Source organism: Eleutherodactylus coqui, chromosome 8, assembly GCF_035609145.1.
Source record: "Eleutherodactylus coqui strain aEleCoq1 chromosome 8, aEleCoq1.hap1, whole genome shotgun sequence".
Lineage (NCBI taxonomy): Eukaryota > Metazoa > Chordata > Amphibia > Anura > Eleutherodactylidae > Eleutherodactylus > Eleutherodactylus coqui.
Window position 1 is genome coordinate 72436790 of NC_089844.1, and position 126470 is coordinate 72563259.

At 43.2% G+C, this 126470-nt stretch overlaps 2 protein-coding genes across 2 annotated transcripts; both read left to right on the forward strand.

Moving 5' to 3' along the window:
* Window positions 1–7352: 7352 nt before the first annotated feature.
* Window positions 7353–90701, forward strand: CHN1 (chimerin 1). Its single transcript, XM_066575813.1, has 14 exons — window positions 7353–7521; window positions 7708–7814; window positions 23268–23306; window positions 26209–26264; window positions 36362–36393; window positions 36907–37020; window positions 47268–47556; window positions 73733–73810; window positions 78572–78656; window positions 83548–83721; window positions 84095–84172; window positions 85399–85536; window positions 87219–87324; window positions 89540–90701. The coding sequence occupies exons 1-14, from the start codon at window positions 7424–7426 to the stop codon at window positions 89709–89711; spliced, it is 1566 nt and encodes a 521-aa protein (XP_066431910.1). The 5' UTR covers window positions 7353–7423; the 3' UTR covers window positions 89712–90701.
* An 11099-nt stretch (window positions 90702–101800) lies between these two features.
* On the forward strand, window positions 101801–118155 carry LOC136576499 (acetylcholine receptor subunit alpha-1-A-like). Its single transcript, XM_066575814.1, has 9 exons — window positions 101801–101979; window positions 108239–108384; window positions 108979–109023; window positions 110507–110616; window positions 113067–113262; window positions 113406–113643; window positions 114361–114584; window positions 117332–117571; window positions 117791–118155. Exons 1-9 carry the CDS (start codon window positions 101940–101942, stop codon window positions 117920–117922), a joined length of 1371 nt encoding a protein of 456 aa, XP_066431911.1. The 5' UTR covers window positions 101801–101939; the 3' UTR covers window positions 117923–118155.
* The last annotated feature ends 8315 nt before the right edge of the window (window positions 118156–126470 follow it).

The window sequence follows — 126470 nt, forward strand, 5'->3', positions numbered from 1 at the left end:
CATTGAAGACAATGCGTGCATTCCCTATGGTGCATGCATGTCCTATCTTTACAGGCACGCACCTGTAAAACACGGACATGTAAACACACCATAGGGAATGCATTGGTTCTAATTGAAGCGTGTTTTTGTGCGCGCGTATGTACCTAAACAAGCTATGAACTGGCGTAGACTTCAACTACAATTTATGACACTTTCCAGCATAAATAATAGCAAATCCAACAGGCCATGCCCTATTTTTGTCAAGCGCAGCCCACTTTTATAAAAGTGCTGAGTGGGTGCAAAAAAGTCAAAAACTTTTGCATAAGTATGAACTGGCACAAACTGTTACATAAAATTCCCAATATATGCCTCTTTCTGAAATTGTAGGTACAGTAGAGTTCCATACACTTCTATGGGTGTGTTATTCAAGCAATGTGCATTAGGCCTAAAAGAGGTCCACTGGATAGGTGATAACTTCTAGATCAGCATGGGTACGATGGTCCTGTGTCGCCGGTCTGAATGATGCGGCAGTCAAGCACACATGTTGCCATTCCATTCAAATACTTACCCCCAAAGAAGGTGGATGGGCATAGTGAATGAATGGAAGTGTGATGCAGCAGACAGGTCTACTGGAGGACTGTAACTGGGCAGCTACAGGCAAGGGCCAAATAAGTCAGGACTGTGACTGAAGCTATGGGCATTGTGACTGCAAGTTAGGAAAAGTAAGAGCCCACCAATGCAGTCAAGATAAATAGCACGGTAGTGATCTTGGGGAGACAAGCCAAACATGAAGACTCAACTGCTAAGACCCCCTAGTTGCAGAAAAGACAGGTGCAGTGCGTTCGTTTTAAGATACATTCCTAGCCTACTGCACCTTATCTGCAACTATCCGGAATGTCTCTGCCCCTATCCTCAGGTTAGGCCATCATTAGCAGATTAGTGAGGGTCAGCAGCTTGTAATGGCCGGTGACCGCATGTTGTTACCCTGCAATACTAGCCTGGCAACTGCGCAATTTACAGAGCTGTCTGTGCTAATGGTATGTAGGTGAAATACTGTAGATGGTCAATTTCACTATTAAAACTGCAATATAGCTGCCATACCCAGTGGGCCTCTGTTGATTTGTAGCGGCCGTACGCTGCAGATTTTCTTTGGCTGTGGTCCATTTGTACTATTTACACCATTATTGATGCTCCAATTTTCATAGAGACTCACAATATAACAATATATCACAATATTAAAAATGCATATTACAATATGCATTTTTCATTAGTCCCCTGATGAGCCTCGTTAATTACAGAGGTAAAACGCGTTGGTGTTTTATGAGACCAATTGCTAGGACTGTACAGGGTCCTGTTAATAGGGTCATGCGGGGCCGTCCTTATCAGGGTGATTACTCCATTATTTCAGGTAGGGCGGTAATAGTATTTATGGACTTACATGGATAGATCTGTGGCCTCCAGGCCCCTATTTTGTCTTAGTAGGTGTGCTCTGAACAATGAATCCTCTTGGATCATATTTGTGTGAACAACTTGGTCAGATTGCTGAGTACTCCATCATGGGAAGCGGTACGATCATTCAGTTTATCCTATGATTTATATTGTCACACTTATGTATAATTGCCTTGTGAGTAAGCTTCATTTTTGTGGTGGCAGCATAACCTTTTGTATGTACATTTTATTTAGTGTTTCCACTCACCCATTTTTTTTAGTGCTTATTGTAAAAGTTAATTTTTAATATATCCACACATCACCAATTCTGATGCATTGATTAATTGGTGATTCAATACTTCTATGGGCATTGTTTATACCTGGCTCCAATTCTCAAATAGACAGCTGCATACACACAGTAACCAGCCCTGAGGTACAGCTGATCACCGGGGGTCATGAGCGGTGGACCCCTGCTAATCAGCTATTGATAACCTATCCTGAGGATAGGTCATCAATAGTAAGAAGTGGGACAATCAATTTAAGGATTGAGATTGACAGACCTGGAATGGTGCTACAAATTTACGGATTAGATCTTCAGTAATACTGACTATTCTTTCAAAACAATGGATTTAGTGAATTTCGCTAAGGTTCTCAGCGGCAGAGAGTGTGAGCGGCAATTCTCTAATTTTAGATGGGAGACCATCAAAATTTGTGCCATTTTACAGCATTACTATCTATATATATAAAGCTGAAAGCCCTCACTGACTGACTCACTGATTGACTCGCCAAAAGTTCTCCAACTTCCCGATATCGTAGAAACATGAATTTTGGCACGAGCATAGATTATCTCCAAAATAGGAAAAGTATTTGGGTCCCAACTCGATTATTCAATTCTAGCGCAAAAGAAATGGCGTCAAAATTTTACGTACATAATCTAAATCTGTCACTTCCCAATGCCTTAGAAACTTAAAATTTGGCACGGGCATTGATTATGTCATAAATAAGAAAAGCTAATGGGTCCCAACTCGATTATTCAATTCTATGTGCAAAAGAATTAGCGTCCAAATTTTACGTACGGAATGTAATTTCTTCCCTTTCCGGTGTCATAGAAACAGGAAATTTGGCACGAGCATTGATTATGTCATAAATAGTAAAAGCTAATGGGTCCCAACTCGATTATTCAATTCTATGCGCAAAAGAATTAGCGTCCAAATTTTACGTACGGAATGTAATTTCTTCCCTTTCCGGTGTCATAGAAACGGGAAATTTGGCACGAGCATTGATTATGTCATAAATAAGAAAAGCTAATGGGTCCCAACTCCATTATTCAATTCTATGCGCAAAAGAATTAGCGTCGAAATTTTACGTACGGAATGTAATTTTTTCACTTTCCGGTGTCCTAGAAACGGGAAATTTGGCACGAGCATTGATTATGTCATAAATAGGAAAAGCTAATGGGTCCCAACTCAATTATTCAATTCTATGCGCAAAAGAATTAGCATCCAAATTTTACGTACGGAATGTAATTTCTTCCCTTTCCGGTGTCATAGAAACTTAGCGCAAACTTAGCGGTGTCATAGAATCTAAGCGCAAAAGAATTAGTGTCCGAATTTTATGTATGTAATCTAATTCTCTCACTTCCTGATGTCATTTTATAAAAAGGAAGCGTTGCATGGTTACCTCCACGTGGTGTTTTCTGGGTAACGCAGAGAACTATGCAAAATGGTGAACATATCTTTTTCCTCAGTATCTCTAAAGTAACCACGACTTCATAAGATTTTCCATGTGAACACCAGATAAACACCAGTACCAAATTAACTCGGGCGAAGCCGGGTATATCAGCTAGTTAATAAATATGTCTAAAAGTTTGTCATTCTGAGGGCGCCTTCACACTGGCAGGAAAATCACAAGATCCGAGAGTGAGTAAAAAACGCAGAATTATGAAACCAATGATTTTCAATGGTTTCCTTTACATTTGCAATGCTTTCACTGATGCGATGTTGCGAGAAAAAAAAATCGTGGTATGCTCTATCTTTCTGCGATGTGCGATTTTTCATCTCCCACGTTTCGCTATGGAGCCTCCTTTTTATCGCATCGCAATTTTAACATTAGAAAATCCAATTGACTTTCGCGATAAAACGTTGTGCGATCTTATTGCGGGCGACAGCAATGCGAAACGAGATTATTCTAAAAAAAAAGCATTGCAGATATTTGGACAGCACGGTCTCAATCCGTTGGTTGTAGTGGTAAGACCCATGAACTCAGAGGTGTACCCAGATATTCTAGACAATAATGTGCTGCCATGCCAACAACATGGCAATACTCTGGGAATAGTCAGCAATACTTCCAACAAGACAACACCGATTTACGTTGGTTTGAAGATATGGATTTCCCATGATTGGACTAGCTGCACAGAGTCCGACCTGAACCTACTGAACATCTTTGGACCAAAGTGAAATGTCGAGTCAGGAAATATGAGCAGTGGCCATCTTCTTTGAGAGAACTTGCCAGACGTTTGCAGGATGAATGGAGGGAAATACCACTGAAGTGTATCAGATGTCAGTAGGCAGTATATCATGGAGAGTAGCCCCGCTAAGTACTGACATATGGAAATAAATACTACTTTTGATTCTTGCTCAGGTGTCCAATTACTTTTGGTAGGATAGTGTATGGAGTCTGAAGGTATACAGCGTATTTTAGTGCGCCAAAATACGCATTCCATTGATTTATAACGGGAAACTGTGCTACTGTCTTGACGATACGTTTTTACCCGGCTTGTATTTAATGTATGCGTTGTGTAAAACAAAAAAAAAAGAAGTGACGTGTCACTTCTAGTGATGAGCGAGCATACTCGCTAAGGGCAATTGCTCGAGCGAGCATTGCCCTTAGCGAGTACCTGCCCGCTCGAAAGACAAGGTTCGGGTGCCGATAGCGGGCGGGGAGCTGCGGGGGAGAGTGGGGAGGAATGGAGGGGAGATCTCTCTCTCCCTCTCTCCCCCCCGCTGACTGCCGCTACTCACCGCTCCCCCGCGCCGGCACCCGAACCTTGTCTCTCGAGCGGGCAGGTACTCGCTAGGGGCATTGCTCGCTCGAGCAATTGCCCTTAGCGAGTATGCTCGCTCATCTCTAGTCACTTCTTTTTCATTTTCTGTGTCAGTTTTCCCCAAAGAAATCAATGGGACTTCAAAATATACATCAGATGCAAAAAACGCACTGTAAGGCCTCATGTCCACGGGGAAAATAATAATTAAAATCCGCAGCGGATCACCCGCGCGCGGATCCGCGCCCCATAGGAATGCATTGACCACCCGCGGGTAGCTAAATACCCGCGGATGGTCAATAAATGTGAATTAGAAAAATCATGGAGCATGAAAAAAAATGGACATGCTCCATTTAGGTGCGGATCACGCTCCGGATGGCCCCATTGATCTCTATGGGGTGCGGGAAATCCGCTGCGGGTGTTAAATGCCATTTATTTGGGTGCGTGAAATCTGCATGCGGATTACAAGTTTGGCTTCTTTTTCAGTGGCCTTGCATTTTTTTTCACGCGCAGATGCAAAAATGCCATCCGCGTGCATACACGCGTGAAAAAAAACGCATCCGCGTGTCATCCGCATGCAATAAAATACTATTTTAAGCTCATCCGCACTGCATCCGCGGCCCAAATCCGCGTTACAAATCCGGAGCAGATTTGATTTTCCCCGTGGACATGAGGCCTAAGGCCTCATTCGCACGAGCGTAGTTTTAGCGCAGAGTAGGTGCATGAAAAAACTGTGTCTAATAGAACCAATGGTTTTTTATAGAAAAGTTCAGATGAAGGAATTTTAGACACAGAAAAAGCTCGCACCTAACAAAGATAGGACATTTGTGTGCAAAGCTCGCATCTAAGGTCCGCGCTGCGAGAAAAGATCGGACCACCTGACCTATCTGATGTGTGTACTGCATAGGCATTCCATAGACTCCTATGGGAGATGGCACCACTCAGCTACCGATCGTGTGAACAGGCAATTTCACTGCTGATTAAGATCAAGACTTAATAGCTGGAAATCGCCCAATCACGCTATTTTTTTGCGCAGTTAGTTGCGAGTTTCTTCACGTGCCTATACTGCGCTAAAACCACGCCCGAGTGAATGAGGCCTAAAACAGTGTGCGCTTGTGTGGTTACTTAGGCCGACTTTCACACAGGTTTTTTCAGCCGTGTGAACTTTCCCTAAAGGCCCGTTTACACAGAACGGTGATCGTTCAAACAAATAATGAATGATCATTCAGTGTAAACGCAGTCAGCAATCGAATGATGAATGATAAATCGCTTGTTTTTCATTCATCGTTTGTCTTCTGCAGGCATAAAAATCATGGCTGGCTCATTCACTTATCGCTCGGTTTAAATACCGATCATTCAGTTCTGCTCATTCACTTATACAGTGAATGTGAACGACTAAATGATTTCTCGCTTGAACGAGCCAAATGCACATGCAAAATGGACGGACCCCGTTATAGTCAATGGAGTCCATTCGGTGCTCTTCGGTTCTGTCCTGAGATGGAGCTGTTCTTCACACGACTGTATCCGTAAACTCCTGCGGGAGCCCCGGTCTGTGTGAGCCGGCAGAGACAGCGTATGGCAGCAAGTGCATAGCGAATGACCGCGTATCTCACTCACGCGGCCATGTACAGTGTGATCGTCTTTTTTAAAAATTGCGCGTTCTGATATATAGCGGGGTTGTGTATGAATCGCCGCCCATACTAATGTATAGGGCTCACGCTGCGCAGTACGCAGTGAGATAGAGCATGCTGCAATCTGTTTCTTGTGAGTATCGACATACAGTGTCTTCACGCTAATGTGAAGGGATCAGTGAACGTCTATTTACTTTCATTGACTCCATTCACCACGTATCACACGGGCGTAATATGTGCTGAAATAATGGTTGTGCGAATGAGCCCTAAGTTGCGTCTTCCAGTGCGTCTTGTGGAATTATTTCACTCATGTGAAAGTGCCCTGTAAGCCCCCTGTAGGACTGATTGGGGACAGCAGGGTCCTTACTTCGGCCTTCACTAGGTGCGGTTTCCCATAGCAACCAATGCAACCCCTGCTTTCATTTTCTAACCTGCCCTACAACTATGAGAGCTGACTGGTTGCTACGGCTAACAGCTCTGCAGTACTGGTATAAAACTCGGGCCCTGACTGGTTGCTATGGGTAACGGCTCTGCGGCACTGGTATGAGAGCCGAGCCTTGACTGGTTGCTACGGCTAACGGCTCTGAAGCACTGGTATGAAAGCCGGGCCCTGACTGGTTGCTATGGGTAATGGCTCTGCGGCACTGGTATGAGAGCCGAGCCTTGACTGGTTGCTACGGCTAACGGCTCTGCAGCACTGGTATGAAAGCCGGGCCCTGACTGGTTGCTATGGGTAATGACTCTGCGGCACTGGTATGAGAGCTGGTCTCTGACTGGTTGCTATGGGTAACGGCTCTGCGGCACTGGTATGAGAGCCGAGCCCTGATTCGTTGTTACGGGTAACAGCTCTCCAGCACTAGCATGAGACTGGTTGCTACGAGTAATGGCTCTGCAGCACTGGTATGAGAGCCGAGCCCTGATTCGTTGCTACGGGTAACAGCTCTGCAGCACTGGTATGAGAGCCGAGCCCTGATTCGTTGCTACGGGTAACAGCTCTGCAGCACTGGTATGAGAGCCGAGCCCTCACTGGTTGCTATGGGTAAAAGCTCTGCAGCACTGGTATGAGAGCCGAGCCCTGACTGGTTGCTACGGTAACGGCTCTGCAGCACTGATATGAGAGCCGAGCCCTGACTGGTTGCTACGGGTAACGGCTCTGCGGCACTGAGGGTTGTTAGTCAGGCCGCTGTCTGCTATATCCTCCTCAGACAATAGTGTGATACAGAGAGGTGCGGCGGCCATTAGACTTGACAGCCCCGGCGCTGGCCGAGAGGTAGCGAGGATTTCCTGTTGCCAGGACAACGCCGGCAGCCGCCAGCCTGACCGCCGCCTCTGTCTGAGGAGGTGAATGAAGCTCGGTCATGTGGGGGGAAGCAAGCAAGATGGCGGCCAGGAGCCAGAGGGATGCGGCGTGACTGCAACCACCTCGGGTCATCCATTGAGAGAGTGAGTCGCCCAAACCCAGCACGCGCCGGCTGCCCCTCCATCACACCGGCAGCTCCTGTATGCACCCCGCCCGCCTCCTGCACCCTCCGTGCCAGCTGCAGCCCTGCCCCTCACCCCTGGCAGCAGGCATGTGTCACCTGGGCACGATGGATGCTCTGCTGCACTCCTAACTTTTATGTCTTGCAGTGATTTCCAGCAGTTCCCTGCAGTGACGCTGCAGCCCCCCAAGATCTACCTGCAGCAAGGAGGAGTAGAGACCCCCCAAATCCTGACAATGGCCCTGACGTTATTTGGTGAGTAGAGGGGCTGTGTGGGATCTGTGCGGACCCTCCATATACCCGTACCTATTGTCTGCTCTCCGGGCGTGTCTGGCCATTATTAGAGGCTCGCTAATGGTGACGGATGACCGCGCCTGCGGACAGCGCCATACTTCTGTTTACGTGCCTCGTAATGGTTCCGCAAGTTCTTGTAATTGGCGTCCGTCATCGATCTATTCTATCTACGTCCCATCGCTGTGCAACCATGACGGTTTTACCTCCAACTGGTGATGAACGCTAATTAATCGTAGACGGCGTAACGCCGCTTACGAATTGCGATAAAATGACTCCTGTGGGGGGTGATGTGTTGCTGTCTTTGACGCAAAAACTCCTGACAAGATTTCCGTGTTGGGCGGTTTGTATGCTTGCGTTCGCCATACTTTGTTGCTTCTCTATAATGGCGTACGGCTTCGGTAAACGGGATGTGCGACAAAGCACTTCTATAATCCCCCTACTAATTTACGGTGCGTTTTTATGGAACGACTGTCGGGCACTTAAGTCGGAGATCTATGCCGGCCGCCCGCCTCCATTCACTGAACAGGCAGTCATTCAAAGATGAGCGACTGCCTGTTCATACTGAGCGGAAAGTTGCTCATTAGTCGCTATGTTTGAAACGAAGGGACTAATGAGCATTTCCTCGCACCGTACCCTGTCGGGGGACACTTTTAGGCCAGATTCACAGAATCGCATGCGTATTTGCTCGCGCATGAGTATAGCATTTTGCGGAAGGAATTATGCTTTTTTTTTACACGCACGTTGGCTTATTTTGCTGAACTTTTTATGCCCGCACGACGTGTTCGCTTGCACGTGGCTAATCCGTCTGAGTTCTGAATTCCGCAGCACATTTGGGGACTTTTGGGTGCAAATGTGCAGAAAAGTAGAGCATGCTGCGTTTTTGGCTTTTTTTGCATAGCTAAATCTAACCAGTTGTCTGCCTTGTGACGCGATTTTAACATTAAAAAGCCCTATTGACTCTTGCGATAAAAAATTGCGTGATTTTATAACAAGAACATAATTGCGCATGCCTCAGTGTAACATTTGCGCACCCCTTTGACTTTTATTGGGACCTCTGGTTCACAAAATGCGCATGCAAAATACGGAAATCTGAATGAAGCCATTGAAATGAATGGATTCTATTCTCTGCGTATTATTAATCAACAGTCAACGCACTGCCCCATTATAAGGCTATGGGGCTATACACACGGACAGTTTTTCCCATGGACCCAAAAAACTGCTTGCGTGTCCTATTCCTGTCCATGTAAATATGGCGGCGCACGGACAGGTGTTCGCGGGCTCTCCGTTGTGAGTTGTGCATTAGCCTTTCTGGCACAACTCGCAGTTATGGCTAGTGTGCACCTACCGGTTTTCCGGCATGGAAAAAAAACATTTGCAGGCTTAACCCTTTCCAATCCACTGTCTAACCTCTAAAGACATTATGATTTAAGGCTGTACAGCTCCGATGTTGGAAGACGTCGGTCGGGGGTTCTCTTACTGTATATTTCCAGCCTCTCTGCTGTCAGAGCCTATTCAACATGTCACCTCATGCAGTACTGGCTTTAGCCAGCATATAGCGCCATTGTATACCGACAGAAAAAGAGTAAGCCCCCTAGGAAAACCAGGATACAAATTGGATTGGAAAGGGTTAAAATGGCATATAATAAAAAAAATAAAATGTATACCGCCTGCTCCAGTGGCCCCCCATCCGGCGATAGAGCCCCAGCCCTCGCTGCTCAGTGTTCAGATGCCGTTCATTGTGTATGTGACCACTCAGCCTATCACAGACTTCAGCACTGATCCCGCCTTGGTCACTGAAGCCTGTGATTGGTTGAGCAGTCACATACACAATATACAGTACATGACTGCCTGTCACATTTTTCTGGGCTGCAAGTGGCAGGAACCGGAGCTCCAGCGCCAGACGGGGGTCCACCGGAGCAGGTGAATGCTCACATTTTTTTTCTTTGTCATGCCATTTTAAGGCTGTAATTTTTTTTCTTTTAACTCCTGAAAACCCTTTTAAGAATATGTAGTTGGTGAAATGATACTGGTTTCCCGAGGATGTGTCATGGCTGCATTTTTAGCATTTATTTTGCAGCCATAGCCCCCAGAGCCGCCGTCCTTCTAGTAATCCGAACCGCAGTCAGCATAGAGACCACTGGGAGGGCTGGTGTAGCTTTCATGGCTGCATTATGTTTATCAGATGCCAGCTGTACAGTGAGAGTGCCTTGCTTATCCATTGACATCCACGAGCGGAGAATCCTAGTGATTCTCCGCTTGCAGGATCCGCTGAGACCTGTCAGCGCTCCTCCCTGCTCCCCCACAACGGAATATCGCTGGCGATATTCCACAACAGCTGCGGGCAGGGGGCCTTAGCCGGTTTCCAGTTTCACAGATTTTTCAAGCCAGAATCCCGCCTCTAGTGTCATTGGCGGCTGCCGGCCCACGTGGCCTTGCTGCTGATGCAGCCTACATGATCTCCTGCTCAGCGTCTCCTCCTCCTGATGCTGAAACACTACCCACCCTTCTCCAGGAGGGTCACTGTAGGCGCTAGTAAAACAGTACTGTAGTGTAAAGGCCTTTTTAGATGGGACGAATGTCGGTCAAACTATGCCTGACACTCGTCCCCGCACGTACTAGCTCTTCTGCTGCTTCATGGGAGCTAGTAGCGCTGGCTCACAGCAAGGCGGCTGCAGGAGATTTCTCTCCTCATGCCTCTGCACACTCTCCATTAACTTAACATAGCGGCTGTTCAGTACTGAACAGCTACTATTTCAACTGAGCGATCAGCTCATCATCCATGCAGCATAAAAGATGAGCTGATTGCTCAGTGTAAATAGCAGCGGTTCAGTGCTGAACAGCCGCTATGTTAAATCAATGGAGAGGGGCGGGGGGGGGGGGGGGAGGAGGAAATCTCCTGCAGCCGTCCCGCCACCCTGCTGGCCGCTCTGAGCGAGCCAGCGCTACTAGCACTCGTGCAGGAGCAAGGACACACAGGGACAAGTGTCAGTCATCCGTTTGCCCGACATTCGTCCCATCTAAATGGACCTTAATGTAAGTGGCCATGTTTACCCAGATAACACAGTCACATCACAAATAACACATAACACACAATGATGACGCTGGGGACAGATAATGTAGTAGATGTGACCTGCAGTCCTATGTAACAGCACAGAGAACACTGATAATGCTAAGGACAGATGATGTAGTGGATGTGACCTGCAGTCCTATGTAACAGCACAGAGAACACTGATAATGCTAAGGACAGATGATGTAGTGGATGTGACCTGCAGTCCTATGTAACAGCACAGAGAACACTGATAATGCTAAGGACAGATGATGTAGTGGATGTGACCTGCAGTCCTATGTAACAGCACAGATAAAACACAGCAATATGTTCAATAACATGTTAAATGTTCATTTATTCTTTACAGTAGTCTTGTATAATTATTATTGTTGTTTTTGGTATTAAAAACCATATTTCTTCTCTATTAACCTCTCTAGGGGCAGGTTTATTATTACCATGTCATGCCTCGCAGGGCAGGTTCTTTAAATGAGTCAACAATGCAATTTAATCTCAAGTGTTTATGAAGGAACGCAACAATCACATCGCAACATTTTTTTGTAATGAAGGAATACATTATAACAATTTTACCTGCATGGTCAGTGCAGTAAGCCCCCGAGAGTTTCCGGGCGTGCCGCTAAAGGGGTTAAATGTGGTTTGGTGCATTTTTCAGAATGTCTAGAACAAATTAATTTGGATTTACATTGATTCCTATGGAAATAATTGCCTCAAGTTTAATTGGTTTCAAGTTTAGCCGATTGCTTTCGGATGGATTACCAACGAAACTAAAGGTTTGACTGTAATATGTTGCGCATCTATATATATATATATATTTTTAGGATTGACTCTACAACTATTTGGCATTACATTTGATCTACACTTTATTTGGGCTGATTGAGGACCCCTTATATGACACCTACATATAAAGACGCAGAATGCGCTGGCCAGTCTATAGAGTAAATGCAGTTTCTAGAAGTGTAATTGAAGAAGGGAGCTCTATCTGCTTAGACTTTTGCTGTAGTGAATAGGATTCCATAGGGGTTAGAGATCAATGTTCTGGCAGATGTCGCTGAGGAGAGGAGCTGCGGCGCTCCGAAGATATATTAAGGGTCTCATTAAAAAAAATGGCACCACTACATTTTTGTTCAGTATTTTGGGGGTATTTTGGGAAGTTACAGCTCTCATGATGGTTGTCACCCAGCTTTCCTGCCCTCTGAATGAATAATTTGCCTTCTTATGGATTATAACATTCATTGCCTCCTTATTGTACCTAACTAGGTGCATTTTGCGTTCAGATGGATGTGAGTCTTTGTGAGAGCTCTGATATTCGCTACATCGGTTATCCCCTAATTCTCCCAAAACTAAAAAAGAAATAGAACTTTAAATAACTGCCCGCCAAGGTCAGCTCTGCTATGTCAGCTACATGGTGGATGCTGGCTTTGTAGTAGCCTTTGGTTACAGGGTTTTCCCACAATACACATTTATGGTGGGACGACTTGATAAGCCATAAGAAACAAATCCTTTCTTATTGTAAAGGATGAAGACAAATGCAGGACCCGAAACATAAAAGTAATTATTTTACAGAAAGTGTTCACAATGAGTGCCGTCAGCGATTATACAAAGATGTGCGCGGTTGAGCGTGGCGAAATGGACTGCACGTAGCGTTTCTGGGGTTACCGTTTCACCGGCCACTTGTATCATTACCCCAGTTCCAGAGCTTTCCTTTTTATTTCACTGATTGCTTTAATTAATTTGCTACATTTTTGATCACCACTAATGAAAAAATACATCACTATGCTAAATAATCTTAAATTGATCCCCTTCGGTTAGTTTGGCGCTGGAACAAGCGTCCTCCACACATGTGCAATGCTAGAAAGATCTCTTTTGCCCCCGGATAGGTGTTTCTTTGCATGTTTGTTTGTTTGTTTATTACTTTTCCACATCGCCTGCTAGTTTTTTGAAGAAAATAAGAACTTTAAAAACCGTGTAAGGGCTCCTGCAGACGGGGGATTTTGTGTGCGTTTTTGTGCCTTCAAAATTGCTCACGTAAAGTGCTGCCAATAGAACCCATTGATTCCAATGGCTTCCCTCACATTCAGCGTTTTTGTGCTAGATTTCCGTGCTTGCTAAAATATACACAACATGCTCTATTTTTGTGCGCACCCAAGGCACCATAGGAATTTATGGCAGTGTGCGATTGCACATTCTGTCCGCACGAAATTACTAACGGAACTGCGCAAGTTTGTAATGTTACTTAATAACATTTGGGACTAATTGGGCTGTTCAGCTGGTTGAATAATGCCTGGTGTATCCAGCACCGATGTGAACCGGCTCGGCAGCACAAAGAGGTTCAATAAACGCCCGCCGTGGCTTCCACAGCAAATATCCACCCGTGAGCAGGAGGCCTTAGGCCTCCTTCCCACGAACGGATTTCCGACACGTAATTCGCGGCAAAAATCCGCTGTGTTGCCCGCAGCTATTAGGTTCTATTGAACCTAATAGCTCAGGGCACACGGTGTGGAATTCCACCGCGGAATTCCGCACCATGAAATCTCCCGTCCTCACCCGCGGCATGCTCTATTTGCCGCGGGTGTACGCGCTGACGGCTTCCATTGCAGTCAATGGAAGCCGTCCGTTCACGCTATCTCCCGCTGTAGCACAGTGGAAGATAGTGTGAAAACTCTTCCCCGCCTAGCGCCGCCGCGTCATATGACACGGCCAGCGCGTCATGTGACGCGGTGGACGTGTCAAGTGACGCGGCCGGCGTGTCACATGGCGCGGTGGGCGGGGAACCGTCATGCAAGAGCGAGAACGCCGGATCCGCTGGTAAGTATGGGGTCTCTGGGGGGCGCCGTGACGGGCTTCGCCGCGAATATTCCGCGGCGGAGCCCATCACGGCCGTGTGCAGCCGGCCTAAGGCTGCTTTCAAATCTGCATGGGGGGTTCCGTTATAGTAGCAGGAAAGGAGAATCGCCTGTAATGGAATCCAATGTAACAAATTTGTTTTATGATGGAACCAAAAGCACCGACCGGACGCAGATCTGGCTGCAGATACCGGAAGAAAAAGCGCTTTGAGAACCTGGCAGCTAAGCAGAAGCCGGACAGACCTCATTATAGCCAATGGGGTCCTCCAGGCGGTGTTCGGTTCCACCTACAGACTGAACCGTTCGGCCATGGGGATTCCACTTTCCTGCTCCGCAAATGGGAGAAGAAAGCAGAATCCCCAGCGCAGGTGTGAAAGCTCCCTGATACAGAAGTGCATCTGACCTCGAGTCTCCTGACCTGAACCCCAAGCATACATCTGTTGCTCAGAGTTCGGCTCCGGAGATCTGTGGTCGATCTGAAACGTATTTCCGTATTACGGACACAAATGCAGAGCTGAAATGCACAAGTGTGTTCCTGCCCTAAAGGGTTAAACGCGATTACATGCGGCAGCAGCTCTGCTCATCAAGCGAGGTCCTCCTTCAAGGTCTTTGAGTTTATCGAATTATCTGGATATTTTTCGCTGCCAGTTTCTGCAATCCGTCTTAAGGTTGTGTTTTTTCCCTCCGGCGAGGAGCGTCTTTGTTAGCCGCCTGCTTCCTTAGTATTTCCTCTTCTGCTGTCCGGTCACACAGTGAGGAAGGGTGAGTGAAAGTTTTCAGGTTGCATTGAATTGACAGGAAAGGAAGTGCTGATCCGAGCTGAAAGCTAACAAACCCTTGGCAGAAAGTGGGAGATTATATAATCGTGCGGTAAATCTGATTGTTTCCGTCCAGCAAGTCTTTTTTTTTTTTTTTTCCTCCTTTGTCAAATTGGCTAGGACTGTCTTGTATATTAGGAAACTGCATAATCAGCTATTTCCAGTGTACTTATATTATCAGTATTATCTAGAGATGAGCGAGCGTACTCGGAAAAGCACTACTCGCTCGAGTAATGTGCTTTATCCGAGTATCGCTGTGCTCGGGTCTGAAGATTCGGGTGCCGCTGCGGCTGACAGGTGAGTCGCAGCGGGGAGCAGGGGAGAGCGGGCGGGAGAGAGGGAGAGAAAGATCTTACCTCCGTTCCTCCCCGCTCTCCCCTGCAGCTCCCCGCTCCGTGCCAACACCCGAATCTTCAGGGACGAGCACAGCGATACTCGGATAAAGCAAATTACTCGAGCGAGTAGTGCTTTTCCGAGTACGCTCGCTCATCTCTAGTATTATCCCTTTCACAATCGGGGACAATCCTATAATACGTCCGCAGTGCTTCCACACTAATGTCTGCCCCGCCGTTCCATCTGCAGATTGCAGGCTATTGTTTATAGCATGTCTGTTTATTAAATAATTGCGTTTTACACTAATTAGCAATTGTGGGTCATCATTTTCTTTTTCTTTTTTTTTAAAAACTTTTCTTTGTGTCTTTCCTGTATAATTCCTACTGGAAAAATGTAAATTGGCAGGTTTTACTATTCGCCTTGTCAAAGTGTTGCTATATACTGACACTGTCCAGTCAGCGCCAAATGTGTACGAATGTCTACGAACCATAGAGATTCAGAAAAGATGCTCCAGAATTGTTATTTTAGAGGAAACGCAAGTATTTACTGAAGCGGACATATCAGGAGAGCTGACAGGCGCACTTTAAAGGGTTTGTCTCACTAAGATGAGCCTTCTTTATTTCAGCTATTGTGGACGTGATAGAAATGGGGTCCTCGATAAGAATTTGTCCTTCACAGAGTAGAGCTGTAGGGCTGTTCTGATACTTCGATCTGCTTCTGCTACAAGTCCAATGAATGGCTGATACATGGGAAATACATTAAAGGACTAGTTTATTAGAGACATGAGACCTTTTCCGATTGCAGATTTCCCATATGGGATTTAGAACATGACCCTAATGCTGTGGACGGAAACAACTCGTCAACCAAAGGAGTCAGAGGAGGGAGTCAAGAACTGTTCTGATGAACAGATGCAGCACAGTCAAGCACATTGTAATGGAATGCTGGTGCTCGCCTATTGTATAACTCACGGGGAAATTTACCAACCCCGGCATTTCCTGCGTCAGGCTTAGGCTTCTGTCCACAGGTGATTCTTTATTACATTATCTGCTTGCAGGTAACGCATGAAACACTTTCCATAGGATAACTATGGAAAGCGCAGCCCAATGTATACTAGCGGAAATCCGCTGCGATTTTCCACGCTGAACCTATCATAACGATAGGTCAATTGCGGTGACTTTAGTGTTCGCCCGTGGAGGAAAAATGCAGTGGCAAAACCCAGCGCCTGTGGACAGGCGGCCTTAGTAAGATTTCCCACTGTTCACTGAATACATGGAGAGGCACCCGCCTCTTCATGTATTTAGTGTATCCCTGGCACCTCCGTGTGCCTTTTCTGAAATGTACACCAGGTCCAACCTGGCCTACAGTTCTGGTATAATTAATTTAGTGTAAATTATAGATAAATCTGTTGGTCCAGGGCAGACCCCCCCCCCCTCTCAACAAGCCCCACCCACTTTTTGAAGACTTGATGGTGTAAAATGAAAAGTTGCAAATTTTTCTGCAAACACCTGCTTGTGCAAAAATGAGTGACTTTTAGACGCCAGAAACTGGTGTAGAACAGTTTATAAATGTGCCTCGTTCCTCATCACAAATAGCTTGTAAATCCATATGACCAGATCGAGCGTTATTTTTGTCTGAGGGTATGTTCGCACGTAGCTGCTGTGGATTTTGGTGCTGGCCCGCAGCAGATTTCACCCTTAAATTTAATTCAAAATGAAGAGATGAAATCTGCAACAAATCAGCTGCGTGTGAACACACCTGGAGGCCGGCGTCCCACAGACGTATTTGCGCACGTAATATGCAGGGAATAGAACTCATTGATTTCAATGGGTTAATTTTCATTGTTGTTTTTGCGTGCATTTCGCATGCGCATAAAGGAAACGCTGCATGCTCCATCGTAGTGCAGCAAGGGCCCCCGTAGGAGTCTATGGGCCCAATTTACGGAACATCAGGAACTAATTTAGCCAATTTGCCATTTAATGCAGAGGTGCGGCTGTGTCCTGCGCCCAAGTGAAATGACCCTGCCAGTGTAAAAAGTACAGTAGTATGCAAAAAAACGCATGATGTCCACGGCGCTTACGCAAGCGTTTTTAGAGAAACGGGCCCTAGTCGGCAAAAAATTAGATTCCTGAGTGGTGGAAAAAACATTACTTGGTCAGATTTCTGTTGCACTGTGCTGATATTTGGGGCTATCTGGGGGGGTCGGAAGCAGCATGAATGATTCCCTTCCTGCCAAGCATCAATAGTTCAGGCTGGTGGAGGTGCAGTAATGGTGTGGGGGTATTTTTATTGGCACATCTGACAACATAAGGGATTGCTGTGGTTCTGAAGGCCAAAGAAGGTCCAACGCTCTACTAGATAGAGGTCTCTAATGGAGTGGCCTTCAATGTATATGGCTGGCTTCAACTTATAGGATAACAGAATGACAACATGGCCTGTCTGTCAACCAACCAATAGCTGAGCATTTAAAAAGGTCTCCTATGATGACCCAACCCCTCTAGGAATCTGACTGGAGAGCCTCTTAATAAGCCCCTGGCTTATTTTAGGAAGGCTTCCCCATTTAGTGGATCACTTTGATGACCTTATATAAAGCAAAATACTCCAACCATAGTAAACATGTAGTAATAGATTTCAAGTGGCAGTTGCCAAGAAGTGCACACTTTTAGCCTTCTGTTGGGAGGGGGATTGCACTGAGTGGGTGCAACGATGCCCCCTCTTTACCAGTAATTACAGGAGCTAATAGATGTCCTCATCTGAAGAGACGTGTCGGAGTCTCTGTAGGGAGGGTTGTCCAAGGTCACGGCTATTGAGCAGTCTTGGCGTCTGCGGATTAATCAATGACTCCAGGCGGTTGTGCCGCTTTTGTAGGGTCTTTGTGTGTAGCAAGGACAGCGCCTTCTGTTTACCCCGTAGTGGAGTAGATCCTTGGGGTGGTTCTCGCTTGCTGTATACAGCTTTAGCTAATGTACCACCGTTAGCTATTTTTAATTCTGTTTCATGCTTGAATCTTATTCTCCGCAGTTGTGACCAGAGTTAATTAAAGACCCATCGTATGAGGTCAGGAAGAGAAGACTTTGTGATCTGTATTTCACTTAGTGGACGGCAGCCAAGAGCTGACTGATGTTGTCCACATCCATTTGTTCTCATGGATAATGAGTTTAAAAAAAAAAGTTGAAATGGGGAAGGGGGGGGGGGGGGCAAATTCTAGGAAAATATTTTTTCTTAACTTCCCTAGAGGCAAACTGTATAAGTGTGTAATGGGAATGTCGGTTCCAAGACCCATTTATTTACTATCTTGAAATATATCTCCTGCTATTACATTTCACTGTTACTTTCCTTACTTTATAAATTGTACATTCAGTTTCCTTAAAAAATATGGAGCCAATGTTGTAAGTCTGATATATATGCTGTTAAAGGGATTTTCCACTTTGGTTAACTTCTTTCCATATATTCTGTAGGGCATGTGGATCTAGAAGAAGGGCTTTCCTTTTTTAGGGTTCCCTCTATTATCCAGAGAAGAACTTGGTGCACCCAAATTTACCGATTGATTACAAAAAACATCACTATATGGGGTGCAGGGGTAGCATTCACAACCAGGCTGCCTGTGGGGCCCCAAAGCCCCTCTGCTTTATAATAAATATATATATATATATATATATATATATATATATGTCGCAAGTGGTGGTGTGACACAGGATTCAGGGTACGATGCAGCAGGTGGAGTAACCAAAGTTTACAACATTTATGCACAGAGATAGAAATGAACAATAAGGTCCGGCTTACACGGCCGTATGCGGAATCCTCTTGCAGTGGCCCATAGCGGATTTCAGGTGTGAGCCTGTCCGTGTCCCTGCGTAATGTACTGCACATGACCGCATACTCATGCAGGCTGTCATGTGCAGTACACCTTTTTTTTTGCTATTTTGTTCATATTGCCCGTGCTATCGCTTAGCGATGACGCGGATACCTGCAGCCTTTACAAAATGTAATTGTGTATGGGCTGGGGGTATATCCATGACCATAGAGAAGAATGGGATCTAGGTCGTGGATATGCGTGGTAAAATAAACATGCTACGTTCTATTTTCTGTGAGTGGATTGCGCAATTCAGACCCGTTAGCGTGAGCAGAATTGTGTAATCAATGCATTTGATTGATTCGTGGATCAGACGCTCGCAGAATCGGCAATTCCTATGTGGTCGTGTGAGACCAGCTTAATAGTATGGCAATAATGGTTATCGAGGTTCATACTAGAGATGAGCGAGCATACTCTGTAAGGACAGATACTTGAGCGAGTATCTGTCCTTACCGAGAACGCTCGCTCATCTCTAGTTCATGCGCATCATGGTAATCCTGGAATTTGATGAAAGTCATGGAATTTTCTGATTTGTCATGGAATTTTTTTCTGAGTAATAATATTTCTGAGATTCTTGTGTGTTTCAGGTATGTTTTCCAAAACTATTTCGTTATTCCATTACAATCCGTTATTGTATTTAACACTATAGACCAATGGAATAAAGAAATTGTTTGGATAAAGATAAGTAAAAACACAAGAACCTCAATACTCAGTCTTAAAAATACAAAAAATATTTCAGATTTTAAAGTGCATTGAAGTTTTGTTCTCAACCGGCGTCTCATGGTTGGGGATTAAAAAAAAATATATATATATATAATTGGAAATGGCTTGACTTAGCAGGGTGTGCTCATTATTTTATATATAAAATAAAAAAAGTAAGGCTGCCTTCATACGGGCGATAGAATCACACGTTTTTTGCGCGATGCAAGAGTGAGTGAAAGCAATGAAACCAATGATTTCCTTCACATTTGAGATGTTTTTACTCATGCGATGTTGCGAAAGAAAAATATTGTAGCATGCACTATCTTTCTGCGTTATGTGTTCTTTGTTTGTTTGTTTTTTTTAAATCTCCCATGTTTCCCTATGGAGCCTCCTTTTTATCACATTGCAAAGCACTAACTTGGAATTTTCGTGCAATGCGTTTTTATTAACAGTGTGAAGGAGACCTAAATTTTTGACTCCGTGTATTTTGAGTTCTGCGAGTGTCTTTGAAAATCATGATTTTGTCATGGAAAAAAAATTTCTCAAAACCTGTATGAACCCTGGTTATGCAATTAAACCCTTTTACTTAGAATCACCAGGCTAACTACAGCTAACTAGGTGCTAAGGATAATACTTTTGTGCACCAAAGGAAAGAATACTGGAAGAACTATATTAATAATACTGTTATCAGCACCTTTTTACACAGTGTCGGATATGGAATATATGGTAAAGTGACACGGCTACCTTTTAGGGTATAACACTCCAATACAGTCTTTTAGAAAAGCTAGTTTCTGTATTCATGTGTAATGTGCCTTTAAGACAGTCAATAACCTGGGTTTAAGCACCAGAAACTTGTACGATGTTAGTGTCCACAATGTGAGCCCTATCTCCTATAGCAGGATTACTAACACACTGTCTTCAATCCTTTCTTTGGTGTATATACCTACTGTCAAATTGAGGCCAGCCTCACTTACAATATATCACATAGGAGTACTCACTTTGATTTTCATAGATCCTTGTAGCTGTCTAGGTGTTCCCCTGGTCTGGAGACACAACACTGGCTCTCTCTTGACCCCAGTCACCGGTCACTGTCCTTTCTCAGCAGCTTCCCTTCATAGGCAGCAACCTCTCAGCTCTCTCAGGCCAAAGGTATATCAGCACCTCCAGCTGACTCTGCTTAACAGCGTCTCTCCACTGGGACTCAGGACAAAAAAGGTTCCTTTTATAAACAAGGCTCTAGAAGGTTCCTACTGAACATGCTGATATATTTGGTGCAAGTCAGGCCTCATGTCCACGGGCAGATCGGATTCCGCATGTGGGAACCCGCAGCGGAATCCGACCCTGCCCGCGGCGGAGGACACTGCGGGTCTTCTACTTACCTGTCCACATCTTCATTTTCTTCACTGTGGATGTGTGCAGAAGCACCGGCCGGCGTGCCGCCACACATGCTCAGTGGAGTTTTTATTTTTTTAAACTTCTGCTTTCCTGCAGAATCTGCGGCCTGTCCGCAATTCAGTTGTGGACAGGCTGCGGATCGGGCGGTTTCCATTACCTTCAATGGAAGGCGACCGTGCGGGAACCGAACTGAAATGGAGCATGCTGCAATTATTTTTTATTTTTTTCTTAAAGACCAAAAGGTCAACAAATCAGAATGCTTCATTTTATATGCGGATGCCCATGTTTCCCTATGGGCGGCTTGATTTGCCTATCTATCGCGCGGGTGCCCCGTGGACATTGGGCCACACAGTCCATCTACATGGCAGCATTTTAACCCTATTGGCTAGCCCCTTACACAAATAAAGTTGTACACCAGCTGCGCGCCCTTACTTTATTGTATGACTTTACTTCAAAAAGAAAACCGTTTGGTACCGAGCTTTCTCTTGCTGGGGACAATCACATTTTTCTTCAAAAAGTTATGCAACAAATGTCTGTGTGCCCGGGCCTTGTCTGTGGTCTTGGATGTTGGAGGAAAATCACATTATTCGGTCATTGCTGTGAGTGGCTTTTAGTGCCAACATGTGTGCACTTTGCTGCCAGCTGATTATACCTCCTACTGAATGTATGGAGCTGGATTCCACGGATCAGCGGGGGGTCTCAGCTGCTGGACCCCTATTGATCAAAACTTTTGACATGTCAAAACTTTATAAAGTGTGTTAATGGCAAGCGAATACAAGGTGCATTCAAGTTCTACGGTCTCCTAACTTTTTTCTAAAAAAAAATACTTACCCCAGAAAGCCAAGAGTCTTCATTTCTCAACATCTCCCTCTTGACATACACATTTTTTCCAACGCCAATGCCATGATTTCTTCAACACTATAAACGTTTCTTTAGTGGTCTGTTTTGACCACTGGGAAAATCACTGACGCAAGTACGGCATGTGTGGAAAACGTGTGACCACAGACGGCGACTTTCATCATTGGTCAACATTGACAGCACCTACCTGGAGGACGCTTTCAGGTCTTCACGCAGGATGGTGTGCACAGATCCTGCTGAAATGCCGACTTTGCAGACAATCTCTTCCACAGTCAGTAGGCTGTCCTCCATAACCACCTGCTCCATTCGTGCAGTCATGTTGTTGGACCAACTGATGGCTGGCCGATGGTTCGTTCTCACACGGTGTTCAACCTTCTTTCAACTGTTGTACCCACTAATGCACATTTTTCATGTCCATGATGCCTTCACTGCATGTCTCAGTCAACTGACAATGAATGTTGATGGGTATCATTGAATGCAAGTGAAGAAAGCGGATGATTACTCCTGGTTCTTGGAACATGAATGTCGCCATTTTGAGTATTGAAAACGCTTCTAACTCCTCCACTGTCATGTGGGTTCTGTGCACTGGATGACACTACCATCTGTCTCACTCCCCTCCGAAGAATCCCCGTATCTTCCAAAACACATCCCTTGTTTCGATCTGCTTCTATTCTTAAATTAGGAGACCTGAATGCACCTCGTAAAAACTCATTCCAAATCCTCATAGCGAAGTTATCGAGAATCCTGTTGGACTACTGTGAGCGCTGGGAAGCACTCTATCTGCGCAGCAGCACTCTCCCATACACCTTACCAAGAGAAATGCCTTGCCGCCCCATTCAAGAGAACGGGGCTTGGTTGCATTACTTGCATAGCATCGGGACAACATTGGCGTTGTGCAGGTAAAAGTTTGGAAGTAGCAGCAACCCATTTATTCTAGCAGTCATGGAGAGTCCTGGTGGGCAGAGTTCCATGATCAGCATGTAATGGCATTTGCTATAGTTAGACTATGGTTTATGTTGGAATCTCCTACTAGTTATGCCTGGGTTAGTGTATCTACAAGCATTAGCACCAATGTAGCCTCAGAAGCAATATCCCTAGAATGACCTTTCCAGAGGGCAATATTCTGATATGTGAGCTAACCAACCATTGTTCTAGGTTGAAATACTTATTCTTAAACTTGTGTAACTGCTGCCTAAAGGCTACAGTATTTTGTGTCCCCCTAATGATCACCTTCTGCGTGTGTGGTTTCAACACTGTGAATGTGTTGACTGGCGCAGTATACCTGCCAAGCCATCACAGCGATGTCCTGAGGTGAGTTTCAGGAAGAAAGAGACGTCTTGTGTTGTATGGGATGATTTATAGTGATCTAGCCTGGCCAGCTTTGTGGTACGTATAAGGGTATGTAAACCTGTTACTGATTTGCTGCAGATTTTGGCGCAAATCTGCAGAAAATCAGCGACGTGTGAATGCATCCTAATGATGACTGTGACTTGCATCGCTTACTCTTGTAACATATGATTAACCATTGGTTTTTAACTTTCCTTCTTTCAGATAATGATGAGTACAGGCCTCCTGTGTGGAAATCTTACTGTAAGTATTGTACAATATGGTAAAATCCATCTATCACATATGCCGCCCCAGGAAAGAACACATTGACACACATTGGAAAGAACAAACTGTCTAAGTGTCGGCTGATAAATGTGTTGGAACAGCTGCCATTGTGATCTAATCGCAGGCAAACAGGAAATCTTCATAGAGACTACAGTGAGGAGGAGAAATGAGAAGATGTAGATATAATTAAAGGTGTATTCCATTTAAAAAAGGGGTTGAAAATGACTTACCCCTTCCTTTCTGAATAGGAGAATAGTGGGAGGAAATTGGGTGTGTTATAGCAAACATTTTACCGGGAAATATTAGCACCCAGCCTCCCTTTGACTTTTAGTATGCTGTTTAGAAGTTTCTACTTTTTCTTGTTTTCCTTACCCCCTTAATGCTGAAGGGTATAGATAGGCAGGCAGACAGAAAATATAACAACACACTTTTACCTTTGAAAAGTCAATTACAATGAAACGATATGCATACAAGTGGATGTATTTAAGCACTTAAATAGATGTTGTTCTCGTATTATAAAAAGATACATACATATATAATTTTGTATGAAGCGGGCCCAGGAGTCGAGCCCACTGCATACAAGGTGGTTGACACCTGACATCCACCCGCAATCGTAGAGATAACCATTTAGATGCTGCTGTCAAATCTGACCTTTTAAAGGCCCATTTAGACACAACAATTTTCGTTCAAAAGCGGGGAACAGCTGGACGCAGAAGACAAGCGGGGCCATCCCGCTTGTCTTCTGCATTTTCCGCTCGGAGTGCAAAGTGATCGCTCAACGTTTGAGCAATCATCTTGCGCTGTAGATGACACTACGATTATCGCTCAAAAGTCGCTTAAAGGACGTCTTTTAAGCTGTAATTGTTGTGTCTCCTGAACACCCCTCAACCCCACAAGGAGATCACAGGGTGCCATTTGAGGAAAGGATGGGGGAGTTCATGGCAGTCCGGAGCTGCCATGTATTTCTGCCTATTAAGATGTGCCTTTTGGCATGACTTAATAGAATGCATGCAGTACAAACTTAAGGTATGGTGGTATATTGTCTAAGTGATCAGATGATCGCCAATCTAAGTCACCTATAGGAACTAAAAAAAAAAGGCTAGTTGAATACGTTTTTCTGTAAATACAGTGTGTATGGTTTACGTATGTATATGTATTATAGTTTGGTATTGGTTTAATTGTATTGACCCAAAGAATAAAGTTAACCTCATTTTGCTGTTTTGGTGTATGCTGTAAAGACAGGATCCCCACCAAATATGTCAAAATTGAGATGTTGTTTTTTTTTTTTTTTCTTTCATTTCATCCTACTTGGAGGTATTTTGGTACATTAAATGGTACCCTTAAAAAATACAACTCTTCTCCCAAAAATTAAGCCTTCAGATGACCGTCCACGGTAACAACCAATAATGGCAACTATCTCAATGCTCTTTTAGTTGTCCCGTAGCTTCTTTCATGGTATCCTGCAGACCTACACCATATAATGCAGTACTTCCCAAGCAGATTTCCCTGAAAATGGTTAGGGGTTCCCTAGAACACAAGAACAAGGTGTCGTACTCTGAGTACGTCCAACAAGATGTATATTCTACTGCCATGCAGTGCCAAGGGCACTTCAGAGAAAAGTCCCACCCTCACGGCAGGGGAGATAAGTTATTTTTCTACGAGCTGGTGATACTGACAGCATACCTACAGCCCCTGGCCCCTACATAAAGCTGTCAGCAGTTTTGCAGTGGCAGTACTGCTGACGGACTCTTTTGAGCTTGAAATATCAAATTGCCTACAATACCCTTTGCTTTCCATGGGGGCTTTGAGTAGAAAGCATGACTTTAACAGGAATAGTCAAACGTATTTTTTGGAATCTATAATCAGGAAATTGCTATAAATCAGGAAGGAAATACTTGAATAGATGTTGCTATTATAAGTAGCGTTAGAAACACAATGGGGAGATCGCGATGAAGCTCTATTGTCATGATGATGAGTCTCATATGAGGAGACACAAGTAAAATGTCCTATGTAATGGCGGCAGCACTATAGACTGTAGGAGACAACACCCTTCCTGTCTCTTTACACTTACTGGTTGGGGTGATAGAGCTAGAAAGATGTGGGGCAGCTTAGAGCATATATACATATTTTCAATGTACACTGATGTGTCAAAAGTCATGGGATAGCAGTATGTAAATTGATTATGAAGTGGCATTAAGTCAGTTGATGTCTTGGGAATGCCCACACCTGTATAAGTTATCTTGTGAGTGAGGTTGAACTTTGGCCAGCATGCCGATGGCAAGATGACGTAAATTTTCGAAGTTCGAACGAGGCATGATAGTTGAGCGCCAGACAGACGGGACATTCCATTTCCGAAGTTGTGCGGGCATTTAACATTCCACAATCCACACTGTCACATGTATACCGGGAATATGTCATCGAAGGCATTACCACCCCACAGTGGACAGCACAGTGGCCGCCCACAAATGCTTAATGACAAGTGACTCTGGCACAAATCACATTTCCATTCAGTGAATGAAGGCCCACACTCATATCTCACAGGTCAATGCAGTGGGGGGGGTAGCTTCCATGTGATATAGGGGGAGGAATCTGAGCAGAGTGCCTCTGTTAATATGATGACCCGTCACAGCGCCTCAGCATGGCTCGTAAAGTTGCTTACTGGACTCTTGGGGACTGGCAACTTGTTGAGTCATGGTACCAAATGTTTTTAACTAATGGTTTAGCTTACAGCTCTAGAGTCTTGCTTCTAGCTGTTTTTGGACTTGTTGGTTCTCATCAATGCAAACTGTAAAACCGATGGAGATGAGGAGCTGCCTGCTCCAATAATCGGGTTTAAGGTCTTAGTATAAAACTCTTAATTCTGTATTATTCTTCCCCCTAGTGTATCAGCTGCAGCAGGAAGCTCCTCACCCCCGAAGGATTACCTGCACACGTGAGGTACGTACCCAGGGAGTCCTATTATATCAACCAATGTAACCAACGTGCAGAACAAAGGGTTTCGTTTCCATTCACAATGTCACTAAGTGCGTTCCCTTTTTGAATTTTAGGTTAATTTCTGTTATAATAATAATCTTTATATAGCGCCAACATATTCCGCAGCGCTTACAAAACGGGGGAATAGATACAAAAAACAAAGTTACAAAAACCACTGTTACATGTAGTAATCTATTGATGGAAACAGTAGGGGTTATTATTTGCATTGTCTGTCTTCATGTGGCTGAAGCCAAAGATATTTAATGGGCAACCATGTTTTTACAAAATTTGTTTAAGGTGCCCGATCACCCTAGATAGTTGGTGAACAATAGCTTTCTCGGCCTATTCCTCTTGACTCCTCGTGGACGCGCTGCTTGGTTGAGTCTGCATATCTATTGAGAGGGGAATAAGCTGCTGCCTCTTCTTCAGGCATTTCTTATCTTGCCACTAGAAGTAAATCGGTCATGGTAAAAACCAACGTACCCAATCCTTCTCCCCCCCCCCTCCCCCCCAGCTCAGACTCCATACACCTTATGTTGTTACGTAGGTTGAAAAAAGACACATTAAGTGTTTTTTTCCTTTTTCTAAACCATTATATCATTATTTGATAATCCTAACCCTCAATGCCATTAAAGGGGTTGTCCCGCGGCAGCAAGTGGGTCTATACACTTCTGTATGGCCATAATAATGCACTTTGTAATGTACATTGTGCATTAATTATGAGCCATACAGAAGTTATCAAAAGTTTTTCACTTACCTGCTCCGTTGCTAGCGTCCTCGTTTCCATGGAGCCGTCTAATTTTCGCCGTCTAATGGCCAAATTAGACGCGCTTGCGCAGTCCGGGTCTTCTTCTCTTCTCAATGGGGCTCCGTGTAGCTCCGCCCCGTCACGCGCCGATTCCAGCCAATCAGGAGGCTGGAATCGGCAATGGACCGCACAGAAGAGCTGCGGTCCACGGAGGAAGAAGATCCCGGCAGCCATCTTCAACCGGTAAGTATAGAAGTCACCGGAGCGCGGGGATTCAGGTAAGCGCTGTGCTGTTTTTTTTTTAAGTCCCTGCATCGGGGTTGTCTCACGCCGAACGGGGGGGGGGGGGGGGGGTTGGAGAAAAAAAAATAACCCGTTTCGGCGCGGGACAACCCCTTTAATTATTATTAGATAAGCCTATAGCCCTCTTTTTAAAAGGGTTGTCTGGGACTGTTGCAATTGATGACCTATCCTCAGGATAGTTCATCACTAGTTGATCAGCTTGGGTCCACTGCTGCGGATCACCACCACTACAATACAAACTGCTGCCCTTCAGCTATTGATGACCTGTCCTGAGGAAAATTCATTAATAGTAATCGTTCTGGACAACACCCTTTAAATGCTGTTATAGAATCTGTCATTACGGTCTCTCAGGGCATTCCATAGTTTTATTTCTCTAACTGCAAAGAACCTATGATTGTCTATGGGTGGCGCCTATGATTGTCTATGGGTGGCGCCTATGATTGTCTATGGGTGGCGCCTATGATTGTCTATGGGTGGCGCCTATGATTGTCTATGGGTGGCTTGAATTGTATATCAGCTACTTAGGTTCCAGAATTCAAACCCACCCGTGGGTTTGGATATTGATGGCATATTCTTAAAATGTGTAATCCCACTCAGATTGGTGGGGGGGGGTCTGACTCCCGGCATACCCACCAATCCGCTGTTTGAAGAGGCAGCAGTGCTTGGGCGACCACTGTGGCAACTTTCTTTCCCTTCAAGACTAACCCGAGTGCATATTTTAGAAGGCTTAGGATGCAGACAGGCTGGGGACTCTACACAATAGTAAATATTTGGTACTTGGTCTGTGTGTCCAGCGTTCCCGTAATCTCCTCCTCCTTCTGGTGGCAAACCTTTTTTTCCTCCATAGAAGTGTATGAGAAAACGCATTTCTTTCTTTTTATCCCCCTGAATTAGAAAAAGCTTCCAAAAAATTATATTTCGCTTTACACTAATAGTGGAGGGTTTTTAAATTGACTTTAGCTCTGCTTTTAGTAGTACTAAATTGTGCGGTGGTACGGGACTGAAAGGGAACAGTTGTGTTCAAGGTATTATTGTGCCCACATACATGATGACCATTCAGGGGGGAAAAAGCAAAGTTGTGAAAAAGTTACGGTCCCTGAAACGTGAGGTTTATAGACCTTTCTTTTTTTGCTCTAGTCATAAACAATGATTTTCAGTAGGTGGCAGTATAGACTAAATTAAATTTTCTGGAACTTTGTGTGTTATGCCTGTATTGACATGCGGCTTTGAGAGTAGCAACGTGTGATCTTATGGCATGTTTTTGGCCTGAGCACCTTGTTTTTTTTGACAAAAAATTAAATGAGGAGAAATAAATGCATGTAATTTTTCATTCTAAGAGAGAGCAGTCTATGAGCTGGTTACTACATTAACATAAACCTGCGCTATAATGTCCTTGCAGCAAAAGGAAATGGTCTCAACCAGCAACGACCTCTCAAAAGTAAACAGATGGTGCTGTTCTTCTGGTTAGTAATAGAGTAAAACGTCCAAATATGGGTTTTCAAGATCTCTTTTTGCAATTAGTTTCTTTTGATGTCCCAAGTACAGATGTGTCCACCCTTCATTTTGCTTCAATTTCACATGATACAGAAGCGATGCTTTCTTGCTCCATCCAGGCAAAAATGGGATCCTATGGGTGATGGATGATGTCCATCACAGGTATATGTTGTTTTATAACAGGAGCCTATGTCCTCTCATGCCACTCGCCTCACTATATGTCAAGTTAAGGGAGGCCACGTCCGTTCCTGTAGTTCATGTTATCAGAATGAAAGTTTTTCTGCCTATGTGACAGCTCCTACTTTTAATGAGAGACCGTATAATCAAACTCCCCAATTTTTAAACATCAAAAAGACTGACAAAGTTTGCGTAGCGTGCTGTCAGACATTATTCCTAGTCCCTCATTGACCCCCCTCAAAGCTCTAGTATACATCTTAATAATAGATACCAGCCTTACACAGTGATAGTGATTACAGTGCAGTTACTTCCAGTGATCACCGATAACATCTGATTCGCTCTCTGGGCTCAGACTGCAATCACCAGCCATGATCCGTGTCTGCACACTCCTCATCCTGCCACTCCCCCAATGTACCTCTCATTAACTCCCATAGTACAAGTGCCCCCCAACAGTGTTCTCATTTGATTATAGTGCCCCCTGCCACCTTGCCGGGCCTTGGCTCCGGAACCTCCAAATAGTAGCGCTGCAGTCCTCATCCCTCAGTCAAGACTTGGAAGACCACATCATTCTGTGGCTCCTCCCCAGCTAAGGACAAAATATGCTCAGGGCAGGAGAGATGGAGGGGCCTATGTACAGAGCGCTGTGTGAGCCATGGAGTCCTGCGTGAAGATCGAAGATGGACTGCAGTCGCCATGTGCTACTACTTGACTAAGGTTCAGGAGTGGGAGCTGGCAGGAAAGAGGGAGATGCCTCCCCGGACAGTGGGACAGCCGTCAAAATTTAGCACTGTCCTACCAGATCTTGGATAGTAGGAGGCATGGTAAAATGCCACTGGTTATATGGGCATTACCAGCTTTATACATGAAGGACATCATGGAGTGACTTTGAGCTTATTGATAATCTTGTCATGTTCTTTGTGTTCTAGAGTGATTTAGCAGTAAATACATATAATCTCTGGTGGTCTAACGTGAAGGAGGCCATGGTGGTTATGTGTTAAAGGAGTTGTCTGGTTACAAACTCCTATTTTAAAATTAGTGGCAAATGCCTGAAAACAATAAAACAAAGGGTACTTGCCCGGAGTTCCAGCACTGCAGCCCGCAAGTCTGTTTACAGCAGGAGTCAAGTGACCGTTGCCTGCCAATCAGAGGGCATTTTGTGACTTACAAGTTACACTAGTAGTTGCGGATTGCAAAAAAAATCCAGCAAAGTTTGACTTTTTTTTTTTTAAGTGATCTTTGGGTTGCATTCTATTTAGATTCTGAGATGTAGGGATACACTGCAATTTTTCACTATGTGACCTGTGTTGTGGCCAAAGTCACTGTACAGCCCTGGCATCGCTGATTTATGCCTCATGTCCTCTTGCACGCACGGATTCCATCTGCTGAATCCTGCAGCAGAATCCAGCCGTGCCTGCAGACATGGACAGAAAAATAAATTTTCTCACCTCTCCAGATCCAGCACGGGTCTACTCTGTGCCGAATGGATCTTCTTTCTTCAGCACAGCGAATTCTCCTGCTTTCCTGAAGATCCATGGCACGTCCACAGTGACAGTTGCGGCCGCGCCACAGATCGGGCTGCTTCCGTTGACTTCAGTGGAAGCCATCCCTGCGGGATCCGCAGAAAAATGGAGCATGCTGCGATTTCTTCGCGCGTGCGATCCGCATGCCGGGAAAAGACATCCGCATTTGACTGTTTTGCGGATGCTAATGCATCCCTATGGGCAGTTTGATTTGCGGATCTCCCGCATCAAATCCGCCGGTGGACATTGGACCTTACTGTTTGTTACTGTTTCAGTTACTGTTTACGCTGGTCGAGAAATCACTCGCCAATCAATTCATTTCAGTGAGCTGAAACAATGCAACTAATGAGCAATTTCTCGCTCTGTATCCTGTCGGGTCCTTTCTGAGTGATTTTTTGGCTAATGGTCAGCCTTTGTAAAAGTACCCTTAGTTCTTTGGCTCTCCTGTCACAGTTTGCTTGGGCGGTCAGTTTAAGCACAGAGATAAATAGTTTTATTTATTTTTTTACAGGATCATTCAATTCGCTGTACCAGTGCGGCCAAATGCAGACGGCCGGGTCGGATCCCGCAGCAGAATCCGACCATGTGCCCAGCCGGTGACCCCTGCGTTCCTGCATATATAAGCACTCCCCTAAAATAAGCCCTAGCTACACTACATGTAAAAAACCCCCCCCAAATTATAATACCTAGTAGACAGTGTTCGGGTCCCTCGTGCTGGGCTGTGGTGCTGCTGCAGGCTTCCGTCTTCTCCTGCACGCCGACAGAGTAGTTCTTCCTGGCAGCGGGGCTTGAATACCCTGTTTCCAGCAAGCTAATGCTCTGATTGGTTAATCGAGTGTCTCGTCAGCCGGCGCTTGATTAACCAATCATAGCTATTCAATGACAATCCGAAACTTGCATTCTGCAGAACAACACCAAACCACTGAGGCCAAATGCACACGGCCGGTGACCTCTGCGTACCTGTCCGCTGTTTTCATAATCTGTGCTGTGGATGTGCTGGCCGGTGCACATACGCAATACAGACTACGCTGTGCCGTCGCTAGGCAATAACGCGGATTTCACGGCCCGTACACAGTGTCAGCTGCGGACGGGCCGTGGATCGGTCTGCCTCCATTGACTTCAATGGAAACCGTCCATTTTTTTTTCCCTCCGCGAGGGGAAAATCGCTATTGATTTCCGCTCATGGACATGAAAAGGGTTTTTTGTTTTTTTTCAATAGCATGTTTATGGGCAATAAAAATAATTTTATTAAAGCTCAAGTTTGCTAAAAACAATTTTTTTTAAAAGCATAGTATGCAGTGTCCATATAAGCAGGGTCACACAATCTGGTAATACCACATAAAACATATAGAAGTAGTCAGTCTGTATACATGTAATATTTCAATCCCAACATGCATAAAGAATAAGGAGGATTACAAATGTACTAGTAGTGCGCTCCTGCACCCCGACGCGCGATTCACCACCTATCATAGGAGTTAAGTGCATGGAAAGCAAGCTGCACCTGATGGAGGATCAACCAGAAGACCCGGCTCAAACACTCTCAATTACAATTAGCAGTTCTCGCTCCTAGCATAGATCTGTGATGAAGAACGCCCTGCAGGGCGCTACAGTCTGTGTTTTTAATCACGGATCCCTGTTAATAAAGATTTCTTTTAATTGCTGTCAGACTCTATCTTCAGCCTGCTCCCTGCTGAGTTCCAATTGGGTACGGTTGCATTCACGGGCCGTATGTTCCCTCCTTGTGATAGCCATTTATTTCTTCAAAATAATTAAACAGATGTAGCAGAGACTGAATATACAGGCATATGAATGTACCCTGACATAAATGATTTCCTCTCTAATACAGTATATATAGATAATCTGTCTCAAAGCTTGACGGCTTTCTTAGTTCCATTGATATGTGAGTCTATTTATTGTGCCATATTGATTTGTTAATATAACCGGTTTCTAGATGCAGCTGTTTCCCGGGTTCACCCTTCATGTACTGATCTTAAATGGATGTTAATGTGGACTATCTGAAACTTCGACATGCTATATATATAAGCAGCAGCTGGTATAGGATATTACATTACAGACTGTAATTACTTCTCATTTGCATAGATGTTAGTTTGATTCGGACGCTCAGCTATAAGTGAAAATGATGTCCTTGATTCATATCCTTTGCTAATATGGTGGAGACTTTTCCATAAACTAAAGTCTGAGGATGTGATTTATCTACTTGCACATCGGAAATGTGGAGGAAGGCATCTACAAAGCCACTGCATGTAGAAGTCTGAGCACACATAATGAAAGGGCTAAAAAGGCAAGTACTAAAATCACATACTTCGACTCAGCGCCCCTTCTCCTGTGAGCCTACAACATTAGCTTCTGGGGCTGAGAGGTTCCCTTTTAACTCCATGAGTGAGGTCTCTGCATTCAAACTGCAGTATGTCAATTCTTTCGCAGATTTTCATGGCGGATTTCGGCCAATGCAATGCAAAAATTAAAACCCGAATGTAGATTTGTTGCAAGTTTTTCCAAAAATTTGCACTAGGTATTTTATAAGCGGCTTGTAATGGGAGGCAAACTAGCTCAATACAGGCTCCCACAAAATGCTGCCAGTTGTCTAGTTGGGCAGCCATGGGCATTCTGAATTCTGGCAGCTACAGCTCAGTTGTGTCACACAGCCCCTTCACCAATGCAGAACGTAGAACTATATAAAACTAGCAGTGAGTGCCTTATGCTTCATCCAGTAGTGGTACATCTATATATATATAAAGACGAAAGCCCTCACTCACTCACTCACTCACTGAAAAGTAATTGGGTCCCAACTCGATGATTCAATTCTAGCGCAAAAGAATTGGCGTCGAAATTTTACAAACATAATCTAAATCTGTCACTTCCCAATGTCATAGAAACTTAAAACTTGGCACAAGCATTGATTATGTCATAAATAGAAAAAGTTAATGGGTCCGAACTCGATTATTCAATAATATGCGCAAAAGAATTAGCGTGCAAATTTTACGTACGGAATCTAATTCTCTCACTTCCCAATGTAATAGAAACTCGAAATTTGGCAGGAGCATTAATTATGTCAGAAATAGGAAAAACTAACGGGTCCCAACTCGATTATTCAATTCTATGCTCAAAAGAATTAGCGTCCAAATTTTACGTGCGGAATGTAATTTCTTCACTTTCCGGTGTCATAGAAACAGGAAATTTGGCACAAGCATTGATTATGTCATAAATAGGAAAAGCTAATGGGTCCCAACTCCATTATTCATTCTATGTGCAAAAGAATTGGCGTCCAAATTTTACGTACGGAATCTAATTTTCTCACTTTCCGGTGTCATAGAAACGTGAAATTTGGAAAGAGCATTGATTATGTAAAAAATAGGAAAAGATAATGGGTCCCAACTCGATTATTTAATTCTATGCGCAAAAGAATTGGCGTCAAAATTTTACGTGCGGAATGTAATTTTTTTCACTTTCCGGTGTCATAGAAACGGGAAATTTGGCACGTGCATTGATTATGTCATAAATAGGAAAAGCTAATGGGTCCCAACTCGAATATTCAATTCTATGCGCAAAAGAATTAGCGTCCAAATTTTACGTGCGGAATGTAATTTCTTCACTTTCCGGTGTCATAGGAACAGGAAATTTGGCACGAGCATTGATTATGTCATAAATAGGAAAATCTAATGGGTCCCAACTCCATTATTCAATTCTATGCACAAAAGAATTAGCGTCCAAATTTTACATAGATAATCTAATTCTCTCACTTCCCAATGTGATAGAAACATGAAATTTGGCACGCGCATTGATTGTGCCATAAATTTGAAAAGTTAATGGGTCCCAACTCGATTATTCAATTCTATGCGCAAAAGAATTAGCGTCCAAGTTTTACGTACGGAATCTAATTTTCTCACTTTCCGATGTCATAGAAACGTGAAATCTGGCACGAGCATTGATTATGTCATAAATAGGAAAAGCTAGTAGGTCCCAACTCGATTATTCAATTCGAGCGCAAAAGAATTGGCGTCGAAATTTTACGTACGGAATGTATTTTTCTCACTTTCCGGTGTCATAGAAACATGAAATTTGGCACGAGCATTGATTATGTCATAAATAGGAAAAGCTAATGGGTCCCAACTCCATTATTCAGTTCTATGCGCAAAAGAATTAGCATGACAAATTTTACGTACGGAATCTAAATGTCTCACTTCCCAATGTCATAGAAACATGAAATTTGGCACGAGCATTGATTGTGTCCTAAGTATGAAAAGTTAATTGGTACCAACTCGATTATTCAATTCTAAGCGCAAAAGAATGTGTCCAAATTTTATGTACGTAATCTAATTCTCTCACTTCCTGATGTCATTTTATATAAAGGAAACGTCGCATGGTTGCCTCCACGTGGGGTTTCCTGGGTAACGCAGAGAACTATGCAAAATGGGGAACATATGTTTTTCCTCAGAATCTCTAAAGTAACCACGACTTCATAAGATTTTCCGTGTGAACACCAGATAAACACCAGTACCAAATTAACTCGGGCGAAGCCGGGTATATCAGCTAGTCTAATATAAAAATGAATCCTTTGATGCTTCTTAGACTTTCTTGTAACTAATGTATGATCATTTGTGGAGAACTGATTTTTGAGTGCTAAGAGAAAAATCTCAATTTTTTTTTTCTCTAACCTGCATATAGCCTATTGTTTTAATTCTGATATGTTTGTTTCCATGGAGACATATGAACACCTTGACATGTCCCAAACCCTAGAGACCAGCATGAGTAAGGAATTATGGAGAAAAAGCATTATCTGTTAATAAAGTTATGGATAAACGGGTCTTAAGCGAATGGGTATAAATCCTTGTAAATGACTAAAAGGCAGTGCCCTGTTGAAACTATATTTTGTAGTTAAACACAGCCCATAATTATAAACCTTTATTTTAATATGTTCAAAGTAGCTTAGTCTGAACATGGAAATTTTATATTTGCCTTACACACTGTTTCCCTGGTGTTAAACCGGCCACTAAACTTAGAATGGGAGGACTACTTGGCATGCCACTCAATGTGCTGCAGCAGCCGGTTTGAGCGCAGACACTGAAGGAATGGCGGGGAAGGTACGTTTACAACTTACATCCACAAACTCAGCAGGTTAGCTATTTTTGAAGCCCATATGCTTAGTTATGGGGCTCATGGTAGCTTACAGATTCCCTTTAAAGTTTTTGACTCATGGGCATTTCCAGCACTGGCCAGTTGGTCTCTTCTTTCAGAGGCTGTGTAACATAACCACACCCACTTACTACTACACAGCTTTCTCTCCTCTATGTCATCCTCTTTGAGTAGCTGCTGGTCCGTTCCCCTTCACTGCTGAAAAGTCACCCAGAGTGAATTACAGCCCTTTCCAATAGTAGCTTTTTTTTCTGCTCTCTATCCTCCTGATCTCCTCCATCATCCCACGGCACTGTCGTACAGCTCTCTGTAATAGCTCAGTAGAAAGGTACTGAAGACATGTTCACAACAGGGAAGCAGGCTAGGGAAGGAGCTGTCTGTTTACTCTGACTGACAGAATTTGCTAAGATTTCAGTCTTCCAGTCGTCAGATCTTGGAAAACAGTACAATCATAGAAATCAAACAATCAGATGTTTTTAATGAAAACCACATAAAAAGTCCATTTCCCAAAACAGTGTTTAAAAAAAAAAAAAAGGGTTCAAAAGTGTACATGGCCTTTAAGCTCTTCAGGTGGTATTTTGGTTTAGTCTTGCTGCCGCTATAATATTAGTATTAGTTGGAAATTCAAATAGCCTCGATAACTTATTAATGTGTTTATTTTGCAGGTGGAAAACAGACCAAAGTATTATGGAAGAGAGTGAGTATACAGCAACACTCTATAAAAGTGCAGACTATGCTTCATTCTCTTTATTTCCATGTGAAAACAATGCATTACAATATAATTACTTGTATTCTGCTATCCAATAGTTCAGAAATTCTGATAGTCCAGCATTTGTATCTGGCACAGGAGTACATGATAAGAATGATAAGATGCATCAGATTAACTAAATGAAGTGCTAGTAGCTATTATGATCGGATTTTGTTATGGGATGTCTTCCCAGATGTTCTGTATTATCACCAGTAAGGATCTGTTGATATCAGCGTTGTGGATCCATCACACCATGAACACTGGCGGACCCCATTGTAAAAGGGTTCATCGTGTTCCTCTGAGCTGCCTGTAAATAGGTTGTCATACTATGTAATACTAAGATGAGCATCGTAGATAATGATTTGTTCCAACTAATGAGAATCAACTGTATATTTTACAATGCACAACCCAGAGTTCTGTAATGTCATGTCAGCTGACTGAGATCTGTTTGTGCCTTTTTAGATTTTTTGGTATGATATCAAGGGAAGAAACAGACCAACTACTAAGTGTTGCAGAAGGCAGTTACTTAATTCGTGAAAGTCAGCGTCAACCCGGAACATATACCTTAGCTTTGAGGTAAGAAATTTGATTTCTGTTGCTGACTTTAGGTACTTTTACGTGGGCCAACTATCGGCTGAAAAATCGCTCAAACTGGCGATTTTAAGTGATGGTGGTTTTGTGTAAACGTGGGATATGGCTGGGTACTGAGCGAGAAATCTCTCATTAGTCACTAGTTGTTTGTTTCAGCTCACTGAAACGAGAGGACTAGTGAGCGACTTCTGGCCTAGTGTGAACAGGCAGTTCATCTTTGAATGAGTGCCTGTTCATAGTGAATGGAGGAGAGCAGCTGCTTCACCTCTATTCACCGAACAACTATTGCTCCTGTGGGAAAGCACAGGGGCAACACTCATCCTATGTAAAGGTACCCTTATATTTTGTGTCCTTTTTCAGCGACTGATATTGTATATCCATACTTTCCAACTCTCCCTGAATTTTAGGGAGAGTTCTTGGAATGGAAGGTACATCTCCTGGGTGCCGAATATACTCGCCTCTACCCATCCGCACTCCTTTTCACTCACGGACCCTGCCACAGGCAACATCTTGATGCATGCTCCAGGAGCACAGAAATACTGTGGGGACTATATCTGAATGTGTGGTCTGGGGGTCTGTATTTCGAGGGGAGTCTAGCTAAGGGGGGTCTCTATTTATTTTAGAGGATCTGTTATTTCCATGCCATTGAGCTTCTCTAACAATTGCTAGAGCATACTGCCGAGTAGCTGGATGAGAACTGATGCAGCGGGGTTCTTCAAAGACTCTAGTCACGTTTATATATAGAAAAGACCTCACAAGTCATGTTCACGTGTCTCCTTTTCAACACAACTAAAGCATTTCAAGGACTCGTGAATCTAATTTTCTTGCTTTGTAAAGTCAGTGAAATGGCCTATAACATTATGTAACAAGTTATCCATGTATTCTACCTACACTGCCTTTTTAAACAACTCTGCAACATGTAAAATGTCAGTGGCTCTGGGAGCATTGCCATGGGTACCGCGTTATCTACTGACGTGCTCCTCGTAATACAGGTTGTTATATTCAGCAAACACGTGCCGAGGGGAATTCAGCACCATGTGAAGGTTTTACGTTTGTATAGTTGCAAATAGTCATGAATTGCAGGATCGTGTATATGGCATGTAGAGCAAGTAATGAATGAGCACTACATAAATCTATAGAACTGGGCAGATGGGAAAAGACTTGTTAGTAGTACATTTAAGACCCCCAGTTTAAATGGTCTTCAGTTAGCTGCTGGGTTTGTGCATACTGTAGGTTGCTTACCTACACTCATGCATTGATTCAAGCTCCGTTGTAAATGCATATCAAGGTTAGGATAGTTTTTTGGCCTGTGAATTTAGGGTTAGTAAATGCAACAGACTTTATAAAAGTGGATAGTCGTAATGAGCTGCTCCTGGGAACCTTAGTATGTACTCAAAGGGTTTGCACCAGAATAATAAGTTGCTCATTGGTGGGGATCTGACCCCCTGAGAGTTCCACCGATCCTGAGAATAAGGGTCCGGTGTTCCTCAGTCAGAGTTAGCTCTGATCGCACCAGTTAACTGTTTAGGTGCCACGGTCAAAGCTGACACTGCATTACCTGTGAGGACTAGATAAGTGTAAAAACAAATAAGATTTGATGACTTTTTTTAAGCTCAAAAACCAACCCTTTTGCCATTATTGACATTAGTATAAGGCTCCGTTCATATCTGCATTTGGGTTTCCATTCTACAGTTCCTTTATAGCAGCAGAAAAAGTAAAACCCTGCAGTAAATGGATATGTCCAATGATGGAAACAAATGGTGCCGGATGGATCCCATTAACTGTAATGGGCTTCTGATAAACTGGTGTTTTGTCCATAATTTCTAAAGAAAACTGTGCCAGGGGCCCCAAATGGAACTTCCAATGCAGAAGGGAAAAGAACCTAAGAAATTAAAACTTGATGAGTTATGGGTGTTGGTGCTTTGTCCGGCGGTGAATGGGTGCTGTGAAGGGGAGAAGCCGTCTGCAGCACAGAACAGCTTCTCCTGACACAGTGCCTAGGGACAGTAGCAGAAGTGGTACAGAACATTATTAAAACCCCATCGGTGGTGGAACAGACAGATTGGGGGCACAGGAGGAATTAAAATAAATAAATAAAATATAACGTAGACATTTATTAATACCCTTTTCTACTGGAACAGCTGTGCCTGCACTAGAGAGAAGAGTGCAGTCACATCTTTAGCTTCCTCTTCTACTGTACAGTTAGGTGAAGACAGATTTTTTTTTTTAGCACAGTCCAATGAGTGGTCCTATCAGTGAGTGGTAGCTACCCCCCTGTATGTACAGTTATATACAGATATACTGTCAATCACTGATAGGACTGCCCATTGGACTTTTCAGCTCAAAATGTGCAGAGGCTTAAAGTAAAAAAAAAAAAAAGTTATTCAGAATCTTTTAAAATAAAACTTATATATCAATCTGCTGAGCTCCTCCTGCTATATAATATGCTGCCTGCTGTTTGGACAGGATTCTTATAATATAGCACTTTGCTAGGACAGGCCCTAACATTATGATTTGGAAGAGGTTGATCCGAGTAGAGAAACAGTGGGGTTGAGCTGCAGTACCAGGCATAGCCCATAAACAAGAATGGCACTGTTGTGGGAAAAAAAATATATGTGCTGTTCCAGTTACTTTGTGGTTAACAGCACCGACTATAATTAACCTGGGATAATGTACTGAGGATAGTGAACTTAAAGCTGGATACTTATTTTCCCCCTTCCTTGACCCAGGCATTAAAGTTCTGTTATGATCTTCCTCTGAGCAAGTGCAGCAATAAAAGGAAAACGGGTCTACAGTGTCACTATATAAAAGTAATGGTTATTAGCTGGACGGTAAGCTGCAGAGTTGAAGAGTTCAAAAGGTACAATAAATAGCCTGCTGTAACACAATGCACTGAGGACAAGTGGAATAAAAAAATCAACCGTTTATTGGTTCTCTCTGCACCTAAATATCCGCCATTAGGACAGCGGCTTATGGTTTGTAATACCTTAATGTTATCTAGTGGCTACATACAGTGATGATCTGACATCAGCATTTACAGATCTTGCAGATTTCTCCTCCCTAGTTCTGTTTGGTAGGTAGGAGGATGAAGAAAAGCATTATGTTCTCAGAAAGTAGGTGGTGGTGTTACGGATCCTTCTGTTCTTTTCTTCCTTCGATGATTGTTGCAGTGTCAAGTTACCATGGTTTCTATTCCTATGTGTAGCAGACCGAGAAACTGGGTTTCAATTGTTTCATTAAAGCATTTGGATTCTTTACAAATATTATAAAGGCAAATCTACAGGAAAACCCCTACATATCTCCTATCTATCCATTCATCCAGCATGACTTCTCACCGATACGCCAGTGCAAGTGTAAGAACGCCCTGCTGGACTCCAGAGGAACACCTTCTAACTTCATGCACTTAGGCCAAAATTGCCATGCAGTTGCACAAAACGGGGGTTCAAATCTTGAGCTATGCGCCAATTTTACATGGGAAAATAGGAGAATCTTCATTTCTGCAATAATATGCTGCTTGTTCTCTTGCTTTCATGTCAAAAGTGACATACTGTCTAAAAAGCTGCAATAAATGACAACTCTGAATGACAAATCGCTTATCTTAAATATTTCTTTAAAATGTGTTCTTCTAGCACCGAGGGTACTATTACACTGGCCGATTAGAAGCGACTAGTGAGCGACTTCTCGTCTAGTATAAGCAGACAGGCGTTCACCCATGAATGACTGCCTATTTACAGTGAATGGAGGTGGGCACCAGGAAGAGATCTCCAACCTGCTCCACCTCTGAGTGACTATCATGTGAAAGCACAAGAGCAATAAATGTCCTGTCTATAAGTACCCTGGAATTGCCTTTAAAGTATTCTACATCATTTTGTGGAGAACGGCATGCGTGACTTCCAGGAGTTTACTACCCTGGACAATGCTTTTGTGGTGGTCTTACATCTAAGATAGATTGACCTGTCCTCGAGATAGGTGATCAATAGTTTATCGGTGTGGGTCTACAACCCAGGACCCCCGCCAATGAACTGATTGCCAGGCCTGGGGGCAGATTTTTAATGTATGGAGTTGCTTTGTTGCTGAACGCAAACAACTCTGTACATTGTGCAGTGGCCTGATGTGGTACTGCAGGCTGAGTCACATTCAATGTCGCGTCAATGACACTTAAAGGGGTTTTCCATTATTTAGATACATTGATGGGAGTGGGAAGTGGATGAAATATTTATGAAAAAAACAAACCTATCTCCGCTAAGACCTTACTGTCCCATGCTTTCTCCATCCTCTAGTCGTTCTGTTTACTTTCTCTGCAGCAGTCACATGGTTGTTCACCCGCGTGACCGCTGCAGCTAATTTTGATACCTGACACAGGATGTCATTAGTGATGTCCTATAAACAGACTGCATTGGAAACCCATGTGACTGGATTTTGGGAGCATCGAAACGGCACTCCAGCGCCACGTTAAGTATGTTAATAAAGTGTAGTTTGGGACAGGGAGGCATAATCATTTAAAAAATATATATAATCTGGGCGACCACTTAGTCTTCAGTACTACGTTGGGCCGCGGCGCAACATACGGAGCCGTCTGCTTCTGGCAATAAAGGAAGCCTCGGCCATCAGCTATCATCAATCTTAGAAGTGGAACGACCCATTTAACTTGCTGTTTTCAATTACTCCAATGTTCTGAAAAATCTTATTTCCTCCATGGACTTGCTTGCACTTTCAGACTCAGCTTCATTGTTGTTTTTTTTTTTCCCCTCATGCATGCATCGTTAATTCGTTTATGGCGTTGAATATGCTAAATGCGATTATAACTAGACCCATACAGTATGTAGTGCTGTGTTCAAGAATATAGATGCCATTTTCTGTAGATAACCCGTATTGGTTTATTAGACACAACACATTTTTGGTGCAGCTGCCGTTTTGCTTTATTGTTTCTGTATTCAGTGTAAGTGATGTATGCATGCAGCGTACAGCTGTGTTTTATATACAAATATATATTTACCAACTTGCCTTGTTGGCTACATAAACATTTTGCAGACCATTTCTATGTTAAAAGTATTTTAGCCTTAGGGCTGCTGTCTACGGGCGATTGTTAACTGCGGAATCGGGGACAATAATCTGCACGCGGGTCCCGCATGAAACGCTTTCCATAAGATGCTTATGGAAATCGCAGTCCGGTGATCACAAGCGGAAATCCATTGCGGTTTTCCACTCGCGTAATAAAAATCTAGGCTTGCTGCGAATCTACGCTTTGAAGCTTCCACTTAATGTCAGTCCTGCGATAAATCGCAATTACTTTTAATGTTCTTCCGTGGCAGAAATCCACTTGTGAAATCCGACCCGCCTGTGGACAGGCGGCCTTAAGCATTTTCGCTTGTTAGTTGTGTCTTTTATGTATATGCTGAATGCGAATTCCCATCTTTCTCATAAAATCTTAGGAAATTAATGTATTATCTACCAGAGTTTATTAGAGTGATTTCCTCCTCTCTCATAAAGTTATGCCATATCACTAGGATATGCCATAACTTTATAAATGGCAGGTATCAGACTTCGACAACAGACCAGCTCGTCGCCCTTGACAGATCCCACCTGGACTATGTTTGCTTTTGACGCCAATAGGAAAAATGTTCCAGCGACATGGAATTTACCGCGATTCTCCGCAGTCAGCCTGTCAAAGGCTGACATTGGAGATCCGCCTGCTGGTTCCTGCTCCTGGGCGGATACTGCAATGCCCGTGGACAGGCAGCCTTAGAGAGCACTGGCCCACATAACAGCTGACCAGCAGAGGTATCGGGTGACAGACCCCAATGATCTAATATTGATGGACCATCTTCAATGTTTGAGCGATCATCTTATGCTGTAAATGACACAACAATTATCGCTCAAGACATCTTTTGAGCGATAATCATTGTCTAAATTGGCCTTAAAGGGGTTGTCCCGCGAAAGCAAGTGGGTCTATACACTTCTGTATGGCCATATTAATGCACTTTGTAATATACATCGTGCATTAAATATGAGCCATACAGAAGTTATCCACTTACCTGCTCTGTTGCTGGCGTCCCCGTCTCCATGGTGCCGTCTAATTTCAGCGTCTAATCTCCCGATTAGACGCGCTTGCGCAGTCCGGTCTCCTCCCTTCTGAATGGGGCCGCTCGTGCTGGAGAGCTGCTCCTCGTAGCTCCGCCCCGTCACGTGTGCTGATTCCAGCCAATCAGGAGGCTGGAATCGGCAATGGAACGCACAGAGCCCACGGTGCACCATGGGAGAAGACCTGCGGTCCACCGTGGGTGAAGATCCCGGCGGCCATCTTCGCAAGGTAAGTAAGAAGTCACCGGAGCGCGGGGATTCGGGTAAGTACTATGCGTTGTTTTTTTTTTAAACCCCTGCATCGGGTTTGTCTCGCGCCGAACGGGGGGGCTATTGAAAAAAAAAAAAGCCCGTTTCGGCGTAGGACAACCCCTTTAAGGTCACTGTCACACAGGCGTCTCTTAAAAAGCCTGGTTTCCGAACTGTGTTTTAAATGTTTGTAGTGATGGGGTGTGGAAACAAATGCTGTCAATGGGTGATGAGGTGTGTTGAAACGCACGAAAATAGAAAATTATGGCGTTAGAAAGCTTATCCGAGGAGCCTCATTGAAATCAATGGAGGATACTTAACAGTGTTTAGTGCGACGTTTGAAACGTTGGGATAAACGCTGCAAAAAGCGGCATGTATGAGAGTGGCCTGAAAATGAAGTGACTGCTGGACCTCTTTACCCCCTGTTGCCCCTTTGATGTATCTCCCTGCAGAGTTCCTGGGCACCCGCTGTGCTGGGAATTGTGCGGTGGCCCATGCGCTTGAAGGTGCTTTTAGACAGAATGATTATCACTCAAACAATAATCATATGGTCTAAATGCGAGCCAGCGACTGAACGATAACCGTTCACTTTTCGTTCATCTGTTTTATTAGAATCGTCCAAACAATGTGTCTGCATGAGAGCGAACAAGCTAGCCGTGACGCCACTCGCTCGTTTAAACGATAATCGACTGGTCTAAAAGGATGCTAACTTGTGGTACAGTTCCCTGGGAAATGGTTGTTGATATTCGATCGATGTTCGCTCAGATGCCTCCTCCATGTATGAATAGTGCGTCCACTGTGCTGTAGCTTACAAGGACATTGTAGTAAATAAATTACATTATTAGAGCTACAATCCATATGATGCCTGAGGTCAATTTTTTTTCCGAATGGTGCATTTTCACTCCTTGTACATTTTCAAGAATGGATGGACAACTTTTACATCTCTTATGATTGCATCTTAAAGAGCCTGGGGGAAGAAAAAGGGACTTTCCTGCAAGACTTTTCTTAACAGTATCGCCATTATTAATGCAGTCAATTTTATTAAAATTCTTAGACTTTGGAGAGTAGGGGCCAATTTGGTTTTGAACATAAATTGGGGTTTATGTTGTTAAGATCTTCCCAATACGGGCTCACCAAGAAGATTGGGCAATCTGGGCATAAAATTACATACATTTCTTGTTGTGGACATTTTATAGTCTGTAATAAATCTCACTTGATTTCGATCTTTTGGAGTTTTGACTCCATTTTCCTGGATATCAAACATTAGGTCTAGAAACCCTAAGGACAGAGTCCTTAATTAGATTCCTGGGATTCCCCTTTGTAGAGGACTGCCAATTGATCTTGTAACACTGAGTCAGAGGAGCAATTCCTCCTAATACATTTCATCTGTCCGAACGGGATACTGCATTTCCAACTACAGTGGTGACTGCTGGTAAATTCCAGGTAACTTGGTTCAGTGTCTTTTAAAATTATGTTCTGGTTTGAATCTTAGGCCTCATGTCCACGGGCTTTAAATCCGCAGCGGTTCTCCCGCACGCGGATCCGCGCCCCATAGGGATGCATTGGACACCCGCAGGTAGTAAAATACCTAATGGATGTCATTTTTCCCATCAGGCGCAGATCCGCGTGCGGGAAAAAAAATGGACATACTCCATTTTCGTGCGGGTCTCCCACGGGGATGGCTCCCGCAGGCTTCTATTGAAGCCTATGGAAGCCGTCCGGATCCGCGGGAGACCCGTACCAGAATTAAACTCACCTGCTCCGGACGATGTGGTTCTTCCCTTCTTCGCGGCCAGAACTTCTTTCTTCGGCCCGGCGGATGTGCCCGGCACGCCAGAGCGTGCCGCACACATCTATCGGGCCGAAGAAAGAAGATCCGTCCGCGAAGGAAGGAAGATCCGCAGGGTCCGGAGAGGTGAGTTTATTCTTCTTTTTAGACCTCATGTCCGCGGTGCAGGAGGGATCCGCTACAGATTCTTAATGAAGAATCCGCGGCGGGCCTGATTTTCCCCGTGGACATGAGGCCTTAAAATTCTCTATATAAAAATACGTCAATCTAAAAAATGTTTTTTGTTTTTATGGATAGTGGATGTAAACCCTAAAGCACAGTTATTCGATTCAAATTCTCCATTAAAAATCATCAAGATCAGATCTAGAACCCTTCCATATTAATAATATATCCTCTATTAATCTATTGTAAAATACCATATTGGTGTATGTTAACCCTCTCCCCGATTCACAATCCCCCATAAAAAGATCTGCATAACTGGGTGCAGATTTAGTCCCTTTTAACCTAGAGATAAAAATTATCCTCATATTTAAAATAATTGTGCGTTAAAATAAATTGAATCCAGAATAAATTGCTTTTGGTGATCCAGCTTTAAGGAGTCATTTATATACAATCAAGAGATTAATTAAGCATTAAGAGATATTTATATACAAAGAGTTCATATGGAAGGTGACCCACCACATCTCGTTTGTCTATTGTACATCTTCTATTAAAGTAATTAGGTGGCCGGAGTCCCGTAGATAGGAGGGAAGATGGATAACAAATCTCTCAAGTAATTTATCGACATGCGCCAAGAGATTAACTGTTAGAGAATCGATGGCTACTACAATAGGCCTTCATGGGGGTTTATCCCGGGATCTATGTATATGGTTACGGTGGACAAATAGTTCTCAAGAAATTGTATTCATTTTTACCCATTATCCCCCCTTTCCTATGTAGTTTCAAACACTGTTATTAACTGAAACGAACAACTATGTGCAGGAGGCTTAAAACTAGGTGAGGAACAGCCAAACTCTGCTATAAAGGTGATGTTGTGGAAGACCGTTTTGTGTCTCAGGTCCTACACCAAGGCAATACTGAGCACTGAACTGTGTGTGTATAGTGACCAACCTCCTTTAAGATTCTATTCGGCAGCCTCACCCTTTGGATGGGGCCTTTGGTTTCTTAAAGTTTCCCCACAGGGTTTCCAGGAAGTAATTAAATGATTTTTTTTCCTTAATTTTTGAAATAAACCACATTAGGGCGATGAGCTGACTATAAATATTTGATGAGTTAAAAAGTTCCTCACTTGTCTAGCAGGACTTAACATGTCGCCTCTAAGTGGCTTTTCACGAAGCACGGGGCACATCATCTCGGATTTATTATAAACCCCACTCGGGGATATATTTGTTAGCAGCTCTTTGAGCTGTTTACTCTGTTTTGAAGACTTGTAGCCCTTTAGAAAATTATTTTTTTTTATTTTTTAAATAGCTGAGCCCACCATGTCACACCACTTATGTCTTTCAGCCAGAACATGAAAGGTTTCCTAAAAACAGCGTGATTTTTAGCAGGCTCACCACAGAGCTTCTTTTGTCAAACACCAAAGAGTTAGCGCTTGGCCTCTCTCCAAAAATAAAGAATACTTACCCTTGTGCCGTTCTGTCCCATTTTTGCAGATTCTGGCAGCAGATGCTTTTCAGTGTAATTGTTGGCACGGGAGCCAAGCTGAATCCTGAATAGGCTTTTCCTAGTAAATGACAAGACCACTGAGCTCTCGGGCTGCAACAGTTCACCGTATTGATTAACTGCAATAGTAGAGTTTCTTGTAAGAACATGCAGCATCTTCAGCTCAGAGTGTTAAAAGAAGCCACAGTTCTGCCAGTAAAGAGTAAAAAAAAAAAACTCTCAGTTGGACTGATATGTTTTTTTTTTCTAAAGATGTAATGAACTGACTTGTACAAATTACTCCACAGACCGCTACTTCTCTAGTTACTGGGCTGCCCCAAGTCCCATAGTAGAGTGTTACATACTCAGAAGGCAAAAAAAAGCTGCCTTTTTTTTTCCTTTTCCTAGAAATTGCAAAAAGAGTGTTTTCTTGAAATTAAATCTTGTATTCCTTTCTTTATTGAGGCAGATTTGGAAACCAGACTAGAAACTTCAGGCTTTACCATGACGGAAAACACTTTGTTGGAGAGAAGAGATTTGAATCCATCCATGACCTGGTGACCGATGGCTTGATCACTCTGTACATCGAGACGAAAGCGGCAGAGTACATTGCCAAGATGACAATAAACCCAATTTACGAACATATAGGCTACACAACTTTAAGTAGAGAGCCAGCACATAGGAAGCAAATGCCAGCTGTGAAAGAGGAGCAGGGCGAGAAGGAGTCTTCAGGAGAAGATGCTGTAGCTGAGAAGAGGGTAAGCTTTTTTTAATTTTTTTTATTTTAACTTTTTGCTTTTGGGAAAAAGGTGGAGTAGTTGATTATATTAAATCCTGTCCCAGGGGTATTTTAGTCCACATGTATTTTTGAGTTTTCTTTTTGTTTAGTTTTAAGGACGTTATCATCACGGCTGCTTCCTGACGTGCTGTTATTTTCCACAAAGTAAATTCCACACGGTCGGCATGGCCCGTTATTGACATTTTATGATCTAATGTCTCTTCTATTTTCGGAGCGGTGTGATTGCTGTTTGATAGTGCACATTTAGGATACTGAGTCATCTCATAATTGTAGTGGTGAGGGGAAAAAAGATAGGGGATTCATGTAAGCAATCACCACTGCTCTGGAATATGTGCAGAGCCTCCCCCTTCCTTTTCAGTCTGTGCAGTGTACTGCACACCATCAGTTTCTGAGGGCTTGGTGGCACTGTCTGTGTAAGGTACATGCATTGGTGCTTTCCGTGTTTCCCCCAAAATAAGACACTGTCTTATAATAATTTTTGCTCCAAAAGAGGCACGGTGTCTTATTTTAAGGGGGGGTCCTAATACATACCTAGTAGGCACTGTCCCCGTCTCTCTCGCTGCTCTACAGGCACTCAGGCAGTCTTGCATGTCGTCCTCAGCACTGACAGAGCATTCTCTTCCATGTAACGTGAATTGAATACCCCGCCTCCAGCAAGAGATTGCTGTGATTGGCTCAGGACCGTGGCTTCAGCCAATCACAGCCGGCGCTCGATGAGCCAATCGCAGCTATTCAATGATGTTATTTATTCAACCATGAAGAGAATGTATTCTCAATGCTGAGGAGGACACGGAAGACTACAGGAGCGCCTGGAGCAACGAGAGTGACTGGGACGGCGCCTGCGAAATGAGTAATAAGCTAGGGCTTATTTTTGGGGAGTATTGAGGGGCGCTTATATTTCAAGCTCCTCCCCACACCCAAAAAACAGGCTAGGGTTTATTATCGGGGTAGGTTTCATTTTCTTAAACGCAGTAGTTCAGGGAGCAACATGGGGAAGAATTAGAATTTTAAAAAAAACAAAACATTGTGTTGAAAAAGCCATCTTTATGAATAAGAGGCTAAAAAAACAAAAGCCAGGAAAAAACATTTACTTTGGCATCTGATAGTCCAATAGGTCCGATAATCCAATGCTTGTTTCTAGCATGGAATTGCAATGTAATGTAGATTTTGACAAGGCCCGGAGCGGAGCACTTAGCAGTGATAACCAGTTAAGACATTTTCAGATTTTTTTTTTTTTTTTTTTTAAACATTGTTTCATAGTAGCATATTTTACTTTTGGGCTTTCTTTGTGAAGGTGCTCTATCCTTACAAGTGATATATTATCTAGAACTGTCTGATAATCTGGAGTACATGGTAGTTCTGCACCACGCAGGTCCCACTGATACCAGTTTAAGGGAATTGTACCGTATGCATGGTATCTACGTCATTTTACCCATATTTGTTCAAGTACTGTACATGCGCTGGAATGGTTACAGCTATAGCTTGTGATCTAGCTCCACCTTCTAAATAATAATGGCGCTCATGTATCATATGTAAGTGCTTATGTTTTGTTGTGGCATATCAGTACTGTAAAAGTTAAAAAAAAGTACATTAAAGGGAATCTGTCCATGGGCAGCATGAACCCAGGACAGATATGCGCATTGCCCCTATGTATATGGCATTTTAGAATACACACTTTAAAGTTTGACTTGGATCAGATCTCTGAGACAGAGGTGGGCCGCACCAGCATCCCCCCCCACCTGCAGCATGTTGACTCCCTATACACAAGCATGGAGTAAAGCTGCGCCGGTGGAGAGTGGCCAGCACGGCCCACCTCTATGACTCGGGACAGAGCTCTACTTTAAAGTTGGCTCTCTGTCCCGAGTCATAGACATTTGAAAACAACACGTACCCGGGGAAATGTCCATAACTGGCAGGTTCCCTTTGAAGCTTCATTCGCGTCAGCATTGGGGACTGAATTCCATTTAAAATCCTGTATGAAATGGTGTAGCATGCTGCGCTATCTTGTCTGTAAGAATGCCAAACCACAACGGAAGCTATAATCAATGTGGTCTGTTCGGCTCCATGTGTTTACATCATAAGACAGATCTGTTTAGAAATAGGATTCTGTTTTCATAACCGAGGAGGAAAAGGAAAAACCCAGTTCTTATGTGAACATAGGCGAAGACGTTCTGTTTATGTTGTGTAATGCAAAACTTCAAAGGGGTTGTACCATGATTACAAGTTATCCCCTATCAATAGGATAGAGCAGTGTTTCTCACCTCCAGTCCTCACGGACCCCCAATAGGTCATGTTTTCAGGCTATCCTATAGTAAGAACACCCATGCAATGTCTGAGGCACCGACAATTACATCACCTCCACAATACTGGGGAAATCCTGAAAACTCGGCCTGTTGGAGGTTCGTGAGGACTGGAGTTTAGAAACACTGGGATAACTTGATTGGTAGGCGGTCTCGCTGCGCAACCAGTGCTCCACTCAGTGTCCGTCCGTCCCCCCCACCCCGGGGTGGGACATTAACACCACAGTGAGGAGAATAGGGGGCAACTGGATAACTTGTAATCCTGGAAAAACCCCTTTAATGTTACTGACAGATCAACAACACAAATGTGTCTTGCAAACAGCACAATTGATGCCAGTCTTTTTATGAGTTTATTAATGAAAAGAGTGAAATCTGCTTTTCGCATTAAATGCGCACGTAAGACATGCAGATTTTGAGACAGATTTGTTTGTTTTGGCTTTTTTTTTTTTACAGCATGTGTGATTCTACACTTAAAATGACCCTAAGTTTATATAGAATCATAGAATGATAGAGTTGGAAGGGGACCTCCAGGTCATCAGTTCCAACCCCTTGCTCAATGCAGGATCACTAGGTATAGGTGTATCTTGACGCCACCAGGAATTCCTGGTGGAGCCAAGATTGACAAGAGGTGACGCCCCCTGAACCTGATAGGCTGCACAGGGTGTTAGGCAGCACGTCCTGTAAGGCCACTAAAGAAGTAGAGAAATGCGATGTAGCGTCCGGCAACGCTGCCGCCTTGCTCCCCCAGCACCAACTGCCTTCCCGGGCGGTGGGAGGAGCCTTGGCCGGAGGACGAAATACCCTCTAGCTGATCAAGCGGTGCGCGATGTCGGGAGCAGGGAGGCCAAACACTACCGACTATCCTTACCCGAGAGCGGGCGTCACCGATCAGTGATGGCGGCGGAACGGACCTCCGGCAGGCTGCACGGAGGTGTCAGCCACCTGGCGGGACAGAGAGGTGACCTGGCGGCAAGGAGCATAGCACGCCTGTATGAAATGCCGGCCGGGACGGATCACTGAACCTGCAGCGTCTGCATACATTAGTCCCAGCGTTACAGCCTTAGCCTGAGGGTTACTATAGTTCTTAGCCTTACATTATGACATGTAAAAGCTGCCAGATTACAGCGGTAACATGGCAGCATTTACAGGTAATAATGTACGGCTAAGAAGTATAGTAACCTGGAGGTTAAGGCTGCAGCGCTGGGACTAATCAACCCACAGTGTCCTGCGAGGACCTTTTGTGCCTTGACCCTATCGGGAGCTGGGAGTGTGACGGGCGCTCCTCCTGTCAAACCCTTACCTTCCAGTGGTGTCAAGATACGCTAATACCGGATCACTAAAGGCCCATTTAGACACAATGATTATCACTCAAAATTAGCTCAAAACTATCTTTTGAGCGATAACCATTGCGTCTAAATGCACGGACATCGTGTAGTTTTCGTGCACGATTCCTTCCTCGCTCAGTTTTAGTTTTCTAGAACTGAGTGAACTCTTATCAGTGGTGCAGGCTGTTATCACAGTCGGCAGCGCTGATAAGATTCTTTCAGATCGTGCCCCGCTCCGCCTGCATATTTCTTTAGTAGCTAATTAGCTATTATAGACTATGCTAAGATGATCACTCAAAACTGTCACTCAAACTGTCGTTTGAGCAATCCTCTTTCAGTGTAAATGGGGCTTAAATCATCCCAGACAGATGTCTGTCAAGCTTCTGTTTGAACCCTTCCATTAAAGGAGAACTCACCACCTCCTGTGGCAACCTGTTCCACTCATTGATCACCCTTACTGTTAAAATGTGTCAGTCACTACCTACAGGTGATGATTACCTGTGGTTTATTTTTCCTCCTCTTGCTCCTTGGCTGTTTTTAGGCTCCGTTTTATTAAAACAGAACTGTAATCTGTGACTATAATTTAGCTACAGTGCCTAATCTGTAGTAGTCTGGGACACACCCCCATCTCATCACTGGCTCAGACTCAGTAAGGGTGTGTCCCATTAGTCACAGATCACAGCTCTATCTCAATAGAGTGAGCTAAAAAAGAGCCAAAGGACAAGATCTGGAGAAAAATAAGTAGCAGGTAATCATCGCCTGTAAGTACTGACTTGGATATCGATTCTGAGCTCCTGACTGGAGGGTCCCTTAAATCAAAGATACTTAATCACTGTTGACCGCTTTATTCCATCTACGTCATAAACTCCGCAACCACAGTAGGTCTGCAGGGTCAGGACTGGTCTTCATGACGTCATGAAGGGTGACCCCTTAGACAACTGTACATTTTCATGTTTCTAAGTGGAGTTAGGAGTTCAGTTGAAGTCTGATTCAGATGTTTAACCCATTTGTATTCTGAGGCTTCCCTCCAGTCAAGTAGCACATCAAAGTACGGAAGGTTCGCAAAACAATTTGGAGAAAAGTTGACATCTCAGTGTTTTTTGCAGCTTCTACTGTCTGGATATTTTTAGCAGTGACTGAAAAGTTTACCAGTCTATAAATTATTCTGCTCATTAAGGATATAAAGCGCGAAGTCTTTTCAGCTGACTAGCTCTCGACTGTCAGACCTTGGCAGCTTGGAAAATGTAAAATCCTAAACTTTTTATTTTTCGTCTTTGTTTTTGATATTGATCGAAGCATCTTGTGATGTGATTGGGTTGTTTAGCTTCACAGGTATGTCTTCTGTATCTTAGATTTCCCTACTTAAAGGTGCATTCACAGGTTGCGGATGTCTGTGTGGATCTGCACCAAAATCCGCAGCATATACTGCACCGTGGACTTTGGTGTGGATCGGCACAAAAATCTGCATCATTTGGTGCAGATTTTGACAAGGATCAACAGCTAATTTCTCCCTTTCAGTTGAAGGGGGGAAAGTCTGCAACGGATCTACATCAGAATCTGCACCAATGGCAATGAAGAAGGACTTGTCATATATCTGCACCATGTTTGTGCTGGGGATATCTGTCTCTGCATTTTTAAGTTCTCTAAGGGCGCCTGCACACGAGCGAAAATTCCGCGGCGGGATTTCCCGTAGAATTTCCGCCGCTGGAAGCCTGCATAGGATTCGTTAACAAACTCAATCCTATGCAGACAGCCGCGCAAAATCTCGCGCAGCAAACAAACCGCAGCATGTCCTATTTCTGTGCGGGGCTCGCAGAGCCCCGCACAGAAATGTCACTCACCCACCGCCGGCTCCGGTCTGCGCATGCGCCGGCAAGCCGTCACATCAAACAGCCAGAGCCGCAGGCAAGTACGCGCTGGTCCCTGCAGGCACTCGGGTCCCGTGGCGAGAATCCTCGCCGCCGGATCCGACCTGTCTGCAGGCGGCCTAATAAAGGATTTTTTCACAGTCTATGGAGTTGGATACTTTCTACCTGTCATCGGTCTACTTGTCAGATCCATGTCAGAAAAACGCGTATCTGACAGTTTAACCCCTTAAGGACCCAAGGTGTTTTGGTCTTCAAGGACCAGGCGCTGTTTAGGGATTTTACCCGTGTGGTGGTTTTACTGCTCTATTTTACTTTCTTCAGCTACAAAATTATTTTTGCTGTGTTTTTTTTTTTTCTTTTCCTGTGACATCTAGGGCTTTTTTATTTATTTATTTTTTTCACTGACTTTCTTTCCAGTTTTATTAGGGCTAAAAGGCTAAAAAAATAATTAAAAAAAAATTATAGCTTATTTTTAAAATTTGTATATTTACGCTAAAATAAAGTACGGGAATGGGTTTCTCATTTTGTTTTGGATGTTTTGATACATAATTTGTATCATTTTTGGATTATAGGACGCATATGGCTACTGGCATTGGCATTAGATTTTTTTTCTTAATGTATATATTTGTATCTTATTCTGTAATTTTTTTAACTTAATTTTGTAACTATTTTCTTTAACATCTATGTCATTCTTGATGTATAAGATCTCTGGAGTCATTCACATTGTTTTTTTATTTATTTATTACACACTTTTTCGCTGTAACTTGGACAATAGTTACAAATAGAGCTGATATGATTCTGCTGTGATGGGAGCACCTGGCGGTCATGTGCTCGCCAGGTCGAATACTGAAAGTATCATTTCTGCTTCCTCTCTTTGAGCACTTTTTAGCCAAGAAAGAAGGAGGCTTCTCCCTTCTCCTCTGGGTCCATGGCTGTGTCTGACAGCTGAAGACCCAATCTGCTCCTGTTTGATTGCAGAAGCTTTAATCCTGTGCCGTACTTATGCTATCGGCCAGGATTAAAGCTCAGGACCAAGTGCCGTAAACTTACCGCGCTTGGCCCTTAAGGGAGTTGATCTGCTTTTCATGTGGATCCGTAAGCCGCACCAAGAATTGGCTTGATAGCTCTACCACACAAATTTCAGAACCCGAATGTGGTAAAATCCATGCCATATGAACTACGGTGCAGAGTTTCAAGACCTTCAGTAAAATTTAAGGGATTTCGCCTCAGATTTGGCTGCAGAATCCGGTGCAAAATTCTGCAGCATTAACCAGGTCTAAAGTTCTTGCAGGGTTTGTAAATGTAAACTATCCTCGCGTAGCCCCAGTATTTGTAAAGCTGCTCCGAAATGGAATGTAAACGAGGTCCAATTCTTTGGTTATGTTTATGCCGTACAATTCAGGATCCAACAAGGCAGCCGCTCGCATGCAATCACGAACTATATGACGTTCTGTGCCCTATTTGCAAACATCATCCCATTATAACTTGATATTCCAAGAATTGGTTATATAAGCCTGATGAAAGGCTCCTTGTCTTCTCCGCTTCTGCTGAAATACATTTCTAGCTTTGTTTCAGTATCAAAAGCAGAAAACTTTTAAACTGGTTTCTTGTTTCTAAGAAAGTGATATGACTTGGCCATACATATCAGAGGGACACAGACTCTTTGCTCTCTGCAAATCCCACATGTAATTCACTGCAACCATGTGAAAAGAATTAAGCATGGTATCAGCTGAGATCTGTCATGGAGATTTTTTTTTATGTAACTCTTTTTATATCTTATTATTTTTACTGTGATTATTGCCATGAACAGAAATCACAATCTCTCATATAGGCAGAAGAATTCTTAATACAGACTAATTAAAAAGCTGAAAGTGGTTGTCCGGTTACAAATCAGCATTCACCTTTATAAGATCAGCTGTGCTAAATTAACAAAATCAGCTGGTCCCATACATGTTCTATTAGCGATAAATCTGGTGACCATGTTGTGGAGGCTTCTGTGACCCCCTTGTGTGTGCGGCTGAGTATTATCCTGCTGGGAAATGCCCCTTGGAAGCCGCCATGAGAGGAACATGTGGCTGCAGGATGTCCTGAACCTATTGCTAAGGTGCTGTTGTCCCTCGTACCACTAGTAGGGGGGACCAACTGCCATATGCGATAGTCCCACACTAGCAGCGGGGGCAGTGTGGCGATCCACAGCAAAGGCGCTCACCTCTAGGTCTCCAGACGTGAGTACTGCCGCTGTCAGTGCCCAAACTAAACCTGAGTATGTTGCTGAAGACAACCTGGTTCCACTCCGTAGCAGTCCAATTTGATTGTTCACAATACCATTGCCAATGGAGGCGATGGTGGGTGTCCAAAGTAGTACGTGTAATGGGCACCGTGAGACCAAATGTCCTTCAACCAATCCCCTGGAAAAGCTGGTCTTTTAGAGGAGTCCTGAGCCCGGTCGTCTTGTGTGCCCTCGCACATCTACTGGTCCCAACACCACCTAACAGTCTGGTCAGAACGGCTGGTTGGGGACAATTCATCGATACGACCATCCAGCTTCTTACATCGAAATAATATGCCTCCTCTCAAATTCTGTTAACTGGGTGAAATCTCTGGGATTGCATCGTAGTGGTGTCTAGTGGTCAACAAGCTCTACACAAGCGGAAAAAGAGGTCACTACACACAAGGAGCCTCTGGGAGCCTTTTATACACCATTGGGGAAACCACTTTTAGGGTCTCAGGGGTGAAAGATCTTTCATCTAATCGTTTGCATATCTGCCTGAGATGTAACTGCATGCCGAGTTTTTCAGCAAAATGACAACTTCTCCTAGGGGCTTGATTATTATTATTTTTTTGACCAAGAGTGTATATAGCCATACTGTCCCCCTCTAGTAATACCGTATATAGCCATATGAGAGGAGGTAAAAAAAAATCATGTCTACCTTACACTCTTTTACATAAGAGGTCATTCTAAAAGGGGATGTGTCTGATTGCACAACCCCTCTTAAGGCCTCCTTCCCACGAGCGTGACGGGCTCCGCAGCGTAATATTACGCTGTGAAGCCCGTCACGGCGCCCCCCAGAGCCCCTATACTTACCTGCGGGAGATAGCGTGAAATCGCTTCCCCGCCCACCGCCGCCCGTCACCGCCCACCGCCGCGCGTCACCGGCCGTGTCACGTGACGCGGCCGGCCGTGTCACGTGACGCGGCCGTGCGCGTCATATGGCGTCATATGACGCGCGGCGGTGGGCGGGAAAGCGTTTTTTCACGCTATCTCCCGCTGGTGACAGCGGGAGATAGCGTGAATGGACGGCTTCCATTGACTGCAATGGAAGCCGTCAGTGCGTACAGCCCGTCCTCACCCGCAGAAAATAGAGCATGCTGCGGGTGAGGACGGGAGAAATCGCGGTGCGTAATTCCGCGGTGGAATTACGCATCGTGAGCATTGTGCTATTAGGTTCAATAGAACCTAATAGCTGCGGGCAACGCAGCGGATTTTCGCCGCGAATTACGCGGCGGAAATCCGTTCGTGGGAAGGAGGCCTAATGCGCTTCATGAACTGTTTGCGTGTTATTAGGTTAGATTGTTATCTAAGTGACATTTGTAGACAAACGGAATCGGGTCACATTTTATTAGTAATCAATGAAGAAATCCAAGTTATTTTACAGGGTTCACTTACTTTCTTGCACCACCATAAAGAGTAGGCTGTTTTCTGTAAGTTTCTTGCAGTGTAAGATGTGAGAACTACTCATCCGCTATGTCTGCATGCTCAGTAAATAATGACTGGAAATGATTTCTGTAAAGTACTTGACTGTTTCTGCACTAATATAAATAACTAGCGCCAAGGGCAGCCTAAACAGGATACGTGACGGCGAATTAGAATGTAGCAAGTAAACGTCAGGCTTCTGTGGGGAACCACTAGATCTGAGAAAAATGATGGGATAACTGACAGCCGGAAATGGAATAGTTGATGACGATTGAATTATTGTAATAAGAAAGCAGGACAAATCCATATAAATGTAATATTTCAAAAAGTACAGTATAGTATTGTGAATCCACTTCCTATAAGCACAAGAAGAGAAAGTTGCTCTCGGAGTTGTTTAACTGGCCACTAAAATCTACACACAGGCTACATTCACATAGGCAAGCACGATATCTGACTAAGACCACCTGCACATGGGCGGGTCGGATTCCGCATGCCGTCAAGACATGCGCAGTGCAGGTTTTCGGTTTTTTTTAAACCTCTGCTTTTTCAGAAGGGCTGTGGATCTAACTACTTCAATGGAAGCCGCCCGCACAGAATCCGTGCAAAAATGAACATGCGTATTTTTTTTATTTTTTTCTCTTGTTCCTCTGCAAGCGGGAAATCGCAATAGCTCTTCCGCTCGTGTAGAGGAAAAAGCTTTTTTTCAATAGCATGTTATGGGTAGTGTGGGAGATCCTATATGTATTTTCTGTTGTCAACTGTGAATATACTGTATTTTGGCTATAATGGTCTAATCCTTTGGGGGAAGGGAACATCGCCCCCCCACCTCCACAAGAATTTAAGGAGCAGTGCCTATTGTTCCAATACTGGTCAAACCGGTTCTAACTGGCAAAAGCCTATCTAGGAATATCTTTGTCTTTGTCTTGGTCAAGCAGAGAGGAGAAATAGGATGTTCTTCTCATGAGACCAAATTCAAGAATGAACTGAGCGTGCTCACCGAAGTTCCTCCCAGATGGATGACATCACAAGCTACCTCACAAATACTTCCCTCTGAAAACGACCAATCAGCACGCTAAATGATGTAACTGTATACTTCCGGTGTTGAAACTTATTTAAGTTTTACCCGCGCTTAATAAAGGGAGAGACTCTCTTGGGAACACATGATGTAGGCCGTGTGGTCTTTGAAAGGCTCTCCAGGCCTGTACACATATTATTTAATTTGGAACGCACAGTATATCGAATAGCGAATTTTGCGCTAACAGTAGTATTTGCTGCGGAATCCGGAGGAGGAGATCCGCTCTGATTCCGCAGTGCAAATCCGCCTGTGTGCAGGCAACTTAAGAAATTTGCCCTGATATGCCATGCAATGTCTTTTGAGTTCCCATTGAAATCAATGGGCGATGCATTCCGAGAAACGCAAAAAAAAGGACATGAGGCGATTTTTCTTTTTTTACCACGCAACATCGCTGTGAGGAAAAAGATCACTTATGTATGATTCCTTTTAAAAGAACGGCGTTCATATTCACACACAGAATCATATAATGGTAGAGTTGGAAGGGACCTCCAGGGTCATCGGGTCCAGCCCCTGCTCAGTGCAGGATTTACTAAATCATCTCAGACAGATGTCTGTCCAACCTCTGTTTGAAAACTTCCGTTAAAGGAGAACTCCCCACCTCCCATGGGTAACCTGTTGCACTCACTGATCACCCTCACTGTCAAAAAGTTTTTCCTAATATCTAATTTGTGTCTCCTCCCTTTCAGTTTCATCCCATTTCTTCTAGTCTTTCCTTGTACAAATGAGAATAGGGCTGATCCCTCTGCAGTGTGACAGCCCTTCAGATATTTGTAGATGGCTATTAAGTCTCGTCTCAGCCTCCTTTTTTTGCAAGCTATACATTCCCAGATCCTCGAACCTTTCCTCATAGGACATGATTTGCAGACCGCTCACCATCTTGGTAACTCTTCTCTGAACTTGCTCCAGTCTGTCGATGTCTTTTTTTAAAATTGGGGTCCTCGGGAACTAGACACAGTATTCCAGATAAGGTCTGGTCAGACTTCATCTAAACTGTATGCTTGTCTTAATACATCTCACAGTTGTGTTTGCCTTTTTTGCTGCTGCATCACACTGTTGACTCGTGTTCAGTCTGTGATCTATTAATAAGTCTTTTTCACATGTGCTGCTGTTTAGCTCAATTTCTTCCATTCTGCACGTGCTTTTTTTTGCCCAGATGTAGTACTTTACATTTCTCCTTGTTAAATGCCGGTTAGTCATGCCCACTGTCTTGCAACGCACAAAACTAGTGCTTTTCACGCACACGTGCATGTGGCCTTTGGGTCTGTTTACACAGGTAATATTTTTGTACAAGTTCTGTCTGATTGAGATGTTAGCACAATGAAGCACTTCAGGTATATTCTTTTGTCCCAAATTGGGATTAGTACGAGCTGTTCTGAAAATTACAGGTCACACACTGCGTTGTTAACAAGCCAAAGAATGTCTAGTCCTTTAAGACACATACATTGAAAGGTCACCTGACCTAATATATGCATAACTTGTTACGCCTCTTTTATTACTGATTAGTAAACTTGGCACGTGCAATATTCACAGTGTATGTTGTGGGGAGGAATGTATAGCTGACCAGGGGATTTCAGAGGTAGAGCCACAGTAATCACTGATTGAAAACTCATTTAAGTGCCCCATCTTGCCTATTAGGTCATCAGATAGGACATGATGTAATGTTATCCACCCAGTCTTTGTCTAGCAGTCTTGTGATGTGTGTTTAAAGGGGTTTTTGGAGGTAATTGGTGGCAGTGGGTGTGCAAAGTACAGAAAAAAAATAAATGGAGGACTCCCCTTCTTCTGCCATGATGCTCCCACATTTACCCCTGTAACTGCTGCAGCCAATAGCGGGCCCAACAAGTGCATCACTGATGATGTCTCGTAAACCTGCCAGAGGTTTCTACATTTGAAGTCCACGTGACAGGTTTATAGGACATTAACAGGCCTTCTGGCCGGGGGATGTCACCTGTCTGATGGCCGTGGCACCAGACTGCCCAAACGTCTGTCGAGCGCCACCGTGAGTATATTTATCTTGCATAGTTTTAGGCACGGGGACCCAAAACTATATAAAATAACTCTGAAAGCCCCTTTAAGTGCTCATTCACACAGGTATAAGCGTATTTCTGTCACATACATATGCTACATATTTACGCAACCGAATATCGCTTATGTATTTCAACCACTCCTGCGCGTTTTTGTGCATACAAAGCTATGCAGAAGGGCCCATGTGTTTAGGCTTCCTGCAGATTTGCGTCGGCCCAAGCACTTCGATAGCCTACTGCGGTGCGTAATATACACCAAAATAGGATGTGCCGTGTATATTTTTTTTTTTCACGTGATCGAACATCGCGTCAAAAAATCCACTTGTGAATGAACTTATTGATGTGTGAATAGGGCTCGTTCACACGGGCATAACACTTTGTCTGGAGTTCTCCCTCTAATGAAGCAGGTTTCACAAATTGTATAGAAGACAACAGGGTTTTGTTACAATTTCCGCACATCTTTTAGAAGGATTCCTCATTTCTCCTGGCAATGTTATTCTACGCATCCTGTTTGTGTCCTGCAGTCGGGGAAACACTGCAGCGCTGTTACCGATTACAAACTGCAGTATTGGAGAATCCTTTTTTTTTTGGCTGCGGTCGGAGCTGCATTGAGTCATCAGACGACATTACGTTTTTTTATGGAGATCCACATTAGAGTAATCACATTTTTCGATGTGTAACACAATATTGGATGCTGTTTCATGTAGCAGAGACCTTGGCAGTAAATTATTTTTTTTTTCTCCTTCATTCATAGTTATTGAATAGCTGTTGCCTGGTTTGCAGAACTGGCTTGGTCTTTGTGACCATTGCTGCAATCAGAGATCCCCGTCTAGTGATTAGTATTGGGGGTTTCTGCTGATCTAATATACAGCAGATTTTCCCCAAGCACTTGAGCTATGTCCAAATGTGTTCCCTTTATAGACCTAAACGTACAGTTTCTACAGTCCAGCAATTTTGTTTCTGGAAAGCTCCTTCACTGATCTAAAGTCGTGGCTTCCTTTATTCTCTTACTGGTATTTCTGTAGCATTCACATTGGAATATATGACATTGGTATTCAATCATAAAGCATTCTGGTTGCTCGATTTTGATTCGGGAATTAAAAATGGCCGATATCTGCCTGCAGTTCCTAGACCTGCGTAATTCTGTAGCTCTGTGTCTTGCAGTGCAAAACATTCCACCTGTGTTAGCCCCCTTGGGTTGCTAGTGTGGCGCAGAGGTTGTTAGAGCTCACAACCTGAAGGTTATGGGTACAATCTCTGCCTGGTTCAGGTAGTCGGCTCAAGGTAGACTCAGCCTTCTATCCTTCCATGGGCGGTAAAATGAGTGCCCAGCTTGGTGGGGGGTAATAAATAAATTACTTGAAAGTGCTGCGGAATAAGTTGGCGCTATGCAAATAACAAGATTTATTTATTTTAGTGCACTCGGTGCTGCTCTGCCACAAAATACAGATGGGGCTCTGCTGATTGTCCTTGGCTTATGGACTTGCAATGTTTTTGAATTGACAAGTCCAGCTACTGGCCCCAATGGGTGTTTCCCTGCCTATGTTTTTCAGGGGAGAAACACTTCATTTACCGGCACCTTTAGGCCCAATGTCCACGGGCAAGTTTAAATTGTGGAATTCTCGTGGGGCATCTGTGGGGATGATTCACAATTCAAGCCGCCCATAGGGCGTCTGCAGCTTAATTAAAGCATGTGGATTTGTTTTGTGGACCTTCTGGTCTGGAAAACAAATTGCAGCACGCTCCATTTTGCTGCGGTTCCTGCATGGACAGAGCCATTGAAATCAATGGAAACCGTCTGAACCTTGGCCCGTTCGCACCTCCATTATGGACAGGCCGCGGATTCCATGGGAAAGCAGATTTAAAAAAAAAAATCTCTACTGCTCATGTGCGGCGGTGTGCCAGCCGGCCAGTGCTTCCACACACATCCACAGTGAAGACCCAGACAGGTAAGCACGATCCTTGGCCGCGGGCAGGGTAGGATTCCACTACGGGCTCTCGCATGCGGAATCCAACCCACCAGTGGACATGAGGCCTTAGAGTGAGTTCAGACGAGGCGGACTGGTTGTAGATTTCGACTACGGACAGTTTGCAACAGAAATCCACACAGTCATATTTTCAATTGGAAACTATTGATTTTTAAATTCTTTAGTGCAGACATTACAGGAGAAAAACGTGCAGAAAAGAGCTCTTGGAGCGTAAATTAGCTTCTGCAGCACGCTCATTCCGTAAAAATCCGCGTACTGAAATCCGCATCCTTTTCTGCACAAAAAACAAATCTGCATTACGGATTTCTAGGTGACATTGCTGCAGAGATTGTCCGTTACCATGTCATCACATGTCAACTCGCTCTTAGTTAAAATTGCATGTATATTAGATGTAAATTAGACAAATGTTTAGCCTAACTTATATTGCATATAATCAGTATTTTTCATGATATTCTGACTCTACTTTGTCAAAAAGCTGATTTAACTATTGCAAGTGTGAACAGAGCCTCGCTCAGTATCTTATACTGGATTTCTTTAAAGTAGTTTTTTATACTACACTAAAAGAATCCGTGAATTTAATTTGTTGCTTTCTGAGTTATCTTGCACTCCAATCTGTGCCATGCCACCAGTAAAGCATCCTGAGACAATTCCCGCATGGGGTTGCTTTTCATCCAAGGGAGCAGGCTCACTTACAGTTGGTGTCTAAACCTCCTCCAAGAGCAGCTCCTCCCAACCAACTAGGGGCAATTTGGTGATGAGCAATGTTTATTTGTAGCCTTTTGAATCTCCATGTCACAAGGCAAAAGTGATAAATAAAGGACTCGGTGAATAAAATACAGAAATTTTGGATCCATCGCCAGGATACTCCATAGTTCAATCTCATTAACCAAAGAGTGGGTGGATAAACTCCAAAGCACTGATTAGGCAACAATGGGTTGCCATCAGTCAGGATTTGGCCCAGAAGCTTGTATACAGTATGCTGAAGTCTTTAAAAATAAGGGTCAACATTGTAAATATCGAGTCTTTGGCTAAATGTCATGCATTTGTCAATAAGTTTAAAACGTATGAAATGCTTAGAATCGCACTCAAGGCCGAATGCAGACGGCCGGGTTGGATTCCCACTGAGATTTTCGCAGCGGGATGCGGCCCTGTGCCCCGCAGTGACCTCCGGCTTACCTGTCCGGCGTCTTCACTCTGCGCTGTGGATGTGCCGGCTGGTGCGCATAGATGACGAGGCTCGCACTGAAATAGGACATGCCGCGATTTCCACCCTGCGGGCAGAATATTGCAGTTGAATTCCGTTCGTGAGTATGGAAATGCCTTTTTCAATGCATGTCCTATGGGGCTTTATTTGCTGCGGGATCTGGAGCTTCGGATCCCGCAGTGCAAATACGCCCATTTGCATTGGGCCTTAGTATTCCACAAATACATCTGACTAAAAAAAAGCTCTAAAAGCAAACTTTGTGAAAGCCAAAATTTGTGTCAGTCTCAAAAGTTTTGGCCACGATTGTTCATGACAAACACCCGTACATTCAATGTCTGAAGCGAGAAAACGGCTATTGTAAGGGAGGAAACTTCCTTGGAAACTCCTTGTAACTGTGTTGCTAAACAGGAAGGTCCCATCAGATGGATGAATCGCCTCGCTGATGGGAAAGCACTTGTTTTTCATTACAAACTCCAATATATTTAGAGCAGGATGTTTTACCCAGGGAATACTTTTATACAGCTCATAAAAATGCATTTGTCTCTACTCCTCCAGGTTATTTGCTTGTTCAGGTCAGAAGCCTTAACGGAGTAGCAGGAGGGTAAAACGCAACACTAGTTTGTGTATATACTGAGGATACCCGGATGACCTTTAGAAGGGTGAAGGAACTTGTGCCAATCCTTAGACCAGTGATGGCAAACCTTTTAGAGACTGAGTCCCCAAAGTGCCAACACATCAGGGGGCGGGGCTTATCACGGCATATGATTTTACCTCCGTCATTATAAAAAGGACATGGCTGTTTCAAAATAAACAGGGTGCAGATTTCGACTGCTCTTTAGATGTGGAAATGCTGCGGAATTTGCCACAGAAATTCCTGCTGAGGACGTTCTGCAGCATTTCTGCCACATGTAAACATACCCCAGTAGTAATAGTGACCCCCACGGTAGCCCCAGTAGTAATAGTAACCCCCACAGCGGGCCCCAGTAGTAATGCTATTACTACTGGGGCTGATATAGGGGACACTATTACTAAGAGTAATAGTGCCCCCCTGAGACCCATATACTTGCCTCCTTCTTGTCGAAGTGCCACTGCTCCTCTGCTCTGCGCTGCTGCAGATGTTAATGTGTGCGTCCGTACGCCTCCTTCCCTCTGTTCTCGCAGAACCAAGGAGGAGACCTCAAGGGAGGAGGATCCAGTGTGCACACTGATGTCACAGTGTGTGCCTGGGATCAGCCTCACTGAGTGAATAGCAGCCGAGCAGCTGCGGCACCCCGGATGGTATTCACTACTGCAGTAAGCATCAGCCAGCGCACGTGCCAGCAAGGAGGGCTCTGAGTGCCGCCTCTGGCACCCATGCCATAGGTTCCCCATCACGGCCTTAGACCCTGGGTTTCATCTGTCAGATCCCTATTGCATAAAAGTACACACCATCAGATTCATTAGACACAGGGTGGAACTTGCCTATGGGCATCTTCCTGTAGATGGCTGTGAAGGCCAATGGTCTAGGAGATCATCTGAGATTTTTTTTATTCTTCAGAGAGCAGATAACCTTAAAAAGAGAGAGAAAAAAAAATTATACACTTGTTAAATGTCCCGCTGCTCTGGTCCTTGAACCTGAGGTCATTCATTGGCTGCAACGGCCATGTGAGTGATTAACCGCGCGTGACTGCCGCAGGAGCTTCCAGGAATGGAGTGGCGGGACATTTAAAAGTTGAGCAATTTCTTTTTTTCTTTCTTTAATAAAGTTATTTGCTCTTTGACAGTTTTGGAGAAAACTCAGACAAGCCCTTTAGAGCGACCCTCTGGTTTAGGGACAACTCTCTGCCCCAGGACCAAAGGGGGGAATATATAACCTACACTTGTTCTTCTCTGCCGGGGTGCCTCTATGAAAATTTGAGGCCTTGTTTTCAGCTGTCCTAAGATGACGTCTGCAATGTTTTAGCTACCTAATGCATACTGTGTACTGCTCTCTATAATTGGTCAGCACTGGGTAGTGAATTGGTAGTCAAAGGGCCCTTTTACACGGACTAAGAAACCATTCAGACTCCCCGCAATCGGTGAGAATCTGAATGATCGTCATTCGGTCGGTGCATGCTCTTACACTAAACGACAGAATGATTTTGTTCATGCATGCCTAAAAACCAAACGACAAATCGGCCCACGTAAATCGGCAGTCATTCATCCTTTTACACTAGGAATGCATTGTGGCAACTAGGTAGTCTGAAGATTGCCTCGGCCATCTTGTATGGCTAAAAACAGGACTCAGAACCAGTGGATCAGAGGGCCATCGGCACAAAAGACCAACAGCAGGTAGTGCAACTGCTTTCTCTGGTCCTAGGACAAACTTTTGTCCCCAAACCAGAGGGTTGCTTTAACATGTAGCCTACTTAATGAGTGAGGTCTAAGTACCAAAGAATCTGTAAAGCCCCCTAAGATGAAAATCTGAGAGATTCAATGTTAATGTATAACTGTATCACGGCCATATAGAGAAAAGTGCGATCTCTCATGTTCTCTCAGACATCACATCGTATGGCCATAGATATTCTATTACAGGCCTGCACAGCAAACGGCCCGTGGGCCACACGTGGCCCAACAGAGGATTTCTGGCGCCCTGCAGACTGCGGCATGACTATGATATCAAGAGGCTAGTCATGTTACAGTCCGCGGCACGGTCAAGTCACACTAGCAGTAAAACCTTAACTTTACCCTGCAGAGTCATGTCATACTAGCTGCTACCGCTGCTGGTGGTAAAGGACCTTCGGTGAATGGCAGTCATGTGACCGGTCATGCTGCACAACCCACCCGGTCACAGGATTGTCATTCAAGTCAGGGAAGGTCCTGTAAGTCTTGGGAGCAGCGGTGCGGCAGAATCTTTCAACCTACAGTATTTGGAGCCATGTGTATATGCTGCAGTACTTGTATTGCAGGGTAAAAAGTCATGTGACTCTGTTTGGGCTTTTCTTATTTTTCCAAGTAAATTGTAAATATAAATTGTTCGTTTTTCAATTGCTTATCTTAATCATTATACTATAGTGAGACGCTAAAAACCTATCTGTGGCCCCAAGGGGTTTGCCTGTTTTTATCTTTGGCCCCTCCGTACTGCCTAGTTGTGCAGACCGCTTCTATTGTGACTTTCTTATAAACTACTTTTGTAGGAAAGCTACACTGTATAATAGTTGTACAACTCTTCGTGGTTTCTGTGGTCTGCCATAGCCGGCAAGCTGAAGATAAATGCCCACCTGAGGTGTACATCTGTACGTGGGGATGTAATTGTAGTAACACAAGTCATATCGCTGCTTCTGCCCGGTCTGTAGTGACTACTTTACAGTTTCTTAAGCCTTTCAGAAGAATAGATGTCAGCAGTAATGCAAGCAGTTATTGATGCGGTTGGCCATGTGGAAACCTTTTGTAGCTGACTAACCAGCAATAAATATTGTGCCCCTGTTTCTTCAAGAGAAATCCTTTTGTTTTTTACGGCTCTGGTAATTGAAGTCAATTACAGCATTGTGGAGATTATCTAGGAACCTGGAGAAGGAATGATGAATATTCTACTACTGAATGGAAGCGTCTCCATATCTAATTGCTAGAGGATTGTTTTGCAGCCAAAAGACACTTTGGCAATATTTATACCTAATTTGTTATCCATTGTTTTTATGTTTTTTACTCATTTGCCATCCATTGCTAGGAGGGAAAAAAAAATGTTGACCGTGTCTAAAGTTGTCATCCATTGCTTTCTTTTTTACATAAACTCTCCCATTTAATTAATATAGAAAACAAGGTTGAAAAAACATCTATTTCATGTAAAACCTTTGTGATCTGTGAGTCGTACAGCACCCAACTTAGGCCAGGCTGACTTGATTTGCATATTCCATATTCGGCATCCGTGTGGACGATATGCGGATATTGAAAGTCATTAAGTGCGCCACTGTCATTTGGACCTCATCAGTTTGGGTTTTTAGCTTTGGATGACCTGTTGGGACACATGGACCTCATAGTGGATACTCCTCTTCTCAGAAAGCTTTCATTGAACCCCAATTGCCTGGCCTTTGGCAATTAATTAATAATCGAGGATGCTGCAAGAAAGGACACAGTTCTACTTGAGTCCTATTCATACCTGGGGCTCTTGGACAATTATGTTGTTTGGCATCATCCTTTGGGTCGGATCCAGCAAATGCCAGAGCCAAGTGAACCCTATTTGAGGGCCCATCTGGCTTCTGGCACACTGAACGAAAGAGTGCAGCACACGGGACTATTTCGTCCAGGATTTTCAGCCAGATCTGTGTCAAAGCCTCCGACACAGATGTGATTGGGCCCTATAGTGTTATGTGTAAGATACGTGGTACCAGTCATTCTATTGGTCAGTTTGACACGATCATTATTTAGAATTGCTACCTTTTGCAGCAGTATTCACATTTTGGAACAATATGCCCCATAGTATTTTCAGATTCAGCAATCCATTGTGTGACCATCTATTTCTGTAACTCACAGAACTATAAAATGCTCTGTTGGGAAAATGCCATTTAGGAAACCCTAGAATGTCCAGCAAATATTAAGATACATATAAAGATCACATCCAATTTCCTCTTCAGGGCATGAAATCTTTAAATCTCGTTGTTCCTTGCAGAAGAAGAATTAGTAAGTCTTTCAAGACCCGTAGTAGACATTAAGATGATGGGATCTTTAGGAACTCCGATAGGAAGAAAGAACATTGTTATTGCGGACAGTCTGTGCTCTCGATCATTTCCCGAAGATTAGAGCAGGTTAGGAAGTATGACTAACCGTGTCCAAGGAATCAAAACAAGACCCTGTTTCTGTAAGGAGCATGTCAAGAGGTCTTATTGTGTTAACTGCTGCTTGTCTGTAGCCATGCAATCTGACCGGCTGTACTGGGGATAGCTAGACTCTGCTGGGAAAGCCTTGTTTGGTACTGTGCCATTTCTTGCCAATGAAGTAATGCAATTCGCTAGAGTTTAGTAATTGCATTAAATTATTGGTTTTAACACTTAATTGACCAGTGTTGCTAATCAATTATTTGCTAAAATGCCGTACAAATGCCTAAGAATGACAATTCAGGCTGTGTTCATATTTAGCATCTGTAACCACACATGCAAGTTGGCACAATATTTTAATAGATCGTAGGCTAACTGCAATATTGCACGGTCATTTTGAATCAAACCACTTTAACCCTTTCCAATTCACTGTCTGACGTCTAAAGACATTATGATTTAAGACTGTACAGCTACGATATTGGAAGATGTCAGTCGGGGTTCTCTTACTGTATATTGCCAGCCTCTCTGCTGTCCAACGTGTCACCTCATGCAGTACTGGCTTTAGCCAGCAGATAGGACCGTTGTATAATGGCAGAAAAAGAGTAAGCCCCCTAGGAAAACCAGGATACAAATTGCATTGGAAAGAGTTAATACCGCAAACCACGAGGCCCTTTACAACTGCTTTTACCTGGTTGCACAATATTGCTGGTATTGACTGCAATACCACATGGTCATGTACAATCAATCAAAATTGCTTTTATCTGCGCTCAATTAACGATAAAAGGAGCACACGCCACCCCCGATCCATGGTATTCAAATCTGTCAAATAGAAAATAGGAATATTAGTTCTTGGATCATTTTGCAAATGGCACATTAGCCATTAGGACCAGTCAGTAGCTGGAGTTGCTTGGCAGAGGGACCAAGACACTGGTAGATGGTTAACACTTTAATTGGACGGTCGACATGTCTTGCACCTTCTGGCTACCAGTAGGCCCAAAGAAGGTGCAAGTCCTGCGTTGAAACGCATCGCCTGTCCGATTTAAAGTGTTGACCATCTGCTGATGTCTTGGTCCCTCTTGTCAAGCAAGTACTGTACGTTTCCTCTCTTGCAGTCAACTTAAAGACCTTGCATATGACGTGGCTTTGGCCGCACAACGCCTGCAAAGTGTGGACAAAGCCTTGTTTTTGTGTAATGGATTTTAAATGAGAATCAATGAGACTTTAGAGAAAACCATGGTTTGCCCTGAAATCAGCAGTGTTATACTACCTCTATTTCTAGGCATACATAACCGTAGTTTCATAAGTGGCCTGTGGTTCTGGCACTACACTTGGGGTTCCTTTAACGGGTCCAACATCATATGCCTCATTTGGGATCAGCAGTGTAATCCATTTTAACAGAACAGATCGGCATCGGTGAACTCGCCCTAATTGGCCCCATAACTGCCAGAGTATTACGCACCCTACTCTACCACCGTATGGCTCTGTCACCACATGGAGCCATAGAGAAAACAAATTGTGGCATGTGTCACTGGACATCATACTGTGAAGTTATTCTCCGCCAGAGTCCATGGGCCTAGGTGCATCCTCCTGGCCATGAGAACGAATGTAGATCTCACCTGCAATTCTGATTGCTCTAACCTGATGCCAAAAACATAGGAAAACAACAGATGGATTTCAGTATAGAAGTAAGATGGCGAATTCCCGTGTAATTATTGCTGCACGTAGAGATGCTTCATGTGGTGGTGGTGCTACACTTGTTCATGTCTCACTTTCCTAATTACTACTCCCATAAGACTTATTATAGATTTCTGCCAGTAGTAATCCCGCTCATTTCCATGTTCTTGTCTATAAAGTGAAAATTATCTACCCCGAAGCTCTGTAGACTTTTATTAACCATATTGTCTGCATTTCTTCATTTATTACCCAAATGGGGGTTCTTTGTTTGCTATAGACTAATGTGATGCACATTTTTTTTTGTATACAGTAAAACTATACAAAAAATCTATTTCTGATATGTTCAGAGAAGATCTCCTTGCACTTTTAAATATTAGTCTTGTTAAAGTGGGTGACTTGGATAATGATGACCTTCTTTTAAGAGAGCTCATCGATATCAGATCAGCGGGGGTCCTATTCCCAGTACTTCCGATGATCAGCTGTTTGAAAAGGCTATGGCGCTCAGGTGAGCCTCTTCTGCAGCCTATGGTGTCACGTTTATCGGTCATATGGCCTTTGTGCAGTTCAGTGAACAAAATTGAGCTGCAATACCAGGCACCAACACTATGTAATAGACAGTGCTGTGCTTGGTATGCAATGATGAAGCCACAGTGCTGACCTGAGCATTGGCAGCTGGTGATGGGAGTCGACACCCACCAATCTGATATGGTAAGGATAGGTCGTCCATATCTAAGTTCCAGAAAAAAATCTTTAAAGAGGTAGCTCAAGTTGTTTTTTTATTATGTTAAGACCCCATTCCCCATGCAGTAACATAACTAACCAGCATATCAATGTAGTAACTGCAATAGGTTGTATATCAAATCTATCAGACTTTACTGGAGAGACAAAAAACATTCCCGATTTGTCTTCTAGAAAGAGAGGAAATTGGAAGGTTTCTCATTGGTCTGTTGAAATATGACATATTGCGGTTGGTGTAGTTCACTAGATTGGCCACCAGGGTGCAATAAACCAATTTTTTTTTTTTTCTTACATAGACCTATTGAAGTTACCACAACAATATACTCCCCTCTCCCCACTTCTTGTAATGCACCATGCCGCCGATCAGTCCTCCGCTGCAGTCCCGCCAGTTTACAGGGCATCACAGGCTGCTGCAGCCAGTGATGGAGCTCAGTGATTGATTGCTGAGTTCTGTCATTGGCTGCAGCAGCCTGTGATGTCTTGTAAACATGCTAGAGCAGCCTGTAAACATGATGTCAGAGCGGAGATGCATGTATGCATATATAATGGGCCTCATTTATCAACCACAGCAACCAATGGTAGTGCAGCGTTCATTCTTCTAAATCACTTTAAGAAATGAAAGCCTTAGGTTTTCCCCTAAAGATGCTGCACAAACATGTCCTGTAATACATTACCTGCAATACAGGTTACTTATGCCATGCACTTTGTGGCAGAATTAAAGCAACCCTCCGATCCTGGACAAACAAAGATGTCCGCCTCACTTCTCTGTTTGCGTAATGCACACTGTGATTTGGTATGCATTATTGGTCAGTGCAGCATGCAGTGTTGTAGACTTCAATGCATACTATGCACAGAGTACATCAGGTAGTCTGAGAAGCAGTGCAGCCATCTTTGTCTATTTGACATCTTATGGAGTCAATAAATATTAAATTTTTTTTGCATTATGTACCTGAAATGTTAGTGTACCCAATACGTTGTGTAAACATGAGCGTTTATGGGTACCCACAGCAGTCAGACTTAATAAATCCCATTCACACAGCAGGTATCAAAACCACCTGTTCAAGTCATGCTGCATAATGCCATGTTGGTCACGTCTTTGCCATTATTAAACTGCGTTCACATTTCTGCACTATTCATTTCCATTGTTCGATCCCATCATTGGTGCTGAACAGCGGAAATAGTAGAAGTGGCGAACCCAACACTTAACTACCATGAACTACGCCCATCAGACTCCACTGACTACGATGGGGTCTGTTAGGCTTCCATCATGCCCCTAATGCAGTCCTAAGCTCTTGCTCACGACCTGAAGGTTGTGGGTTCAATCCACGCTTGGCTCAGGTAACTGTCTCGAATATGACTCAGCCTTCTGAGGTCGGTAAAATGAGTGCCCAGCTTGCTGGGGGGTAAAGATGACTGGGGAAGGCAATGGCAAACCACCCTGCAAGAACAGTCTGCCAAGAAAACCTCACAATGTGACATCGCCCTAGGAGTCTGTCATGACGCGGTGCTTGCACCAGGGGACTTTACCTTACTAAGAAGAAGTCATTTTTATTATCCTAATCCTTTAAAATCATGTATATGTTCAGCACCTGCAGCGTGGTTTTCCATAAAGACTAATTACTATATTATATAATTTATGTACATTCTTAGGCTGGATTCAGAGGAACATATATTGGCTGTGTTTTCACGCCCAGCCGATATACGTCGTCTCTCTCTGCGGGGGGGGGGGGGGGGCTGCAAGAACCAGGAGTAGTGCTCTGAGCTCCTGCCCCCTCTCTGCCTCCTCTCCTCCCCTCTGCACTATTTGCAATGGGGAGAGGCGGGGCGGGGGCGGGGCTAATTCTCAGAACTTACCCCGCTCTTGTCCCGCCTCCTTTCATTGCAAGTAGTGCAGAGGGGTGGAGAGGGGGCGGGAGCTCAGTTCCTGCTCCTGGCTCTTCCATTCCTCCCCCCCCCCCCCCCCCCCCCCTGCAGATGAGGACATTGTATATCGGCTTGGCGTGAAAACCGAGCCGATATACGGTCGTCTGAATCCAGCCTTATTAACTTTTTCCCGTAGTTCTCGCTCTCTGGTAGTGGTGCGCCTCTCGTTCCCCCAACTTGTTTTGCACTTGCTACTGTTGAGTCAGACAATCTTGACTACAGTAAACTTGTGGGTTTTAACCCTTTCCAATCCACTGTCTGACCTCTGAAGACATTATGATTTAAGGCTGTACAGCTCCGATGTTGGAAGACGCCCGTCGGGGTTCTCTTACTGTATAGTGCCAGCCTCTCTGATGTCGGAGCCTATCCAACGTGTCACCTCATGCAGTACTGGCTTCAGCCAGCATATAGCGCTGTTGTGTAATGGCAGAAAAAGAGTAAGCCCCCTAGGAAAACCAGGATACAAATTGGATTGGAAAGGGTTAAATAGTAACCGATTACATGTGTCTGCAAGAGCCAAAAGCCAGAGGTTATCTCTGCGCCTTCCTCTTACCAGAATAAGTTGCTTTTATGGTATTTTCCATCATGCTTGTGAATAGAAATGATTGATGGCAAGCGGGGAACATGAAATGCAACAAAGTATTAGTCATCCTTTGCTCACTATCATCCTTGGAACTTTTTTCGGTGTGTCTGCAGTCTTTAACCTCTTCCTGGCTGACACTTCCTGCAGTCCATATTTTTCTTACATTTTTCCAAGTGCTTCAGCTCTATTCTGGTTTAAGTAATCAAAAAAAAAAAAAAAAAGTCTTGCGTAGGGGGAACCGGGGGTGGGATTCTGGGTAGATGCATACATAAGGACTGTGCTCGGCCTCATTGGTTAGATCTCCTTATTGTGGTCGGTATACAGCAGCGTGACTACTAAGTCCGTCCTCCCTCCTCCTCCTCCTCATTCACTAAGCTGATATCTCCAGACTCCCGCAGCATCCTCCTGAGCTGCACTTCTAATTCACCTCCTGGGCTTTTTAACCATATGGACATTGTATTGTTTCAGATGTATTTTTGTATCTGCTTTGTAAATGGAAGCAAGGCAACGCTGGCATCCTTTAAACACACAGTTCCTATACTCTTATTTTCTTAATAAGCTTCTTCTGTCTCTGGATTGCAAAAGAAACCCCCAGAAAAGCAGTGGTTTGCCTTGAATGACTTGATAAAACCCATTTGCAGGATGTGCACATAGAAGTTTGCAGGGTTATTTTTCTATTTATTTTTGTCATTACGCTGGTATATAGTATTTTTGTCATTTTTATATTTTTTTAATAATACAAGGAAAACGTTTTGTCTGACTATATTTTATTTTTTTTTGTACGATTTAAAAAAAAATGCCATCTAAAGAGTCACAAACCAACCTAAAATATGTTAAACCTGGTTGGAATCCCAGAAAACATGAAAGCCAGCAGCAGGATCTGTTGGCAGCTGCGTTGGGCATGAAGCTGAACTCTCGAAAGACTTCCACTACATTATGGCAACCTCTGAAACTGTTTGCTTATTCACAGTTAACATCCCTCGTGAGAAGAGCAACATTAAAGGAGAACGAACAGGTTCCCAAGTATGAGAAAGTCCACAATTTTAAGGTAAGACCTCGTTATGCATGAATAGTGAACTTCACCTTTCACTGGCTTTTATTGTTTTTATTTCCTCTTTAGTTGATTTTAATGTATATTTTATTTTATCTTTATCTGCCATTATTGAAGATAATTTGTATGTCAACCCTTTTAGCCTTCAGGTCATTTTATAATCTATTGCCATTTTATCCTTCACAGTGCATTCATGAATGGAATATATATATATATATAGATCACTTGCATGTGAGCATATCTGCATGCACACACCTGAGTTTGTCACCTCACTGCTGCAGTGATGTCCCATGTTATCTGTGGTTTACTGCAGGTAAAGCTGCTGCATGGTCATAACTTGGATTATGATTTTGCAGCACAAAGTTTGAGAGTGTCAGCTCTGCATGTGTGGCGGTGAACTATAATAGATGGACAAAATAGACTAAAACACTGTAGATTTTGTTGCCATTTAGACCACTTCATGAGTTAATTTGGACTGTTTTGGCCATATGAGCTTCCATATTCAACAGTCGTAAACAACTCAAAGAGGTGCCGGTGGCAATTTTCTAGGCACAGCAGCTACTTGACTACCTGAGTCCAGATTCTTCTTTTTACGATGAACGAATATATAAATATATATATCAAATTAAAAGGAAAAAAAGACTTCATGGTCTTTATCACCATTACCACCCCCTGGTGCTATGCATGCAGGCCTAAAGCTGGCCATACACTTTTTAGATGGCTTTGGCCAACAGCTATGCTTAAGGACTCCCCTGTACAGGTGCATGCTTGGCTTAGATGAGTGTTCATGCCTTCCGAATAAGAAGAGGAGTAAGCCTCTGCCAGACACTCCAGCCCGCAGCTTATCTCCCCTGGGAACAAAAGGATTGGGCATGTTGAAATCCCAAAACCCTGAACCTTCTTCCTCTCATCATCTGTGATCAAGGGGAAATTCGGGATACCCCCATCCACCTTAGGTGGCCGGTCAATCCTGCCGAAATCGTTGGCTTTGGCAAATGTTAAGGTGATCATACATGTTAAGTGATAGGAGAACTTCATGTTTGTGCTTGCAGAGCTGAGGGCTCTCTGTAGGTACAGCCTACTGGATTTCCAATTTAACTGATAAACATGTTCTATAGGTGGGCTGTTATGGGGTTGGATCAATCATCAGTTTTGCTGTAAAGAAGAATCCTCAGTTGTAATCATTTTCTCTCTTTCTACTGCTCGGATTTAATGAGCTTTTTGAGTCATTTTTCACATATAAGCTTAGATGAGTCGTTTAGGATAAACATATGCTTCTCCGCACAGATCAGCCAGATGGTCTGGAGCTCTTGTCTGGCTTTTCTCGGGGATTAATGAAGTGTCCTCGCTAGCCTACAAGTGTCTATTGAATGAATTGACACTGGCACATACTGTCTTTAGTGTAATGTAAATTACATTTTCTCCCGATTTTACAATGATCTCACATTCTAATTTGCCTTGACATAATCTCGCACTGTACTGCATATTAATAAATATGCAAATCTGTCCCTGTTCACATGCCAAATGACAGATTGGGGTCTTTTCTGTCCATCGTACATTAAATGGGCCAAAACACCTCTTCAGAATTAATAAACAGAGGACACAGCTGCCATTGTATGGAGCGTTGGATTCCCACTGGAGCCTGATACTACTTGGTGGTTCAAGGTCCATAATCCATTTGTATATCTCTATGTACAATGGCAATCATTATATAGAGACCGGACCTTTTTACAGTCTTCTACTTTTGGTGATGGTTGGTTTTAATCAGTCACTTTTTAGAATTTTTCTTCTGCTGGTTTTTGGTTTAAGATGTATCTCAAACATGTCCAGATGGTTTCTTCTTCACATTGCGTTCCAAATGTAAATCGATGCATTGAAATGAAGTAAATATGGACTGCAATGATTGATGCCACTTGGAATGTACAAAAAGGAGCCAATGACTACACCAGGCTGTGCAGATGGAGAATATTTTTATGTGAAAGTCGGTGCCATTCAGCATCTGTAGAGGCCCAGTGGGCACTTCAGTTTTATTGCCCAATCACCAGTAAATGTACTTACTTGAGATCTGGGATACCAACTCAAGAAAAAAAATCTGTTCAGCCATTCCTTTGGCTTCATACACACTGCTGGATTACGACTCCTTACAAGTGGTGAGCTGTGTGAAGACTTACTATGTCACGTATAAAAGTTTATGGGCCTATACTATACATCTGCCTGCCTCCAGTTTTATACAAAAAGTAATCCTGGCATCAGATGCCACTTTACGGAGACTTTCTCTCGTAGAAGCAGGGCCCCGATGAGAGAATATCTCTATACTATACCGTATTTTCATGTGGAGGTGCACAAGATTGTAGAACAGTTTCTATTGCTTCTTAGTATAAAACTATAGGGACACGGTCTGGTGCAGAGCCATGAGCATGAAACCTTAGGGTGGCCATACACATCAAATATATGGTGATCATTAATAATTTCAGAAAGGTGGTTGATCCGGGGATTATTCCAATTGCCAGATTGGAGGGATTTTTTTTTCACTTAAATGGAGAAAATTGGCTTGTACCTCATTGGGTTTTATTTGCCTTCCTCTGGATCAACATTGAAGGTAATAGGCTAAACTGGATGAACATATGTATTTTTTTCGGCCTTACATATTATGTTACTGTATAAATCTGCCAAATCCACCAATCATCTAATGTGTATGGCAGCTTCCCGACTCTTCCCCCAATGGCAGATTATGATGGAAATCCAACTAGCCGATCCTTATCTCTAACTGCCCAGTCCTTTTGTTCTCAGGTGATAAGCTTTCCATTTCTTCCAGCTGAGAACACATGCATGTTTAGCCAAGCTTGTATGGGGAAGTCAGGAGTGATAGCTGTCGGCCATCTAATCAAATGTCTTATCAGAAGCTCTAAGTTTAGTCTTGCATGTCTCCAAGAATGCAATGTGAGAGACCGATAGAGCTTCCACAGGGTTGTCGCCCAACTTTTCCCACATGCCTAAATGGCTAATCTGTTAGGTATGAAGCCAGACATCCACCATTGCTACATAAGGGGACACATTTTTTGACTCCAGCAACAAAAAATCCAACAACTTTAACAGATAAGTACAACTTAAGCACTTATTTTTTTTATGAATTTTTCTTTTAAAATCCATAATTGGATGGACCCATCACCAAATTGTAACCATACCACACCAGAAACCTCTATTGCAAAGTTCCTATTAATTTATAATATGAGCTTTTCGGCAGAACCTTCTGGCATTGTACGGATGCCTCGCTGATGGGACCATCCCATCTTACGTCATCATGTTTAAACCTGTGCTGGGAGAGGTGCACACCAACATGGGTATATTGAGTTTGTAATGCTTTCAAACGAATAAGTGTTGACCCTAAGGAAACCAGGACATACCAAAGTAGACCAAATAGAATTGCCAAATGGCAATGTTGGCCCCTACCCCCTGATGACGCCAGTTGTGGTGAAACATGTCTGGGGGGTGGGGTGGGGGGGCACTGTATGTGATTTTTAACAAACCGTTCTCTTCTGAGCTATGTTTCTTAGGGTTCTCGGATCTCCAGCAGAGATCTGTTTATTCCTTGCTCCCATGTATATGAATGATATGGTCTTTCTGGTCTCATATGAAAAGCAATGTTATGCAATACATGTATATATTGATTTGTATACCCACTCGCTTGGCATTTTTGCTGACCTTTCAGTACAGCTTTGTGAGGCGACCGGGTTTTCAGTTTTCTGCCCTGTAGTTGTGATAGGTTTACACAAAAAAGGCGGACTTAATTTGTTAAAGAACTTTTATATTGGCTTTTTTATGCCATTTGGCAATTCTATTTGGTCTATAATGATGACTACACCAAACTTGTTGACCTGCAAATAACTAGGGTTTTACTGGCGTCCCCTCTGAACTTTTCGGAAACTCTTGTTACCACTTGCTGGCTCCGCAGGGGTTGGCGCTGACATCAGTCTGACTGCTTTTGCCGTTCACTATGTTTGGCTATTGGAAACTTTATTTTCTAATACAGGTTTGTGTCCTTTCCAACGTTGCTGTATGTGTCCTTATCATTGTGTAATCTTGATATCTTATGCTGTTAGCATCATCGACCTGAATGACACTTTCTATTTATCTCAAGCCTCTTCTATGCTGTTGAGTGAAGTTCAGCGCTTCAATGTCACTTTTGCCGTTTTGACAGCCAGAGGCTTTAGTAAGGCAATGAATATAAATGCACTCGCATTCTCTTTGGCAGCAAAGAGATTGAAAATATGCTGATTGTTGATGCACAAGGCTGACAGCAATGAAAATATACTATATAATCACATTTTCTGCTGTGCTGTGTTCACCGGAGTAATGGTTTGATTTCCATTATGCCATCATACATATAAAAAAGTCACTGTAAATTTAATTCATGTGCTATTCAGTCTTCACCCCACTGTCACAGCATCTAGCTATACGCTTGTGAGCGGAAATATATGTTCCAACACTTTAAATGGGCAATGTAAGCGGCCATTCTTGCTGGAAGAGCTATGATTACATGAGTTTATATTGTAGCCAACTCTCCGACTCTGACTGACATTTCTAATGATGCCCTAAATGGTTATTTAGTGGTAAAGCAGTTTAGATTACCCCCCGGTTTTCAATTCGCAATTTTGAAAGAGGTTTCCGATTGCCGCCAGCTGTGTTCTACTGGGACATTTCGTAGGATTGGACATTTAAAACATTTCTGTACAGTTATTGTATTCTGCGTTTTTACAGGTACACACGTTCAGGGGTCCTCATTGGTGTGAATACTGTGCCAACTTCATGTGGGGGCTGATCGCTCAGGGAGTAAAGTGTGCAGGTATGTATTCTAGTAGCTCGTGGAAATGAAATGTGAGCAACTTTTACTTTACCATGTTGGTACATATAGGAAGACTTCAGGTAGAACATATAGGCTATGTAAGCCTGGTGAGGCGGTGCATGACATGGTATTCTCTTTTGGGTTATTTGACTCTCTGGATCATGCATCACTCCTTCAGGCACTCTAGTAGGCATTACATAGTGTATCACCGTTTGCTATGATTCAGGTGCTACGCCCAACATGGGTTTATGGTTGTCTATGTCCTACAGTGGTACATACACCTTTGCATATCACTGTGCAATATAAAGGTGTTTATTTATCTATCTAAGTAGGTGTTGCGCCACTTTGGGATGTGCAGACTAGTTGAAATACCTTTTTAGGGTATGTTTACCCATAGTGGGATCACAGCGGAATTTCCCCATAAAGAAGCGTCAAAATTCACACCATTGGAGCCGATTTCGACCAGGAATCTGCTGCATAGCGACAGCTGATTTTTAGCAGCTACAGCGCTCCCCCCTCACTTCAGAATACATCACACCCCATCACACTTCACCCCAATGGCCTCTAGTTGGCGTTGAGGTGGTCAGGTGATTTTGAAATGGCATCACCTGACCAGCAGCAGCTCGGCACTCGCTAGAGGCTGCTGTGTGACGGGTATTATGTATTGCAAGGTGAGTCTATATGATGCGGATTATGTGTTTTTCTAATGTGGAAATGCTGTGGTACTGGAGCTAAGATAGTGCTGAGTACTAGTATATATAGTAATATTACACTTGCATGTCCAGATGTACAATAGTAGAGCGCAGTTGGTCGTTGCTGATTTTATCTGGGATTCCTTTTTATTGACTTTTGTGCATTATTTGTACATTATGTTACTAAAGAGTTAAAAGATAAATTCTACTCTGCTACATCTATTTAGTGTGGGGTGTAGATATGAGATGTAGTCCTGGCTAATGAGTTCGCAATGATTACAATCTCTGGTTCTACAGGGAAAATAAAAGAGCATATCCATGTGTGGTACCGCCATGTGTGTTAGGTCAAGGGAAGATGGCGAGGACGACTCCATTTCAGTCTACCATCTGTGTTTTATGTTCTAGTCGTACAGAATATTTTACTTTTATCCTAAATCCCCTTTTCATGTTTTGAGTTTAAGAATGAACAGATTGATAAACTGCTACAGGCAGGATATATAGGGTTGTATGGGAAGTGGTGTAGAGCAGGGGTCCCCAACTCCGGTCCTCAGGGACCACCAACAGGTCATGTTTTCAGGGTATCCTATAGTAAGAACACCTGTGGCAATGTCCGAGGCACCAACAATAATTACATCACCTGTGCAATTCTGAGGAAATCCTGAAAAAACGACCTGTTACCGGTCGGTCCCTGTGGACTGGAGTTCGGGAACACAGGTGTAGAACATTGGGTGGAGTATTTACAGCTGATCCTAATGGGGGATGTACTGTTTGAAGGTAGATCAATGCACAGTGTATTGGAGGCGTGGCTGGTACATTGCAGAAAGTAAGGCCTTTTCAGCTATTAGAAGTGTCTTAGATACACTCCTATTTAGAAGCCTAACATCCCCTTTACCTAAATCAGTGTACTGCATTACGCATTAGCTCTCCAGCAGCACTTAAAGGGCCAACCGGCGCAATTTCTTATCATTATGTAACTACCCCCTATTATATATATATATCGGCTAATGTTGCCTTGCTTGTTTGTTCCTTTCTATCTGAACCTCTTGGCTTCTATATCCTTAGGTGGGTCATGTGATATCAATTCAGACCAGTTCAGCTTTACTTGGGTTTATGTATCCTCAAACTAGTCAGGTTCTCCGTCAGCTTAATAGGTGTGTGATGGACACTACCGCAGAAACTGCTTAGAGGGGGATGCAGACACTTCTATCACAGTTACTGTTGATGATCACACAGCTCATCCTCCTGACTGTATACTTATGGGTCTGTAGCTTATGTCTGTCAATACTGAATATAATGGCAGTGTTTTCCCTGCAGCAGAGATGGTACAAGCTCTAGCTATTCATTTGATGCTGTGCTAATGCATCATGGGATTGATAACGCAGAATAGTGAAAGTGAGCAGGGAGAAATCTTGCCATCCAGATGGTGCCTGATAAGCATCAGACAAAAGGCTGCACTGCATAGAAGTGACTACAGTATAGATAGTAGGTGTCCATAGTGTGACAGGCAATCAGGTGAGGGGGGTCAGACCACACATGGAATATTGTGGACAGTTTTGGGCACTGGTACTCAAGGACGACATATCAGAGCTTGAGCGAGTACAAAGACTGACAATTAAAGTAATAAATGGAATGGGCGGACTACAATACCCAGAGAGGACATCAAAATTTGGGTTATTTAGTTTAGAAAAAAGACGTCTGAGGGGCGACCTAATAACTAAGTATAAATATATCAGGGGACAATACAGAGATATGTTGATCTGTTTATACCCAGGACTGATTGTAACAAGGGGGCGCCCTCTACGTCTAGAGGAAAGAAGGTTTCTACACCAACATTGAAGGGGGTTCTTTACTGTAAGAGCAGTGAGACTATGGAACTTTCTGCCTGAGGATGTGGTGATGGCGAATACGATAACAGAGTTTAAGAGGGGCCCGGATGCCTTTCTTGAGTGTAACACTTTTGCATGTTATAGTCACGAATTACTTCAGAAGGGTCGGTGACCCGGGGATTATTCCGATTGCCAGACTTTGAGTCAAGAAGGATTTTTTTTCCCCTTAAGTGAGGAAAATTGGCTTCTACCTCATGGGCTCTTTTGCCTTCCTCTAGATCAATGTTCGGGGGAAAGCTGGGGAATATGGGGGGGTGGGGGTTGGAATGGTTATTATGGTGACAATTAAAAGGGTCTTCCAGGCCTTCCTATCCTGAGGATGGTACATCAATAGTATTTGCCCGGAAAACCCCTTACGGGTGAATGCAGACGGCCGGGTCGGACTCCGACTGTGAGATTCTCGCAGCACGATGTGACCTGTCCCCCTGCATTGACCTTTTGCTTACCCACCTAGCGTCTTCTCTCTCTGCTCTGCGATGTGCCGGCTGGCGCACAGCCGCGCATATGCAGTGCTGAGCCGGCGCGTCACGATGACGCTCCAGTGTGAGCCTTGGCCATGCTGCGATTTTGTTACCACGTGAGTTTTCAGGCGGTCAAATCGCGGCTGTCTGCATAGGATTACATAAACTAATGCAAGCCTATGGCAGCGTGCAACGGCGGAAATTCTGCGCAAAATTTCGCTGCGGAATTTCTGCCTCTGTGCCTTCAGCCTTAAAGGGATATTTGAGTAGTTTTGCTATACATGAGGAGTTTAGTCTGCTATGCTGTGTTTGATCTACTCGGCCTACAGTGCTCTAATTCTAGATATTCTAGAGGAATTTAAAAAACCACCAGTTTTGCAAATGCCAGATATCCTCTTTAAGGTCCATGACAGTGGACAGGCGGACATTTTGGCTGCTAACCTGTGCCTAATGAAGCGAGTCTTAAAAGCTGTGTCCTTCCTGATACCCAAGACCCCCTGGGACGGTCGGCTCCCTGCAAAAAGGACAGGACTAGGGCTGAAATCTATTCATAGACCGACGTGTTGTAGAGCCATCTGCAGCCTACGGTTCAGCAGCAATGTCAGTTGAGGCGGAAGCATTATAATTCTTCAGTCTACTCGTGTGTAATATAAATGTGCTCATATATTTCATTTAATTCATGGCATTTTTAGGTCATCGGTTGCCATAAACGCATTGCACGCCTACACATTTTCCTAACTGTATAAAAAGGCGTCTGTAAGCATCTCCATTAAACTATAGAAGTCTAGACACTAACGATATGAGTAATGGGGTCCAATGGGTTTACACATCTCTGATTGTGTCGCCTACTTGGGTGCAGATCTGCAGCAGATTTCACCCTTGCAATTGAATTCCAATAGAAGAAGTAAAAAAAGTAAAAATCTGCTGCATATCTGCACCAAAGTCTGCAACAAAACCTGCAGCAAACTAGCGCCACTTTTTTTTTTGTACCTCAGCTGGGAAGCATTTGCTTCCATTCCAAAACGGAACCCATAAGCACATTGTTGTGACACCTTCAAGTGATCTGAAGTCTCCTCACATCATATGTCATGGAAAATGTTGCGTGTTAGTAGGGACCCTATCTAGGTTTTGCCTTGCACGAAATGTTAAGTGTTCATAATTATCTGCTGTCATCCTTCAGCTTTTCCAGCCCTGTGAACGGCACTTTGTCACATTTCATTGCGTCCTACCGATTGTTTGGATGGCATGACATTCCTACAGTTTGACGGAAGAGTAGAAAAGCTTATTACCAGCCCCAAGTATTTAACAGATGAACAATTTTTACTCTAAACTAACTGTATATCTAGGTTTTTACATTCTTTTAGGCCATTTTCACCTCTATCCATCAGTGTTCTATGTTGGGAGTATAGCTTCAATAAAAGCCTCCACTAGGCATACAGTGGTATACTCCATCTATTGATTTCCATAGTGTCCATTACCATAGGTTAAATGCTATGTAGTAAGTAGGGGTAAAAACTTACAGACCCTTAGAGATTGATTTTGACTAGAGATGAGTGAACTTTTCAAAAGTTCATTTTGGCCAGTGGTGGTTGGAAAACTCCAGTGCTAACCACTGAGCCATCATGTGTCTTCCTTCTCCAGTTGAGGAGAAGGAAAAAAAAGACAAACTCCATGCAGATGTTGTCCTTGATCAGACGTGAAACTAGGACTTAGCAACCGTGCTAAGGACTGATCTACTTCTAGTAAAGTTCGATCTGAATTCAGGTTCTGCAGGATCAGTTCGCTCATCTCTAATAGTGACTTAAGTGAAGGTTTTGATTCCTTATACAATGTCTTTATATTTATTTTCCAGATTGTGGTTTGAATGTTCACAAGCAATGCTCGAAGATGGTTCCTAATGACTGCAAGCCGGACTTGAAACACGTCAAGAAAGTTTACAGCTGTGACCTCACCACTTTAGTCAAAGCACACAATACGAAGAGGCCAATGGTGGTGGACATGTGTATACGGGAGATAGAGTCCAGAGGTAAGGCGTTAGTCTCTGCTCAACTGTAAGATGGAAGTGGAGATCATTATTCATGTAGTGTGCTCTTCGTGAGGTCCCATTTTGTGACATTTGTAGATGGTATTCTGTGAAGAAGTTCTATACGAAGCTCTTATATGAGTCGTCATAGTTGGAATATCAGACACAACCCATGAACAAGAGGAGCACTGTTTTTGGAACATCTTATAAGTTGTCTGTACACTAATATAGTATGCTATCCCTAATAGGGATTTAAAAGACAACATCCTAAATACCTGGAAAATGTTCACATTTAAAGAATATCTTTAAAAAAAAACTTAGACCAGATGGAAATCCCAACCAAATATATTTTTCTGACATTTATTTGTTTTAACAGGGTTGAACTCTGAAGGATTGTACAGAATATCAGGTTTTACTGATCTCATTGAAGATGCCAAAATGGCCTTTGACAGAGGTACGATATTGAGGTTTTTGCATCAACAAAAAATATATTTTTGAAAGGGTTGTTCAAGTTGTTTCCCCTGATACAATCTCTGCTTTATTGACCTGCTTACCCTGGTGCTGGAACAATGCTTTGGCACCACGGTATTTGACAAGTGACATCGCCGGGCCTTCTGGCCTGGTGACATCTGTTAATCTGTCGTATAGACGCCTAATGTCGATGCCTCGGCAGCTTTACGGGATGCCACCACTGTTGTTAATGTCCTTTTGGGCCTATTGGCTGCAGTGGTCATGTGGGTAAACAACCACGTGACCGCTGCAGACAAAATGTAAACAAAGCATCGGAGACACTGCAGCGTAAAGGGGAGTATTTATTCTTTAATATTTGTCACACACTCCTCATCACCAATGTTTTAATATATAGGAAAACTGCTCTAATAGATGTGAGGATATTTAAGAATGGTCTCTATTAGAGATGAGCGACCGTGCTTGGCCACGCCCCTTTTTCGCCCGAATACCGCGATTTTCGAGTACTTCCGTACTCGGGCGAAAAAATTCGGGGGTCGCCGTGGCGGCGCGGGGGGTTGCAGCGGGGAGTGGGGGGGGGGGAGAGAGAGAGGGCTCCCCCCTGTTCCCCGCTGCTACCCCCCACGCCGCCACGCCTCTCCCCGCCCCCGGCGCACCCGAGTACTTTTCACCCGAGTAGTGAAGTACTCGAAAATCGCGGTATTCGGGCGAAAAAGGGGCGTGGCCGAGCACGTTCGCTCATCTCTAGTCTCTATGCTTAATCATATTTAGCAGATTGTATATGTAGCCATGCTTGTAAATTGTGCAAAGTGAGAAACGTTTTAGCAATATTGAGGCAGATGCTAACTGGTATAATTATGTTCTGCACATTGGTTCAGAACCCAGAAGAAACTCTACTTGTAGTCATATGACTAAGGCTTGGCTCACACTTGCTTTGGGGTTTCCAATTCTACCAAAAACCATAATGCATAAAGAATCAGTCGCACATTGGATACCACCAGGGATACAAGAATCTCATTGACTTACAGTGGGCTCTGTCAAGTCTTGCTGAGATGTCCATCATTTTGTTGGGAAAAATAGCACCATGTGTAGCAATGGTTTTTCCATCACATATAACAGAATTTTTGATGGGCTCCAAACAAATGTGAACAGAGCTTTGGTATTAATGTCATTTATGGAGTATATCATGTTGATCCTTGTCTGTCTTTGTAGATGGTGAGAAGGCTGATATATCTGTAAATGTCTATGAAGACATTAACATTATAACTGGTGCACTGAAACTGTACTTCAGGGAATTGCCAATTCCACTGATAACATATGACGCTTACCCCAAGTTCCTCGAGTCTGCAAGTAAGTACACAAAAAGCTTATAATGACCTTGTGGTCTCCAAACCCACAAGCTCTTAACACTGTGCACTTGTGGTCAAAACTTTTGTAAGCCAATAAAACTTTCTGGGTACATGTACAATAGATGGGCATTCGCTGCACTTGTATTTTTGTAAGCACCACTAGATTTGACATACACTATATCTTGTATTATTATTTTCATCATTTATTTGCCCTCAAGTGGTGACCAAATATACAGTATGGTGGTTCCCCACTACATCTCATCTTCTGTCTTGGGTTTTTAGGCTTCTCAGTAGCTCTTCAACCATTTCTGACATGATGTCCATCTATTGTATGGTTTGTCATCCTCATTTTTCCATTCATCTCTTTTTAGAATAATAGTGTGAGCTTAGGTGCCTCCTAGGATTTCTATACTACACTTGACATTTTTTTTTGCATAGATCCATATGAAGCCCAAATGTTCCTCCACACACTCTTTCGCCTGACAGTTGGGCCGTGTAAACTAAGTCAACACGTACCAAATATAAATCTATAGGTGCAAGTTAAACCGTGACCACGAATAAACAGTACAAGCAGAAACACATGGCAACAGCACTCAAATACATTTCTTATTAGAGAAATACAAAGCTCTAATGTATATACTAGCCACGTAGATCAAGCTATATACCAAGAACCTTGCATTTGTTTTTAAAGTATATTGGCCCATCATCAACGTCCAGGTGACCCAGCTTACAGAAGGGTCCTAACACTAATACCAGGCAGTTTAAATATAACCTGGGAAAGATGGGTTCCTGTTAGAGTTGAGTGAGTATACTCGCTAAGGCACATTACTCGAGCGAGTAGTGTCTTAACCGAGTATCCCCCCGCTCGTCTCTAAAGTTTCGGGGTGCGGCGCAGGTGACAGGTGAGTTGCGGGGGAAAGAGAGGGAGAGAGAGAGATCTCCCCTCTGTTCCTCCCCGCTCTCCCCCGCAGCTCCCCGCCGGCCCCCTGAATCGAGCAGGGAGATACTTGGCTAAGGCACTACTCGCTCGAGTAATGTGCCTTAGCGAGTATACTCGCTCATCTCTAGTTCCTGTCTTTTTAGTATACATCTCTCTTGGGCCTAAACATACAAATAAAACCAAGGAAAGTAGGATACCAATTAAGGGGACAGGAGGTAGATGGGCGGGAGTGCACGTCAAGATGGAGGCAACCTCCACCGCACAAACAGAAAGGAAAAAGGAGGAATAAGTCAGCACTTCCGAAATATAAATCTAGTCACTGTACTGGGTACCCATCCACTACAGAACTCAATTCAAACTAATCACCCTCACCCACAAGGCTTTCCATGGCGCCACGCCACTGTACATCACTTCCCGCCTATCCATAAATCACCCAGCCCAGGGTCTTAAAAAATAGGCGCTGCTAAACTACATCAATCCAAAATTCTGAGTAGAGCTTTGAAATCTAAAATCATGGAGAATATTGAGAAAGGTGATGTGATCATCCTGCTCTTGTAGTAATGCGCCAGCTGTTGCTGGAGGCTGCTTGTTAAATCCTGATGAGGAGTTTACACCTTCTAAAGGATATCTGTACAAGGCACTTTTCCTTTCTAGTACAGTCGGCCTTTATAAGTGATCAGGTTCATCTCATCAATGCTCGGCTTAATCGCTAGAGTAACTCCAATTTTCCTTTTCTTATTCAGAGGCTTTGGACCCGGATGCACAGTTAGAAGCTCTGCATGAAGCTTTGAAGCTGCTACCTCCTGCACACTGTGAAACACTACGGTATCTCATGGCCCATCTGAAAAGGTAAATACATCTAAGCACTTCAAATGCGGGAATGGGGTTTTTTTTCGTTTTTTTTTTTTTGGATCTAAGCAGTATTTTAGAGTTAAAGCTCTTCTTAGTCCTCACCCAGGAGGAGGAAATTATTCCATGCCCACTGGCTGTGAAACGTTTTTTCAGTGTGCCAGGTTCCCAGGGCTCTCACAGCATTATCTGCTAATTGGTCACGCTGAGCTACATGATACATTTTCTGTAATCCCTTCTCTTTATCATCGCACGCAGTCCCATTATAGAGTATGTGCTGCTGACAAGATAACAGAATTAGCCCCTCGTTAGAATGGAGCCAAAACAAACATTTACCAGGCACATTTTAGTAGAATAATTTAAAAAAACAAAAACATTGTATATGAGTATCGTTTACCTTCTTACTCAAAAATTGCAAAATTAAATTAGAAAATGTGTTGTGTGGAGGGGAAAGAAGCTCTTCTAATTAATCACTTTCATTGGGTGTGTTAGAAGTGGCTTTGCTCTCCTTCTTCGTCAGTAGCGCATGAATTGTAATTAGCCAGTATTCTCCTATCTGGGCGATGCAGCTGTCCTATTGTGGCCATTCTAAAACTGATCCTATCGCTAGAATTGTAAGAACAAACATCTACCCATGCAATGGAGAGAGGGACAACAGACTTTGGAATATTCAAGGGTGGATCAGCATAGAGCAAGACGCAAAATAGTAGTAGCTGTAAGATAAAGGCGTTTTCTGGGATTAAAAAGAAAAAAATTAGAGCCAGAGAGTGGTAAAAAATAAAGAAATAAGTGGCCCCCGCTCTCCATCACTCCGATCCTGGAAGAAGTTCTGGCAGTCCTGTCCTGTTCATTGTGCATTCTGCCAAAGAATGGAACGTAACCACCAGAGCTGCTTCGGGGATCGGGGCTCCTGCGCTGGATGGGGGAAAGTTGTGAGCCTTCTATCTTTTCTTGGCACCATTTCTTGCCCCTAAATGTTTTTTCTTTTAAACCCCTTCCACATCCCTTTTACACATAATTACTTTTTAAACCACCACTGAACAATCCATGATATCAAAATTCATCCCGGTAGATCAAATGGGCATTTTCATCAATACGACCCCCCCACAGCCGGCAGATGTCAGCCAACATCCATGCTAACTGCTCTTACAATTACTAATGTCTCTTTGAATGACCTCTACATTTATAGATTGTGCAGACTAAGGACTTTAGAGGTGTTGTGTCATGACAACAACCTCTGTCCATATGCCCTATTAAAGGCATATCCACCCATTGAGACCCTTTTTTTTTGGAGGGAATCTAAACGGTGAGCCCCTCTTTGTCTGCCCACATCTATGTGGTCGGCTGTTCATGCAAAGGACCAGCATGCAATACTGTACTGTATGTATGGCAGGCGCAGTTTTAACTGGCATAGAGAGTTTACAATGGAAGTCTAACTTGGCTTCTTATTGGACCACCCCTTTTAATTCTGCTTTTTGGGAAAAGGGGGCAACTTTATAATGTTTTTGGTTCACCTGATCAGAGGGGCCAAAATCCCCCATTGTCAGTCAAGTGCAGGTTGAAGAGCAGTTCGAAACAGGATTGCTCTGAGCTCGTAATTGGCTATTATTGGAGTTACTAGACTTTGGTAGTGCACTAATAAAAGAACACTTATGACCATAATTGACCTTGTCTTACGCACAATGCTCTGCGATGTTGAACTACTTGCCAAATGTTAGAACGTTTGTGACAACCCCTATCCACATCACCTCCAGTATTTCCAGATTCACACATGACATCACACCGTCGTCCTACAATGGACAGTAATGAAGATATGCCTAGTTTGGCTTTTCGGTTTCCATTAAAGTAAATATATGTATAATTTGATTAACACTGGCTGTCTTGCACTTCGGTGTGACAGTCCTTATTACTACTAACTCATTAGACAGGATTGCCTTGGCCTTTATTGCTGACAGCCACTATACAGAACGTCCACATGTCCTTTGGGCATCAGCGTGACGGCAATGAGACTGTGTCCTAGCAACCCGTAATAGGTCCTTCCCATTGGAGTAATGTCACAGCCTGTGATAAACTAAAAGTGAAAAGTACTCTCTGCTTTGGGGGCACAAGTGGGATTATTTGCATGTTCTGGTTTGCCTCGAACGCCCTACAGATAACCCCTCGTTTAGATTCACGACGGGCAATAATGAGATGTAATTTTTGTTATCTCCTGCAGGGTAACTCTTCACGAAAAGGACAACTTAATGAGCGCAGAGAACCTTGGTATCGTGTTCGGACCAACTCTCATGCGAGCGCCAGAGCTGGATGCCATGGCAGCACTAAATGACATCCGTTATCAGAGACTCGTGGTGGAAATGCTCATCAAGAACGAGGACATTTTATTTTGAGCCAAGAAAAACACACAATCAGTATTCCGGAGGATGAAGGAAACGTAACCCCCCACACCCCTACGGCGTACCATTTTTAAAGTGTACTTGTCACCTATGTATAGTGGAGCAGTCATATTTCCGGACTCTGTTTAGTAGTCCGGAAACTGTCCGTTCACTAGAAATCAATGACATCAGTGAGGCATGAAGCACTTTGTAGAGGCGGCCATCTTTAGACAGTATTTAGTAGATCTCTTTTCGGTTCGCTTAATAGCATTCAAGCATGCGGAACTGGACTTGAAGAAGTTTGTAGGCTGAGCCAGGACTCCTAAGCATGCGGCCTGTCCGATCATTATGAGCTAGTCACATCACTGAGGCATGGGGCACTTTTTGCCTCCACTTTCTCAAGGCTAAGGGTACACTTTCCTAGTGCTTTTTATGTACACAGGACAGATACAAAGCGGTCTTTTCTATTGTTTTAGCTGTGGCAATCAATGCTATCGTGAAGGCGGTAATGTCTGCCGTTGCCGCTCTGTGTTTACAGTGTAACCAATTGTAAATGGCTGCATGTATGTCTCCGTTTTTGTCGGAGCTCTCCTTTAAAGAGATATCTTCTAGCTAAACGGGTCGTGACTGTCAATCAGCATGTTTGTCCCCCTGGCGTGACATTATGGTGTTTTTTCTCTCCCTTTTATGTTCAGCATAATCCTATTAGGATAATGAGTTTGTGGAGCGGTTACCTTTTAAAAACATTTGTATCGCACAGTTTTCGTTTTGTTTTTTTTTCCTTTGATCTTTTTCTATTCTATTTTTTTGTTTTTTTGCATAATGCAGCAAGTTCATACTTTTTTTTTACAGTTTTTGATTGGAGAGCTTGAGTTTTTCCAATGTTTACTGAGCTGTTTGTGTGGTGATGGCAGTACATACTGCAATGTTTAATTTTTTTAATGTATTTTTGTATTTTTCATCTGGCATGCACCTATTAATTTATTAAACCTAGGTTTTAGAAAATCCATGGCTGTTTCTCTGTTTTATTAGTTTGTATGTGAGCAATGGTTCGTTAAAAGATGGCGATGAGGTCAGGATGAATATTCCATGGCTTTAACCAGGGGCATACACAGAACTCCTAGGGTCTTGCAGTTCTCTCCAACAAATGTGCTACTTCTTTATTAAGTCGCTGTCCACCTTAATGGTGATGGAAAAGTGGCAACATTTTTGATAAGTTGTGCTCAACAAGACACTACAGCCTTGCTTTCTTTCTTAACACATTTGTTTGATGGATAAAGTCACATCGGTTCTTCAAAACAGCAACATCCATCGTGAAGACAATATTTTTACGTATGTATGCCAGCCATCTGGTGCAAATTGATAAATCTGCAACACAGAGCTCCAAATACCCTGCTTCCCATCAGCATAGTACAGTGCTCCCTCAGCATACAATATTAAAGGGCTACTCCAGTGATTTTTTTTTTTCTGCGTTCATTATGTAACCATCTATAATATATATATATATAAATATATATATATATATATATATATATAAGCATGTCGTAAGTGCATTTTGTTCGTATGTCTGAACAAATGCTTGTATGGAGGGAGAACCCATTCCATACAATGCAGGTGATGGCTGTTTCTTATAGCCGACACCCGCCCACAACATCTCCGATAAGCCGCGCTGCTCATCGGAGCTGTTAACCATTTGAATGCTGTTGAAAGGGTTAATAGCTCCGATGAGCGGTGCGGCTTATCAGAGCTGTTGCGGTCAGGTGTCGGCTGTAAGAAACAGCCAGCACCCGATGTTCGGGAGTCCCGCACTGCCCCCCGCGATAATGGCATTGCATCATAATGCAGGACAATTTTATTCGTATGTAGCGAAGTTTGTAATGCAAAGGTTCACAAGTAGGGAACTCTTTGTATTCCTTTTCTATCTGAAACTCATGTCCTCCTTCTTTTCAGTCATGTGATCTCAATTCAGACCAGCTCAGATTTACTTGGGTTTGCGTGTTGACAAACTAGTCAGTTTCTCAGTCAGCATTACTCCTGTTTGATATTGCATGGACTGTATCGCACCTGCTCTTCAGTCGGGGACACCTACAAAGTTACTGATGATGTTCCTACAGCTCCTGTCACACAGCTATAGTAGAGATCACAGATCATCCTCCTGACTGCATACTTATGATCTATAGCTTACTTATGTAAATATAGAATGTAATGGTAGTGGTTTCCCTACAGCAGAGATAGTACAGTCTCTAGCTGCTCATGTAATTCTGTGCTGATGCATCATGGGATTGATAGCACAGAATAGGGAAAGCAGAAATATCAGCATCAAGATGGTGCCTGATAAGCAACAAACAGGAGGCTGCACTGCATGGAAGTGACTGCAATATACAGAGCAGGCCTCTGGAGTGTGACAGGAAATTGGGTGTAGGAAAAAGGTGTTTGTCAGATTGTCCCTTTTAATTGGTACGACCGCTGTATGTTGAAATTATTATTTAAGTGGTAATTGATTCAGAAGCTTTCGAAATATCAACCAAAAGTCATACAAAATGAAGACTAAAATAAATTAGGCAGATAACTAATAAAGATCGAACAGGTCCTTACATATAAGTCAGAGAGCGTCTGGAAGCTGTAAACCTCTTTCTATATAGAGGATAGGAGCCTTTTCAGGGTCTGTACAGAACAAATATGTTCCAGAAGGATAAAATGGGGCCGCCGTCACCTGGTGTCCAAAGGATCCGCTCGTCCTAGCACAGGTACAGAACATGTAGTACCGCACTGTACTGGAGAGGTGCTACTCAGCAGCCAATCGGTGCATGTGCTTCACTAATTCAGGGGTTTTACCAGTGAAATGCCTATGCTGATTGGCTGGATTTTTCAGCCGAGTGCACATGAGCTGATCCAGACTGACATTGCATGTTGAGTCTGGCTTCAAGTCACGATGTCCCAGGAAAGTCCATTATATGTTGCAAATATTGGATCACTGTACATGATAAAACGGTCTGCTCGCAGCTACGACTCAGGGGAGCTCGGTGCACACGGATTCATACAACTACTATTGAATTCAATGGTCCATGGAAAATTCTCCATGCAGTGAGTTTCCTCTGCTGGCAACTGCAGCGAAACCCTATGACTGTCCGTGAGCAGGCCAGCGACGGGCCAAAAGATATGTAGTTTTCATTTACAGAAAATGAACCAAGTCGTTGGGGCAGATTTACGAATACTGTGTAAGAGTGCAAGCTTGGACCAGACCGTCTTAACATGCACCAGAAACTTTAGACTGTTTAGCTAACTTTACACCTCCTATTAGCTTAGTTTTTGACTTGAGTTACAAATTTTGGCACGCAATGCATGAAGGAATGCCTCTTTGTCAGGCGAGTCATAAAGCCTGTTTGTAAGTGTCTAAAATACATGGTAAATGGGGTGCAGAACCATGTTCAACAGTTTTCTGCTGCAATTTGTAGTAGAAAGCATTCAGATTTTCAATAGTAAATCTACCCCATTGACTTTACTGGAGAAGTGTGTGTTTTGCCGGAGAGCGTTTGTCCTTGTATAATTACTCCACCAGGTGGTGCTGGAGCGCTGCACTGGCCATTATACTGCCACAGGTCCATCTAGAAGGGATGCAAATGGAAATACACTCATTGTCCAAAAAAAATGAAGCACCTAGGAGTTGGCGGAACCGATTTAAACTTTCCCTGTGTGATTTGTAACGTTGATACAAGTAAGTGATTACAATATCAGAGCAAAAGGTTAATTTATTGCTAAAAACGGAACACTTGAAGTGAGGCACTAGGACCCCTGTTGTACCACCTCTAACTTAGATACAAGATGTGATATGGGTCTGGCATGGAGGCTCTACTACCCTGTCTACCGCCTCTAACTTGGATACAAGATGTGATACGGGTGGACATGGAGGCTTTTGTACCCTGTTGTACCATCTCTAGCTTAGATACAAGATGTGATACGGACGGGCATGGAGGTATACAAGTTCTGTATGGTATCCTGTGGCATATTGGTCCACATTTGCTGTAACTGAGCCTCTAGATCGTGAAAACACGTAGGTTATTCAAGTTGGCGTACCAGATGGCCACATACATGTTCTGTTGGCGATAAATCTGCCGCCCGGGCAGCTACAAAGTGTGGCAATGTTGTGGAGGCTCCTGTGAAACCTTTGCTGTGTGCGGTCAAGCATTAACCTACTGGAAATGCCTCTTGGAAGCCTCCATGAGGGGAACACCTGTGGCTGTAGGATGTCCTGAACATATCACTGAGCTTTCATTGTCCCTCGTACCACTACTAGGGGTGACGGACTGTTGTATGTGATTGCCCTCCAGACCATCACACCATCATTGGAGGCAGTGTGCCGCTGCACAGCAAAGGCAGGATTGAGGTCCCAATACCTCCTAACAGTCTGGTCAGAACGGTCCAGTTGGTGGACAATTAATTGATACGACCATCCAACTTCTCGTATTCCAATAACGCACCCCCCTCTCAAACGCTGTTAATGGGGTGAAATCTCTTTGATTGCATTGTAGGGGCGTTTAGTGGTCAACAAGCGGAAGAGGTCGCTACACACAAGGAGCCTCCGAGAGCCTTTTATAGGCCAAGGGGGGAACGACCTTTGGGGCCTCAGGTGGCAAGATCATTAATGTAATCACGCCGCAACTCATTTGCATATCTGCCTGAGATGTAACTGCATATTCAATTTTGCAGTGAAATGACAACTCCTTTTAGGGGTTGGTGTTTTTTGTTTTTTCATAAAGAGTGTACCTCTGGCATCTTTCCCTCTTCTTTCAAACACGCCATCATATCCCCACTGCTAAAGAAGCCGTCTCTGGACGCGACTGATGCTGTCAACTACCGACCCATCTCAAACCTCCCCTTCATCTCCAAACTATTAGAACGGCTGGTTTACTCCCGCCTTGTAAGCTACCTATCAGAGCACTCTCTCCTAGACCCCTTACCGTCTGGCTTTCGACCTCAACACTCGACCGAAACTGCCCTTACAAGAGTATCCAATGACCTACTGACAGCCAAATCGAGGGGCGATTACTCCCTACTGATCCTCCTCGACCTCTCCGCAGCATTTGACACTGTTGACCACGAACTCCTCCTCAGTATGCTACGCTCCATTGGCTTAAAGGATACTGCCCTCTCCTGGTTCTCTTCCTACCTATCTGACTGCTCTTTCAGTGTCTCCTTTGGTGGCTCTACCTCCCCTCCTCTTCCCCTTGCTGTTGGGGTCCCCCAGGGCTCGGTCCTCGGCCCCCTCCTTTTCTCTATCTACACAGCCCCTATTGGACAAACCATCAGGGGATTTGGCCTCCAATACCACCTCTATGCTGATGACACCCAGCTATACACCTCTTCCCGTGACATCTCTGCACCTTTACTCCAAAACATCACTAACTGTCTGTCCGCTGTCTCTAACACCATGTCCTCTCTCTACCTAAAACTAAACCTCTCTAAAACTGACCTGCTGGTATTTCCACCCTCCACTAACCGACCTCCTCCTGACATCTCCATCTCAGTGTGTGGCGCCACCATAACTCCTAGACAACACGCCCGCTGCCTTGGAGTCATATTTGATTCTGATCTCTCTTTTACCCCCTACATCCAATCTCTGGCCCGAACATGGCAGCTGCACCTCAAGAACATCGCAAGAATCCGCTCTTTTCTCACTGTGGATACGCTAAAACCGCTTACTGTTGCCCTCATCCACTCCCGGCTCGATTACTGCAACTCGTTGCTGATCGGCCTCCCCTGCACCAGACTCTACCCTCTCCAATCCATCCTGAATGCGGCAGCCAGGCTCATTTTCCTGTCCAGCCGCTACTCGGACGCCTCTGCCCTGTGCCGGTCACTGCACTGGCTGCCCGTTAAATACAGAATTCAATTTAAACTCGCCACCTTCATCCACAAAGCCCTCCACAGTGCAGCGCCCCCCTATATCGCCTCCCTCATCTCAATCCATCAACCAGCCCGGGCTCTCCGCTCTGCTAGCGAAACCAGACTGCGCACCCCTTTAATTCGAACTTCTCATTCCCGCCTCCAAGACTTCTCCAGAGCAGCACTGGTCCTCTGGAACGCACTACCAAAGGCTACCCGAGCAATCCAGGACTCGCAGAACTTCAGACGTGCTCTAAAAACGCACCTCTTCAGGGAGGCATACCGAATTCCCTAAACAAACCCCTCTGTACGGCGCCTGACAACATGCTCCCTGACCTACTGACTGCAATCAATGCTAGCCATCATAAACCGCTCCTGCAGTCATACTGTTTCTGCCGTCACACGGCTAAATGTCTGACCATTGTCTATGTGTATATCACCCCTCACTCTCCACCTCGCTATACCGTGCACATCTCCAGCCCCTTTACCTTCTGTATCACCCCATTACTTGTAGTATGTAAGCTCGTTGGAGCAGGACCCGCACCCCTATTGTTTCCATCAATTGATTACTTTGTAACCGTGGTTCTGTAATGTTTGTATTTTGTCTTTCTGTATTCCCCCCTGTCTATGTAAGCGCTGCGGAATATGTTGGCGCTATCCAAATAAAGTTTATTATTAGTTTGTGTATGGAAAGTGACAAAAAACAAGCCAGAGCTCCCTAATGGAGGACGTAAAACAAAAAGGATGGGTCAGGGCTATGTCTGTCATTTTCCAGGGACTTACTCTAATGGAGTGGATATACTGGCTACACCTGAACACTGCAGGCAGTATAAATCTGAGTAGATATAATATGGGAAGACCGTAAAAGCCATTCTCCACATAGGAGAGCAGAGGGAGACCTCCACAACATGTTCTCCTTCATCCATATCCTACAATCCCCATGACAGGTAGATTTGGGATGGGGTTACATATCGGAAAACCCCTTCCATTACTGGTTATAGGGTTTTTGTCTGACACATACTAAAGCAAAATACTGACCAGAATACTGCTGTGTGTAAGTGGTCTTTAATGAGGAGGGCCAAACACTTTTGCTACCACTTGTCCTATATATCGCTGCAATGCGGGTCAGGTGAGATCCAGGGCCAAGAAGTGGATGGCTCTTTTGATACTGTATGTGACATAACTATACTTCAGAAGATTGTAACATCTGCTGATTAACTACATGTAAATGGTCACTGAACTTTCAACCAACTCTTCATAAATCAATAGTACAGGCATGTAGTGCCTTGCAAAAGTCTTCACCCCTTGGTGGTTTAAAATGTGAGAGTACCCCATCTGATTTGCACAATGTGCCAACCACTCTGACAGTGCAAAATATTTTTTACTGTGGCGTAACAAAAAAAAACAAACAAGAACTTTAGGCGTATTCACCTCCTGAAAGTCAATACCTTGTGGGTGCAGGTGAAAAATCTAGGGCCATTTATCAGATTTTTCAACTGCACTCACTATTATTATGCTCAACCTTTATAAGTGTGGCACATATCTAATTCTAAAGGTAGTGCAACCAACTTTTTGCACTATTTCTGAATACCTGAGCCACCTTCGCTGTAATTACAGATACCAGTCTCTTTGCGTATATCTCTATGAGCTTAGCACATCTAGACACTGAGATTTTTACCTATTCTTCCAGGCAAAACTGCTCCAACTCCTTCAAGTTAGATGTCCAGCAGTCTTCAAGTCATGTCACAGGTTCTCAGTTGGATTGAGGTCTGGGCTTTGACTAGGCCATTCCAAGACATTTCCATGTTTCCCCTTAGATCCCTTCAGTGTAGCTTCAGCAGTATGTTTAGGGTTATCACCCTGCTGGAAGGTGAACCCTCAGTCACAGACTTACATCTCTGGCGGATTGAAACAGGTTTTCTTCCACAGTTCCCCTCCATTAATCCTTACTTTAATGCTGACCAGTTTTCCAGTTCCTTTGTATGAGAAGCCTCGGCGTGCCATGATTGTTTCAGTCCATTCATTTACAGTAGGACTTCTAGAGATAGCCAAGTGGTTATATTTCCATCAGCCCCATGGAAGATGCATGGAGTAGCACCATACTGCTCCTTTCAATCTCCTCCTCCTTACTGAGGGTTTACTGCACCCCCTGCAGTGAGGAGAAGGAGACAATGGACTCTTATTTTTGAGATCAGTTGGGGTCTCAACAGTGAGACCTCCACCGATCAGACTTTTATCATGTGTATAGGTGATATAAATCGATTTTGGTACAACGCATTTGAGGTCTCTCTCCTGGTCTCGGCATAAAAACACAAGTGCAATACTGACTAAATCTGCCCTGAAATTACACAATCAGCTGATCAGTCAGTATCCCGAGCAACGGATCCCAGCTGATCAACTATTGATGTCCTATCCTGAGGATACGTCATCCATAGTATTTTTCCTTGGAAAACCCCTTTAAGTAATGAGTGGCGTAAGACTATAAAGGGGAGAGAGACAAATGTCCCGTTAGAAGAAGGGGGGGGGGGGGGGTTCCTCCAGAAAGTCCAGCAAAAAAGTTGAGAGTTCTTTTATATTGGTAGTCAATAGGGAAACTTAAGACACTTAGTACTACTCTGCTAGACTACAATAAGTAGGACTACAATATTGAAGAATGTAGCCACCTTGGTGTATCTACTATGAGAGCTTGGTATATGATGAGCTTATATAAACTGTAATTGTGACAGACTCCTCCAAGCGTGCTAATACTTTTTATATGGTTTATAGCTTACATTTATACCGTTCACTTGGATTTAGTGTTTTAAACAAAAATTGTGCAATGGAATGAATATGTGCCGCAGAAGTGATTTTCCCACAGGACAGCGCTGGCAGATGGCAACTTGAAGCATAAATTAAAGGATTTATTCAGGTAACACAAGGTCCAGATGTGTGTGTGTGGCCTCTGAGTACCCTGCACAATTCTATCTGTGTTCTCAGTCACCATTGCTAGTCAGGTAATGACTTTTTCATACAAACTGTTTGGACTTCTTCACATCAGTGTACTTGCGCAGTGTATTTTGTGCATAATACGCTGTACTGAATCCCCATTTATTTGCATTGGGGTATTCAGATGAGCGTACTAAAAGTCGTGTGAAAAAATATGCGACATGCCCTATTTTGGTGTGCCACAATAGGCCATTGAAGTCAGTAGACCGGCGTATATACGCAATGAATATGCAGGAAACCTGTGCATACACTGTGTATCTGCGCATCCATGCAATGGGTAATTCTGTTTTTTTTTTTCGCACATTGATATGCTGTTTATTTACATGCGCAAAATAACAGCCAAAGGGCCGAAATACGCAGAGAATACACGATTTTCGGTCAAGTAAATACTCTACATATTACATGACCGAAACCCGTATGAATGAGCCCTTTATTTAATATGTCATAACAATTGCAGTAGTATTGTATAAACATTTACTACACAATACCCGATCATCTCCCCGTACCAGGGTCGGTAATCCGGGGATTATTCCGATTGTCAGATTGAAGTCGGGAAGGAACTTTTCCCCTTAAATGGGGAAAATTGGCTTCTACTTCATTGGGTTTTTTTTTGCTTTCCTCTGGATCAACATTTGGGGGTTAATAGGCTGAACTGGATGGTATATGTCTTTTTTTGGCCTTACATACCATGTTACCAATGTTGTAAAATGTTAAGTGCAGAACAAAAGGAAGCAGATGGCGGTACATTTTGTTATATAAACCTTCTAAGATCTGCTGTAAACATCAAAGCATCCGATTCGGCACCTTCCTGCAGGAATCCATAAAGGTGTATTTATAAATGTACCAAATAGAAGAACGTACAAAATGTGTTTCCTGCTACTGTAAGGACTTAGGCGATCAATATAAACCCATTCTTACACTAGGGGAGGCTTGGAACATATTGGACTTTCCAGTAACAAAGGCTGCGGGTTGGTAAAAAGTTCTTTATTTGGCCATTAGTTATTTTTAGTTTAGTAATTTGTAGTTGTTTCTGTGTTATTGGTGGCCACATTCTTGGCAGTGGGATGTCATTTCCTGCAGGCAGACCTGATATGATTGTGTGTATCTATGTATTTTTCTTAATATTATAATATGGTTATTATATATATTATAATATTTGTGCAGCCAGGACTTTTTTTTTTAATTATAAGAAAAAGGGAGTCTAAAATATTATTATCTGGGTTGTTCACAGACACGATTTCCATTCTAGAGTTTATATCACTTTTTGGTCACTATTTACAAAATTTTTTTCTTTGCGATGAGGTGACCAAAAAAATGCACAATTCTTGTGGGGGTTTTTTGACCACGTTCACAATGCAGGATAAATAATGCATTACTTTGGTAGATCGGATGTTTACAGATGCACTTTACTAGATCAGACTTTTACGGACACAGCGATATCAAATATGTTTTTAAGCTTTTGTGTTTGGATTTTATTATAAATATAGGAAAAGGAGGTGTTTTTTCAAAACTCTTATGACCTTTCATTTTTTCTAATAATTGCTAAAAACTTTTGTTTTTTAGTCCCTGCAGGGTACTGGAACTTTACGATCATTTGATCTCTCAAACAGTATAATGCAATTCCATAGTATTGCATTACACTGCGTTCTGACAGGTAGTTAATGAAGATGTGCAGCAGGTATGGCTTGATAGACACTCAGTCATGGCAGCCAGAAGGCCTTCAGAAGGCCCAGTCTACCATGACAACTCAAAGGTACTTTCCTATCTCATTGTGTGAGAAGGGGGCGTTTCAGGACCCCCAAACACCAATTGGGGCAGTTAAAGAGTTAACAGCCAACATCAGTGTTCAAGCAGATCGTGGCTGTTGCAAGCAGATGTCAGCTGTCAAAGACAGCTGGCAATAGCCATGTATACAGTGGGATCAGCTAGGAAGTAACTACTGCACATGAGAGCTGTGCTTGCAGTTACAAGCTCTGGCCACTGCACTAAGATCGGAGCAGCGCCTTCTGCTTCATATGCGGCGCTGATAGTACGTCCCGAATCAACTGATCAGCCATGATCCCAAGTGGCAGACCACACATAATCAACTACTGATGAACTATCCTGAGACTAAGTCATCAGTAGTATTTCCATGGAAACCCCCTTTAAGGGTCTTCCATTATTGTCTAGCACAAAGTTTTTAATATTTTAATAGAACACTATTGACTTCAATGGCCGTTGTGCGCACACTCTAGTAGGATAACATTGAACTATGTAGTCTGCTGCTCCATGGAGATGACATCACTACTGTACATTGCATGTTCGGAAGTTGCACCGAAATCTTTACAAACTGACAGAAGATGAGCTTTTAAGAGTCAAAATGTAACGTGACCCTGATGTCTATGGTTTATGTACTTTGTAGGGATCACCCAGGGACGCAGAACTCTGTAAAACCTTGCTCCCCTTTTACTATTAAAATAACGGAATACATATTCACCCTTCCATGTTTCCCCCATCCCTGCCATCTCATCGGCTCTCCAGTCCACTTCTGGGAGGGGAGTGATGACGATAGTGTGGCCGGTCAAAAATCTTTTTGGTGCAAGTCAATGACAACTGGATCTGAGTCATACAGAGGTATAGCAATAGGGGGTGCAAAGGTTGTATTCAGCCCCTTTGACACATAATAAGACACCAGTATTATAAAAAGGTAGGATTTTTGAGGCCCTGATACCGATTTTGCATTGGGGCCCAGGTTCTTCACGTTATACCTCTAGCGCAGAGCTATGATTTAATAATACAGTCCAACAGACTGTAAGCTAGTTTGTTAGCCTCTGACAGCTGAAATCTACCTCCTGCTGCCTTGCCTTGACCAATGCTATAGACTACAGCTCTACTTATTCAGTTTCTGTGGATGAGCACAAGTTTATCCGAAATCAAGTGTGCCACCAGGACTTCTAGTTGCGAGTGGTTAGACGTGTAGTGGCGTCAAACAGGTGGGCATCACTGTACCCCATCCACTTTCCATGTCAGTGACGTCAACTGGACAAATCAAGCATCCCTACAGCAGTAGGCAGAAAAAGCGATACTTGTATCTATATCTCTGGTCTACTTCGTAATAATGTCAGCAACATGGAAAAACAACAGATAAATTGTTCCCTGAAGAAACATTAACATTTAAGCAAGAGTATTTACATCCTAACTTATCTGTAGCTCCCGAGTCACACACTGCGGGGTCATTCTGAAATCTTCAGCTGTCTCTCTGAACAGGTGGGAAGTAACAATAGTCCCAGTAACATCATTCCTGCTAATGGACGGGAAGGCGCTGAGTCCGCCTCTCCGAGGAAGAGTTCCAGACCTGTAACCAGAGAGGAAGAAAGCTGACAGAAGTGGAAGGAAATGGATTTCACCATCATACATTTTATTCTCCTCATAACAGGTACCGTAGCCATTGAAATCTCCACATCTATGCTGTCTCATTAACATAAAGCAATATTATGTATCTAGTAATCATGACTTTCAAGTATATGTTGCATGCCCTCCCTGTTGTCTTGGCTGTCCTTCATTGTAATGTTGACATATAGGCCTCCAATTATATTCTACTATGTCTTCTAAGCATGTTTTTTAGGGTTTTCTGCTTCCGTATTCGCAACTCTATTTATAAGGGTGATTTACCCTCGATCGCTCATGATCCACTTGGTTCTTCCTTCTTAAAACTGGCCAGAGAAGTAATAATAAAGATCATTAATTATGTTGATTGTTGTAAAACAATCAATCCTGGATGCCATATGCTTAATTATGCTGTATGTACATGGGTGCGTGCGATTTTTGTCTTGGAAACCTGTGATTTCTCTGCGATTGCAATGCGTTTTAGCTTTGAAAATACATCGCACTGCAGCGCTGTACATGCGTATTTCAGCTGCTGTTCCAGTAGTTAAAATAGAAAAAAAATGCATCGCACTCACATGCAAATCACAGGGCGTATGAGTGCAATGCGATTTAAAAAAAAAATTCATATACCCATAGGAAATAACGGGTGATTCTGAGACTTTCGGTCTCAGAGAAAAATCGCCCATGTGTATTAACCCATAAAAAATAATAGGTTCTTTACTGATGCGAGTTCCATCCATATTACATTGGATGGAACTGTCATTAGTTTCTCGCCTGTGTAAATACAGCCTTTGGCCGAGCTCACACGGCCGTAGGTAGATGCGTGCCGCACGTGCAGCAAGTACACAATTTCCATACACTATTTTGCATGCATATGCATGTAACACATGCCAAGACAAGACATGCTGCAATTTTTTTTGCATGACTAATAGGTGACTAGCCCAATAGAAATCAATGGGCTATTGGCATCGTGTGTCAAAAATTGCACGCCCGACGACAATGCGCCCGTGTAAGACAAGCCTTAAACCGTATTTACACAAGTGAGTTCACAGTCAGTTAAAGACCGATATCACAATCCGAGGCTTCCTTCACATGAGCAAGAAAATCGCGACAGATTTGTGTGTTGTGAGACGTACAAATATGAACTCCATTCTTTTAAATGGGGTCATAGACATGAGCCATATTTTCCTGCATGGTACCACAATCCGATGCAGGAAACAAATCGTGCCATGTTCTATCTTTCTACGTGCTCTCGCATTGCAGCGCCTATTATTTTCGATGGGGCCAGTGGCAGCAGCGCACCACATGCTATATGCACGCAATGCAAGGTCTTCCATTGAAAAACAGTGGGAGAAACTCCGTGATCCTCTGCTGTGGCTGACAACCGAGGTGGGGGATTGCTTCTTCCCCAAAGTGATGCGAGGCTGTTTTGACATAAAAATACTTTGCATCTGCGGGGAATTCACATGGTGGGGAGTGTGATTCATGACCCCATATCGAGCTCGCCCGTGTGAAGTTAGCCTTAACCCTGCTATTTTTCCTGCAAGTGTTTTGCGAGAAAAACGCATCCATTGCATCGCTGCACATGCGATTATCACACACATTTTTCACACGCATGAAAATCGCATGTTGTTTCTAAAGTGAAAATACAAAGTTGCATTGCATTCACATGAAACTCACATTTTTGAGTGAGTGCGATGCAATTTTTGTTTGGCCTTCCATAGGAAAAAAATGAGCGATTCTGGAACAGAATCACCCAAAAACTGGACATGCTGTAAGTTTGCGAAAAATCGCTGGTGTAAATGAATGCATTGAAAATCAATAGGTTATTTTTGCAAGAGTTCCATCCATACCGCAATCGGACAGAACTCGCCCAGGAAAATCGTTTGTGTAGATACGGCCTTAGTTAGCGCACTTATGGAACATCTTTTAATTTTTTTTTGTTGGTCAAAACAATTATTAGCGGAGAAGTTGCAAGAACAATTTCTGCCAGACTGAAAAGCATTATCTTGTATTCATGTCTTCAAATATTGGAACGTGAATGAATAGACTCATCTCAGTGATAAAAACTACTGGACTAATTGTCAGATGGGGTGGTCTCAGTGGCCAATTTATTATACATGATCTCCCCCCATAGAGTCAGGCATGGCGTCATCTAACATGCCGATCCTTTTGTTAATCAGGCTGCCCCGTACACATTAGATGGTCAATGGATTCTACTGAAATCAGTGGATGTCAATGAAATTCACCTGTGTTTGAGCTGCTTTGGACTTTAGCATTTATCTGTTTTCTGCTGCTGATATACAGTTATATGATGTTCTACATGGCTACACAGCAGTCCTTCCCACCCTAGACTCATCACAAGGGCTTAGTTACAGTAATACTTTATAATTGGCTTCCAAAACCAAGAGTAAAAATGATGTTTTAGAATTTTTATAGTAAAGAATGTTGGTTGATACATTTTTATCACGTTTTGTGAAGTATTCCCATTCTACAATGCGAGAACATGTTTCTGGTGTTTAGCATATAAGTAACGTGCCTGACTGGCAGCCGCAGGTGAATGCTTTGGGTATTTTTAGTTATCTAACCATACTTTGAAACACGAGTAGTTGGCCCTTAAGAGCTTATATGTAGGGTGATTGGTAAACATATGCAAATAAGTAATTGACTGTCGGGATATTTCACTAATGTCTCATCTTCAACTTGTGCAATCTTAGAATTGGCATTAAAAGGGTATTCCCAAAATTGCCTTTTATCACCTATCTCACTACTAAGACACCCACTGATCGTGAGAACTGGGTCAAGCAGATGTTGATCTGGTAGGGCCATTTTACAGTCTGGGGATCGTGGGTGGTGGTGGGGGGATTGTTTCTTGTTGGGCAACATCAGTCACCAGTCTAGCAGGCAGGGTGGTGCCAGAACGTGGAGCCGGCATGAGGTTGACGGCAACAGGAAATCGTTGCACCAACATCCGATCACAGGACTTACTTAGGCTTTGTCCCTGCTGGGTAGCATCAAGAAATGGCTTATATGGAACTTTGTTAACAAGCAAGCAAATGCCATGCTGTTTCACCAAGGTACCAGGGCTAGAAGTCAATTAAGAGTGCGATGTCTTCCAGCAAAAGAACACTCCTCTGAGAGGATCAGCAGGCTTCGCCTTGAAATAGGCGTAGCTGTGTCAGCCTGTAGCAGCCGGGCAGAACCCAGCTTTATTCCTTGTTAAACACTTTTCTCCTGATGCTCTTTCGGGCGGGAACCACCTTTCTATTATCCCAGACATTGCCATGCAAAGCCAAAACCCTTGCCTTCTGCTAGGGGTGCTCAAGCTCCTCCTTGCCAAGATCCCGAGGGTACAAAACATTTAACGTTGCAAACAATAACAAATTAGAAGTCATCAGACAAGAATAAAAGAAAAGTAACATCTCTGGACCATGCTAATCACCTTCTTACACTGTACACCCTCTCCTCCTCACTGCGAACTAACTGTACCACCCGCAGTGAAGAGGAGATTGAATAAAATGGCGGTTGAGCATATGTGTGGCGCCGCTCCATTCATTTCAATGGGGCTGGAGGAAATAGCCTAGTGAGACCTCCACCAATATGATTTTTGGGAATACCCCTTTAAATTCAACAAAATGTGCATATGTGTTAGAGGCTCTGCTATGGGCCTCCATTGAGGATTCCGTCATCTTTGATATAATTGAATATAATGCTATGGCACAATGGCGCTATAATTGTTACCATAGATCTTTGTTCATATGTAAGGTAACAGTTTCTTTAAGCTGCATGCCTCCAGTTGCTGTGTGAATTGGTGCGTGAATGCAGAGGGGCAGGTTCCCAAGCAGAAGGGAGAGTCTGATTCCAATGGGATGCTTACTATTGGAGTGACTGAAAGAGCATCAGGTGCCCAGTGAAGTATTCAAATACACCTTAATTCATCATGAAGTCTGTACCAAGATAGACAGGGCCTCTCTGCATTCACCATCCATCTGTCCAGTGAGATAAGTGTGTACTGACTGCAATTTACCAAAGTTTCCATTCAATAAAAGTCTATTGTTGAGAAAGAAAGCTGTGACATGTGGTCCTTCCAGCTTAAGATGCGTCTCTCGTGTAAGGTCCTGGCAGACCCTGTGATGACGCCTTTGTCCAGCAGTTTCCAGTAGAGACCCAGCTGGGAGTGAAGGTACCACCGATCCCGGCTGTTTCCTCCACTGTAAGTCAATCCTGGATCCTGCAAGAAGCTACCCCTGCCAAAGAAGCCTTTCAAAGACACTGGGCCTCTCAGCGAAACCTGATGGGCATCATTATAAGTCAGTAGAGTTCCTGAGGCGCAGCTAGTGTTCGGTGTGCAACAGATCCGACACTGCATTGAGGTTTTTATAAATAACCAAAACTATAACACATTTCATATAGGCTCCATTGTCAAAAAAATGTATACTGCGTGGTATATAATTTTTTGTGGGATGACCCTGCATAAAATAGTGTATGCTATACAGCCAATTAGGTATACAAATGCATACTACTCCAACAGATTCAAAAAAGGGCACTCTTAGCATATTTCAGGGGTTAATGGAGCCCTATGAATATGTTTGACATATACGCTGGGAGCTTTCAGAGCATTTATAGCAATGTAGGGTTCTAATGTGATGTGAACATAAGCTGAACCAGCTATATGCTCTGAAGACCTCATAAAATGTCTCTCCAAATCTCAGCATCCAGCCGTCTGTGAGTGTGACATATAGGGACTTAGTGTGGGTAACAGCTATAATGATTTTGTAGGTTATACGTTTTTATTTAGAATTTACCTAATTTACAACTTGTATTATCGTCTAAAGTTGCGGTCACATTCTGCTGGTTGTAACTGGAAAAAATCAACAATTTGTTGGCGTAAATGCCTAAGGCCCCTTTCCCATCTGCACTGATATTTCTGTCCTCAGAGTCAAATGGCAAAAATGCCAGAATTGCCAGATTTGGCATATGCTGGACACAAGTGGTGCTGGACGGAACCCATTCACTATAATGGGGTCCATCCGGCTTCTGGCAAGCTGCCACCAATTTTCTGGGCGAAACAGCCTGCTGCGCTATTTCATATGGGATATTATACCAGATATATACAAGAGGCTCTGAACAGATTAGATGTGAACATGGCCTAATAGTTTATCTCATATAATATAGAACTCTTTGCAGCAACTGCATATGCTGGGAGATTACCAGCTCAGTAGACTGATGAATTGTGAATGCAGCTTTGATCTATACAGGCTGTAACTCAGTGCAAATCAAAGCAGAATACAATTCCTAGTATCAATGGGACCTGACAAGTTCCCAAATCTCAAGGATTATTGAACAGCTATAGAAACATACATACATAAAACCTATGTAAAGGAGGAGAATAATTAGAAAGAAATCCTAAGGCTCCGTTCACATCTGAGTCTGAGACTTTGTTCTGAGCCCTCAGCATATCTAACACAAAATGCTGGACAAAATAGTGCAGCATACTGTGCTATTGTGAGCAACTCTCCAGAGGGGGAATCGATTCACTCCCAACTGTTCCCTATCATGGGGGCAGTCTGATGTCCTAGAGAGGGGCGGGACCTCCTCCATAGCCGTATGAGTACTTTGTCCATGGTGCCCACAGCCATAGGCGTAACTATAGGGGATGCAGTTGCTCCCAGGCCCAAGAGCCTTAGAGGGCCCATAAGGCCCATCTTCTCCATATAGGGAGCCCAGGACTATGAATAAAGCATTATTGTTGGGGGCCCTGTTACAGATTTTGCATTGGGGCCCAGAAGCTCCAAGTTATGCCTCAGCCCAGAGCACCTTCATTACTACCCACTTTCCTGATACTGCACTGTCAGGGGGGAACAGGGCTTCCACACAACACCCAATGTGTCTCTTCTCTCCCCTTCTAGCCACATCCTGGATCGAAGGGGGGGCAGCAATTAGCAGCCAGGCCTCTTGTATATCTGTAAGGGGGAGAGACCGTATAGAACCTCCCCCTTGCAAACTTAACCTGATATAAACTGCTATGATAAATTCTGCTACTATAACTGTTATTTTTAATTGTGAGGAATTTCCTAAGTGTTTTTCATTATTTTTCACTCTTCTGTTTCTGGTTTTGCCAAAGCCCACATTATAGCATGTAGCAGTTTGAACTAATAGCTAAAAATGTGAACTGTGTTAAACCTTTGGCAAAAACCCTTTCTTGCTTTGCCCAAAATGTTGTGAAATCAAATCAATAATAGAGTAAAAGACAATCAAACAATGATACTTTTTTGCAACAATTCAGCATAAACTTTTCTTCTCTGTAGCGGGAACCGTTCTCTCCTCTGAAGATGAATCTCGCTTGATTGAGGACTTGTTTAAAGATTATAACAAGTTTGTTCGCCCCGTTAAAAAGTTCAAGGATGCCGTTGTGGTGACAGTCGGACTCCAACTGATTCAGCTGATCGATATTGTAAGAATATTTTGATAAAAATAAAGTGGGAAAGAAGTTTATTGTAGTCAATAAGCAATGATATGGGTGAGACTGCAACCTCTGCACCACCTATAGTTATCCTCTTTTTCCAAAGGATAAAGGGGTTGTCTATTTGCAAACTATTGATCAATTGGGGTCCATCATCAGGGACCCTTGGCAATCAGCCTGCCGGTTTCTTGTGCAGTGAGCTGATTTCTACATGAAGCAGACAACTCCGTTCTCACTGCAGTGGCCAGGCTTGGTATTGCAGGGCCAGCTTGCATTAAAGTGAATGAGAACTTGGCGTGCAATACCAAGCCTGGCCACTGCAGAGGAAACACGGCCGTCTATTATAGAAATCAGCTCATTTTTAAGCACACCAACTTAGCAAACAGGTAATTCGCAAAGGTCCCAGGTGGCAAATTTATTATTGATGGCCTATCCTGTTGATAAACCGTCAGTAGTTTACAACTGGACAATCCCTTTAATATTGAGGCAATCTACAAGTTATTCTATAATGGAATTCAGTTTGTTAGAGATATCAGTTATTTCTTTTGTGGCCATTTTTGCTTAATATCCTATTTTCTTATCAAGGATGAAGTCAATCAAATCGTGACAACAAATGTTCGTCTCAAGCAGGTTTGTTGATGGATATTGTTTACATTTGTGAATTCATACTAATGTTTTTAACATTTTTCATAAAATAATATGATGTACAAATGCACAAAGTTCTACATTTTATAGTACAGAGAATACTCTCGCTCACACACAATATTGATGGCAGATTATTAGGATTATGGATTTTCCATTCATTTCATTGGAGAGGAACAGCTGATGTCCATTTCTCCACTAAACACAATAATGTTGTTTGAGGTTAGTAAAACATGGCTGTTTTCCTCTAAAAACAGCACCACTCTTGGCCTAGGTTTGTATTGCAGCTCATTTCTATTGAAGTGGGGTTGAGATGCAATATTAATTATCCACATCCCATATATAAACATAGCACTGTTTCTGGATGAAAGCATCTAGAGTTTTAAAATCTCCTGCACCCTTTCATGGGTTTGGCCTATTGGCACTGGTGCATCTTGTCTCCACTGGAACTATGGGTGGAGTAATGGGTTTGTCCTGGTGGAGTTATAGGGAAGGCCCACAACTGGTGATTGGCTACCTCACATTCCTCCCCAGACGCAAGGTGAGGCCTCTACCCATTGTTCTACCATTAAGGCTCCCTGCTGGGCTGCTCTATGCTCTGCTAGCCCCGTTGTTATTGGCGGCACTGTCAGTGTGGCCATGGCGCTGTGCCATGTATCTCCCCTCCCATCTCCTGTCAGTGTTCCCGGCTCTCTTCCTTCTCCCCTCCCAGCTCTGGCGCTGTAAATCTCCCCCCTCCTGCCCTCGCATAGCCGCCATGGTAACATCATCTCCGCTGGCAGCTACTGTCGCTGTGCTGCCCCCACTGTGAGTTTCCCCGGCGGCCTCCCATCAGCGCTGCAATCTCTCTCCTGCCCTCCCAGCACCTGTCACCGGTCCCCGGCGCTCTGCCTTCTCACCTCCTTGGTCCGGCACTGTCCTTCCCTGGTGTGACACTCTCCCCACCAGCCTCTCATCAGCGCAGGTATCTCTCATGCCCTCCATCGGCACAGCTTAAGCCAGGCTCGCTGTCTCTCCCCGCCACTTGCCGTGCGCTCCAGCTGAACAGCAGCTGTGAGTCCTTGCCAGAGCCTGACAGGACAGTGCTGAAGGGGGTGGTGAGCACATCCCTAACACTAACCCTAAGCCGAGGTGCGTTAGTGAGGATATCTCTAACCCTAACCTCGGGGGCGTTACGGAGGTGTTCCCTGTCACTCTGGCCAGCCAACCCCTGTCTCCACACCTAGTTCTGGTGGAGACATAATGCACCAGTACCTGGCCTCTCTAGAATGCTTGAGTCCCAGTTACCAGGCTCCCACATATCTGACTTTTATGACATTTCTGACATAGCAAAGAAGCTTTTTGGATCTGTAACTCCATCTCAAGAACACACAACAAAAAAAGTATAAATAAAAAACTTACCTGTGAATTGGCCTGATTCTTTCATATTGTTGGTGGTTTACATAACTCTGTTCTGTTTTTTTTTCTCTAGCAATGGGTAGATGTCAATTTAAAATGGGACCCAGTAAATTATGGAGGAATAGAGAAGGTCCGGATTCTTTCTGGTGATATTTGGCGTCCTGATTTAGTCCTGTACAACAAGTAAGACATTTACTTATTTACATTGCAGATTTCCTGCCTTCAATGTACCACAGCGCCACCGCTCAGCATGTGCTTCTTCTGCACTGGGCTCCTTCACTGCATCTGGTTCACCTCATGTCATGAATTACCACCCATAGTGTCCAAACGGCTTGCATAGCGCTTTTTTGTGTATGCACGTGGGAGGGAATTCAACAGGCTATGTACTGTATTTCCCCTATCCTATATGCCCTGAATATATATGCCATGAAGCCACCAGTCAAGAAATACTCAATGTAGACATAACCCCTTCACATATTATTTTCATAGGTAAGGGGTATTAGGATTAATATTACTATTAGGCATCTTATCTCTTTTATTCTTGTCTTGATTATTATAACTTATTATTACTAATTGGTCTTCCCATCACTAAACTCTCCCTGCTACAATATATCCTGAATGTAGCAGCCAAGCTCAACTTTCAGTCTAACTGCTACACCGTTGCCTCCACCTGTACCAGTCACTGCCCTGGTTGCCCATCAATTATAGAGTACAATTTCATCCAGACAGTGCTGCACCTACCTTCCTATATTTCCTCCCTCATCTCTGTCTACCACCCAATCTGTGCTCTCTGTTCTGCCAATGATCTAACACTAGTATTGTCCTTAATCTGACCCCTCAACTCCCATCTCCAAGACTTCTCTTGTGCTGCACCAGTTATGTGGAATGAACTACCCTAGACTATCCGGTCAATTCCGAACAGTCACAGTTTTAAGGATAATCTCACTTCTTTTTAAGCAGATTTATCACACTTCATAATCTAACTCTTCTTTGTTTGCCACCTTTTTATATTATTCCACAGTACCTGATTTGCTAATTCACCCGGCACACTTCGGGCTCCTCGGTGTTCATATACAGATACTGACTGGTGGATGACTCATGCAACTTTGTGTGTACCTCCCTATTATTATAAAATGAGGCTGGATCGTTGCACAGAATGAGCACTTTTATCTTTTGTATCTCCTCTATTTCTACATATATTGTAAGCTCTATAGTTCATCTTCATAACACATCGGGAACCTCCCATGAACCAAGGATGATTATGTATCAGCGTACAATGCATGCAGAGCCCTGCAGTGTGGCCTTTTATAACTGACATATTTTAATTTTGTCGATATTGAGTTATTTCAAGTCCAGTAAAGCTCTTTAGGCACGGCAACCAGTGTGCCGGTTATCACTGGGACCACCACTGCCGGTTTCTGCCAAAGATGCCAAATTTCGACCTTCAAGTCTTCATATTCAGTCATTTTCTGTTGTTATTTCTCATTGACTCTGCCATCACCAGGTATAGGAATGTTGACGAGCCCCAGTTTTTCTTTTCAGTGATAGTTAAATTGGACGTGCTGTGAGCCAAGACTTTGTATGTTTGTGTACAGAAATCCCACAGTATTTTTACTGCTTTGTTTTGAACCACTTTTTCGGGCTTATGGTCAACCAGTTCTTTGTTGTGTGTTGAAGGTAGTTTTTGCAGAGAATCCAATGAATCATCTTTGCCACCAAATTGTGTATGTAGTCGATTGTTTCATTAGCTTCTTTGCAGAGTCGGCATTTTGCATTTATTGTAGATTTTTCCACCCTAACTTTTATCACAATAGTCCTGATTGCCTGTCCTTGTTCTAAAATCAGTCCTTCTGATTCTATTTTCAAAGTACCCGATGCAAACCATAGACAAGTCTTTTCTTTATACACTTAACCCTCATTTTTTCCAGAAACTGGCCATGTAATGCTTTGCTCTGCCAGTTATGTCAGGTAGACGGATGTGGTTCCACCTTGGCTGAGGGTTATCTGTGGTGGCAGCACCTGGACAACCCTGTTTTTCATGCTTGACCCCAACAAGTGAGATACTGATTACACCGATAGTCCCAATAATGTGACTGCTGAGACTGTACTGGGCCAAAGTGCGGTACCTGCAGGTCTAAACAGGAGCATAGTGAAGGACCCAGGCTGGCAGCACAGATGCGGAAATGAGGTCCAAGCTTTAGGACAGGGCAGGCAGCACACAAAATCAGAGTCCAAAATACACAGCCGAGGTCTGGAAACACAGAAGTTAGAATGGTCAATACTTAGGTAAGGGTCAAGACCAGGAATAGATACAAACTGAGGCTTTGCCACAGTGGCTAATGAGACCAATTGCTTAGGCATCCATCCTAGGGTGTGCGTGATTAATATAGCTGGCTGCTGATTGGTGAGGGATGGAACTAAGGAGCACGTTCTTGCCCTTTAAGAGAGGGGCAAGAGCGCAGGGAAACACTGGTAGCAACCAAAGGCATAGAAGTGCTGTGTACCATGTAACTGGTGGTAGCGTCTAATCACAACCCCATGAGCAGCTGAGCAATGGTGGCGCAGTGTGACAAGTTTCAATGCGACACAATTTTTTTGCAACAGTTTAGCACTTTATTATTATTATTCTATAGTGCAAACGGTGACTTTGCAATTGTCCGAGAAACTAAAGCCCTTGTGGATCATAACGGAAAAATTGTGTGGAATCCACCAGCCATCTTCAAGAGTTACTGTGAAATGATCGTCACACATTTTCCATTTGACCAGCAGAACTGCAGCATGAAGCTGGGGACGTGGACCTACGACGGCTCGCTGGTCATTATAAATCCGGTAAGGAGTAAAGGTAACAATCAGTTTGTAGTCTGGCAGTCTACATGTTGGATTCTTCATAGATTCTAGATGTAAATATTGTGCATACATATAAGGCAACTCAACTTCATTGATTGAAATGTATCTACAATAACTTCTCCTAGGAGAGTGACCGTCCTGATATGAACAGCTTCATGGAGAGCGGAGAATGGTTCATGAAAGATTACCAATGCTGGAAGCATTATGTGTTCTATGACTGTTGTCCTGATAAACCATATCTGGATATCACCTATCATTTTCTTATGCAGCGCCTTCCACTTTACTTCATTGTCAATGTCATCATTCCCTGCCTACTCTTCTCCTTTCTGACCGGTTTAGTATTCTACTTGCCTACAGGTTCAGGTATGTGTTCTATGAATTGACCGTGCTGGATGAGACTCTTCATATTATCATAGTATGTAAGGCCAAAAAATGATATATGTCTATCCAGTACAGCCTATTGACCCTCAATGTTGATCCAGAGGAAGGCAAAAGAAAACAATGAGGTAGAAGCCAATTTTCCCTATTCAAGGGGAAATAAATCCTTCCTGACTCCAAGCTGGCAATCGGAATAATCCCCGGATCACCGAACCTTCTGAAGTTATTAATGATTATAACATATAATATTGTATCGCTCAAGAATGGCGTCCAGGCGCCTCTTGAAGTCTCTTATCGAATTTGCCATCACCACATCCTCAGGCAGCGAGTTCTATAGCCTCACTGCTCTTACAGTAAAGAACCCCCTTCTATGTCAGTGTAGAAACCTTCTTACCTCTAGATGTAGAGGACTCTCCCTTGTTACAGTCACAGTCCTGGGTGTAATAGATGATGGGAGAGATCTCTGTATTGTCTCCTGATATATTTATACATAGTTATTAGGTTGCCCCTCAGTCGTCTTTTTTCTAGAGTAAATAATCCCAATTTTAATAACCTCTCTTCATGGGGTCCTCTATTCTTCTGATGGGTGCGGGTCCCAGACATATATCTTATGGGTATACCATTAATGTCTTCTGTAAGAAAACTCCCCTCATACTATAATTACTCTATAAGTTACTTCTTAAACATGTTCTTTGTTGACAGGTGAAAAGATAACGCTGAGTGTTTCAGTCCTGCTGTCCCTGACTGTGTTTCTTCTGGTTATTGTTGAATTGATCCCATCAACTTCCAGCGCAGTGCCACTGATCGGAAAATACATGTTATTCACCATGATGTTTGTCATAGCTTCAATCGTCATCACAGTCATTGTGATCAACGCTCATTTCCGTACCCCAAGTACCCATACTATGCCTCAGTGGATGAGGAAGGTAAGTTGCAATATTTCACAGTAATTACTAAACTATTGCAGGTTCAAATGTTTCTGCCACTACTTTTCTAGCTGGAAAATGACCAACAAAGGATCAGCCTTAAATGAGTTGTCAAGTTGTAAATTATTGGTGGAGTTCTGTTGCCTGGGACCTCCACCAAACTGCTATTCTTTGAGCCAATGCACACGTGCATTGAGACAATTTTTGCAGTGAGCAGACAGCTCCGCTTCCTCCAGTGGCCAGGCTTGTTATTGCAAGCAAAGTTTCCTTTCACTTCAATTAAAACTTGGCCTGCAATACCAAACATGGTCACTGCAGTGGGAATGGAGCTGTTTGCTTCCTGCGAAAATCAACGCAATGCATCAGTGCACCAACCCAGATAACAGCCAGTTGGCAGGATTCCCTGGTGACAGACCCCACCAATCTACTATTGATGACCGACCCTGAGGCCACCAATAGTTTACAACCGAAAATCCCTTTAAGGAGGTTTTTCTGTAAATATTTAGCACCTATTCACAGGATACATCATAGTTGCATGATCACTGGAGGTCCGATTGCTGGGATCCCCAGTGATTACAAGAACACCAGTCCCGAAGCCCTCAGTGTGAATGGTGTGGTGGTGCATGTACAGGACCACAGCTGCATTCATGTCTATGGAATTGGTGGAGATAGCTGAGCACCGTACTCGGCTATCCCTATAGAAGAGAATGGAGCGGTGGTCATGCATGCCCGGTCACACAGGGAGTTTGGAGTCATCCATTCTGTTCTGTATATACGTGATACATATTCTAATGGGGAAACCCAGATAATATAATGACTTTCATTAGTTTTCCTATTACTTAGAAAGTATCAGATTTACTTTAATGCAGATTACCAAAAATTTGCCTGTAGATGATATATGTATAAACGTTGTATTCCGATGTCAGAACCTGATAATGAACTTACAATTGTGCATTTTCTTTTTCCCCATATGAACCACCAACGTCCGCATTGTTTTGCAGGACTGAGGGCAAGTTAGTGCATTTTACTGCTCTCCCACAATTCCCTGGAGCTGCCCTTTGTGCAGTGCGGTGATGCAACTTTGCAGCAGCGGAGTCTAGTGCATGCAATAATCTGAGTAGATTACAGATAGCTTGATGCGCCTCAGCGTGCGCATATAAAAACAAACTGGTTTTCCTTTTTGAAGCATTATCTAGTTGTCCTGCTCCACCGAGTTTTTGAACTCGTAAGGAGTGTAGACATTTGGTTTTTTTCTTTCTTTGATCCGAGGGTCTTTGGGTCTTTTTTTCTTTGCTGGATATGTTTCATTCTTTTGTTAGGTGGGAAGTTATTCCCCTTGTTTTCTATGGTTTTACCATCTTACAAAAAAAAAGAGATAAAGAATTTTTTTTTTAAAAAGTCTGCGCATGTGCAGAGGTACCAGTATGTGCCAGTGGCAAAGGACTGTAAACGGATTACTGCACATGCATGACCACCAAAGGTATTGTTGTGGGTGGACCTTACCCACAGCAACCGGGTAGATCAACAAATGGAGACACAGGGAGCAACATTGAAACAATGCACTTAACAAAAATGGAAATATATTGCTAATATGCTTATTATTGTATCTTGGATCAGTGTAGTCCTATGTACATTAATGGGAAGCACTTTAATTATTAATGATATTATTAATTATACTAAACCTCCATGACCTGTATGAATGCTCTCGGTCTGCAGCATTGTAACTTTAAATGGTCATGTAACCTCTTCGTATATTATCCTACATAAAATGTAATATCTTCTTCATGGGTGACATCTAGGAAGAGCGTGTCGCAGGTATATGTAAAAAAGAGGTGATATAACTCTAATAAGCCACCATGTTTGCTGGACTTTTTTTTTTCTTAATTATTACATTAGAGGTTTTTAGCAGCTGGCAGAGATATCGTCATATAGTGTTAATGAAAAAAGTTTGGCGCCATGTTAGCCATTAGAGCAAAATGTGATAATTCCCAGCAAGAGAAACCAAGTAATCTTGTAGATAGGATACCCTTTAAAGACTAACAAAAATACATGATGTTATTGCGAGCTTTCGAACCTCTCAGGGTCCTTCCTCAGGCTTAATGGAATAGATCCGAAGAGGCATGCATATATGTACACACATACTTATGACAAAGCACAGCAACTGAAAGGTACCCTATCTACAAGATTACTTGGTTTCTCTTGCTGGGAACAATCACATAGTCGTTAAAGTAATCACTTAATTTAGGTGAAACTCAAGGGTTGTCTTAGCCTTATCAATCAGGTATGCCTAATTATATATAGACGATGCATCGGAGAAGAAAACAATGCAAAACTCTCTAGTGAGTTTCCAAACTCTTCTGTTTTATTGTTGCAATGCAAGGTTATACAGTGTAACATCCCCCACAAAGTCAATAAGTCAACAATTCAAAGTCTACAGCATGTGTGAATCGTCTATCTTAGTAAAACATTACAAAGGTTGATTATGACAAAGCTGCATGCTCAGCATCTGGGTCTCTGTTAGTAAAATTCGAATACGTGTCATTTGTACATCTTGCTATGCACACGGCCCAAATATTATGCACATGATACTACTGCATTAAATGTAATTCAACACTTTCACAATATCATTCAATACTTTCATATAGACATGAATGGAAAAGTCCCTCTCTTTAGTTATGAGTGTACACTCGGCTAATTGACACCCACACAGGCATTCATTATATACTGTCATATGTTCTTCTCATCAGGTTTTTATTGAAACCATTCCAAACATGATGTTCTTTTCTACAATGAAACGGCCTACACAAGAAAAAAAAGGAAAGAAGATTTTCACCGAAGACATTGATATTTCAGATATCTCAGGAAAACTGGGTTCTGCCACTGATACCTACCAGTCACCAGTTTTAAAGAACCCTGATGTGAAGAACGCTATAGAAGGAGTTAAATATATTGCAGAGTCCATGAATTCAGACCAAGAATCCAATAAGGTAAAAGTCTAAATCCATGGCATATTCATTTAACAACTAACCCGGGTTTTTAAAAATTGATGGCCCATCGTGAGAATAGCCCAAGAGTTGGACCCCCTCCAATCAGATATTCATGGCCTATCCTGAGGTTAAATCATACATTTAAAAAAACTTGAACAATCCCTTTAAAGTATATTGACGGTCTTCCACGTCTACAGTAATGTATTGTTGTATTTACAGGCTTCAGAAGAATGGATCTTCTCTGCAATGGTGATTGATCATGTTCTCCTAGCGGTTTTCATGCTGGTCTGTATAATCGGGACAGTGGCTTTATTTGCTGGACGGCTCATTGAGCTACATATGCAAGGTTGAGTTGCTATGAGTTGATATCCTTTGAAGTCATGAAGAAGGATTTTCTATTGTCGTCATCAAGTGATTTACTGTTGTCATAACGTAAGAAACAATTATAGAAGGAAATCCTCTGTAAATACTGAAGTCCATGCTTGAATTTCAGAAAATATTTTTTTGAGAAGAACTGAGAAGAACTGATTGGAAAAGGTTATATTCATTCTGTTCTACTATCAAAATAAATTATATTCATTGCCCATTTTTGTTTCTGAATAGTACATATAATTACTGTTATAATTAACCAGTTAACTTCATGGGGAAGATTTATCATATGTGCAGTTCCGTTGTTTTTTTTTTTTGTATCAATTTTTGTTGGCTATGCTTATGCCTACGATGCATCTAATTCTTCAAAATGTTGCATACAGCATGGTAAATTAAATGCCAATACAGTGGTGCCTTGGGTTGAGAGTGTATTTTCGTTCCATGACGAAGCTCTTAACCCAAAACACTCGTTACTCAAATCAATTTTCCCCATTGAAATCAATGGAAAAGCCATTAATCCGTTCTGGATCGCGCAGCTCTTCCACTGATTTCAATGGGGATAGCGTTGTGCCATTGAAAGCAATAGGACGCCGGAACCCCTGCATTGATTTTCAGGGAAGGGCTTTAAATATAAACCCTTCCCTGAAAATCATCCATAGCTGTAGTAAAAAAATAAAATGATATACTCACCTGTCTGCCGGGGCTCAGGCGCGTCTAGCCGCCAATTTTTCTCTCTGCACTGCTCTGAAGCTTTTCAGCAGGCGGGGATTAAAAATGCAGGAAGAACAAGCAGTGGCTAGACACCCCTGAGCCCCGGCAGTGGCGGACAGGTGAGTGTATATTTTTTTCTACAGCTAGGGATAATTTTCAGTGAAGGGCTTATATTTAAAGCCCTTCCCTAAAAATCACTGCAGGGGTTGCCGGCAGGCCATTGCTTTCAACCGGGCCACCGTTGCTGCTGGTGGCCCCATTGCGAGCAAGGCTTGTAACCCAAATGTTTGCTCTTAAATCAGAGCAACAAATCGGGAGAGAGCCTGCTCTCAACTCAAAAAGCCTGTAAGCTTATAAGCTGTGACACTGTTAACCCAAGGTATCATTGTACCTTCTTTCTCCATGGTGTGAATGTTTGTGCATTGGAGTAGCTGTGGGAGTTTTTATTCAACTTTTTAAAAAGTTCTGTGTTTAAAACTGCTACGCCACACATAGCGGAAATGCTGGGGATTTTCCACAGCAAAACCCTCCACGGCAAAATCTGCAGCAATTCCACATCAAAAACAAAGTCAAAATCTGACTCAAGATCTTGACTCAAAATTAGCTGCAGATCCGCAGCTGATTTCGGCCTGCCCTCCTCTCACCTCGCAATCAGCAGCTCTTCATTGCAGCACTCAGAGCAGCCTAAACCTGGCAACTACTAGTTGTTGCAACCGATCAGGTGATGTACCCTCCTCTGCATCACCAGATTAGTGGTCATAGTGCTCAGTAGTGGTTGCCGGGAGAAAGAGGGCTGCTCCGTGTGCCGCAGTGACAGGTTGCTAATTGCAAAATGAGAGGAGTTGCAAGCCTGCAAATCTGCAGCTGATTTCGAATCAAAATCCACACCAATGGTACGGATTTTGACTCTGTTTTTGATGCAAAAATGCTGTACACAGGGGGGCGGAGTTGTTTTGAAAACAAATCACACCATGTCAGGCTAAGGTATGTATGTATGTGTAATGAATAAATATAAATGTGTGTATATATATATATATATATATATATATATATATATATATATATAATGTGTCGCGCAGAGTGCTAAGGCAGCAGAAATGCGGTCCCAAGCTCTCGTTCACGACCTGAAGGTTGTGAGTTCAATCCCCGCGTGGTTCAGGTAGCCGACTCAAGGTTGACTCAGCCTTCCATCCTTCCAAGGTCGGTAAAATGAGTGCCCAGCTTGGTGGCTGGTAATAAACAACCTGAAAGTGCTGCTGAATAAGTTGGCGCTATGCAAATAACAAGATTTATTTTTCATTTATTATTCATACATATGTATATATCATAGAATGGTAGAGTTGGAATATACGTGTGTGTATAATGTGTGTTTCATTGGTAGGGTATCCTCCAAGGGTCCTGAATACCAGTCAAATAAATAGACTTGGCTATTGGACAGGATAGGTATGTGAGTAATGCCAATATTACCACAGTGCCTAACGTCAACTCTAAACAGAACAATGCAAGTTTACAAACATAAACAGACAACGAAATAAAGTGATAACTGAAAAAAGTGTACACAGGAAAAATTAAGAACAAGAGGATGACTGGTCATTAATCAAAGAAGAAGGGGAAGGGGACATAATGGAGAGCTGAGATGGAGAGTAGCAACTGTAGTCAAGTCTAAGCAGCCGGAGAGAAGATCTGAAGAGCTCTTTCAGAGGACCATTGGGAGGCCAATGTCATGGTGGATGGAGTCAATTTATAGGGTTAATACAGAAATAAATCCAACACTGATGATAAGTTGGATAAAGATCCCAAAGGACCCTTACAAGGTAGTATGGATCCTATAATGAATTCACCAAAAAACATAAAGATAAGGAAAGGGTGAATATTGTCAAGTTTAAAATATAACCTTTACTAAGATAAGATAAAAATACTGTATATAATGCCTCAATAATTCACCATAGATTTGTCACAATCCAGCATGGCAAGATAGGTCATTGATAATTGTCACATATATAACGCCACAGCACTGTAAGGTAAAGGCAATTAAAGCACAGTCATTAGTAGATAACCTACGGTAAAGCAATGTTAAGTAGCAATAAAGGTAATATTAGTGATGATAATAGCTAATAACTCCATAGTGTGGCGCCATTTAAAAAGGCGCAACCGTGGGTCAGTTTCTGGCGACCAGGTGATGTCAGAGCCGGGAGAACTGCGTCTATAACAACTTGCACTTCCATGCAAAACAGCAAGAGAATTATCGAAGCACCACTGAACACTGGTTGCATGATAAGTCCCCATACACTCACAGTCAAGGGCATTTCTTGGCTGGTGTTTACATCCACTGGTCAGGTCACATTAACAGCCAAGGCTAAATAGACTGATGAAATTGTCAAATCCACCAATTGTCCACCAATTGTCAAATCAATTAATTTATAAGAAGCACTAAAAGTTCAATCTGTCAATTAACCCTCAGGTTCCATAGTGTGCAAGGTGTAAATCTGTAAATAAGGGAAATGGAACAATACCTCTGCAGCGCCACCTATTGGAGACTAACATTGACTGGCAGGAATGCTGCCTTCCAATAGGTGGCACTGCAAGGGTATTGTTCCATCTCCCGTATTTGCATATCACCCAGAGGAGCATGAATGGCCTTATAAGTCTCCTCACTCACTCACCTTGTAGGCCCTCTCCCTAAGGAGAAAATATAACGTTCCTGACCTAGGTGTAAATCTAAAATGTCTCTCTATGTAGTAACAGACAAACCCAATCACCTGCACATGTGGAAGAGGAGATCAGATCAAAACCCATAAATGTGCTGTAATTAGTTGTATTTCACTGGAAAAGAGCCAAAAATGCAATACCTGATAAAGTGCAGAGCAGTCACGATCGTCATAAGACCGGCACAATGGCCGTAGGGTAGGCACAATGGCAGTAGACCCTAGCAATATGCAGCAAGCCAGACTATAAACCGGAGGAGCTAAATTGTCCACTGCAGAAGCCAGCCAATAGATGGGTGCGTCCCACAATACAGGATTACAACTCACACTGACATGGCAGTGGGTTGGCCTGTATCTCAACAGCGGGCTGCACTGGCTGACATCTTGGGCTCCCCCAGAAGTCTATAGTAAACTGCATAAAGGAAATATTGATGCACACTAATAAAATGCGGGTGTTAGTTTAGCATTTTGGCCAAGACGCATAAGCTGATGGGCCGACGGCAAGGCCACACCGCGTCCGTCAGAACCTACACTATCTCACTTAACACAAAAACATATTTCACTGGAAATATGTCTGGCTTGCTGCATATTGTTAGGGTCTACGCCCATTGTGCCGGTCTCATGGCGATTGTGCCTGCTCTGCATTTTATCAGGTATTGCATTTTTGGCTCTTTTCCAGTAAAATAAAGTATTTCTAGTAAGGGCAAATTCAAGCAGTTGTAATACAAACTGATTATGTGCCCTATATTAGCCCAATGAGCCACTGTGCGTAGTCCAAATTAATGGAGAATAGAGGAATAAAGTGCTTCAATGTCGATGGAAGCCAGCCTGGTAAATGAGTCAATAGAGATGCCCTTAATGCGTCTCAATAAGTCATTATCATCTGTTGCAAAAGACAGCAAAGAGGAGACAAAATAGGACAGAATATGATTAATATATATACCCAAATTCTGACATAGATACCAAACTCCGGAAACAATTGGACGGCCTTTTGAGGAAGTCAAGCCTTAGTGAATTTTAGGGAGGCTATAGAAAGTTGCTTGGACTGGAAACTTTGAATATAGAAATTCATAATCATCAGAACTAATTAAGTTATCACTCTTAGCTTGTGCCAATAAGCCCTTTTATTCAAGCTGGTAATGCTGAGTAGGATGATGATAAGACTTCATATCTAATAGAGTCGCATCACACGTTTTCACACATCTTACAATAATCAGACGTGTCCATCACTACCATATTACCCCCCTTTTCTGAGGGTTTGATGGTGATGGACGTGTCCTGCTCAAGGGACCTGATGGCATCGATCTTCTCATTAGAGCAGTTCATCCAATATTGCATATCACCACTAGTAACACGATTAACAAAGACCTCTATGCATGAGACATCTCCTAATGGTGGCATCTTTGTGCTCTTATTAATTAATGATGTTACAGGGCTCTCTCCTTTCTCCCTGTCATTGCTTGCCAAAAGTTTAACCCTTTCCAGTCCACTGTCTGACGTCTTCCAACATTCTGATTGAAGCCTGTACAGCTCTGATGTCGGAAGATGTCCGGCAGGGTATTCTTACTGTATATTACTAGCTGCTCTGTTGTTGGGGGCCTCTCCGGCTTATCACATACTGCAGTACTGGCTCTAGCCAGCAGATGGCGCCATTGTATAATGACAGAAAGAGAAAGCCCCTAGGAAACCCTGAATCCAAAATTGGATTGCAAAGGGTTAAATAATACACATACATCTGGAAAGATATCAGTAAAAATACCTAATTTGCGACTTCATTTGTGATTCGAAATACAAGCATACTTGTGCCAACGTAGTTTACGAGTAAAAAGTTGTATGTCCTTAATGCAATCAGACACATTCAATTTGGTTGTGAAAAAAAATGGAAGGCGCCGTTGTAACATTGCAGTCTCAGTCTTGGTGAGTGGTCTACTCTAGATGATATATTAACAATCTGTAGGCTGGTATTTAAGTCTGTGCCAAGGAAGCTCGATTGCGTTTGTCCGACACTGGTCCTGTGTAAATGGGCTTTAAGGCACTCCTAAATAATTACTATCTGGGTTACTCGAATCTGCCCGAGAGCAGTATCCTCTTCCTCTGCCTTTATATCCCCAACTTCTATTTCTGCCATGTGGGGTTTTGTTAGATTCACTATCTGAAACCTCTATTTCGGTTGAGGAGAAATCAGTATCTCTATGAGCAACAGGATCACCTATGATGTTATAAGCTCTATTTCCTCTAAAATCCTTGTGAATCGTTTATGCTTTCTCTCTTTTAGGTGGAACTAGAATTTCTCCAGCGTATTTTGTGATTGACTTTCTTTACTTAAGAAGTCTGCTTCATGGCTAAATTTATGTGTGACTTCAATTTGTTCCTTCAATTTAACATTAAGTGTCTCAACATTTGACTTCTGCTCCTCAAGTAACAGCTGGATAAATTTAAGGGTTGGCCTCACCTTCCCATTTATTCATCAGCGAGGGGGGTTCTACACCTTGTGGCTGATAGTAGAGTGATCCGTAGGCCACATGGTACAATCCCCTTTCTCAGATAGTTTTCCAAACTTTGTACCTCCCACCATGATGATATCTGATCTTTATAGTGAGTTCACAGAAAGCAGCTTTAAAGGAGGGGATATATTTATTTTGGGTAAATTGTCTGTCTGAGAAGACATCTTTGTCTTGCATGAGCCACACATTAGCATCTAGTGGAGAGAAAGCAAGCCATACCCCCAAAAATTCAAAAGAACATCAAAGTATCCTTTACAAAATAGTATGGATCTTATACTTTACATTCACCAAAATACATCAAGATAAGGAAAGGGTGGATATTGTCAAGTTTAAAACATAACCTTTACTAAGATAGGATTGAAATATATGAATCCAGTATGTCGAAAATGGACATTGATAATTGTCACATTAGTAACACCATAGCAAATATATGGAGAAGGTAATTAAAGCACAGTCATATGAAGATAATCCATGGCAAAACAAACTTCAGTAGCGATAAAGGTGATATTAGTGAGAATAGATGGATCTTACCGCTCCTGTAGACTATCCATATAGCTAAGTACGAACTTCCGTAAGCACTACTGACTGTCCACAGCAATTTCCTCTTTGGGGTGAGCTTGAAAGCAAATGGGCAAACTGTCTCTAATTGCCTTTTCCATCCAATTGCTATGATGTTATACACGTGCCAATTATCAATGTCCATTTTTGACATGCTGGATTTTGACAAATTTCTTGTGAGTTATTGAGGCATCATAGATTTTAATCTTATCTTAGCAAAGGTTATGTTTTAAACTTGGCAATATTAACCCTTCACGAAATTGCATAAAAGCAACTGTTCACAGAGTCCTACAGGTCCTACAGGTTCACAGAGTCCTACAGAGTTCTGCAAGGACAGGAAACTCACCATGAGTCCTATAGCAGCTGCATAGTATGCCTCTATGGGATGTACTTCCTTCAGCGTGTCATTTTAAATTGCCAAAAACAGCATTGATGGTACCCTGATATGAAACCATAGGTCTTCATTACTCAAAAACAGGCCACTTTGGTCTTCATTTGAGCAGGTTTCCATTCCTTTCCTGCATTTTTGTCAAACAGAATTACATAGTTGACTACTCCATTGTGTCTAGTAAAGAAGGAATGGAAACCTGCACAAAAGAAGACCAAAGTGGTCTCTGTTTGAGTCACGAAGGCCATCTGAATGCCATGATATTGGGGGAAGTCATACTACTTGGGGTACACTGGCATACTGCTAGGGGTTGCAGGGGTCACAATTGCAACCCAGCCCCTTAGCAAATGATGGCCTGCAGGCCCCCTGCCAGACACAGTCTCACCACTGCAGCCCATGGACCTGTACTAAAGGTGGGGAGGGGTGTTACCAGGGGAGACGGTAGCCAATCACAGGCTGCAGACTCCCCGGGTGGGCGCTCCGCCCACTGAGAGACTGCAGTTTTGATTGGTCACAACTGCAGTCTATCAGTGCACTGCCAGCCACATGATTGGTCTAGCCGAGGGTACACTGACTGTGTCGGGGAGTGGAGAAAGAGACCAGAGGAGGAGTACATGCAGTGGTAAGTACTGTATATACTCAAATATGTATAGCTGGTATAAATTATACCAGCTGTACATATATAATTATATACAGGAGATCTCCAGGTTACAGCAGTAAGCACGCTCGAGATCACTATACAAAGGATGTACAGCTTATGCCAGCTGTAAATATATAATTATATACAGGGAACTCCAGGTTACAGCAGCATGCTACAGATCACTATATACAGGGATACAAGGGGATTAACATCTCCTGTATATAGTGATCTGTAGCATGCTGGTGTAACCTGGAGATCTCCTGTATATAATTATATATATACAGCTGGTATAAGCTATATATCCTGTGTACAGTGATACAGACCATGCTAGTATAACCTGGTCCAGTTTATACTAGCATGGTTGATATAACTATATACAGGATGTATAGCTTATATCAGCTGTACATGCATAATTTTATACAGAAAATACCCAGTTTTGGATGGTCTTACATCTGCGTTGAGGATTCCGATTTCCTGTTCCGCTTGGGGAGCAGGAAAGTGGAATACCTGCAGCTGAATAGGTCTGTCTCTGGACGAAACCGAACAAAACCGGACGGACACCATTGACTATAATCGGGTCCTTCCGCTTTCCGTCCAGCTTTTGGACGGAAGTAAAATGCAGCGCTTTTTCTTCCGATATTTTGAGCCAGATCTGTGACAAAATCTCCGTCCGGAGATTCCAATGTAGATGTGAAATCATCCCTACACCAGCAGGGCCGATATCACTGTATACAGGATATGTATATACATCTCCCTGTATATGGTGATATGTACCATGCTGGTATAACCTGGGTATCTCCTATACATAATGTTGGCCCTGAGCCTTTAGTTACACCCCTGTTGGGGTGATATGTATAGGTCTCTATAGAAACAGTATATAAAAAAACAATAGGAAAACTATTTGCAAAGTTTCTCTCTTTATAAGTTTAGTGCATTGAGACCATTGAAAAAACATTGTTTATGATGATAATGTAGCCTTTCCTTCTTCTTCTCTCTAATAGTTGTACAGGAAATGAGGGCCACC

Coding starts and splice junctions, on each gene's coding strand:
- CHN1 (XM_066575813.1), top strand. CDS start 7,424: ATGAAGCTCGGTCATGTGGGGGGAAGCAAGCAAGATGGCGGCCAGGAG. Junction 23,307..26,208: donor TCCTGTGTGGAAATCTTACT/GTAAGTATTGTA, acceptor TCTTCCCCCTAG/TGTATCAGCTGCAGCAGGAA. Junction 73,811..78,571: donor AGAAAGTCCACAATTTTAAG/GTAAGACCTCGT, acceptor GCGTTTTTACAG/GTACACACGTTCAGGGGTCC.
- LOC136576499 (XM_066575814.1), top strand. CDS start 101,940: ATGGATTTCACCATCATACATTTTATTCTCCTCATAACAG. Junction 109,024..110,506: donor CAAATGTTCGTCTCAAGCAG/GTTTGTTGATGG, acceptor TTTTTTCTCTAG/CAATGGGTAGATGTCAATTT. Junction 114,585..117,331: donor TGCCTCAGTGGATGAGGAAG/GTAAGTTGCAAT, acceptor TCTTCTCATCAG/GTTTTTATTGAAACCATTCC.